This window comes from Pristis pectinata, chromosome 31 (assembly GCF_009764475.1).
Source record: "Pristis pectinata isolate sPriPec2 chromosome 31, sPriPec2.1.pri, whole genome shotgun sequence".
NCBI lineage: Eukaryota > Metazoa > Chordata > Chondrichthyes > Rhinopristiformes > Pristidae > Pristis > Pristis pectinata.
Window position 1 is genome coordinate 19,803,225 of NC_067435.1, and position 144,179 is coordinate 19,947,403.

General features: G+C 51.1%; 1 protein-coding gene across 3 annotated transcripts; it reads right to left on the bottom strand.

Moving 5' to 3' along the window:
• Positions 1-45,101: 45,101 nt before the first annotated feature.
• Positions 45,102-108,130, bottom strand: lpar2a (lysophosphatidic acid receptor 2a). 3 transcript variants are annotated; one of them, XM_052042103.1, is made up of 4 exons: positions 108,076-108,130; positions 94,210-94,339; positions 74,210-74,973; positions 45,102-46,595 (listed from the first exon to the last, which is right to left on the bottom strand). In XM_052042103.1, the coding sequence occupies exons 3-4, from the start codon at positions 74,937-74,939 to the stop codon at positions 46,285-46,287; spliced, it is 1,041 nt and encodes a 346-aa protein (XP_051898063.1). In that variant the 5' UTR covers positions 74,940-74,973; positions 94,210-94,339; positions 108,076-108,130; the 3' UTR covers positions 45,102-46,284. The 3 variants fall into 3 exon arrangements, with proteins under 3 accessions (XP_051898063.1, XP_051898062.1, XP_051898061.1); XM_052042102.1 differs by having other exon boundaries at positions 45,168-46,595; positions 74,210-74,969; positions 108,076-108,116; XM_052042101.1 differs by lacking the exon at positions 108,076-108,130 and adding an exon at positions 107,051-107,155 and having other exon boundaries at positions 45,168-46,595.
• Positions 108,131-144,179: the final 36,049 nt, after the last annotated feature.

Here is a 144,179-nt window from a genome sequence, read left to right on the forward strand (position 1 = left end):
CAGCTGAAATTGGCCTGAGGACGATGGAGGAGGGCTGATGTTTGTGATTGGAAGCCTGTGACCATTGGTGTACCACAAGGATTGGTGCTGGGCCGTTGCTGTGTGTTTATACATTAACAACTTAGATAAGACTGTATAATTACTGAGTCAGGAGTTGACGTAAAATCTGACAGTGGCAGTGGGGAGGGCAGTTAATCTGGGCATTAGCAGATGGAATTTAATCCTGATAAGTGTGAGCTGGTCTAAGTGATGTGTGGGAGGTCTAATACAGGTAGGACATAGACCCCGAATGGTCATTCCCCAGGGAGTATCTTGGGGTACGTCCAAAGGTCCCGAAAGGTGACAGTGCGGTCGGATAAGGTGGTGAAGGCAGCAGGCAGGGGATTAAAGTTTGCACTTCAACCGAAAGCAATGTGTTTTGTTGAGGGTCTGAGTGGAGGAACAGAGCAGAGAGGAGCTCACAGCACCAGTGTCCCAGGTTCGATTCCAACGTCCGGTGCTGTCTGTGTGGAATTGTGGAGGTTGCGAGGTCTCCCTGTGACCGTGTGGATCACCCCCCCACCCCCACCACCCACCCACTCCCCCCACCCTTCCCCCCCAGCCCTGTCCGCAGTTCGATAGAATCCAGTTTCAGGCTTTGGCTAACCATGGGAACAGGGGCAGGAGGGGCACCAGATGGAGGCAGCACATTTGTGAAGCTGGCCGCAGCCTCTGATGAGGGATTATTTGTTCAGCTTTCTCCTTCTCCACTCCCGTTGGACCAGCTGCTGCCCCGGGTCCTCCCGTTTCCTCATTGCCCATGGTCATCACCGGCGGTGCCAGCTTTGCCCATCCCTAACTGCCCTTGTTCTGGGGAGGCACCTGCGTCAGACGGGGCAGATGTCCTTCTTGAGGTACGTCGGTGAATCAGACGTGTGATCACAATGCCCTCACCCCTTCCCGAGACTGGCTCCATTCATACCCAAACACGCAAACAGTCACCTGTACGGGGATGGCCTCAAACCCTTGTACAGGCAGGGCCTGGCCTTGCTGATGTTGAGGCAGTCCCAGGTTTGCGCACTTCCGACTGTTTTCCCCGGAACGAAGGAGGCTGAGGGGTGACCTTATGGAGGTTCACGGAACCATGAGGAGCTGATGTGGATGGTCACAGTCGTTTCCCCAAGGTAGGAGAGTCTAAACTAGACACCATAGGTTGAAGGTGAGAGGGGAAAGATTGAAAGGGAACCTGAGGGGTAACGCTTTCATCCAGAGGTGTGTGGAACGAGCTGCTGGAGGGAGCGGTCGAGGTGGGTACAGTTACAGTGTTGAAAAGACATTTGGACAGGTTCACGGAAAGGAACAGGTTGAGAGGGATACGGGCCAGACGCAGGCAAATGGGACTCGCTCCGGAGGGCAGCTTGGTCGGCACGGACCTGTCGGATGAAGGGCCTGTTCCCCTGGCTCCTTCACTCTGTGATTCCTCAGGTCCCCACCTCAGTGTCACAGCCCACCCCGATCACCTCAGTGTCACGGCCCACCCCTGATCATCCCAGTGTCACGGTCCACCCCTGATCATCCCAGTGTCACGGTCCACCCCTGATCACCTCAGTGTGACCCACCCCCGATCACCTCAGTGTCACAGCCCACCCCTGATCACCTCAGTGTCACGGCCCACCCCTGATCACCCCAGTGTGACCCACCCCCGATCACCCCAGTGTCACAGCCCACCCCTGATCATCTCAGTGTGACCCACCCCCGATCACCTCAGTGTCACAGCCCACCCCCGATCACCCCAGTGTCACAGCCCACCCCTGATTACCTCAGTGTCACAGAACCAGGTCCCTTCAACCTCACTGACCAGCAACCACCCAGCTACACCAGTCCTGCACTAATCTCCCCGCATCCCCATCAACTCCCCCCAGATTCTACCCCTCACATACACAAGGGGTAATTTACAGCAGTCAATTAACCTACCAACTCACACATCTTTGGGATGTGGGAAGAAACCGGACCCAGAAGAAAGTCATGCGGTCACAGGGAGAACGTGCAAACTCCACACAGACAGCGCCCAAGGTTGGGATCGAACCTGGGTCTCTGGCGCAGTGAGACAGCAGCACTACCCACTGCACCACCCTGCCACTCTAAGTGAGTTACACTTCTAACACGCAGAGCTGGCTGGGGCTGTGTGGTGCGGCTGCCCTTGTCGGTCAGGGACATGATTCCACTCCTGTGGCCGAGGCCAGTGTCTGTGTCACTGGGAGCCGAGAAGCTGTGGCGGCCTGAGATTTAACTGAGGGACGTGCTGGGTGACTGCACAAGTCAGGCACATTATTGTAGCTCTGGCGCCACATATGGGTCACAGATAGGGATGAGAGATTTCTCTCCCCAGATAACGTCAGCCAGACAGCTGCGATTCCTAACAACTCAATAGCTTCGTGTTCAGTTTCACTGCAAACACTTTATTATTTCCGAGTTTACTGACTAAATACTCCGTCTTCCTGGTGTGGACAGGCAGTCTGTAACACGGGGACCACTCAGGAGCTAGCAATAATAAACGAAGAATGAAAGAGATGTTTCTCTCCCTCCTGCCAGCAGCAGATCAAACATTTTTCCTGCAATATCCCAGCACTCCGAGGCCATCCCACAAACACTGGGAAGGTCATGACCAACACTGACCAAGCAGGAAGACCTGGAGGAGCCACCTTGTCCCGGCTGGGCCAACACCAGCTCTGTTAACTTCAGCTGGCTCCCCGCAGGTCTGGCCCTGGTCCCCTGTCCCTGTTGAGAGGGTCTCTGCCTCCTCTCCCTTCCACACAGCCACTGGCAGGGCCTCTGACTCAGTGAAGTATTGGCTCATCAGCTCCCCTCACGTCCCATCCACGACCGTGCGGAAGCTGCGTGAACCATCTGTGCTTCCAGTGCGGGGGACAGAGCAGGGAGTTGGAGAGTTGCAGCAGGGCTTGGGATCGGATCCTTCGCACCACTATCTCCATGCTCTCTGCACTAATCCCGTTTACCAGCACCTGGTCCACAGCCTTGGCCATTCAAATCCAGTCCTTCTTCAATGCCATGAGAGTCTCTGCCTCCACCACCCCCTCAGGCAGTGCATTCCAGCCTCCCTCTGACCCCAGCCCACCTCCTCTCTGACCCCCTGCCATCTGACCCCGTGCCTGACCCCCTCCTGTCTGACCCTGTGTCTGACCCCGTGCCTGGCCCCCTGCTCTCTGACCCCCCACTGCCCCCGTACTGAGGAGATGGGTCTTCTAGTCCCATTTTACCCCCATTGAAAAATTCTTCCTCAGATCCCCTGTGAACCTCTGTCCTAAACATGCCCTCTGGTTTTGGACTCAGTTCCCAACTGTGTGGTCCTCTGTCAGGTCCACCTAAGCCTCGTCTGCCGCCCCTGCAGCCTGCTCGTAACTCCATCCCAGTTAGTGACCTCTGCTCTCGGGTGGTGACCAGGACAACACACAGACCAATGGAACCCTGCCACCAACGTCCACATCCTGCTCCCAGCCGTTGTCCAGTGGTTTGTGCCTGGTCTTAAACCCTCTGCTTTCCGATCCAACTCCCTATGAGGGAGAATCCGAGAGGCCACTTCTGCCACAGTTATGTCCTGCGCGTTGACGTATTTGTCTTTGAACCCTGCTCCTTTCAAAGCTTCACTGTTTCCTGCACAAACCTCGCCACCTCACCTTCCCACTGAACTTTCTGCCAACAACTTCCCCCTGAAACCGAAACCTCTCGGTGCCCTCCGTAACTCCTCGTCTCTTCATGGGTTGATGTGTCCTCTGTATCCCACTCGGAATCGTTCTCAGCTGAGCCCCTTGCTCGGAACACAACATTGGTCGGTTAGGGCAGAGCGATGGCTGATGGAAATTAACCCTGAGAAGTGTGATAAGGTGTATTTTGGGAGGACGAACAGTGGGACACACACAATGAAATGGTGGGGCCTGAGGAAATGGTGAGGAACAGAGGGACCTCACTCTACACGTCCAAGGTCTCTGAAGGTAACGGCGCAGGCAGATACGGTGGTGAGGAAGCTGGCCGCCATTAGTCAGGGCACAGAAAATCAGGGCGGGGGGCCGTGGAACAGCTGTCCAAAATACTGATAAACACCAACAACGCTGGAAGGTCAGGAAGCAACCGTGGGAAGAAAAACTCAACGTCCCAAACAGTGCCAGAGCTCTCTGCACAGACGCTGACTGACCTGCTGAGTGTTTCTAGCATTTTCTGGTTTTATTTCAGATTTCCAGTGTCTACAGACTCTTTGATTATCTAAATATTCATTAGGTCAGTCTCAACGCCCCCCCCAACCCCCTGCCATCTGACCCCCTGCCATCTGACCCCTGTCCGACACCCTCCTGTCTGACCCCCTTCTGTCTGATCCTGTGCCTGACCTCATGTCTGACCCCCTGCCATCTGATCCCGTGTCTGACCCCGTGCCTTCACCCCCTGCTCTCTGATCCCCCACTGCCCCCCTACTGAGGAGATGGGCCACCCGGTCACATCTGCCCCCACTGGCCCGTATCCACCTGGTCCTTTCCCATCCCTCTCCCTGTCCTAATGCCCTGTCAACCCCATGACTGTCCCCACCCCCTCCCCCTCCTCTGGCAGCTCATTCCACATCCCCCTGCCCTCTGGGTGGAAAACTTACCCCCCCCCCGCGGTCTCCCCTCCCACCCTAAACCTGCGTCTCGTTCTGCACTCCCCTGCCCTGACTACCTGCTCTCTCTATGCCCCTCATAGGTTCACCTTCCCAGCCTGTCCGGCCTCCCCTGATAGCCGCAGCCCTCCGCTCCTGCCAACATCCTGGAGATTCTCTGCTGCACCCTCTCTGTTGCTGCCACATGAGCTGTGGGGACCGGGGCTGTACACGGGACTGCAAGTGAGGCCTAACCAATGCCAACCACATAGCTTGGGCAGGAGTCACATATAACCCCGAGAGTCTCACACTGAACACTGATTTATGCAATGATTTAGATCTCCAGCTGCCATGGTGTGCTCTGAGCACGTGTCTCCATCACCCTGGGTACCGGGGCAGTAGCACGAACCACGTCCCACCAAGCCGGGCTCCCCAGTGGATGCTCAAGCCCCCATTGTGTCCGCTGCCCTCCACCAGCTCCCAGTGTGCCCTGAGGTTGGACGTCCTGGTGCCGGCTGAGCAGGAACCTGCAGCGAGGGTTGTGTTCTCACTGAGATGTCCCCGACTGTGTCCCAGGGACGGTGGGTCCAGTGGTGAACTCACCCCCACAGACGGGCGGGGCTGTGTTTGGGTGGGAAGGAACCCAGGTAGAGAAATGTGCTTCACTGTGTAACTGTGTCAGCTGTTTAATTTTAAACATTTTAAATAACTTCTCACATTCAGATTGTTTTTCCACAGTCTGGGGCAGGCGTCAGGCATAGGTCGACAATGTCCCAGCTGGTCTGGGCCCAGGAGAAGGCTGGGGCACTCACCGCAGAGGGCCGGAGCAGCTGGGGGGGCTGTGTGGGTGCCGGGACACACCGTGGATTCACACCCACGGCAGAGCTCTGCATGAGTCTGGACAGTCAGCGGCGGCAGGACGTTCCTGGGCATCGTCACAGGAGGAGACCATGTGTTAATGGTACTGAGGTCAAGAGGGTTGAAAGCTTCAAGTTCCGAAGTATAATCATCACCAACAGCTTGTCCTGGTGCAACCACATAGACGCCATTGTCAAGGAACCTCACCAGTGCCTTCACTTCCTCAGAAGGCTGAGGAAATTCAGCATGTCCCCTTTGACCTTCACCAATTTTTATTGATGCATAGATGCATCACGGCTTGGTACGGCAACTGCACTGCCCGGGACCGCAAGAAACTGCAGAAAGTTGTGGACACAGCCCAGCACATCACGGACACCAGCCTCCCTTCCATGGACACTGTCTACACTTCTCGCTGCCTCGGTCAAGCAGCCAGCATAATCAAAGACCCCACCCACCCCGGACATCTCCCCCTCCCATCGGGCAGAAGATACAAAAGCCTGAAAGCACGTACCACCAGGCTCAAGGACAGCTTCTATCCCACTGTTGTAAGACTCGTGAATGGATCTCTTGTACGATAAGGCGGACTCTTGACCTCACAATCTACCTCGTCGTGGCCCTTGCACCATGTCTACCTGCACCGCACTCTCTCTGTGACTGTAACACTTTATCCTGCCTTCTGTCACTGCCTTTCCTCGACGTACTTGTGCTTTGAAGTGATCTGTATGGATGGCGTGCAAGACAAAGTTTTCCACTGTACCTCAGTACATGTGACAATGGTAAACCAATTACCAATCCAGAGGCAGCATCCATGGAGGGAAATAAAGAGTCGACGTTTTGGGTCGAGACCCTTCGTCAGGACTGAAAAGGAAGAGGGCAGAAGCCAGAATAAGAAGGTGGGGGGAGGGGGAGGAGCGCACACAGGCAGGGGAGAGGTGAGTCCAGGTGAGACGGGGAAGGTAGGTGGGTGGGGAAGGGGGGGAAAGTGGGAATGATGTGAGAAGCACAGGTAGAAGAGGCAAAGGGCTAAAGAAGAAGGAATCCGGTAGGAGGGGACAGTGGATCACGGAATAAAGGGGAATAGATGGGCAGGTCATGAGGATGGGGGAGGGGAAAGAGAAGGGAGGGGGGAAGAGGGGAGGGGTTACTGGAAGTTAGAGAAATCAGTGCCGAGGCCGTCAGGTTGGAGACTCCCCAGGCGGAACGTGAGGTGGGGTTTCTCCAGCCTGCGCCTGGCCTCGACATGGCAGTGGCGGAGGCCACGGACACACGTGTCGGTGTGGGAGTGGGATGTGGAACTGAGGTGGGTGGCCAACCTTTGGCCAGGTCTGTCACTTCAGTCGACCCTCAGGTCACACGACAGGCAGATCCGTTGACACCTGTCACTCAAGGTCCAACCAACCCCAGCACCCCCGGTCTCTGTGAGGAGGGAGAGCCACATTTCAACCCCCTGGTGTGAAGGAACACTTTCTGTTTCCACCTCCAACGCAATGGCAACTTCTCCCTCTGGTTCTCACTCACGGGGAGGTGTTGACCCTTCCAAATCAGTGTGTCCTTGTGTACAGCTCACACCACTTCCCTCCCACCAGGATGGCAGGATTGCCCCTGTATCAGGAAGGTAACAAAAGCATGCAGATGTTGAAGAGGTTACCATTGCAATACCAGCAATCAGAGGCTCTGGTTGTGTCGGTTGCTCAGAGACCGCAGGGTCTGAATGGAGATCCAGCTGTGATGGGTCTCAGACAAGAGCAGAGGGGTGGGCTGTGTGTGTGTGGGGGTTTGGGGGGGTATTTCCATGGCTGGAAAATCAAGGGCAGGTAGAGCGTTGCAGCAGGTAGGGCTGCTGCCTCACGGCTCCCGTGGTCTGGGTTCGATCCCGACCTCCGGCGCGGTCTGTGTGGAGTTTGCACGCTCTCCCTGTGACCGCGTGGGTTTCCCCCGGGGGCTCTGCTTTTAAATTCACGCTGGTAGTGAATTGCCAACGGTGAGTTACCGCACTATAGGCGAGTGGTAGACAGCGGGGCGGAGGTGACAGGGAGGTGAGAGGGAATAGGTTGGAGGGAGAGAAGGTGATCCGGGTCTCACCCAGGGTCGTGGCCCTCAAACGTTGACACTGTTTCTCGTCACACGGGCACTGCCTGACCAACCGAGTGTTTCTGGCAGTTTCTGATTTTATTTAACATTTCCAACATTTAGAGGTTTTTTTTGATTTTCAGGAGCATGGACTGATGAGATTGCTTTGAGAGCCGGCATAGCTGGATGGGTTCAAGGAAAAATAAAAACTGAAGGGCATCGATTTAAAAATATCTACTAAAATTAGATTATAAATCAATAAACTGCAGGAAATGTGAAACAAAACCCGGAACACTCAGCGGTCGGGCAGTATCTGGAGAGGGAACAGGTCACCCTGATCACAACCTCAGTCACAAACGTTCCCCCGGGTCTCTCCCCGGGACGGGAGGTCCCGGCTGCGGCCAGCAGGTGGAGCTCAGGCTTCATGTACTGGTGGAGGGAACAGGCTCTGTGGCAGCCCCACAACACACAACACAACACACAACCCACAACACACAACCCACAACACACAACACACAACACACAACACACAACACACAACACATGCAACAGGCAACACCTGCAACACACAACGCACTCAACACAGAACAGACAACACATGCAACACACAACACAACATACGCAACACCCCACCATGCCCAGCTGCACATTATCACCTTCCACACCCCCTCCCACAGGGTACCAACCTGTCACCAGGGGTGTTGGTGCCACCAGGGTGGGTCTGAGCAGAGGGCAGGGAGTCACCCTCCCACTCACCTGGGCCTGAGGGTTGGGGGGGGGTGGTGCAGGGTCACATACAGAGAGTGACCCCATCACCCCCTGGTCCCACAGAGTGACCCCATCACTCCCCCCCCCCAGTCCCACAGAGTGACCCCATAACACCCCCCCAGTCCCACAGTGACCCCATCAACCCCCCAGTCCCACAGTGACCCCATCACTCCCCCCCCAGTCCCACAGAGTGACCCCATCACTCCCCAGCACTCGGACTGTATCAGCTGCAAACCCGCTCATCACACCTCCTGCATTGAAATGTAAACAGTTAACATATACTGAACTGTGAGGGTCCTAGCGCTGATCCCTGTGGGACACCACTGGTCACAGCCTTCCAATCACACGAAAAACCCTCCACCACCCCCCTCTGTCCCCTGTCACCAAAGTAGTTTTCAATCCAATATGCAACGAATCCCATGGACTTTCACCGTCGTACCAGTTTCCCATGTTGGACCTTGCCAAAGGCCTCAGTAAAGTCCAGGTAGATCACCTCAGCCTCATTGCCACGTTCAGAGAGTACCACCAGTTTTGGTATCACCTGCAAACTCACTGACCATGCCACCTACATAGAACACAGAACAGTACAGCATAGAACAGGCCCTTCAGCCCACCATCTTGTGCTGAACTATATAAACATGATCAATCTCACCCTTCCCTCCTACGCAGCCCATAATCCTCCATTTTTCTCTCATCCATGTGCCTATCTCAGAGTCTTTTAAATGCCCTTATTTTACCAGCCTCTACCACCACCCCCAGCAGTGCGTTCCAGGCACCCACCACTCTCTGTGTAAAGAACCTACCTCTGACATCTCCCCTAAACGTTGACCTTAAACTGACATCCTCTAGTATTAGCCATTACCACCCTGGGGCAAAGGTGCTGGCTGTCCACTCTGTCTATGCCCCTCACAATCTTATACACCTCTATCAAGTCACCTCTCATCCTGCGTTGCTCCAAAGAGAAAAGCCCTAGCTCGCTCAACCTTTCCTCATCCAATCCAGGCAGCATCCTGGTAAATCTCCTCCGCACCCTCTCTGAAGCTTCCACATCCTTCCTATAATGAGGTGACCAGAACTGAACATAATACTCTAAGTGTGGTATGACCAGAGTTCTATAGAGCTGCAACAATATCTCGTGGCTCTTGAACTCAATCCCCTGACTAATGAAGGCCAACACTCCATACAACCATAGAACCATAGAACCATACAGCACAAAACAGGCCCTTCGGCCCACCATGTTGTGCCATCCATCAAACCACCCTCACACTTTCTAACCCCTTCCTCCCGCATATCCCTCTGTCTCACATTCCTCCATGTGCCTATCCAACAAACTCTTGAACCTGTCCAATGTATCTGCCTTCACCACCACCCCAGGTAGTGCATTCCATGCACCAACCACTCTCTGGGTGAAAAACTTCCCTCTGACATCTCCCCTGAACCTCCCACCCATAACCTTAAAGCCACGCCCTCTCGTCTTGAGCATTGGTGCCCTGAGAAGGAGGTGCTGACTGTCTACTCTATCTATTCCTCTCAATACTTTATATACTTCTATCATGTCTCCTCTCATCCTCCTCCTTTCCAGTGAATAAAGCCCTAGCACCTTAAGCCTCTCCTCATATTCCATACCCTCTAATCCAGGCAGCATCCTGGTAAATCTCCTCTGCACCCTCTCCAACGCCTCCACATCCTTCCTATAATGAGGCGACCAGAACTGAACTCAGTACTCTGTGTGGTCTAACCAGAGTTTTGTAAAGCTGCATCATCACCTCGCGGCTCTTAAACTCAATCCCACAATTTACGAAAGCCAACATCCCATTGGCCTTCTTAACTGCTCTTTCCACCTGTGAGGCAACTTTCAGTGAACTGTGAATATGAACCCCCAGATCCCTCTGCTCCTCCACACTGCCAAGTACCTTGCCATTTACCTTTGTACTCTGCCCTGGAGTTTGTCCTTCCAAAGTGTACCACCTCACACTTCTCCAGATTGAACTCCATCTGCCGCTTCTCAGCCCAGCTCTGCATCCTATCAATATCCCTCTGTAAGCTCCGACAGCCCTCCACACTATCCACAACACCGCCGATCTTAGTGTCGTCCGCAAACTTACTAACCCAGCCTTCCAACCCCTCATCTAAGTCATCTATAAATATCACAAAAAGTAGAGGTCCCAGAACCGGTCCCTGCGGGACACCACTAGTCACAGCCCTCCAATCCGAATGCACTCCCTCTACCACAACCCTCTAATTTCTACATGCAAGCCAATTCTGAATCCACACAGCCAAGCTTCCTTGGATCCCTTGGCCTCTGACCTTCTGAAGAAGCCTACCATGAGGAACCTTATCAAATGCCTTACTAAAATCCATATAGACCACATCCAACGCACTACCCTCATCAATCTTCCTCGTCACCTCCTCAAAGAACTCTATCAGGCTTGTGAGGCAAGATCTTCCCTTCACAAAGCCATGCTGGCTGTCCCTAATCAGTCCAGGTGTTCATAAATCCTATCCCTTAGAATCTTTTCCAACAGCTTACCCACCACAGACGTAAGGCTCACTGGTCTGTAATTCCCTGGACTATCCCTACTACCTTTTTTGAACAAGGGGACAACATTTGCCACCCTCCAATCCTCCGACACCACCCCCGTGGACAACGAGGACTCAAAGATCCTTACCAGCGGTTCAACAATCTCTTCCCTCGCCTCTCGAAGCAGCCTGGGGAAAATCCCATCAGGTCCCGGAGATTTATCCGTCTTGATATTATTTAACAACTTCAACACATCCTCTCTCTTGATATCTACAACCTCAAGAACATTACCCCTACCAGCACTCCCTTCCGCATCATCAAGACCCCTCTCCCTGGTGAATACCGAAGAGAGGTATTCATTGAGAACTTCTCCCACTTCCGCCGCCTCCAGGCACATTCTCCCACCTTTGTCTTTAATCGGACCTACCTTTACCCTAACCATCCTCCTACCCTTCACATACGTGAAAAAGGCCTTGGGATTTTCCTTAACCCTACTAGCCAAAGCCTTTTCATGTCCCCTTCTAGCTCTCCTCAGCCCTTTCTTAAGTTCCTTCCTCGTTACTCTATATTCCTCACGGGCCCTGTCTGAACCTTGCTGCTCATACCTTATGTACGCTACCTTCTTCTCCCTAACTAGTCGTTCCACCTCTCTCGTCACCCACGGTTCCTTCTCCCTGCCATTCCTTCTCTGCCTCACCGGGACATATTTATGCCTAACATCCTGCATAAGATCCCTGAACATCAACCACATCTCCATGGTACATTTCCCTTCAAAAAGGACATCCCACTTTACACTCCCAAGTTCTCTCCTTATAGCCTCATTGTTCACCCTTCCCCAATTAAATATCTTCTTGTCCTCTCTGCACCTGTCCCTGTCCATGACAATTTTAAAGGTTATGGAGCAATGGTCACTGTCCCCCAAATGCTCACCCACCAATAGATCCTTCACCTGTCCCGGCTCATTTCCTAAAACTAGATCTAACATGGCATTCCCTCTGGTCGGCCTGTCAACATACTGCATCAGGAATCCCTCCTGGATACATTTAACAAATTCCGTCCCATCTAAACCTTTGGCACTAAGCAGGTTCCAGTCTATATTTGGGAAGTTGAAGTCTCCCATTATAACAACCCTGTTATTTTTGCTTCTCTCCAAACACTGCCTGACAATCTGCTCCTCTATATCTCTACTGCTACCGGGGGGCCTATAGAATACTCCTAGTAGAGTAACTGCTCCTTTCTTGTTCCTTACTTCCACCCATACAAACACTAGGGATGATCCTTCTACAACATCCATCCTTTCCACAGCCGTAACAGTGTCCCTGACCAGTATCGCCACCCCTCCTCCTCTTCTCCCCCCTTCCCTATCCCTCTTAAAACACCAAAAACCAGGAATATTCAATATCCACTCCTGCCCTGACATCAGCCACGTCTCAGTAATAGCCACAATATCATAGTCCGCCATACTTATCCAAGCCCTCAGTTCATCCCCCTTATTCCTGACGCTTCTTGCATTTAAGTAAACACACTTCAGTCCATCCACCTTACTACTTCTATAGCCTGTATTCAGCTTCTCCTTCCCCAAAGCCTCTCTACTTGTTTGATCTAACTTTTCCCCATCCCCTTCTTCCTCTGACCTACTCCTCCAGTTCCCTTCCCCCTCACAAACTAGTTTAAACCCTCCCGAACCACCCTAGCAAACCTCGCCGCAAGGATATTGGCCCCCTTCTGGTTCGGGTGTAACCCATCCTCTCTGTACAGGTCCCACCTTCCGAGAAGAGATCCCAATGATCTAGAAATCTAAAACCCTCCCTCCTGCACCAACTTCTCAGCCATGCATTTATCTGCCACCTCCTCCTGTTCCTGCCTTCACTATCATGTGGCACCGGCAGCAATCGCGAGATTGCTACCCTTGAGGTCCTGTTCCTCAGTCTTCTGCCTAGCTCCCTGAACTTGCTCTTCAGGACCTCATCCCCGTTCCTCCATACACCTTCTTAACCCACCCTGTCAATTTGCACAGCAACCTTGAGGGATCTATGGACTTGGACCCCAAGATCCCTCTGTTCCTCCACTCTGCTAAGAATCCTGCCATTCACCGTGTACTCTGCCTTCAAGTTCGATCTTCCAAAGTGAATCGCTTCACAATTTTACAGATTGAACTCCATCTGCCACTTCTCCGCCCCAACTCTGTATCCTGTATATATCCCGTTGTAACCTACAGCAACCTTCTACACTATCTATGATACCTCCAACCTTCGTCTCATCTGCAAACTTACCAACCCACCCTTCCACTTCCTCATCCAAGTCACTTATAAAAATCATAAAGAGCAGAGGTCCCAGTACAGGTCCCTGTGGAACACCACTAGTCACCGACCTCCAGGCAGAATATTCTCCATCTATGACCACCCTCTGCCTTCTGTGGGCAAGCCAGTTCCGAATCCATGCAGCCAAGTCTCCATGGATCCCATGCCTCATGACCTTCTGGATGAGCCTCCCATGGGGAACCTTGTCAAACACCTCACCAAAGTACATATACACCACATCCACCGCTCTACCTTCATCTATTTGTTTTGTCACCTCCTCAGAAAACTCAATTAAGCTCATGAGGCACGACCTGCCCCTCATAAAGCCATGCTGACTATCCCTAATTAGACCATGCTTCTCCAAATGCTTGTAAATCCTGTCCCTAAGAATCCTCTCCAATGCCCACCACTGACGTAAGACTCATTGGTCTATAATTCCCAGGATCATCCCTGTTAACTTTCTTGAACAACATTTTCCATCCTCCAATCCTCTGATACCACTCCTGTAGCCAGGGAGGATGCACAGATCATTGTCAACACCCCAGCAATCTCTTCCCTTGCTTCCCATAGTAACCTGGGGTATGTCCCGTACGGCTCTGGGGACTTATCTACCCTAACGTTTTTCAGAAGCTCCAACACTACCTCTTTCTTAACCTCGACATGCTCCAGCACATTAGCCTGTTCTACACTGAACTCACATTCATCAAAGTCCCTCTCCCTGGTGAACATTGAAGCAAAGTATTCATTAAGGACCTCTCCTAACTCCTCCGCTTCCAGACACATGTTTCCCCCTTTATCCCTGAGCGGTCCTACCCTTGCCCTTGTCATCCTCCTGTTCTTCACGTACATATAGAACGCCTTGGGGTTTTCCTTGATCCTACTGGCCAAGGCCTTCTCATGTCCCCTTCTAGCTCTCCTAAGTCCCTCCTTAAGCTCCTTCCTGGCTACCTTATAGCTCTCAAGAGCCCTGTCTGATCCTTGCTTCCTAAACCTTAAGTATGCTTCCTTCTTCCTCTTGACTAAACATTTCACTTCTTTTGTCAGCAATGGCTCCTTCCCCCTACCATCCTTTCCCTGTCTCGGTGGGACAAACCTGTCCAGAAATCCATGTAGTGGTCCCTGAACAACCTCCTTGATCAATAACGCAATGTTCCCTCCTCTTTTACACCCTCACCATCACACCCGAAGATTTGCCAGTCCTGCCCTTCTCTCAACCGTGTCCCAGTGATTGCAACAATATCATGTTCCCACATGCTGTTCAGTTTGTCTGCCTTATCAATCGGACTCTTTGCATTAAATATGGACATGTGTGAGGTAATGCATGTTGGGAGATCAAATTCTGGTTGAACATATGGAATAAATGACACAGAGCTCAGGAGAGTTGATGTACAGAGTGGTGTTGCCACAGGTGGATGGGGTAGTGAAGAAGGTGTACAATATGCTTGTTTTCGTAGGTGTTGTGTATGTTGGGACTCCATGTTGCAGTTGTACAAAGCAATGGTTGGACCACATCTGGAGGATGTTGTACAATGCTAATTCCCCCTCAGGTTCCTAGTAAATCTTTCCCCTCTCACCTGAAACCGATGCCCTCTAGTTCTTGATTCCCCAGCCCTGGGGTAAAGACTGTGCATATTGATCCTACACTATGCCCCACATAATTTTATACACCTACATAAGACCACCTCTCATTCTCCTGCGCTCCACTAGAAAAAATCCCAATACGCTCAACCTCCCTCCAGAACTCAGTCCCTCTAATCCCAGCAACACCCTCGTAAATCTCCCTCTGAACTCTTTCCAGCTCAATGGCATCTTTCCTATAGCAGGGTGACCAAAACTGAATGCAATATTCCAAATGTAGCCTCAGCAAAGACATATACAACTGCAATGCAACATCCCAACTTCTGTACTCACTGCCCTGACTGATGAAGGCCAGTGTGCCAAAAGCTTTCTTCACCACCCTGTCTATCAGCAACACCACTTTCAGAGAACCATGTACCTGTATTCCAAGGTCCCTCTGTTCTACAGCACTCCCCAGGGCCCTACCGTTTACTGTGAAACTCCTACCCTCATTTGTCTTCCCTAAATGTAACACCTTGCACTTATCCATATTAAACGCCATTTGCCATTTCTTGGCCCACTTACCCGGCTGACCAAGCTGGGTAACTCTGTAATTCCTGATATCCATCTTCACTGTCTGCGACACTATCCACCTGAGTGTCATCTGCAAACTTACTAACCATGCTTGTACATTCTCATCCAGATCATTGATATAGATGACAAATATCAATGGGCCTAGCACCGACCCCTGAGGCACACCACTAATGACAGGCCTCCAGTCCGTACAACAATCTTCTGCCATTGTCCTCTGCTTCCTATCATCATGTCACGGTGAGTAGTTACAGATATGTCGTACAGGCTGAGGTACAGATATGTCGGTACAGAGCGGTGTTTATGGACTGTAGTTACTGACTGCTCTGCAGTGTTTGAAGGAATGCTGCTGTGGTTATGAGGCAGCAGCAAAGCTCTGCAGTTACTGACGTGTCGCTCTGGTGCTGCGTTTACAGACTGCAGGCAGTGAACCATAGAACCATAGAACCATACAGCACAAAACAGGCCCTTCGGCCCACCGTGTCGTGCCGTCCATCAGACCACCCTCACACTACCTAACCCCTTCATCCCGCATATCTCTCTATCTCAAGTTCCTCCATATGCCTATCCAACAAGCTCTTGAACCTGTTCAATGTATCTGCCTCCACCACCACCCCAGGCAGTGCATTCCATGCACCAACCTCTCTTTGGGTGAAAAACCTCCCTCTGACATCTCCCCTGAACCTCCCACCCATAACCTTAAAGCCATGACCTCTCGTCTTGAGCATTGGTGCCCTGGGAAGGAGGCGCTGACTGTCTACTCTATCTATTCCTCTCAATATTTTATATACCTCTATCATGTCTCCTCTCATCCTCCTCCTTTCCAGTGAATAAAGCCCTAGCACCTTAAGCCTCTCCTCATATTCAATACTCTCCAATCCAGGCAGCATCCTGGTAAATCTCCTCTGCACCCTCTCCAACGCCTCCACATCCTTCCTATAATGAGGCGACCAGAACTGAACACAGTACTCTAAGTGTGGCCTAACTAGAGTTTTGTAAAGCTGCATCATCACCTCGCGGCTCTTAAACTCAATCCCGCGACTTATGAAAGCCAACATCCCATTGGCCTTCTTAACTGCTCTATCCACCTGTGAGGCAACTTTCAGTGAACTGTGAATATGAACCCCCAGATCCCTCTGCTCCTCCACACTGCCAAGTACCTTGCCGTTTACCCAGTACTCTGCCCTGGAGTTTGTCCTTCCAAAGTGTACCACCTCACACTTCTCCAGATTGAACTCCATCTGCCACTTCTCAGCCCAGCTCTGCATCCTATCAATATCCCTCTGTAAGCTTCGACAGCCCTCCACACTATCCACAACACCGCCTATCTTAGTGTCGTCCGCAAACTTACTAACCCAGCCCTCCACCCCCTCATCTAAGTCATCTATAAATATCACAAAAAGTAGAGGTCCCAGAACCGATCCCTGCGGGACACCACTAGTCACTGCCTTCCAATCCGAGGGCACTCCTTCCACCACAACCCTCTGCTTTCTACATGCAAGCCAATTCCTAATCCACACAGCCAAGCTTCCTTGGATCCCTTGGCCTCTGACCTTCTGAAGAAGCCTACCATGAGGAACCTTATCAAACGCCTTACTAAAATCCATGTAAACCACATCCACCACACTGCCCTCATCAATCTTCCTGGTCACCTCCTCAAAGAACTCTATCAGGCTTGTGAGGCAAGATCTTCCCTTCACAAAGGCATGCTGGCTGTCCCTAATCAGTCCATGATTCTCTAGGTGTTCATAAATCCTATCCCTTAGAATCCTTTCTAACAGCTTACCCACCACAGACGTGAGACGCACCGGTCTATAATTCCCTGGCCTATCCCTATTACCTTTTTTGAACAAGGGGACCACATTCGCAACCCTCCAATCCTCCGGCACCACCCCCGTAGACAATGAGGACTCAAAGATCCTTACCAGCGGTTCAGCAATCTCCTCCCTAGCCTCTCGAAGCAGCCTGGGGAAAATCCCGTCAGGCCCCGGAGATTTATCTGTCTTAATATTGTATTTGTATTTACGGCGCTGTGTTTACGGCTATGGTTTGTGATCTGTGACTTACCACGGTTCATTACCTACACCGGAAACCCTTCACATCGTCAGTCTGTCCCTAGGTCCAAAGTGCAACCTCCTTTATTCTGAAGTTGTTTCCCTGTCGGTGGAACTTACCAGCTCTCGCTCACAGCAGGCACGAACAGACACTGAACCACTGTAGGACTGCCTGCCTGTCCTCTCAGATCCGCCAGCACCTGACCTGAACCTGCTGCTGAATCCTCCCTCACTGCTCCCGTCACCTCCAACCTGGGATAGAACATAGAACATAGAAAATCTACAGTGCAATTCAGGCCCTTCGGCCCACAAAGCTGTGCCAAACATGTCCCTACCCTAGAATGTTCCAACATTCCCTCTGCCTTTGCTCAGCTACTGTGGGTGAACCTGTCATCCAGAACTCTGCTGTCCCTGAGATAACCCGACACCCCTCTGACCCCTGCTCCCCACCTTCAGTTCCTCGTTACACTGACTCGCAACCTCTCCCTCCTCACAACCCCGTCCCTCTGGGACCCCATTCGCTGGCTCAGCATCCCCTGGGTCATTGCCCTCCAGGACAGTTATACTTCTAGCTGCCCGTGCCTGGCATTCCTCACACCTGACGCCCATCGCTCCCTCTGGCCTAGCTTCAGTCTGTCCAGTGGTGATGCTGGGGACCGGGAATCGGATAATCCCAAGCCTAAACCATTCTGTTAACTGAGCTTTTGCTCATTCCTCCTGTGAGTAGGCTTTGGTTATGGTCTGTTGGCTCAAATTTCCCTTGTTCTGGAATAGTTAATCAAAGTATGTGGGCACGTAGACGGGTACACATCGGATTACAGCAAACTTCTGATGGACAGGCTGTCGGGCGGAGGATACCAGAACTTCCTGTGCATCTGAGATGAAAAAAAGAAAATGAGATTTGTGTGTAGGTGAGTGTGGTCTGTGGAACCGATACCGTGCAAAAATAGAAACCACTTGTAACACAGCACGAAGAATGGCTGGGGACAGATGGGAGAAGGCAGCCATGCTCGTCAACTGACAGTGGCTGCAGCTGCTGCCGAGGCTCTAACACCTTTGTGCTATAAACGGCTCTGCACGGTTCTTGGAAAATTGTAATATCATTTTTACAGTTATAAATCTACTGTGACCTGTGTCACCTCTAGACAGAGTGCTAGAAATTCTCAGCGATGGAGGCAACATTTCAGAACTCAGCACTGAGTATAACAGCCCCACATCCCCAACCGTTCCTGCTGTGTCAGATCGGCCTGGTTCTCACACACGGCCCTCGGGCTGTAACAGCAAACCCACGGTTCTCCTATCACACATGCTGCCCAACCCGGTTTTCTCACTTTTCTTTTGGTTTCATTTTGTTTACACACTGAGGTCTTGTTTCTCTCTCTCTCTCTTCACCCTTATATAACTTATGTCTAATTTACATCCTGTGTGCTGTCTGTACCCAAGTTATAAGATTTCTTTTTTTGGTCACCTGTACATCGAAACACACAGTGAAATGCGCCTTTTGCGTAGAGTGTTCTGGGGCCAACACAGCACACCCACAACTTCCTAACCCGTACGTCTTTTGCAATGTGGGAGGAAACCAGAGCACCCGGAGGAAACCCACACAGAGACGGTGAGAATGTACAAACTCCCTACAGACAGCGGCCGGCTTTGAACCCGGGTTGCTGGCGCTGTAATAGCGTTGTGCTAACTGCTACACTACCGTGCCTGGCCTATGTGCCTGTGATACTGCTGCAGGCAGGTTTTTCATTGTCCCTCTACCTCACCGCACTTGTGCACACCACAGTAAACTCGACTCAACTCGACTCGACTCAACTTTTGTTTCAGATTTTGAGCAACAGTTATTTCTGCATCTCAGTCCAGCAGGTCCGTTCCCCTTTCCCCATCCTCATCTGTCTGTCAACTGGTGGTCGTTCTGAGAGCTGCTCTTACCTGGGGCGGTGTGTGTCTCGGGAGGGGAACCAGAGGGGAGAATGGGAATGTCAGAGACTCAGCAAATGTGCCTCACTGACAGCAGTAACCTGGACAGATCCAGAACAAGTGGACAAAAGGAGGTCTGATCGCTGCCTCCACGTGCTGTTGAGGGAGCTGAAAAACCACCGATAGTCTGTGGTTAGATGTGTAAAGTGCCTTAATTAAACATTGTTCTCAGGTCATCCATCCCTCGTAACGTTGTTCTGTGTTTCTCTCTGAGTACAGGTGGATATCATTTTTGAGATAAAGAGTCTTGTTTCTGGTTTCAAACCAAGATGAGCTGTGTGATTGGGCCCAAAACTGGGGACCTTACATCGAGTTTATGGTGTGGATGAGAAGTTGCAGAAAGTGTCAGAGAGTGTGGTTAAAATTGTCATCTGGAGTTGCAACTGACTGGAACTATATTTATGTAGATTTATTTTGTATTAATTAAGACTGGTGTAGCTACAAAGTTACAAAAGAAGTTTGTTTAACAGAGGACAAGATTCAGCTGCAGAGAATTCTAGGTTACAATTTTAGGACGGTGCATGGTTTTTGATTGATTCAGCTCCATAAGTTCTCACATCTTAATTGGAGATTGCAACTGCATTGTGCTACTTACATTTAAAAAGTATGTTCAGAATCAATTTGAACATTTTATTAATTTGGGTTCTCTAGGGTTGACCAACCTCCCTCCTCGATCCCCCGGTGTGTGAGAGTTCATCACAAATTGGAAATACAGTGTTTTCTCTCAAGCACAAATTGTCATTGTGGAATAACGTCTCTATCAGACGGTGGTGTGAACGTCTTGCAGCCCCAGGCAATGTCAGAGGCTCTGCCTGTTTCTGCACTTTTCTATGAATTGATTTAAAGCATCAGTTTCACTGTGAAAGCTTTTGCTTCTGCGCATTCCTGTTCATTGAGAGAGGCCTGGAGGGAGAATGAGAAAGCTGCCGTTGCTTTCCAGGGTTGGGTGTGAATCCTTTCAATGATGGTTTATTTCACTTGTTCCGTTTCGAGCGCTGGTGAATCCCCACCAGTCCAGCAAAGTGGAAACTGCTCGGTGAAAATCCAAGCTGCTGTCAATGGAATGGTGGGGTCACTTGGACTGAGGCTGGGTGGTCTGTGGGTCTTTGGAATTCTCAGCCTGAGGGACTGGGAGCAGTTGGTACTTTCAAGGTTGGGAATGTTGATTTTGGAATCCGCGGATCGGTCAGGTTGTTGTCTGAGGGAGTGGGCCTGCAGACTCCCTGCACCGCACCTTCTCCACTTCCAGCCATTGACCATCCTGCCTGACAACATGAACATCGATGTCTCCAACTTCCAGTAACCACTGCCCTCTGTCCTTCCCTTTTTCTCCCTTATCCCACAGGCCCCCATCACATGTTTCCCCTCGGCCGCCTCTCGATCTGCCCGTCACCCCCACCTACCTCCCCCAGTCCCCCTCTGCACCTCCATCGATCACACTCACCCCACACTCCACCGTCCTCTCCTATCAGATTCCATCTCCTTCAGCCCTCCGTCACTCCCACCTATCGCCTCCCAGCTTCTTACATCGTTCCCACTCTCCCCTCTCCCTCACCCCTCCTGGATCCACCAATCACCTGCCCGCTCTCGCTCCACCTTTTTCCACCGGCCATCTCCCCTCGTTCTTTCCAGTCCCGGCGAGGGGTGTCGACCTGAAACGTCAACCGTCCACTTCCCTCCACAGATGCTGCCCGACCCGCTGAGTTCCCCCGGTGGCTCCAGATTCCACCATCTGCCGTCTCCTGTGTCTCCCTAACCTTGTGAACTGTTGGCATTCCCCAGGCCGGTGGCTGAGGGTGTTCTCCACACCACTGCTCTGGAACGTGGGTCCGGGGCAGCTCACTGAGGGTGTTCTCCACACCGCTGCTCTGGAACGTGAGTCACTGAGGGTGTTCTCCACACCGCTGCTCTGGAACGTGGGTCCGGGGCAGCTCACTGAGGGTGTTCTCCACACCGCTGCTCTGGAACGTGGGCCCGGGGCAGCTCACTGAGGGTGTTCTCTACACCGCTGCTCTGGAACGTGGGTCCGGGGCAGCTCACTGAGGGTGTTCTCCACACTGCTGCTCTGGAACGTGGGTCTGGGGCAGCTCACTGAGGGTGTTCTCCACACCGCTGCTCTGGAACGTGAGCTCACTGAGGCAGCCGGTAACATTTGGAGACATTTTCAAGGATCTTATTGGGGTCTATTTAAGTGACTACTTAATTCTGGTTTTAAATTATGTTTAAAAGCTAGAGATGGATTTAAAAATGCTTGATTAGAGATATCCATGTTTGGTTCATATTTTGAAAATTATGCTCTTTTAATTATATCAGTTATTGCTCAGTTCCACCCATATCCCCTCACTGGATGATTCCCCCAGGAATACCCTCTCCGAGTGCTACCATGATGTTCTCCCTCATCAAAAATGCCACTCTCCCTCCACTCTTACCTCCACCGCTGTCACATCTGTAGCATCTGTAGCCCAGAACATCAAGCTGCCAGTCCTGCCCCTCCCTCAGCCGTGTTTCTGCAATAGTTATAATACCCCAGTCCCTGGCACCTCTCCATGTACAGGAGTCGCAGAGGTAGGTGGGAAGGGGGACAGGATGCAGTGAGGTATGAGGAGATGAGAGCAGGCAGGAACATTGGGCCGAGCAGGGCAGCCCTGTTTGTGGATCGTGGATAAGAGCTGGAGGCGGGCAGTGTGGGGTTGGGAACCACCAGGCCAGAGGCTGTTGAGGGGAGATGTCCTGAGGTGATGGGATCTGTGAGAGTGCGGGAGACGGTGGCCTGGCGTTTGTTGGTAGGGTCCTGGTCCCGGGGAGGGATGAGGAGGTGTCCGAGAGCCGTCACCTGGCCTCTGCAAGGTACCGGTCGGTCTGCCAGACTACAACAGGACTGTCCCTGTCCGTGGGATTGGTGACGAGGGTGGGATTGGTGCGGAGAGCAGTGCGTTCGGAGGGGGTGAGGTTGGAGCGGGAAAGGGGAGTGCAGAGGTTGAGGTGGTTGACGTTGTGTCGACAAATGGAGGTGAAAAGATGGAGAGGGTGAATGGCCAGAAGGGGATGTCTGTGTGGTAGGTGAGCGTTGGAGATGGGAGAAAGGGTCATCAGCAAGGGGGAGGGCTCCTTGCCAAAGAAATAGGCCCGGAGGTGGAGGTGGTGGAAGAAGAGCTCGGCTTCACGCTGGGCCTGGAGCTGGTTGAGGTTGAGGTGTGGGTGCGGGTGCAGGGTATGAAGGCCTCCGCTGTGGACAGACCACTCAGGGACTGGTGGTGGAGGGGGAGTTGGAGCTGGGGTTAGGCACGGAGTCAGAAGGGGGAACTGGGGTGGAGGGCTCAGTGGAGGTGGTGGTGGGAAGGGAAGCTCGGAGGAGCAAGGGGTTGGGGGTGGCACATGGGTGGGTGGGGGGTTGTTGTGTGTTGGGGGGTTGTTGTGTGGTGGGGGTGAGCAGTAGGACCCAGTGGCGGTAGCAGCGGGGTCCACAAGAAGCATCTGGATGAGAACTTACTGCAGAGATTGGAGGCTACAGCAGCCGTGCTGGTAAATGGGGTCTGTTCAGATAGGTACTGGAGGGGCAGCACTGGACCTGCTGGGCCGAAGGGCCTGTTTCTGAGTGCACAATCCGTGTCTCTGTAACTCCAAGTGAAGCCGGAGATCCCAGGTTCAGGAACTTATCTGCAAGCATCAAGTGCCGCAGTTTGGCAACGATTTAAGGCTCTGTGTTGCCTTTCAAAGGCTGATTGATCCCATCGCAGACGGTCTTTCGACGACTGAGTCAGGAGAAGGGAGATCTGATTAGCTGTAAAGTCATCCCAATCATCTGATGTGAAGCCACAGTCTGGGACCAGAGTCCTGCTGCTGAAACTGATGAAGATTGGATGCCCTGAGTCGGTGTGGACAGGGAGTCATTACCAGGGACCTAAGTGGGTCATTAACTCTTCAGTGGGTGAGTGGGGAACGCTGCTGGCTGGCTGCTGTCGTCGCAACAAGTTGGTGTTTATCTGGGAAATTAAAAGTGAACCCGAACTAAACCTGTCAGTCCGGCAAGGCTGGTGTCGGGGAAGCAGGTCAAACAACGAGTGGACGGGGTTGTGGTAACATCTGGCAACAATAAAAGCTGAACACGTGTTTGTCCCTGCACAGTTCCAGCGAGCTGGGATCATCCTGACCTCCGGTGCTGTCAGTGAGCAGTCTGCACGTTCTCCCTGTGACCTTTCATCAGGACACTGGCTGTTGGACAAAAGTTCTTCCCGGTCTCTCGAATAAGATGAAGTGTTAGTGGCAGTGTTACCGAGGATAACCGTTACACTCTGGAATGCCAGAGGAACTCAGCTGGCCAGTCCTGATGAAGGGTCTTGACCTGAAGTGACGACTGCCCACTTACCTCCACAGATGCTGCCTGACCGGATTTCCAGCAGCTGCAGTCACTGCGTCTTCAGTCAGCAGATTCCTTCAATCACTTTCATGGGGGAGTTGGAACAACGATGAAATTTGCAGAAAGACGACACCCCAGGATTAAAGTCAACTTTCTTTATCTTTTTCTTTATTAGTCACACGTACATCAAAACCCACAGTGAAACGCATCTTCTGCGCAGAGTGTTCTGGGGACAGCCCGCAAGTGTCGCCACGCTTCCGGCGCCAACACAGCACATGCTGTGTGTTGTCTGTACCCAAGTTATAAGATAAGACAAGATTTCTTTATTAGTCGCATGTACATTGAAACACACAGTGAAATGCATCTTCTGCGTAGAGTGTTCCGGTGCCAACATAGCATGCCCACAACTTCCTAACCTGTACATCTTTGGAATGTGGGAGGAAACCGGAGCACCCAGAGGAAACCCACGCAGACACGGGGAGAACGTACAAACTCCTTACAGGCAGCAGTGGGAATTGACCCCAGGTCGCTGGCGCTGTAATGGCGTCGCGCTAACTGCTACACTACCGTGCGAGCCTGAGAACAGCTTGCTAGAAAACTTAAAAATATTTCTCATAGAATCATAGGGTCATGGAGTTGTACAGCCCAGGACAGGCCCTTCAGCCCAACGTCCCTGTCACCAAGGTGTCTCCGAATCAAAGCCCTCCAGTTCTGCCAACATCCTTGTGAACCTTTTCTGTCCCCGCTTGAGCTTAATCACCTCCTTCTGATAGTGCGGTGACCAGAACTGCACGCAATACTCCAGGTGTAGTCTCATCAACAACTTGTACAGCTGTAACACAACATCCTACCTCCTGTACTCACTGCCCATCCGATGAAGGCTAGCAGGCCAAACACCCTCTTCACCAACCTGTCTACTTTCAGGGAACCATGCACCTGTACCCCTGGGTCTCTCAGCTCTACAACACTCCCCAGGGCTCTGGCATTCACTGCACAAGTCCTGCTCTGGTTTAGCCCCAGATTCCACCACTCATCAACACAGGGGGGGGCAATTTATGGTGGCAATGAACTGAGTGATCGCTGGAGCGGTGAGGCAGCAGATCGACAGCTGCCCTGCTGTCCTGCCCAACATATCTGTACTCTTGCCTAAGAGCAATTTCAGAAAACAGCATCTGGTGAGCTGGTGCTCGGTCCTGATGTGGGGAGAAGGTACATTATCAACCCTGACCTTCTGATAGGTTCAACACTTGATGTGCTGGCAGAACTCAGTGGGTCAGGCAGCCTCTGTGCAGGGAGATGGACAGTTGAAGTTTGGGGTCGAGATCCGGCTCTCCTTCCTGATTGGTCAAACCTAAAGCTCAGGGAATGGTTCAGCAAGGAGACAATGAGGTTCAAAGATCCCGATGTGTGTACACAGATGTGACAGAGATCCCCGTGTGTGTACACAGATGTGACAGGGGCCCACGTGTGTACACAGATGTGACAGAGATCCCCGTGTGTGTGCACAGATGTGACAGAGGTCCCTGTGTGTGCACACAGATGTGACAGGGGCCCACGTGTGTACACAGATGTGACAGAGATCCCCGTGTGTGTGCACAGATGTGACAGAGATCCCTGTGTGTGCACACAGATGTGACAGGCCCACGTGTGTACACAGATGTGACAGAGATCCCCGTGTGTGTACACAGATGTGACAGAGGTCCCTGTGTGTGTACACAGATGTGACAGAGACCCCATGTGTGTACGCAGATGTGACAGAGATCCCCGTGTGTGTACACAGATGTGACAGAGGTCTCGTGTGTGTACATAGATGTGACACAGATCCCTGTGTGTCTACACAGATGAGACAGAGATACCTGTGTGTGTATACAGAGGTGACAGGAGTCCCTGTGTGTGTACACAGATGTGACAGAGGTCCCCATGTGTACACAGCTGTGACAGATCCCTGTGTGTATACGCAGATGTGACAGAGATCCCTGTGTGTGCACACAGATGTGACAGGGGCCCACGTGTGTACACAGATGTGACAGAGGTCGAGGTGTGTGTACACAGATGTGACAGAGGTCACTGTGTGTGTACACAGATGTGACAGAGACCCCATGTGTGTACGCAGATGTGACAGAGATCCCCGTGTGTGTACACAGATGTGACAGAGGTCTCGTGTGTGTACATAGATGTGACACAGATCCCTGTGTGTCTACACAGATGAGACAGAGATACCTGTGTGTGTATACAGAGGTGACAGGAGTCCCTGTGTGTGTACACAGATGTGACAGAGGTCCCCATGTGTACACAGCTGTGACAGATCCCTGTGTGTATACGCAGATGTGACAGAGATCCCTGTGTGTGCACACAGATGTGACAGGGGCCCACGTGTGTACACAGATGTGACAGAGGTCGAGGTGTGTGTACACAGATGTGACAGAGGTCACTGTGTGTTTACACAGATGTGACAGAGACCCCATATGTGTACACAGATGTGCCAGCGATCTCTGTCCCTGTGTATACACAGATGTGACAGAGATCCCTATGCGTGTACACAGATGCGACAGAGGTCACTGTATGTGTACACAGATGTGACAGAGGTCTCGTGTGTGTACACAGATGTGACACAGATCCCCGTGTGTGTACACAGATGTGGCAGAGATCCCTGTCCCTGTGTATACACAGATGTGACAGAGATACCTGTGTGTGTATACAGAGGTGACAGGAGTCCCTGTGTGTGTACACAGATGTGACAGAGGTCCCCGTGTGTGTACACAGATGTGACAGAGGTCACTGTGTGTGTACACAGATGTCGCAGAGATCCCCGTGTGTATACACAAATGAGACAGAGGTCCCCGAGTGTGAATACAGATATGGCAGAGGTCCCCATGTGTGTACACAGATGTGACAGGGGCCCCCGTGTGTGTACACAGATGTGACAGATATCCCCAAGTGCATACACAGATGTGACAGAGATCCCTGTGTGTGAACACAGATGTGATACACATCCCCATGTGTACACAGATGTGACAGGTCCCCGTGTGTGTACACAGATGTGACAGAAGTCCCCGAGTGTCTACACAGATGTGACAGGGGCCCCCGTGTGTGTACACAGATGCAACAGAGATCTCCATGTGTGCACACAGATGTGACAGGGGCCCACGTGTGTACATAGATGTGGCAGGGGCCCCTGTGTGTGTACACTGATGTGACACAGATTCCTGTGTGTGTACATAGATGTGACAGAGGTCCCTGTGTGTACACAGATGTGACAGAGATCACTGTGTGCACACAGATGTCGCAGAGATCCCTGTGTGTATACACAGATGTGACAGAGGTCTCCGTGTGTGTACACAGATGTGACAGAGACCCCTGTGTGTACGCAGATGTGACAGAGGTCCCCGACTGTGTACACAGATGTGACAGGGGCCCCCATGTGTGTACACAGATGTGACACAGATCCCCGTGCGTGTACACAGATGTGATTTGTTGCTCATAGAGCAACAGGTTTTAGGAAAGGCTCAGTGTATTTGGTTTGACGAAGAGGGTTCTGATATGTTTAGTTATTCAACAACATCAAATGCTTCCTGTGGCTCTGAGGAGACATGACATTTAATGCCGAGTTTGAGCAGAGGACCCTGGGGCCCTGTGTGGTTAAACCGTCCTTCATTGTCAGTCCCTGGGGATGGAGGGACTTCCTTCCACTCCACTCGTGTGGTGGCTGGTGAGGTCAACGTGAGAACCCCAAGCTTCACCCCCGATGGGGCAGAACTGACTGGTGGGGTGGAGAGGTGGGTGCTTTGGGAGATGGTGAATTCCTTCCACCACTGACCCATGGACTTCAGATTCTTGATGCCATCCCGAAAGGTCCTTGCCCACTGAGTGGTCACGGGGCAGAGGCTGCAGGAACCCGTGGGGATCTGAAACCTTATCCAGTGCCCACCTTGTATCCTCTTCCTGTGACAGTGCTGGCAATGGAATGACTGCTTTGGGCAGTCTGGTGTCAGGGCCTCGAATGACGTGTCCAATGAACTTTCTGTGCAACTGGAAACAGTCTGACACATAACCTGCTGAGAAACTCTCTGTGAAACTTAAACCACATGGGCTATGCAAATCAGTCGTGGAGAGGGCTTAAAAAACTCACAGGTTCATTCATCATAAAATTAGGTCTTCTTAATTTCAGAATAAACTTTATTCATAAACTATATTCAAGAAATCAAAAAAGAGTGCATGTTTTCTTTAAGTTCATAGTGTTATTCAGTCTAGACATTCTAAGTGTTAACGGTTCAGTACATTTATATTGCGAGCTCCTTCTGTATACACAGCACCTCTGCCACCCATGTGGCCCCATTTATCTTAGCAAAAAACAAATGGAACAAAATACAAAACTTCTTGCGTTTGAGATGCTTTTACACCAGACTTAGCCCCTCAACGTCTGGTGGCAGAAGGACCCAAGACTGCAGTCGATCACCACAACACCTTTGTTTGGCTGCACCGAGCTTGAGTGCGTTCCTCAGCACACACTCCCGGAACGTGTCAATTGGCAGCGTTCCCTTGCGGACATCTCATTGTACTGGAAGTTAGAGCAATTGAGGACTTCCTGCTGCCCGGGAATAATTATCCACAAAATGGTGGACGAGAGAATGGGGCAATATTTCACGTCCACAATAACGATCTGGTGGATTCTGGTTTCCCGGACATGACTTTTGATTTTCTTTGTTTTTATCATTAACAGTTAATTGCAAGTATCGGTAGGTCAACAGCTAATAACTTGGAGTGGGCCTTCCCCTAACGAATGTGAAATACAGACATTGGTTGAATTGGGATCTTTGCAGGAGGATAGGAGGAGAAACTGGGAACTGCCCGACTGAGGCCTGCTGCTGAGAGCTGGGGCTCACCTGGTGCCACTGAAAGGGCTCACTGGTCCCACTGAAGGGGCTCACCTGTCCCACTGAAGGGGCTCACTGGTCCCTTTGAAGGGGCCCACTGGTCCCACTGAAGCCACCCACAGCACCCAATAACACCAACTGTAATGGTGCAGGTGAGGTACATTCCCACACCTTTAAATCGTTGAGTTAAGGCAAGTTCTGCATTAGGTAGACTGCTGACCTGTAAATAAAACAGTGCTGTAACACAAACGTGTGCCCACATTGTCCCACTGTAAATTACTGCTGCCCAGCAGCCATCCCATAGTCAGCCCGTCTGGGCAACGGGAAAAGCAGTTGTTGCCAGTGCAGCAGGAACGGAGAGAGACACCGAGCTTGTGCAGGATCCCGGGACATGCGTACTTAACGGGGTGTAAAGGAGGCCTGTAAATGGAAACCACTGAAAGTACTCAGCTGGTCATCGACCTGAAACGCTGCTTCCCCCTCCACAGACGCTGCCTGACTCACTGAGTGATTCTGACACTTCCTGTTTTATGTCAGGTTCCCCAGATCTATCGTTTTTCACTTCGAGACGACTGGTGTGAAGTTGGAGGCCGCAGGCACAGACAGCACAGAAGCAAAGTAATGAGAACGTAAAGGGAGAAGCAGGCACAGGCCATTTGGCCCATTGTGTTTGCTCACCCCTTTGGTGACATCACAGCTGATCTTTGACCTCAGCACCACTCTCCTGCACTGAGCCCAGGGCCCTTCATATCTATCACTTGCTGTCCGGGACACAGTCAGTGACTGAGCCTCCACTGGCCTCTTGGGTAAAGGATTCCGAAGGTTCTCCATCCTCTGGGTGCAGAAATTCCTCCTCGTCTGCCTCGAATGGCTGACTCCTTACCTTGAGACTGTGTCCCCTGGTTCTGGACACCTCACCCTACATCTGTCAGCCCCACATCAATGCTTCAATGGGACCTCCTCTCAATTTCCCTCATTGGAGAGAGTACATACCCTCGCTGCTTAGTGCTGACAGCACACACCAGCCATCCCAGGAGTTAATCTGGTGAACCTCTGTGGCCTCTGTTGCAACTTAGCTAGGTTGAGAGACTGGTACACACAATATTCCAGTAGCAGTCTCACCACTGCCCTATGTGATTGGTGCAAGTTGTCTCTACTCTGGTACTCAAGTCCTCTGGCAGTAAGCAACAATGTACCATTTCTAATTCCTTGCCTAACCTGCACATTAACTTCCAGTGATTTTTGTACATGAACATCTAAGTCCCTCTCAACACCATTACCTTTCAGTCCTCTCTGTCTGAAACACACCCTGTAGTGCTGGTTCGTTACGGGGGATGACCTCAGAAAGACTAATCAGGAAGTGACAAAGGCAACAACCAAAACATTCCATGAGACAAATCCTGTGCCTTGTGTCCAACGCTGAGACAGAACCTTGGTGTTGTAAACTGTGGAAGGAATTCAAGCTCGAACTGTGTGGATCAGTGAGACTCAGGTTTGATCCTTCATCTCAACCGTTCAGTTGCCTTCTCTCCAGGCACTGGAATTCCCTTCCCAATCTCTCTGCCTCCTGATCCCCTTCCCTCTTGCTGCATGTTTCATCTGGATATTTCATTGTGTGCCGGAGTCAAGGTTTATTTGAAGCACCCTGGGACATTTTACAACGATAAGTGCAAGAGGTTGTGTCAGTTGTAGCTCGGGACGATGAGCAGGAGTCCAGCTTGCTCGCGCTCTGAGCAATACTCTGTCTCGTTGTTGACACAGTGCTCGAACCTCCAGCTGGTTTCCATTACCTTCCTTTTCCATTTCTTGTGGTCCAGTGAAAGACAACACCATGTGATTGATGAAACATCTGGGAACTGACCTACAGCTGCTCTTCACACAGTCCCTCAGGGAAAACCGCGGCCAGACGCCTCGAGGAAGAATGTTTTACACGACGGCAGAGCAGAAACGTGATCCCAGCAGAACTTTGGGCTCCTCAACCCTCACACCCAGTAAATTAGAGGGCAGCATTTGACAATCAGGGGAAAACCTGGAAATATTTTATTAAAGAACTTGAAGCAGAGAAACAAGAAATGGAAGCAGGCAGAGGACAGTCTGCCCCTTGTCCTGCTACCTGCCATTCAATAATATCACCACTGACCTTTCACCTCAGCCATCAATTCCCTCGACATCTAAACATCCATCAGTCTCTGTCTGACATTGTTCAGTGATGGAGCCTCCACATCCCCCAGGAGACAACTGGAAGAGGTTCACCACACGCCGCGTGAAGAGATTTCTCCTCATCTCAGTCCCAAATCGTCGACCCTTTATAGAGTTATGGTTGTACAGCACGGAAACAGGCCAATTTGTCCACATCTCTCGACGTCTTTCCTATCTGTGTACCTGTCCAAATGTCTTTAAAATGTGGTAATTCTACCTGCCTCTACTACTTCCTCTGGCAGCTCGTTCCACACACCACAGAACAATACAGCACAATACAGGCCCTTCAGCCCACCTTGTTGTGCTGACCTTTAAACCACACCTAAGACTATCTAACCCCTTCCTCCCACATATCCCCTGATTTTAAACACCTCCATATGCTTATCTAACAATCTCTTGAACTTGACCAACGTATCAGCCTCCACCACCACCCCAGGCAGCGCATTCCATGCACCAACCACTCTCTGGGTGAAAAACCTCCCTCTGACATCTCCCTTGAACTTCCCACCCATTACCTTAAAGCCATGTCCTCTTGTATTGAGCATTGGTGCCCTGGGAAAGAGGTGCTGGCTGTCTACTCTATTTATTCCTATTTTGTACACCTCTATCATGTCTCCCCTCATCCTCCTTCTCTCCAATGAGTAAAGCCCTAGCTCCTTTAGTCTCTCCTCATAATCCATACTCTCTAATCCAGGCAGCATCCTGGTAAATCTCCTCTGCACCCTCTCCAACGCCTCCACATCCTTCCTATAATGAGGCGACCAGAACTGGACACAGTACTCCAAGTGTGGCCTAACCAGAGTTTTGTAGAGCTGCATCGTTACCTCACAGCTCTTAAACTCGATCCCACGACTTATGAAAGCTAACATCCCATAAGCTTTCTTAACTACCCTATCCACCTGTGAGGCAGCTTTCAGTGATCTGTGGATATGAACCCCCAGATCCCTCTGCTCCTCCACACTCCCCAGAATCCTGCTATTAACCTTGTGCTCCACCTTGGAGTTCTTCCAAAGGGTACCACCTCACACTTCTCTGGATTGAACTCCATCTGCCACTTGTCAGCCCAGCTCTGCATCCTATCAATATCCCTCTGTAAGCTTCGACAGCCCTTCACACTATCCACAGCACCACCGATCTTTGTGTCATCTGCAAACTTGCTAACCCAGCCTTCCACCCCCTCATCCAAGTCATTAATAAATATCACAAAAAGTAGAGGTCCCAGAACTGATCCCTGTGGGACACCACTAGTCACAGCCCTCCAATCCGAATGCACTCCCTCCACCACAACCCTCTGCTTTCTACAGGCAAGCCAATTCTGAATCCACACGGCCAAGCCTCCCTGGATCCCTTGGCCTCTGACCTTCTGAAGAAGCCTACCATGTGGAACCTTGTCAAATGCCTTACTAAAATCCATGTAGACCACATCCACTGCACTACCCTCATCAATCTTCCTGGTCGCCTCCTCAAAGAACCTTATCAGGCTTGTAAGGCAAGATCTTCCCTTCACAAAGCCATGCTGGCTGTCCCTAATCAGTCCATGATTCTCTAAATGCTCATAGATCCTATCTCTTAGAATCCTTTCCAATAGCTTACCCACCACAGACGTAAGGCTCACTGGTCTGTAATTCCCTGGACTATCCTTACTACCTTTTTTGAATAAGGGGACAACATTCACCACCCTCCAATCCTCCAGTACCAACCCCGTTGACAACGAGGATTCAAAGATCCTAACCAACGGTTCAGCAATCTCCTCCCTCGCCTCGCGAAGTAGCCTGGGGAATATTCTGTCAGGCACCGGGGACTTATCTGTCCTAATATTTTCTAACAACTCCAACACATCCTCTCTCTCTTAATATCTACATACTCTAGAACATTACCCTCACCAACACTGTCCTCAGCGTCATCAAGACCCCTCTCCTTGGTGAATACTGAAGAGAAGTATTCATTGAGAACCTCACCCACTTCCACAGCTTCCAGGCACATCTTCCCACCTTTGTCTTTAATCGGACCTACCTTTACCCTAGCCATCCTTCTGCTCTTCATGTACAAGAAAAAACCTTGGGATTCTCCTCAACCCTACTCACCAAAGCCTTTTCATGTCCCTTTCTCGCTCTCCTCAGCCCTTTCTTAAGTTCCTTCCTTGCTACTCTATATTCCTCACAAGCCCTGTCTGATCCTTGCTGCTTACACCTTATGTATGCTGCCTCCTTCTTCCTAACTAGTTGTTCCACCTCTCTTGTCACCCATGGTTCCTTCACCCTGCCATTCCTTCTCTGCCTCACCGGGACAAATTTATCCCTAACATTCTGCAAGAGATCCCTGAACATCGACCACATCTCCATAGTACACTTCCCTTCAAAAATGTCATCCCAATTTACACTCCCAAGTTCTAGCCTTATAGCCTCATAATTCGCCTTTCCCCAATTAAATATCTTCCAATCCTCATTGTCCTGTCCATGACAATGCTAAAGGTAATGGAGCAATGGTCACTGTCCCCCAAATCCTCATCCACCGAGAGATCTGTCACCTGACCCGGTTCATTACCTAAAACTAGATCTAATATGGCATTCCCTCTAGTCGGTCTGTCAACATACTGTGACAGGAATCCGTCCTGGACACACTTAACAAACTCTGCCCCGTCTAAACCTTTAGCACTAAGCAGGTGCCAATCAATATTTGGGAAGTTGAAGTCCCCCGTGATAACCACCCTGTTATTCTTGCATCTTTCCAAAATCTGCCTCCCAAACTGCTCCTCAGTATCCCTGCTGCTACATGGGGGCCTATAGAATACTCCCAGTAGAGTAACTGCTCCTTTCTTGTTCCTAACTTCCACCCATACTGACTCTAGAGAGGATCCTTCTACATTATCCACCCTTTCTGCAGCTGTAACAGTGTCCCTGACCAGTATCGCCACCCCTCCTCCTCTTCTCGCCCCCTCCCTATCCCTGTTAAAACACTGAAAACCAGGAATATTCAATATCCATTCCTGCCCTGATGTCAGCCATGTCTCTGTAATAGCCACAATATCATAGTCCCATGTACTTATCCAAGCTCTCAGTTCATCTCCCTTATTCCTGAAGCTTCTTGCATTTAAGTAAATGCACTTTAGCCCATCCACCTTACTACTTTTATAGCCTGTACTCTGCTTCTCCTTCCTCAAAGCCTCTCTGCTTGTTAGATCTGACTTTTCCCCATCCCCTTCTTCCTCTGACCTACCCCTCTGTTTCCATCCCCCTCGCAAACTAGTTTAAACCCTCCCAAACCACCCTCTGTGTGAAAAACTTGCCCCTCAGGTCCCTTTTAAATTATTCCCTTCTCACCTTAAACCTATGCTCTCTAGTTTTAGACTCCCCTACCCTGGGCAAAATACTGACCATTCACCTTATATATGTCCCTCATGATTTTATAAACCTCTATGAGGTCACCCCTCAGCCTCCTTCGCTCCAGGGAAACAGTCCCAGACTGTCCAGTCTCTCCCTGTTACTCAAGCCCTCCAGTCCCGGCAAAATCATTGTGAATTTTTTCTGCCCCCTCTCAAGTTTAATCTCATCCTTTCTATAGCTGGTCGGCCAGAACTGCACACAATATTCCAGGTGTGGTCTCACTAACATCTTGTACAATTGTAGCGTGACGCCCCTGTACTCAGTGCCCTGACCGATGAAGGCCAGCGTGCCAAACACACTCTTCACCACCCTGTCTACCTGCATTGCCTCTTTTGGGCAACTATGTACCTGTACCCTAGGTCTCTCTGTTCTACAACACTCCTCAGGACCCTGTCATTCACTGTGTCAGTCCTGCCCTGGTTTAACTTCTCAAAATGCAATATTCGCACTTGTCCAAGTTAAATACCATCTGCCATTCCTGTGCCCACTTTCCCAGTTGTAACCTTCCACAGCCTTCTTCACTGTCCACTATACACCAATTTTGCTGTTACCAGGCAAACTCACCAGCCACGTCAGGAACATTCTCATCCAAATCACGTATATAGATGACAAGGGTGTCTTAATGACAACTGCCCAATGGGTCTGACATCCCCCCTCAGGAAATGCTTCAAGAGGCTGGTCATGGACAACAACCTTTCCCTCAGTGTCAACAAAACAGAAGAGCCGGTCATTGACTTCAGGAAAGGGGGCGGTGTACCTACACCTGTCTACATCAATGGTGCTGAGGTCGGGAGGGTTGAGAGCTTCAAGTTCCTAGGAGTGAACATCACCAATAGCCTGTCCTGGTCCAACCACATAGACGCCACGGCCAAGAAAGCTCACCAGCACCTCTACTTCCTCAGGAGACTAAAGAAATTTGGCATGTCCCCTTTGACCCTCACCAGCTTTTACCGATGCACCATAGAAAGCATCCTATCTGGATGTATCATGGTTTGGTACAGCAACTGCTCTTCCTGTGACCACAAAAGACTGCAGGGAGTTGTTGACACAGCTCAGCACATCACGAAACCAGCCTCCCCTCCATGGACACTGTCTATACTTCTCGCTGCCTCGGTAAAACATCCAACATAATCAAAGACCCCTCCCAACCTGGACATTCTCTCTTCTCCCCTCTCCCATCAGGCAGAAGATAGAAATGTCTGAAAGCACGTACCACCAGGTTCAAGGACAGCTTCTATCCTGCTGTTGTAAGACTATTGAATAGTCCCCTAGTATAACAAGATGGACTCTTGACTTCACAATCTACCTCGTTATGACCTTGTTCCTTATTGTCTGCCTGCACTGCACTCTCTCTGTGACTGAAACACTTTATTCTGCATTCTGTTATTGTTTATACCCTGTACTACCTCAATGTACTGTTGTAATGAATTGATCTGTACGAATGGTATGCAAGGCAAGTTTTTAACTGTACCTCGGTACATGTAACACTCATAAACCAATTTACCAAACAACAGGGGACCTGGAACCGATCCCAGTCACAGGTCTCCCATTTGACAATTGGTAGGAGTCAGAGGGTGGTCCCTCCACGACCACCCCCTGACTCCTACCACTAGGTCAATTTGTATCCAGTCGGCTGCTTCTCCTGGATCCCGTGTGATCTTACCTTCCAGACCAGCCTACCATGCGGGACCTTGTCAAAGGCCTCACTAAAGTCCATGCAGACAATGTTTACTGCCCTGCCCTCATCAACCCTCTCTGTCATCTCTTCAAACAACTCAATCAAATGTGTGAGACACCATTCCCCCCCCACACCAAGCCATGCTGACTGTCCCTAATCAGGGGTATTTTGAGACTAAACTGCTGGTTCTAGAGACCCCAGCCAGGGGCAACATGACCTCTGCATCTCCCCCACAAGCTCTGTAACAATTTTGTGCATTTGACTGAGGTCACATCTCATTCTTGGAAACTCTGTAGAGTGTTGGCCCAGTCAACTTGAAACTTAGCCAGTTAAAGGGGAGTGACAGTCTGTGTAGATCTACACTATGTGTGCCTGGTGTGGGACTGGTATGTTTCTGTGCTCCAGATCTGTGTAGATCCAGTCTGTGCAGATCTGCACTACATGTGCCCGGTGTGGGACTGGTATGTTTCTGTGCTCCGGACGGGCCTCCCACCCTTGGATAGGGTGACATCACATGCTCCCTCTCCCCCTAATGCTCCAATGGATATGGTACTGAGCAGATCCTTCCTTCTGGCCATCCCAAGGTCAGAAGTGGGCATGTGCACAATGTTCAACTCCAATGGCAGCCCCTCAGGACACGAAGCAGCCCAGGTCTGCGTGGAGCAGGATTGGAACAACACCATCTCCAGTGAGAGGGTCCTAACAACCTCCCTTGACATTCAACGGTGTCGCCAAGTCCCCACCATCAACCCCCTGGGGATCACCACTGACCAGAGACATAAAAACTGCACCTGCAGAATAAGGTTAGAGGCTGGGTATGCGGCAGTGAGTGACTCCCCAAAACCCCTCCACCATCCATGAGGTAAGGCCAGGAGTGTGATAGAATACTCTCCATCTGGCAGGATGAGTGCAGCTCTGGTAACACTCGGGAAGCTCCACACCATCTCGGACAGCCAGCTTGACTTGACACCCCATTCCCCACCCCAACCACCCACTCTGTCCGCCACCAGGACACAGTGGCCGCAATGCGTCTGTCGACAGAACACACTGCAGTCACTCACACAACCCACTCCCACTGCTCCTCCCAAACCCAGGACCTCGCAAGGACAAGGGCAGCAGAGGCAGAGGAACACCAGTGACTGCAGGCTGTAGATCACCAGCCACATCATCGTCACTGGGTCTGTCTCCAGGAGTTCCCTCACCAGAGTGACTGCGGCAGTTCAGGTTGCGGATAGGCTGGAAATACCGGCTCTGCCAGATCCCAAAAATAGAATGCATTTTTATTCTTTATTTTATTCTTTATTTGTATGGTTTTTTAAATTTAACGTGGCAGCTGGAGATGTAACAGCCAGGAGCCATTACTTAATTGAATAGCAGAATGAACGAATGGGCTGCTCGTGTTTCTTTGGTTTTACCGCACCTCCCAACCAGGCACATTACCAGCACCTCACACACCATCAGCACAGCAGGTCACCCCTCTGGGTAGCACAGCTCCGGATTCCCTCCGTTTGTGCATGGGACCTGCTCCTTGGTCACAGTCAGCCACAGAGCCAGGGGGATCACCTGTGGAACCGACCAATGGCAGTCAGGCACAGAGCCAGGGGGATCACCTGTGGAACCGACCAATGGCAGTCAGGCACAGAGCCAAGGGGATCACCTGTGGAACCGACCAATGGCAGTCAGGCACAGAGCCAGGGAGATCACCTGTGGAACCGACCAATGGTAGTCATAACGTCCGACAGCCTTTTCCCCGAAGCACAGGAAAAGTCCTGGATTTCTGGAACATCCTCCGGAATGAAGCCCTTCAGACCTGTCGTCGCTGGGAAACCTCACAGCTATCCGTGCACAGCAGGATCCCACAGACATGGCCGTAACCAGGCCCTCAGTTTTCCAGTGGTCTTGGTTGAGGGGTCGGGGTGATTGCTCTGCAGCTGATGGAGGAGCTGAAGTAGTTTCTCATTTGGTCAGAGGTCAGTCCCTCTGACACTGCCACACATCCTCAGTGTAGCAGGCTGGTCCTCAACTCTGCAATTCCCTCCCCAAATTCTGCTCTCAGTCCCCCTTAATCAGGGTTCTTAAAACCTGCCCCCATCCCCAAGCTCTGGCTGCCTGCCCCAGTACACGGGGCTTGGTTTCAGGTGTTACCTGTGTAACTCCTGACGTGAAGAGTGTTGAGATGTTCACAAAGACCACACTTAGCTTAAGCGGTTGTAGGGTCTAGATTATGTGGCTGGTCTCTGGAGACAGTCCCACCAACGATGCCCAGATGCAGCCAGCAGGGACAGTGGCTGATGTAATATCTGCGCGCTCCACGCACTGACACGGATACCCCCCTGCTGAGCTTTGCCCACCGCCTGCTGGGACCCAGCTCCAGCTGACACGCCCACCCCCACCCCTCACACACGCCCAGCTGACACGCCCACCCCCACCCCTCACACACCCAGCTGACACCCCCACCCCCACCCCCACCCCCACCACTCACACACGCCCAGCTGACACCCCCACCCCCACCCCTTTCACACGCCCATCTGACACCCCCACCCTCACAGACACCCAGGCCCGGCACCAGAGACTGGGGCAGGAGCGAAACTGAAAGAAGTGTTTGGAAAGAGCTGTTGAAAGTCGAAGTCGAGTTTATTGTCATCTGCACAAGCGCACGTGTGGACAGGTGCACGGGTGCAACGAGAAACTTGCAGCAGCATCGCAGTGTTGGCTGATTCATGAGCCACTGCCCATACCCCGAGTCACATGACAGGGAGTAGGTACAACACTGTCTAATAGACTTTGACCTAACACAGCAGCTTTGAATAGCAAAGACCTTTAATATACCTGTAAAACTATTCCGAGAGAATTACTACAACACCAGGTGGGGTAGTGCATCGTGTTTGTACCAGCACTGGTAAATGCCGATGCAAAGTACTCATGTGGGACCTCTCATGTTTGTCACCCGTAACTCCCCCCCCCAATAGACTAAAACATAACTGTTTATCCAATTCCCTTTTCAAAGCTACTGTCGAATCTGTCTGCACTGCCTTTTCTAACCGATCACAGTTCACTACATGACAAAATATACTCTCGAGCTCAAGTTTCTCTTGATTATATTAAACATCTGTGCTCAACACCCACTGATTACACTAAACATCTATCCTTGATCACCCACCCTCTTTGTTTACTCTGTCAAAACCCTCAGGACTTCAAAGGCTCTCTTAACTTTCTCCAAACTTACTCTTTATACATTTGGCCACTGTGTATACATTGCACAGTGTATACATTACACTTGTGTATACATTACAAACAAGAGGATAACGAGAGAGAGGGTAGGACCACTCAAGGATAAGGGAGGGAACAAGCGTTTGGAGGCGGAGGATGTGGGAGAGGTCCCACATGAGTACTTGGCATCGGCATTTACCAAGGAGAAGGACGTGGAGGGTAGTGAGATCAGTGTGGAGCGTGCTAATGGGCGAGGGCAGTTTGAGATAAAGAAAGAGGTGGTGTTAGAGCATCAAAGTGGATCAGTCCCCAGGGCCTGATCCCAGAGACAAAAGAGGAGATTGCTGGGGCCTTAACGAAGATCTTCGTGTCCTCTCTAGCAACAGGCGAGGGGTCGGAGAACTGGAGAGCCGATGCTTTTCCTCTGTTCAAGATGGGAAATAGGGATAATCTAGGATATTGTAGGCTAGTGAGTCTCACGTCAGTGGTAAGGAAGCTGTTGGAGAGGATTCTTAGGGAGAGGATCTACTTACAACTGGAAAAGCATGGCCTAATTAGGGGCAGTCAGCATGGCTTTGTGCGGGGGAGTGAGTTTTTCTGAGGAGATGATTGATGAGGGTAGTGCAGTGGTTGGTGTCTACATGGATTTTAGTGAGGTGTTTGACAAGGCCGCTCGTGGGAGGCTCATCCAGAGGATTAAGATGCATGGGGTCCACAGTGACTTGGCCATTTGGATTCAGAATTGGCTTGTCCATAGGACACAGAAGGGTGGTGGTGGATGGGTGTTAGTCTGGCTGGAGGTCCGTGACCGGTGGTGTTCCACAGGGATCAGCGCTGGGACCTCTGCTGTCGGTGATATATATAAATGACTTGGATGGGTGGGTTAATAAGTTTGCAGATGACACAAAGATTGGTGCAGTTGTGGACAGTGTAGAGGGCTGTCAAAGGATACAACAGGATAAAGATCAGCTGCAGATAGGGGTAGAGAAATGGCAGATGGAGTTTAATCCAAGCAAGTGTGAGGTGTTGCACCTTGGAAGGTCAAATGTAAGGGGAAAGTGTACAGTTAACGGCATGACACTTAACAGCGTTGATGTAGAGAGGAATCTTGAGGTCCAAGCACAAAGCTCCCTGAAAGTGGCCAAGCAATTAGATAGGGTGGTAAAGAAGGTGTACGGCATACTTACCTTCATCAGTCAGGGCCAGCAAGTCACAGTACAGCTGTATAAAACTTCGGTTAGGCCGCACTTGGAGTATTGTGTGTAATTCTGGTCACCCCATTACAGGAAGGATGTGGAGGCTTTGGAGAGGGTGCAGAAGAGGTTTACCAGGATGCTGCCTAGATAAGAGGGTATGAGCTGTAAGGAGAGGTTGGACAAACTTGGGTTGTTCTCCCTAGAGCATTGGAGGCTGAGGGGAGACCTGGTAGAAGTTTATAAAATTATGAGAGGCATAGATAGGGTAGACAGCCAGTATCTTTTCCCAGGGCCAAAATGTCAAGTACTAGAGGCCATGCATTTAAGGTGAGAAAGGGTAAATTTAAAAGAGATATGTGGGGCAAGTTTTTTTTCACACAGAGTGGTGGGTGCCTGGAATGTGCTGCTAGGGGTGGTGGTAGATACGATAGTGACGTTTAAGAGACCTCCAGAGAGACACATGAATCTTCAGGGAATGGAGGGAGATAGATCATGTACTGGCAGAAGGATTAGTTTAATTCAGCCCAGTGCTTGCCCAGACATTGTGGGCTGGAGGCCCTGTTCCTGTGCTGTTCTATGAAGCTTTGCTGTCAGGAGCAGATGCATCACAGCTTGGTACGGCAACTGCTCTGCCCAGGATCGCAAGAAACTGCAGAGAGTTGTGGACACAGCCCAGTGTGTCACGGACACCAGCCTCCCCTCCTTGGACCCTGTCTTTACCTCTCGCTGCCTTGGTGAAGCAGCCAGAATAATCAAAGACCCCACCTGCCAGGGTCATTCTCTCTTCTCTCCTCTTCCATCAGGTAGAAGATACAGGAGCCTGAGGGCACATACCACCAGGCTTAAGGACAGCTTCTACCACACTGTGATAAGACTATTGAACGGTTCCCTTGTACGATGAGATGGACTATGACCTCACGATCTACCTTGTTATACCCTTGCACTTTATTGCACTGCACTTTCTCTGTAACTGTGACACTTTGTACTGTTATTGCTTTTACCTGTACTACATCAATGCACTTTGTACTAACTCAATGTAATTGCACCGAGTAATGAATTGACCTGTAGATCAGTATGCAAGACAAGTTTTTCACTGTACCTCGGTACAAGTGACAATAATAGACCAATACCAATACCAGTTCCAATACCAGCCTCTCGCACCCGTTACTGAGGGTACAGTTTACAAGGTTTGCCGATTTCCATGGCACTCTCCTCACTGAGTTTGTCTCATGCGTTCATTGGATGAAGTTCCTGGAACAACTTGGATTCTCAGAACAGTTGAGATCTCAGCACACTGTCCGGTCATTCAGGCCCAACCACTGCCCCACCCTCCTGCTCCCCTCCCCCCCCCCCAACCCTCAGCCCAGAGGGGAAGGCTGTGGGACGGGAGACGGGACAGTTAGTCTGGGCCTCCGACCCACACCCGAGTCCCATCTCGGACAAGGTGCTGCACACATCCAACCTCTGCAGAGAGCCGGGCCCACACCCGCAGCAGATGCCAACACACGGGTGCAGAATGAACCCCTCACCCGCCTGTCTCTGCCGTCATTTCAGGCGAACACTAACTTTGCTGCAACTAATGTCAAGAGGCAGTACACTCTTAAGGGCAAGACCCTTAACAGTGCTGAAGAGCAGAGAGACCTTGGCGTGCAAGTCCATGGCTCATTGAATGTGGCTACACAGGTAGATAGAGTGGTTAAGAAGGCTTATGGAATGCTTGCATTTATTAATTGGGGTATTGAGTACAGGAGTCAAGAAGTGATGATGCATCTCTGTAGAACTCTGGTTAGGCTGCATTTAGAGTATTGCATGCAATTCTGGTCACCTCACTATAGGAAGGATGTCGAGGCTTTAGAGAGGGTACAGAGGAGGTCTACTAGGATGCTGCCTGGATTAGAGGACATGTGCTATCGGGAGAAGCTGGACAAACTTGGGCTCTTTTCTCTGGAGCGGTGGAGGCTGAGGGGTGATCTGTTGGAAGTGTATAAAATTATGAGGGGCAAAGATAGGGTGGACAAGCAATATCTTTTTCCCATTATTGAGCGATCCAATACCAGAGGGCATGCATTGAAGGTGAGAGGGGGTAAGTTCAGAACAGATGTGAGGGGTATGTTTTTTACTGAGAGAGTGGTGGATGCCTGGAATGTGTTGCCTGATGGGGTGGTGGAGGCAAATTCATTGGGGGCTTTCAAGAAGAGCACTTTGTTACAAGCCAGGTCAATATCCCTTTAAGGCACCTGGACAGTAGTGTCATAGTGTGTGGTGTTATCTGACGTCTGCAAGACTATATCTGGAGCGTACTGGCTGTTGTGGAGCAGGAGAGCAGGAGAGAGAGAGAGTGAGAGAGAGAGCGAGAGAGACTGACTGACTGACTGACTGCCGGTCTCTGTATCTATGGATGAAGAACAATAGCTGTGACTGTCACTATACGATCCACGTCTGGATTTTTGGAGCAATCTGTGGAATCCCCTTTGTTGTTAACCTGTAGTGGAAAGCAGGTACATCTGTGGGCAGCCACGGATCAAATGCCCTCAGTGTGGCAGATATTTCGGAACAAAGCACTGGAGATCTTCAGTGATTATATGGGTTCCATCGTGGAATATGTGGGTTTTGTAAATTCTCTCTACATTCTCTCTACAGTCTACCGTGGTTTTGCAAAAGCCTTTGCTCATCGTTCTACCTTACGACTTGCTGAACTGAACTTTGAGAACTATTCCTAGACCTGGGGTTTGGGAATTTGCTACACACGCACTTTGAGCTTATATTTTTGGGGTCAATGTTTAATATCTAACGTTTTTATTTCTCTGAGTATTACAAGTAGTTATTAATAAATAGATTCTAACATTTGTACACGGCTCGTTGTGTTTCTGTTGTTGCTGGTACGTAACAACATGAATGAGGGGAAAATGAAGGGATATGGGCATTCTGAAGGTAGGAGGATTAGCTATGTTGGCACAACATTGTGGGCCAAAGGGCCTGTACTGTTTTATGTTCTCCAGGGTTGGCCGGATTCACCACCCACTGCCCCAATACCCCACTAGCCGGGCACCTCACCCCGGGCCAGGCCACGGGGAGCGGGAACGCGGGGGATTGGGAGTGCACGGGATCGGGACTGCGGGCAGTGGGGGCGCAGACTGCAACCGCTCGGAGGCCAGTGCCAGCCCAGGACCACTGAGACGGGACGTTTTCTGACCACGGCTGTTCATTGCCGTTTCATTCAGCGGGTCTCCAGGCGATTCTGGGAAGCGAACAGCAGCCTCCGAGTGGGGCAGAGCCGCCCGTGTCCCGTGAATGGAGGGGTTGACAGGCAGGTAAGGTGCTGCCATCTGACACCACTGGGAGGTGAGAGTGATGGCGGGACCAGGTCTACAACAGATGCAGCGAGCAGCTCTGAATGTTCAGACATCGGTGGACCGACAAACACTAGAGACGGGGGTTTGGAGCAAGAACTCAGCGGGTCGGGCAGCATCCGTGGGGGGAGGAGATGAACCAGGCCTCTGCCCCCACAGACCCCACCTGAGCTCCTGCAGTAGTTTGTTCTTTGATACAAACACAGTGTGAAACCAGCACAGTGAGATGTGGATGGTGACTTCGCTTGAAGCGGTGAATCTGCAGCCTCGGAGACAGCAGTTGGTGATTGGGTGGAGCTCATTGATTGACAGCAGTGTGGGCCAGTGACGAGTGGTTGTGCAGGTGGTGCTGAGGTCCAGGCAGCCCTGATGGAACGGGCAGCCAGTCAGTGGGCTGTATTGTCAGAGGTGCCGCCTTCTCCCCAGGCCTGAGCTCTGCCCCATCGCTCGATCTGAAGCAGGTCAGGGCCTTCACCTTGCTGGCCTACAACGTGTCCATCACTCAACATTCACACAGACTACAAAACGTAGAGCACAAGGCCATTCAGCCCATCCAGTCCTGAGCCTGCATTCCCTGTTGAAAGCCCTGATTGGCTGTGTCCACCACCCTTGCAGGAAGTGACTTCTGGCCATAACTCGGTTACCAGGTAACTCAAGCTTCCCTCCCATCCCGTATCCTCATCCTAAAACAGATGATCAGAGGCACAGATCGAGTGGACAGTCAGAGACTTTTTTCCCAGGGCGACAATGGCTAATACAAGGGGACATAATTTTAAGGTGATTGGAGGAAGGTATAAGGGGGATGTCAGACCTAAGTTTTTTTTTTACACAGAGTGGTGGGTGTGCGGAACGCACTGCCGGCAGAGGTTGTGGGGGCAGATACATTAGGGACATTTAAGAGACTCTTAGATAGACACAGGAATGATAGAGAAATGGGGGGGCGATGTGGGAGGGAAGGGTTAGATAGATCTTAGAGCAGGATAAAATGTCGGCACAACATTGTGGGCTGAAGGGCCTGCACTGTGCTGTGGTGTTCTATGTTCTAAAAGTGCCTCAAGACATTGTAGCAGGCACAGGAGATGGGAGGTGAAGCAGTCTCAACTGTCAGGACCTGCCAAAGGTGCTGTGGATGGGGTACAGAGTGGGGTCCTGTGGTAGCAGCTAAGTAGTGCATGGTTCCAACTGCCCTGTGAAGATCTCTACAGTATCACTAACCCACACGTTGTACACCCCACAGGCCCTTCACCTGCTGACCACACACTGCTACAACTTCCTTCCTCAGTGACAGAGCATGCACCAACCCCGCGCAAAGCGAGCTGATGTACACCCCGCACGGAGCAGTGCATGGTGCACTTCCTGCACAGATGCCTATTGACTAAAATAAATTCACACAGGCGAACCCCAAAAATAACTCTCAGCTCGTGAGGAGAGCTCCAGGTGCTCACCCAGAGAATGACTTCAGCTCTGAGCGTCTGCGGAGGGGCAGAGAGTGCAGACTCCACCGTATACAGAAATAACTCACGGCATCAGTGCAAAGTATTCTTCCTTTAATAAAAACTCAATAATTATACATACAACTTTACACGAGCTAGAACACCTTTCAGTAAAAAACACAGACGGCCTGGTGTTTAGGGGGAGACGGAGAGAGTGGGGGTGCCAGCTCTGTGTCACCTCCTGTGAGCAGGGGTGTCGGAGAAGCACAGGGCACTGGTCACCCCGTGGGGACATCGGATGGAATGTGATGGGGGAGCAGGGCAGGAAAAGGGCGGTGGGGGGGGGAGACAGAATGGAAGACAGGAGCAGGGGTGACAAGGGAGAAGGGTGGGGGAGGAGAGAGGGGGGAGGAAGGCTGGGTAGACCTGGGGTGGGGTGCGGTGGGTTGGGAAGACCTGGGGTAGGTGGGTGGTTGGGGTTTGGTGGGTCGGGGCCAGCAGGTGGGGTGGGGCCACACAGGCTGGAGAGGACAGGACCCAGCCCCCAGCTGCTGATTTGGAGGATGTGTCTGGTGACCCAGACCTTGGGCACGCGTGAGATCCCATGACCACTGGCCTCGGGTGACAGGCCAAGATCCACGAGGCCACGGAGGGGCACCAGGCTGAGGGGTGGGTGCCTTCACCCTGCGGAAAGCGGTGTGTACAAAGTGTGGGGATGGAGACGGCAAGGAGTCAGACCCTGAAACCACCAGGGCGTGTCCGTGGAGACGGACGGTCGATGCACGGATCGGTGCTGGAGTCAAACCGGGGCCCGGGAGGGGTCAATGTTCCTGAGACCAATGTGAACCGCCACCCCCCACCACCACCTTCGCTGGACCACAACCCCCCAGTGGCGGGGAGGAAGTGGGGTGGGGGGGGGTGGGGTGCAGGAAATAAATAACATCTTGTGGGAGGCAGTCCAGAACCCTGCTGTTAGACAGGGACCTCTCCCCCCAACAGGTGACTGAGGTCCACAGCTGTGCACCCACCCCCACCCAAGGCTCCCTCCCCCTGAAGCACAGGCCCTGCACTGACGGGGGGACATTTTGACCTCACAGCCAAAGGCAGCAGCAAATTATCTCATGTCTGTAGTAACCAATCACAGAGATCCTGCAGGCCTCTGATGACCCATGCCCCTGGTGAGGTGACCCCCGACCAATGATGACCCCTGCCCCCCAGGTGAACCCTGACCAATGATGACCCCTGCCCCCGGTGAGGTGACCCCAGCAGGGACACTGCTTCCTACACGGAGGAGTTCAGCCTCTGCGAGTCACTGGCCGGGTTTGGCGAGGGCACCTTCTGCATCAGGATGTGCGCCCGGCTCTTGGTGGTGGTGAAGCTGATGTCCCTGCGCCAGGGGAGGCACAGGATGTGTTTGAAGGTCTGCCGCATCTCTTTGTCGCGGAACGAGTAGATCAGCGGGTTGAACAGGGAGTTGAGCTCCGCCAGCAGCAGGAAGTATTTCTCCACCAACAGCACGTTGCAGCTCGAACAGTCCACCCCGTCCAACAGCAGCACCACCAGCCCCGGCGTCCAGCAGATGACAAACGCACCTGAGGGAGGAGGGAACCAGTTACACATGGAACACCGGCGGGGCGAGCTCTTCACTGACTGTCCTCTGACCCACCCTCCAACCCCTGACTTCCGGTCCCACCGATGCTTGCCCTCTGACCCCGGGTCCCACCCCGATCTCCAATCTCTTCCCTCCAACCCTTGCCCTCTGACCCCTTCCCTCCGACCTCCCACCCCACCCTGACCCCTTCCCTCTGACCTCCCACCCCACCCTCTGACCCCTTCCCTCCAACCTCCCACTCCACCCTCTGACCCCCACTCTCCAACCTCCCTTCCCACCCTGCCCGCCCTCTGACCCTACGTCCCCTCAATCTCTGCATTGCAGCCCCCATGGGCTCTGTACCACCCCCCAACGTAATCCCCTCCCCCACTGACAAAAGAACCAGGAGTCAGCCATTCGGCCCCTCGATCCTGCTGCGCCCATTCACCACGGTCACACCTCCCCCCCCCCAAGCACCCTTTCCCGGCCTATCCCTCGATGCCCTCAGTACTCAGGATCCATCGCCCTGGGTTCTGAATGAACCCAATGACTGAGCCTTCACAATGTCCAGGGCAGAGGATCAGCACCCTTCGAGTGCAGGAGCTTCACCTCAGCTCAGCACCAACAGTGCCCCCTGGTTCCCGCCTCTCCTGCCAGGACCAGGATCCAGCCGGTCTGGGAGGTGGTTGGATGTGGAGCTGGGAACAACAGACTGTTTTCCAGTTGAGGTCTGGGATATGGGGTACAGATTAGGATCTAAGGAACAGTCTGGATGGGCCAAAGGGTCTCCTCCCAGCCCCTGTCCCCATGGCATCTGGTTCTGTGGAACCCCACTCCAGAGATTGCACAACAGGGTGCCGTTCTCTGTCCGGGACGATCCTGGGGGTCTCCGATCTCTGGTACAGAGGTCGGCCTTCAGGTTAGGCAGAGGGGAGCAGGAGCTGGCGGTTCTCCCCAGGACGGTAACTGGCTGCACTCTCACTCACTCCGACCTGCTCAGCAACAGCGGCCAAAGCTATACACAGCGCATCTGAGCTGACAGCAGACCTGTGCGGGCAGGTTGGAAACCAGCCTGGCAAGAAACTAAATAACAAAGTGAGCTTCTCAGCTGTGTGTGTCAGAACAGCAGAGTTTTCCTGAGGCCAGGCAAACCTTGACCTTGAACGTGAAGCACTGAGCTTTCTCCAGGGTTTAACGCTGTGTGGTTACACTCTGCTGAAAGGTTCGCTTCTCTCTCCACAGAGACTGCCTGACCTGCTCAGCGTTTCCCACCTTCTGTCTTCATTTTATCCCTGACGCAGGCAGGAATGCCGGCCTCCTACCCCCGGACCTCGTGGTTCCTCCCGCAGTCTCCTGGGAACCTGTGCACGTGGTCCCTGGACCGGCCTCTCCCCTCCCCCCACCGAGGGTCTGTGGACTGGTCTCCACCCCCGACCCCCCCACAAGGGTCTGAGGTCCACCCCCCAAGGGTCCGTGGTCTGCCTGCCCCCGACCTCCGTGGGTCCGAGGTCCAGCCCCCTGCGGCCGGTATCCAGGACGCACAGCTGAGTTGGCGAGACCCCTCTCCCAGGGTCACGCCCCACTGTCCAAGCCATCGGGGCAATGATTGAAAATGCCTTTTGATGTTTACGTTTACTTGGGACCCACTCATGTTACGAAAGGATGAACCTGTTTTGAACTACAGTTACTGGGCTGTGAACACAGTGACAACGGGCCTGATGCTGGTGAGCAGCTCTGCTCTCCTGGCTCATGGGACCTGTGCAAGCCCAGGGGGTGGGAGCTGCTCACCCCGAGCAGGAGTGAGGGAACTGCCGACGTCCCATCACCAGCAGCCTCCCTTCAGACTCAGCACGCGGGGGGAGTGCAGTCCTGGCAACCACTGGCAGTCCCCACCGCTGACATCCCCCCCACACCCGAGCTCAGACGGTTGGAGTTAGTTCAATGGGATCCCAGGAGGTCAGGCCACCCGCCTGACCTCCACCACCAGCCCCAACATGGGGCAGCCCAGTGGGACGGCAGGGAGAGTTACCCGGGTCTGACCCCAACCGCCAGCGCTGTCTGTGTGGAGATCCAGACCGTGTGGGCTTCTTCCCACCGACCAAACACATTAACCGGCCCTCAGTGGGTGGGCGAGGGGTACAGTCTGGGGGGAGCTGATGGGAACGTGGGAAGGATCAAATGGGATTGGTGGTCAGCACAGACTCAGTGGGCCGAAGGGCCTGGGGCTCTGACTGTGCCCACACCCCAGCCCTTCCTCTGTAAGGGATTGTGCTCTGAACTCTGACTGACCTTTCTTTTATCTAAATAACTTGGTGGCATGCTTCTCTTAAATTCCAGGGATGAACCACAGCTTCAGGACAACTCCCAGAAGCTGTGGCACACCGTCATTAACTACCTACCCAACAGGTTGAACGATAAATGTATGCAAAGTCCTCAATCTCCGACCCACATTTTATAATTAACACTCCGACCCAATTAACCACAAGAGCTCCTCTGAGGAAGTTTGCAACCTGAAATTCTGAATAATTGCCAGCAAATTCAAACCAATGAATCATTAGATTCAACTCCACAAATCTCACAGCTACATGCTTGAATTGTGAGCCGAGATCACCAAGTCGCAGCCTGTGCATGACCTGAGGCTGAGCTACCGGTGTGCAAGACAAGTGGCCCAGAATCCTGGCAGCTGTCATCATCCGTCGATGGTTGCAGTACATTCCCCCCGGCGACTGGCCTGTCTCTACCTGTCACGTTCAAGCATCCTGCACAGGAATGCAGTACATGAAACACTGCACACTTGTTTTGAGATGGTTAAGCCATTTTTATGTCAGTCAGCCTTTGCTCAGCTGTCCCTCTCAGCTCTGGTGAGCAGGCATCAGGAGCGAGCAGGGTGCCAGAGAAGAGGAGATTTCAGCCAGCACTTGGTCGACGTCTATCCCTTAACCAAACAACAGGTCCGAGGGCCAGGTCACCGTGTGCAGCTCCCCTCGACCTCCATCAGGAGTGCAACCGGCTTCAGATCATCACACTGCAGTTACGGCATCTTCCTGTGCTCACGTCCTCGTTGCACTCACAGGAACAGAAATAGGAGGGAACGTGCATCCCCCAAAACCACCCCACCATTCACAAGAGCGTGACACAAATCCCTCCCTCTGCCCACCAATCCAACACCCCCCGCGACCCCCTCTCTACAGCTTGGCACCACAATTCCATGGTAAACATTTGCAAGCTTCAGAGAAGAAATTCTTCCTTTGGCCAGATTAAAGCAATCTCCCCTACCTCCTGACCCCAGAGGGAAGCAACTGCACCAGCCCCCCACACCCACCCCCCCCCCCCCCAACAAAGACCCCTCAGTACCTTGGATGTTTGAATGAGCACTGAATTAGCTCAGGACTCCAGCGACGTGGGCCCACTCTGCTCAATCTTTCTTTAGGAGAAATCCCACCCCACCCAGCCCCACATTCAGGAATCAGTCACGGGGACCTTCTCTGCACCATCCCTGAAGTATACTTTTCTTAAATAGGGAGACCAATCCAACATTTAATACTCACTATTTAAATAATACTGCTTTTCTGTCCTGTCTACCAATAATTCGTTGACTCAACATTTCAGTAATCTTCATGTGTTCTCATTTTGCCCATTCAGTTAACCTCTAAACTGCTCTCCAGTGTCCTTCACACAGACTTGCATAAGTGACTCATTTCCTCAAAGTGCTGAATACTGACTGTGAACAATCAGTCTCTGCTCTGACCCCAACACACACCACCTGTGTGATCTTGAAAATGACTGTTTATCTCCCCTCCATCTTCTGCCTGTTCCCAGTTGTAGGTCCACACCCTCACCCCACAAGCCCCTTCTGTGTCACAGGCAGTCCTTGTGTGGCACTACAGCCTCAGGCTCTCTCTATCCAGAAAATGACAGAAACACCCAGCAGATCAGGTAGCATCTGTGGAAGGAGACACAGAGCTTTGGGTCTCAGAACCTTTGTCAGAACTGAGTCTATGACCTGAATGTTAATGGTTTCTCTTCCTACAGATGCTGCCTGACCTGCTGAGTGTTTCTGCCATTTTTTGCTTGGTTTCAGATCTCTGGTGTTCACAGTTACTTTGATTTGTATTTCCCTTTGATCCATCTGCTTGCTACCTGCATCCTCAGGGAACAGTAATCAATCCATTAAACTCAAACTCCATTTCATAAAACTACTGATTCTGCCCAATAACCACCCTGTTCCTGAATAGATTCATGGCCTGACGTGGGACATCTGACATGTATTCTCACTGCCTCTTCCTGAAAAAAATTCTGCTTCCCAGATTCCAAAATCAAGGGAATTTTGAAGGATCACCATCTCTGCAGCCGGAGATTCCTCATCCCCTTATCCCAGCACTTTTCCTCTCTGATAACCTTTGTTCCAAAGGTCCTCTCCTTTATAATTTGTTAATACCTCGCTGTTTTTGGCAAGCTTTTCTCCCCCACTGAAAAAACAGATGGAAAATATTTGTCTGTGGCTTTGTCAAATTTCCATCATTAATTCTCCAAGGGACCAAGACTTACTTTGCCACTTTTCATATACTTGAAGCTACTCTTCAAAGTTCATTCACAGAACATAGAGCAGTACAGGACAGAAACAGGCCCTTTGGCCCATCACCTCTGTGCAGACCTTTTTGCCCCTCCACATTCATCGCATTTGCCCACATTAGGACCATATCCTTCTATGCCTTGACATTCAAGTGCCTGTCTAAATGTCTCTTAAATGTAGTGATCGTATCTGATCCCACCTTCTCCTCTGCCAGCGTGTTCCAGATATCAAACTCTGTGCAAAGAAAACTGTCCCTCAAATCCCCGCTCCATCTGATCTCTATCCTGCTGTAGCCTTACACAAACTTCACCTTTCCCCCTACTATACATCCAAGTCATCGGGAGTCAGTGCGGATTGGCAATGACATCCCCTCCTCGCTGACAATCAACACAGGCGCACTTCAACGATGCGTGCTTAGCCCACTGCTCTACACTCACGACTGTGTGGCTAGGCACAGCTCAAATGCCATCTATAAATTCACTGATGACACCACTGTTGTTGGTAAAATCTCAGATGGCGATGAGGAGGCATACAGGAGTGAGGTAGATCGGCTGGTTGAGTGGTGTCGCAACAACAACCTGCATTCAACGTCAGCAAGACCAAGGAACTGATTGTGGACTTCAGGAAGGGGAAGTCGGGAGATCACACACCAGTCCTCATTGAGGGGTCAGTGGTGGCAAGGGTGAGCAGCTTCAAGTTCCTGGGTGTCAACATCTCAGAGGATCGATCCTGGGCCCAACACATTGATGCAATCACGAAGAAGGCACGCCAGCAGCTCTACTTCATTAGGAGTTTGAGGAGATTTGGTACATCACCAAAGGCTCTTACAGATCTCCACAAATGTACAGTGGAGAGCATTCTGACTAGTTGCATCACCACCTGGTACGGAGGCACCAATGCGCAGGATCACAAGAGGCTGCAGAGGGTTGTAGACTCAGCCAGCTCCATCACAGGCACAACCCTCCCCACCAAGGACATCTTCAAGAGGCACTGCCTCAAAAGGCTGCATCTATTATTAAGGACCTTCACCATCCAGGACATGCCCTCTTCTCGTCACTACCATCAGGGAGGAGGTACAGGAACCTGAAGACCCACACTCAACGCTTCAGGAACAGCTTCTTCCCCTCCACCACCAGATTTCTGAACAATCCATGACACTACATTATTCCTTTTTTTACACTATTTATTTTTGTAATTTATAGATTTTATGTCTTGCACTATACTGCTGCCGCAAAACAACAAATTTCACGTCATATGTTAGTGACAATAACTCTGATTCTGAATATATATATCACTAAAAGCACTAGACAGAGACTTCCAATCAGAAAAGGAACCTTTCTACCTCCTTTCACCAAGCCAATTTTGGATCCAATTAGCCACCTGGCCTTGGATCCCATGTGCCTTAACCTTCTGGACCAGCCCACCATGCAGGACCTTATCAACTGCATCACTAAACTCCACAGACAATGTCTACCACCCTGCCTTCATCAATCTTCTTAGTTACCTCCTCAAATGACCCAATAAAATGAGTGAGACAGGATTTCCCTCTCACAAATGCTGCCTTTCCACATGAACATAAATCCTGTCTCTTCGAATTTTCTCCAAGAATTTCTCATGTAGCTGATGTAAGGCTCACTGGCTTATAGTTACCTGGCTTATCCCTGCTGCCTTTCTTAAATAAAGGAACATTAGCTATCCTCCAGTCTTCCGGTACCTCACCCTTGGCAATGAAGATGTAAAAATCTGTCAGGGCTCCAGCTATCTCCTTACATCCTAGGATGGATCAACCCTGATACATTCCATGATATCTAACTCCTGCACCTTCTTATTACTGAAATGTTCCAGACTATCAACGTGTCCCTCCCTGAGCTCACAATCCTCCTGTCCTTCTCCTTGGTGAATACAGACGAGAAGTATTCATTCAGGACCTTGCCCACATCCCCTGGCTCCACACATAATTACCCCTTTGGTCTCCAAGGGGACCTGTTCTTTCCCCGGCAACCCTCTGGTTCCTGACGTACTTATAGAATGTCTTTGGGTTCTCCTAATTAATCTTACTTGCCAAGGATATTTCATGGCACCTTTTTACCATAATTTTTTCCTTACGTTTTCTTAAAAGGCATTGTTCTCAGGTGGAGCTGGCGTCTCACCCGAATCCCTTGCTGAAGCACAGGCGGGGTACCACACATCTCAGTCCAGTTGGGGAAGGTGCTCACACACCCTCAGCATACTCACCTTGGGGAGTGTAGCTTATTGTTTCAGCATTGCTTCACTGAAGCCAAGTTACCTGGCCTCTCATTGCTGTTTGTGGGAGCTTGCCACATACGTTGTTTAAAAATAAGGGGTTGCCCATTTAAGACGGAGATAAGGCGAATGTTTTTTCTCCGACAGATGTGAGTATTTGGAAGTCTCTTTCTCAAAGGGTTGTACAAAAACAGGGTCTTTGAGATTGTTTACAGTAGAGTTGGATCAATACTGTGACCAAAGTGGGTGAAAGATTATTGAAGGTAGACTGGTGTGCAGAGTTGAAGTTACAGTCAGATCAGCCATGACCTTATTAAAACAAGGAGCAGGCTCAAAGGGTTGATAGCCCACTCCTGCTCCTAATTCGTATGCACCAGGTTACAGTGAGAACACTGCAACATTCCTTCACTGGCCATAAAATGCACCAGCTTCCAGAGCAGAACTCTATGTACAAACACCTCGCACATTCTAATATACCCAAAGCTCAAGAAGAATGGTGCAAACACAGCCAGCACCTCGGAGTCCAACCCTCCGCTCCTCCACAACAGTGACCAGTGAGTGGGTGACCAACCCTGAAGAATATCCCGAGGCCAACTGACGGGTGTGGTCTGGGGAACATGGCCCGTCTCTGGCACTCTGCAGGCAATTCTGTGCAAACCCAGGGATTCCCACAAATTACAGACATCATTTTCCCATTGGATGAAATTTTTCAGAACACACTAAATTCCAGGAGAGTACCAGAAGATTGGAAAACAGCCAATGTGACTCTTTTGTTCAAGAAATGAGATGGAAAACGATAGGCCAGTTAGTTCAACATCTATTGTGATAAGGCAGGAGAGTCAATAATCAAAGAGGAAATAACTAATCATTTAGGAAAGCAGAATATAATCAAAGCTCGTCAACAGTTTGATGAAAGGTAAATCATGCCTGTCAAGTTTGCTTGAATCCTTTGAGGATGTGACAGGGAGGAACTTGTTGATGTAGTTTATTTAGATTTCCAAAAGGAAGTTGACAAGGTGCCACATAACTGAAGAGCCCAAAGGTGCTGGAGAACGCGAGTTAGTGTGAACTGACAATGGGCCGTCACAGAGAAAGCAGAGAGTGAGAATGAGAGTAAATGGGAGCTTTTTTAACTAGTGGAGCACCTCAGGGACTGGCCCTTGCTTCTCAGTTGTTTACCTCACTACATGGAGGAGGGAAGGAAATGTAAGGGTTGCAAGTTTGCTGAAAAGAAGTGGAAGGACATGTTGTGGCAAGGACTTTCCTGGGGATGTGGGCTGTCCTATCGAGAGAGACGGGAGAGCTTAGGTCTGTATTCCTTGAGCTTAGAAGAATGAGGGGTGACCTTATGCAAACAGACCAGATCCTAAGGGGCTTAATAGGGTAGATGTTGAGATGTTTTAACTAGTTGGGGGGGGGATGGGGGGGGTCACAGAGGGTCACAAAGGGATGGTACAAAATAAGGGGCCTGTCAGTTAAAATGGAGGTATCTCAGAGGGCAGCGAACCCGTGGAATTCCCCACCCCCGAGGGGGGTGCAGGCTGGATCATTAGATATATCCAAGGTGGAGATACAGTAGATCAATATTTGAAAGATCGAGGAAGTGAGAGTTCTGGGGAACTGCCACAGGAGGTGGAGTTGAGACCACACCAATCCTATTTACCAGCACTTGGTCTGTATACTTCTGGGTGATTCAAGAGCCCATCTAGATACTTAAACCTTGAGGTTCTCTGCTTGCACCAACCTAGGCAGTGAGCTCCAGGTTCCAACCACCCTCGGGGCAAAAAATAAATAACAAACGGCAAAGGTCCCAGCACTGATTCCTGAGGTACTCCACTGGTCACAGGCATCCAAACACACCCTCCCACCATCACCCTGTGTCCCATTACCAACCCAATCTTGGATCCAATTTGTCAATCTGCCATGGATCCCATGGACTCTAACTTTTCGGACCAGTTCCCACGTGGGACCTTGTCAAAGGCCTTACTGGACCCTGTTGACATCAACCACACTACACTCATTAACAGATTTTGTTACCTCTTTGAAAGATTCAATCAAATTAGTCAGATGGGATTTCCTCACAAAAAGGTAGGGGTTTGTCAAAACTGACCCTGTCAAACCCCTACTTTTCCAAATCTAGATAAATCCCATCCCTCAGAACTGTTCCCAGTAACTTCCTACCACTGAGGTTAGACTCACAGCCCTGTCATCACCTGGCTTATCCCTGCTGCCCTTTTTCAATAAAGGGACCACATTTGCTGTCCTCCAATCATCTGGTACCTCACCTGTGGCCAGTGAAGACTGAAAACTCTTCTGGACCCCAGCAATGGCCTCCCTTGCCTCCCAGAGTAGTCTGGGATACATTTTATCAGGGCTTGGGGATTTAAAAATACCTAGTATTTTACATAAACACTAAAAACATGTTGGGTTGGTAGGTTAATTGGTTGAGGCAGGTTTGACTGTGGGCTGCAAGAGGGAATTGGACAACTACATGGTGAGGACAGTTCTGTGAGGCTCTGGAGAAAGAGCCAAGAGTGGTGTTTCTCTGGTAGAGAGCCAGTGGGAACACAATGGGCCAAATGGCCCCTTCCATGCTGTACCCATTCCATGGTTCTGTGCATTTGTATTCTTTAGGACACCAGCCACGTGCTTGCCCACGTTGAATAAAGAAATGCATAACTAGTGCTGGCAGCTGCAGTGATAAACCAAATCGACTGAAGGGTTAACCCTCACCTCTGACTCAGAAGGCCGTGGAATCAATGCCACTCATGACTCGAGTGTACAAGTCAGGCTGAGCTCGGGCAGTATTGCCATCCTGATGGTGCTCTTCAGCAGCAACGTTAAACCAAGGGGGTTGGTGATGCACCGGGGCTCCCAGAACATCAAATCCCCCCTCAACCAAATCAATTTATACTCTCAACACTGCCTCTGTGAGATCTCTACATATAACTACTGCCCTAAATGATCCTCTGCATGAGTAATTCAAACAATGAATCAATTGAGCTGTAAAACATCACCAGATATCTTGACTACGGAAATGAAACTCTTCCCTTTCAGTGACACACATTTCTGTGCATCAGCTCAGCTTGGTTTTTACTCTTTTTTTACCTGGTCTCTCTGGGAGTGGAGGACATACTCAGCCCGACTGCTGGGCACGTCCTCCTGCTCTGCATTCCCTTTGTCTATGTTCTTTGGTTCATGTTCTCGCTCTCTAACTGCTCCCATTCACTCATCAACCAGTTAACCTTGTGTATAGGGTCACCCCAGTTTTACCCTCTCAGGGACACCCCTGACATCCCTGCAGCTTAACGAGCTTTTTGTCTCCTTGCTCAGTTCTGACAAAGGGTCTTTGACTCTTTCTCTTCGCACAGATAAAGCCTGACCTGCTATTTCCAGCATTTTCTGTTTCTTTATTTTAGCTTTCCAGCATCTGCAGTTTTTTTTTTGATTTCCAGTCTCCTACTCAATTAACAGTGAAGAACAGAGAGCCACTCTTCACGAGTTGCATCATGTCATCTTGTGTGTTTGGAAGGAGGAATGGGACAGCAAACTGTATCTTGCACTGGACATAACAGAAGATGGACACGTAGAGAAGCAGCATGATGCAGAAGGCCACCAGGTTGTGGAGGGCCACAAAGACCAGATGACTAGTAGACCAGGAATGCCCGTGAACAGTTGCCAGGCTCATGTAGGCAGTCCCAGCCCATTTGAGGCAATGGGCCCACGTTGATGGAAGTAGTCCAGGTAAGGACAATGAGCGTAGACAAGTGATAATTGGTCACACAGATCACAACGCTCTCCCTGTGCATCCAGGAGACCGCCTGGTACCACTCCCCGGAAATGACAAGGTTGGCCATAGAGGCGATCGGGGGTGGGGGGGGGTGGACCACGCCACAGGAACCATTGAGACACAGTGAGCTCCACAGCGTGCAGGTCGCTGTTTGCAGTCAGGTACAGGTAGGGGATGCCGGAGAAAATATCCGCAGAGGTCAGATTGGCTGGCAGGTAGAAGGTGGCTTGGGAAAAGCATTGGTTGGTGATAACGGCCACTGAGGTAATCAAGGACAACAAGGTGGCAACATACAACCCAACCACATCTGTTGGTGCAGAGTCACACCGTGGCCACTTCTGTTTTCGAACCAGAGGGCACTGGTTGCAGGAGCAAACACCGTGATCTCTCTCCCCTCTCAGCCAGTCTCACATTGCACCTGCCAATGAAAACAACATCAAATCCAACCTGGCCACCACTGGGGGAAGCTGTTACTTTAAGATGAGCCCTTGCTAGAGTTACAGAGGCACAGAGTCCGAGTTATACAGCATGGAAACAGGCCCTTCAGCCCAACCTCCTCCTTGCCGACTAAGGTGCCTACCTCAGCTTGTCTCATTTGCCTGCATTTGGCCTAGTCTTTCCTTGCAACTCAAGCCCTCCAGTCCCAGTAACATGCTTGTGAATCTTTTCTGCACCTTTTCCAGCTTAATGACCTCTTTCCTATAGCTGGGCAACCAGAACCGCACACAATACTCCAAGTGTGGTCTCACCCATGTCTCGTACAGTTGTAACATGACATCCAACTTTTGTACTCAATGCCATGAGCAATGAAGGGCCAGAGTGCCAACACCTTCACCACCGTCTACCAGTGTTGCCACTGTCAGGGAACCACGTACTTGAACTCCTAGGTCTCTATGCTCTACAACACTCCCCAGGGCCCTGCCACTCACTGTGCAAATCCTGCCCTGGTTTAACTTCCCAGAATGCATCATTTCGTACTTGTCGAGTTAAGTTCCCCAGCTTCTGTGACCTTCTCCACAGTAAGCACAGATGAGAAATTTTTATTTAGGACCTCACCCACCTCCTGTGGCTCCACACTGAGATGGCCACATTGATCGAAGGGAAGCAATTCTCTCCTATTCAGTTTGCTCTTAATATACTTACAGAATCTCTCAGGATTCTCCTTGACCTCATTTGCCAAAGCTACCTTTTGCTCTCCTGATTTCCCTCCTGTGTATTCCTACAGCTCTTATACTCAAGGGATTCACTTGATCCCAACTGTCTATATCTGACATACACCTCCTCCTTTTTCCTGAGGAGAGCCTCAATATCCCTTGTCAGCCAGGGTTCCCTAATCCTGCCAGCTTTGCCATTCAGGACCATTCTTGTCTGGAGCTCACCCCATCTCACTTTTAAAAGCCTCCCACTTGCCAGACATCCCTTTACCTGCAAACAGCCTCTCCCAACAAGTCCCCGTCTGATGGCATCAAAATTAGCATTGCCCCAGTGTTAGGCTTTAACTTGTGCACCAGTCGTATCTCTTTCTATAACTAATTTAAAACTACTAATTTATGGTCACTGCTCCCAAAGTGCTCCCCACTGACATTCCACAGTAGAAGGTTGAGTGTTGCCCCCTCTCTAGTAGGGCCATCTACACTTTGTCTGAGAAAACTTTCCTGGACACACTTAACAAATTCTGCCCCATCCTACAGCAGTCCCGGTCAATATCAGGAAAGGTAAACTCACCTACTACAACCCAACTATCCTTACTGTTGGATGAGATCCCTACATATTTGTTCCTATAATTCTCGGTGCCCACAGTGATCACCCCTTTCTTATTCCTCAGTTCCACCCAGGTAGCCTCACTGGACAATCCCCCAGGAATATCCTCGCCATGATGTTCTCTCTAATCATAAACACAACTCCCCCACCTCTATCACCTCCACCCTGGAACATTGAGCTGCCCTCAACCACATTTATTAATGCCCATAATATCCCAGTCCCATGTACCAATGCATGCTGAGTCCACCTGCCTTAACTATTAAAATAAATGCATTTTAGCCTATCAGACCTCCCTCACTCCCTGCCCTGCCGACTGAACTTGCTCACTTTAACTTCTATACTTGCCTTGACTTTCCCATCCACATGATGCTGCCACACTAGCTTAAACCCTCCCAAGTAGCTCGAGTAAATCTCCCCATCAGGAGGGTGCAACTCTCCCCCCTTGCCCCAAGAACCAGAATCCCTCCCTTCAGCACCAGCACCTCAGCCACACACTCATCAGCCCTGTCCTCCTCTTGCTGCTCTCACTGGCACATGGCACTGGGAGTAATCCAGAGATTACAGCTTTTGTGGTCCTGTTTATTAACCTTCTGCCTAACTCCCTATGTACACCCTGCAGGACCTCATCCCCTTTTCGACCTACGTCATTAGTACCAACATGTACAACCTCTGGCTGTTAACAACCCCCTCAAGAATATTCTGCAACTGCTTGGAGACATCCTTGACCCTGGCGCCTGGGAGGCAACACACTATCCTGGAGTCTCAACACCTCCATGGAGTCTCAACTATCCTGTAAATCCCTGGTTCTAAACCAAGCCTTTTCTTCCCCTCATCCCAAATTCCAATTTCCTTCCCTCACCCACCAAACGCGGAGATACCAGCCATTCTAACAGCAGTGTAGGAGCTTGCTGTGTGGAAACCGGCCACCTCATTAGCTCATCTTATGAAAGGGACAAGACTTCAGGGTGACAACAGACTCCACACGCACTGGAAGTCCCAGAACCATCGGAGGTTCATCAAACGTCCCTGCACAGATGTTTTACTGAGGCACACTTCCTTGCACCTGTCGAGTGCCTTAGCTGCACATTTACTTCATGGGATACATGAACATCATCACTGAGGGGCAAACATTAGAGGGCTCGGAGGCAGCACCTACCCTCGCCACACAGCCGTGGTGAAACAACGGCTGAGAGATTATTTCACAATCGTGTTGCAAAAGCAGTAAGAACAAACACAACCACTGCCCACACCCCATTCCTTCACAACCCTAGGCAGAACAGTCAACAAAACGCTGCCGAGTCCAATCCCAAAGCAGCAACAGCACCTCGGCAAACACGGAAAGGACAACAACTCCTCACGGAGCACAGGGTAAAATGTCATCCAAGAACGGAAGCTTGACTCCCCCCTTCAGCACAGTATTGGGCTCCATCTCAAGAAATACCTCAGAGGGGTGGGGAAATTGGTTTATTATTGCCACATGTACTGAGACACAGCGCAGAGCTTTTGCCTGCATGCCATCCAGACAGATAATTCCAAACATACAATCAAGCTAGTACAGAAGGGAAAAAATCCGGTGTTACAGATAGCAAGTGCAGTGCAGGTGGACAATAAGGAGCAAGGCCATGAGGAGGTAGATTGAAAGATCAAGAGTTCATCTTTATCATATTCAAGAGGGGCTTGAAAGAGGAGGGGTCACCCTGCAACATCTCTGCCCAGGATCCAACCCTTCCGACAGGAGGGCAGCCGGTAAACCTGAGATACCCATCTGCACACGTTCCCTGCTGCTCTCTACAACCGTGGCCCTGCTCTTCCACTGACCCCAGCCCTTCCTCCACCCCCAACTTCCTGCAGCCCAGGCTCTGGAATTCCCTGCCCGGACCACCCGTCTCCCCACCTCCCCACTGCTCTGCCACCTTTGCTCTTCACTTTGACGTTACCCGTCGTTTGGAAGCGGCCGTCAGGGTCTCCCAGGGGAAAACTACAACGAGCTCCGACACCCCTTTCCCTTGCCCTGCCCCTCCCTGTAATATTAACACGCTGTAACTCCCGTTTCCTGCCACAATTCCCACCATTCCATCCACCCCCAGCTCTCTGAAGCTGAGGAATGTGGTGAGTTACCACGGTGACACCTTGCTGTGGACCCCGGAGACCCTCTGCTGGTTATGAATCTCTCTGGGAGTCTGGAGCCACTGGGGGTTGTGATACAGGTGGCTCAGTGGGTAGATTAACTACCTCACAGCTCCAGCAACCCGGGTTCGATACCGACCTCCGGTACTGTCTGTGTGGAGTTTGCACGTTCTCCCTGTGACAGTGTGGGTTTCCTCTGGGTGCTCCGGTTTCCTCCCACATCCCAACGACGTGTGGGGTTGGTGGGTTAATTTGCAGCTGCAAATTGTCCCCAGTGTGTGGGTGAGGGGTGGAATCTGGAGAGGGGTTGGTGGGAATGGGGGGAGAACAGATCACAGGGAAAATTAGAGGGGCAGTGGGATTGCTCTGTGAGCCAGCACAGACTCGATGGCCTGAGTGGTCTCCTCAGTTGTAAGCAACTATGAAAATCTAGAGATGCAACTTTCCTTCATCAACAACTGTATGAGTGATGGGGATACCATCGCAGAGAGTCCCTCCCCTCCCGGCAGTGACCAGCAAACCCCCGCAGCCTCCCCCTGCTCCCCCACCTCTGTCCTGTCCCCAACCAGCCGCTGCACGGGACGGGCTCTGTTACCCGAATCCCAGTTCCGGAAACCTCCATACAACTGATGAACCGGGGCTGGGACACCGGAGCATCAAGAACTGCTGCCACATTCCTCCTGGGTCTTGAGCAGGGTCCTGGAGGTGAATAGTCGATGCTGAGGGTTGGCAGCCCCGTCCCTTCCTCACCCCTCGGCCCAGTCACAGAGCTGGGGGGGGGGGGGGGGGGTCACCCCTGCCTCGGCCCTGCAGCCAGTAACCTGGAGATGGAACCACCCAGAGAGTGCAGGGTGGGACTGGCAGCGTAACCGCGGTGTGGCCGCGTGGAAACAGCCATTTACTGCCCGGGTCACGTGGCACAGACACCGCTCTGGTCAGCACCCAAATACACAGAGAGGGGGAGAAACAGGGCCACGCCACAGTGGACAGGGTCAACAAGGAGAGTCTGAACACAGCCCAGGCCCAGTGAGAATCTCAGTCCCCGCCACAAGGAAAAGGAGCTCGGATTAAACCAGCCTTGTTCAGAGCCAATGTTAAACGGTTCTCCTGGGAGCAGCAGGACCAGCTCCCGAACACTGGGCCCTTTGTTCGCTCCGAGCTCTGACTGCAGGCAGCCGAGGTCACCGAGCTCCCAAGGGGACTCCCTGATCCTGGAAATAAACCCCCGGCGGTGCGAGGCCTCGGTGAGTGAGAGCCCTGCTAAGGGCGGACCTCGGAGCTGAAGGCCGGACCTGCCCACGTGCCTCGGTAGGCCACACGGCGCCCACCCCGCCGGGCCTGGTCTCAGGCTCTGCACGCAGCGGGCGCAGGGAACTGACCTCTGGCCCTTTCAGTCCCACACAGAGGGGCGAGGGAGATGGGTGGATGTGGGAGAGTGACACAAGAGCTGAGATGGGGAATCCATATTCACACAAAGATTTGTAATTAATTTATTTTTTAAGATTGTTTTAAATAGTCTTAAACAGGATGTGAGGGGGATGTGAGCTGGTGCAGAGAAACCAGCAGAGTAAAGGCAGCGAGAGCATCAGTGATGGGGGAAGGGGGAGGGAAGGGGTGGGGGTAGTGAGGGGATTAGGGTGTTGGAGGGGGAGGTGGGTTAGAGCATAGCAGGGAGGGAGTTGTGGGCACAGCATGTGCAGTGTAGCTCACATTGTGCCCTGGGGGGAAACCTACAGAGTCACGTGGGAACGTGCAAACTCCACACTCTCAGCACCTGAGTTCAGGACTGAACCAGATCTCTGGCAGTGTGAGGCAGCAGCACTACCCGCTGCACCACACGGACGTAGGAAACCCATGGCATTGCCGGGAGAAGCCAGTTATCATCATACCACGTCTGTAACAGGCCCTTCAGCCCATCACATCTATGCTAGCCAACAGGCACCAATCTATACCCTTCCAGCACTCTGCACGTTGGCAGTTCAAGTGGTTTACCCAAAAACCAGGTGTTGTGATGGTCCCTGCCTCCACACACCCTCAGGCAATGCATTCCAGGGTTCAACCCTCTCTGCCCATCCAACCCCCTGCCCCTTACCTTAAACCTCCGCAGGGGAAGTTTCTCACTACCTACCCCATCTATGCCCTCTCAGTCAGGGCCCCCTCAGGCTTCTCTGCTCTAAAGAAAACGAACACAGCCGATCCCATCATAGCTCCATCCAGGAAACATCCCGGTGAATCTCCTCTGCACCATCTCCGGCGCAATCACATCCGTCCTAGACTATGGCCGGGCTGCAGCAAGGAACGCAGGAGCTGAGACGTCACGTTGGGGCTCGATAAAACGTCGGCTGGGCCACACTTGGAGCACTGCATGCAGTTCGGGTGGGCACACTGCAGGAAGGACGTGGCCGCGCTCGACGGGGTGCAGAGAACTTCCATCAGGACATTGCCTGGATTGAAGAATTGTGGTTACACGGAGAGACTGCAGAGGTGCGGTTTTGTTTTCCCTGGAGCAGAGAAGACTGTGGGGGGACCTTGCAGAGGTACGTAAAATCATGAGGAGAAGGTAGGCAGAAAAAATCTTTCTCCTGTGGCGAGTGTGTCAAAGACAAGAGGGCAGGGGTTTAAGGTGAGAGTGAGGAGGTGTAGAGGGGACGTTTTCCACACAGGATGTTTGGAGTCTGGAACATGCTGCCTGAAGCAGCGGTGGAGACAAACTCTCCTAACGTTTCAGAATCTAAATTAGTACTTGAATTGCCGAGGCATAGAAGGTAATAGAGTGAATGTAGGTACAGCGGATAGCATGGACCAGCTGGGCCGAAGGGCCTGTCTCTGTGCTGTACCACTCCGACTCTGGAACTGTTTACGACAGTCCAGCTGTGGCTAAGCCGATGTTTTATAAACATTGCCTTTATTTTCTATTCTGTGGTGGGTGAAGGCAACTATCCTGTGTACCTCCTTCACCACCCTATCTGCTGCTGTTGGCCGAGACGTAAACATTGTCTGGAACAGGAGGGAGACGCTCCCCTCTCTTCTCACCTTCCACAGCCAGCCACATGGCTGAAATTATCTCGCCCAAGTGCTGCTCCCTCCAGACGCCATCGGGTTCCTCGCCTGCATCTTGTGCCCAAGCTGGAGCTGACCCCACAACTTCCAGACCGAGCCCCACTGAACTAATCGAGCCCCACACAAGGGTTTACAAGTTGTGGTGTGTACAGTAAAACAAGCACACCCCGTCAGCTCCAGAGTTTTACAGCAACAGTTGTTTGGTAAAACAAGACTTCACCCTTTCCTTCCAACCAATTGCTTTTCAGCTACAAATAAACAGAAACAAATTAAAGGCAGAAATTAAAGTTAAAGTAATTACACCCACAGCCTCGAAATACACTTCCAGCTTTCACCCTGGAACAAGGGGACAGAAACTGATGGGAGCACTGGGGCCCAGGCTGGGAGACAGTCACCGGCTCGGAGACGGTCGCTGGGGCCCAGGCTGGGAGACGGTCGCTGGGGACCTGGCTGGGAGACAGTCACCGGCTGGGAGACGGTCGCTGGGGACCTGGCTGGGAGACGGTCGCTGGGGACCTGGCTGGGAGACGGTCGCTGGGGACCTGGCTGGGAGACGGTCGCTGGGGACCTGGCTGGGAGACGGTCGCTGGGGACCTGGCTGGGAGACGGTCGCTGGGGACCTGGCTGGGAGACGGTCGCTGGGGACCTGGCTGGGAGACGGTCGCTGGGGACCTGGCTGGGAGACGGTCGCTGGGGACCTGGCTGGGAGACGGTCGCTGGGGACCTGGCTGGGAGACGGTCGCTGGGGACCTGGCTGGGAGACGGTCGCTGGGGACCTGGCTGGGAGACGGTCGCTGGGGACCTGGCTGGGAGACGGTCGCTGGGGACCTGGCTGGGAGACGGTCGCTGGGGACCTGGCTGGGAGACGGTCGCTGGGGACCTGGCTGGGAGACTGTCGCTGGGGACCTGGCTGGAAGACTGTCACTGGCTGGGAGACGGTCGCTGGGGACCTGGCTGAGAGACTGTCACTGGCAGAGCTGCAGACTCTTAGCCCAGCCCAGCTATCACAGAGGTGGACAGGGAGGCTGGGGAGCTGCTCATCACACCCGGCAGCCTGTCCTGCCACTCAGTCTCGTCGTGCTTGGTCTGGACCACAACCTACCAGTTCCATGTCCTTTGACGACTTTGCCCAAGAGAAAACTCGAGTTAACCCCCAGCTTCCCTGGATTAGGGGGTGGAGACTGGAACATCAAACTACTGCCCGTGTCTGGAAAAGTGCTCCCTGGTTACTGCAACAAAGCCTCAGTGGGTCGTGCCCCAGGGTTCAGCACTTCCCCACCTGAGGACATGCCTTCTCCTGATTCACCCACCTCTCTTCCTAATGTTTTAATCTTGCAAAAAGAGAACTTACAAATTGGGCAGTCAAGTGTCAACTGAACATTGGTGCAGTAACTGAAGAGCGATGGACGTTGGGAGGGAAGGCAGCCGACCTTACATCAACAGTGGGTGCAAGGTCAAACACACCTCGGGCTAACAAGTCAACTCATCGTTAACAGCAGCATCGCAGCTCAGCAAAGTTATTAAAAAATCGTACAAAGCATTGGGTAGAATGTAGAGGAAGGTTAAACGTGTAGCGGACCGGGTTGGGCCACACTTGGGCTCAGTTCTGGGTCAGTGCTGTTACATGGACACAAGGCAGCACCAGCAGATTGTTTACAGCTTCTGGCACAGATCGAGCAGGCTGCAGCTTGTTTTCCTTGGAAAAGGATAAAGATAGCTGAGTGTTTTCCCATCTTCCAGAATGAAAGACCTGTTTGTTCAGTCTCAGTAAAACAAGCGGGGCCCTTGCCATAACCACCCACCAAATCCTTTCAGAGAGCTGGGACAGTCCCAGTGATTCCCACTTCTGCCACAGCCCAGCGCACCAGGATCCATGTTGTGAACTGTGAATTCAACTACCTCGATGTTCTTCAAGTTTCACAGACTTCCTGTAATGTTTGGCTGCTTCAGCCCTCCCCACATCGGGGGCTGGGGGCAGTGACTGAGCTGGAGATGGACGGGGCAGCGGTGGCACTGGTTCCACACAGGAGAGTGGCACAGATACACCGCAGTTCCCAACAAATCCAGGAGGAAAATGAGGGATTCCTCCACTTACAACAGGCCAGCAAACTCTCTGCTACAGGAATGCCCAAGGGAAATGATGGAGATACTTTATGAGGAAACTAGACAAGTACTGAAGGCACCAGGAGCTGAGAGATCGTCTGCAGCGATATCGGGCACTGGGGGAGACCCCCGACTGGGGGTAGTTGGGGGGGGCCGGCACTGGGAAACCACAGCCACCGTTCTGGTCTCTGGTGTAAAGAGGGATGTCACGACATTGGAAGCAGTTTGGAGAAGGAGGAGCCGTTACACCAGGCAAGGTGGGACAGGCTGGGATATGTTGGAGGGGAGGGGAGTGTGGAATCACCTGGGGTTGTTGACAGGGGGACCTGGAGAGCATGTTGTGTTTTGGGAAGAAGCCAGAACTGGGGGGTCACCATTTAAAAGTAACCGGTTGGCTAATTCCTCTCTCCGAGAGCTGCAAGTACTTGGAACCTGTCCAAAGGGCAGTGGGAGCAGGGCCTTTGAACATGTTTAAGGCAGGAGTAGGTACCCAAGGGGGTGAGAGGTTGCTGAGGGTCGGCTGGAGCGTCGAGTGGGGTTATGAGCAGACCTGGTGTCGGTCTGGAGTGAGGATACAGGAGAACGAACAGCAGAGTTAGGCCCAACGCCGCACCCTTGGGATGTTGCCTGGGCTCGAGTTACAGGGGGAGGTCGGGTGGGTTAGGACTTTACCCCTCGGCATGTAGGAGACTGAGGGGTGACCTTACGGAGGTGTATAAAATAATGAGGGGAAGAGATAGGGTGAATGCACACAGTCTGTTTCCCAGGGAAAGGGGAACTAAAAACTAGGGGCATTGACTTAGGGCGAGAGGGGAAAGACTTAAAAGGGACTCGAGGGGAATCTTCTTCACACCAAGGGTGGTGAGTATATGGAACGAGCCGTCAGAGGAAGTGGTTGAGGCAGGAACAATAACGACATTTAAAAGACATCTGGATAAGTACATGGATAGGAGGGGTTTAAAGGGATATCAGCCAAACACGGGCAAATGGGACTAGCTTGGTCAACACCATGGTCGGCATTGATGAGTTGGGCCGAAGGGCCTGTTGCTGTGCTGTACCACTATGACTCAATGACAATAGATTCTTCCTGGCCAACAAAGGACACCGCGCAGACTGGCAATGTGCCCAACACTTTCTGAACTTGCTGCAGTTCACATTGCCAGAGTGATGATCCAAATACAGTTCACATTCTTCACTGAACACCCACCAGAACACTTGGGGACCCCCACAGCCCACCACTCCCTCAGAAGTGAGCCTGCCTCAGTGACAGTAACCTCACCACCCTGACATTAACCAACAACAGCTCCTTGTCGGGCAGAGCCACACTGCCAACACCCTCCCTGGGATTGTACATTGCCTTGGCTCTGGTCCCCACGCTCAGTGAGCTCGTCCTCTCCCTCCCAGTGAGTGGTGTGCAATTAACAGGAATAAGTTGACCACAGAGACACTAACTACTAAATTCGAGGCTCATTGTGTTTGAATGGCAAGGGGAAATCCTGCTGTGCACAGCTGTTTCCCGCAACATCTTCAAAAGGAAAGTACCAGAGGGCAGAGGACAGGAATGTGGGGGATCTGCTTTCACACATCCACCTGAAGGCTGCCCACTCGCATGCAATGCTTCACAGCAAGGAAGATGTCTTTCCAGTGTTGACACAGCTGAGTTCGAGGAAGTGAAGTGATCATTTGCACTCAGCAAAGTTCCACAAATAGCAATGAGATCATGGTTACTGCAAAGTCTGAGATAAATACTGACTGAGAAATCAGAACAACTCCCCAGCTCTCCACAGTGGCAAGTGGGGCCATTGTTGCATCCAATCAGACAGGGGTACCTTGGTTTACAGGCTCACTCCCCAAACACTGCTACCCCAGTAATGTCTCACTCCCAGTTGTGTTATCCGAGCACTTCCAGCACTGCTTGTTCCTCACTGATGTACACAGAGAGGAAGCGTTACTAAAAATACACTGTGTGGAGAGGTTGTTGTCCCACATGGAGCCCAGAGAATTGTAAAGGCCTTATTAAAAGTCTTAAGTAGTAACCTCTGCCCAAACAAACACCAACCACTGTTGTATTTTGCTTCACTGTTCTGACAACGGTCACTCTGCAGCCCAAATCCTGGGTACTGTCAGGGTGAGACACTGAAGGAGTTGCAAGATGTTTGTGTGGGTGCAGACGTAGCCCAGTGTGGGTTCCAGCTGGGATAGCTCTGGGCTGCTGAATACGTTCCACACACAGTAAAACAGTTAGTGCCCCAGGACAAACCTTGAAGAGTTGCAGCTCAAGTGCAGATCTGGAGGTGGTCAGAAGTACCCAGTTATTTCGGGTAATCCCACGTCCGAGCTCTTGATTCACAACCACAAAGGACACAGCTCTGCAAGGCTAATCCAGGCACTTCTTAAATGTGTATGAGTTTCAGTGCTCGGTCTCTTGTTCCAAAGGAAATAAACTCCAGTTGAAACCTGCCTCTTTATAAGCAACACATTCTGGTCCCTGCAACATCATGGTACGGGACCACGGGACTGGGCTGGGGGGGGGAACCGCGAGCCTGTTCCGACATTCCCAGCTAGTCTTTTCCCTGCACTAACTTCATAGTCCTGATCCCCTTCATATCTGAAAATCTATTGATCTGGGTATTGAACCTTCTCAGTGCCGGAGCCTCCAGAGCCCTGGTGGAGGGAATCCTAAAGGCTCAACACACTCCACATGGAGAAACTCCTTCCCATTTCAGCCATTGCTGGGTTCCAGCCCCACAGCCAGGGAACACACCAGCCCCACATCTGCCCTGCCAAGTCCTGGAACTGGTCTGTATCATTCACCTGGATCACCATTCATCCCTCTGAGCTTGGGCGTGGGCCCAGCCTGCTGACAGCCTTCTCACATGACAAACCCACAAACCCACCAGGAGGGGGCAGCTGAGGAGGGGCTGAGCGACGACTTCCCGCAGCAGACACCAGAGACTCTGTGGTCACCACAGTCGGACCGAACACGTCCATGGCCGCAGTATCTCTGAGATAAGGGGGTGGACCTGTGTCCACAGACCCCTCTGTCGTCACCACAGTCGGACTGAAGATGTCCATGGCCACAGTATCTCTGAGATAAAGGGGTAGATCTGTGACTGGGAAACGGGCAGGGAGCAGCACAGACACCATACATGGCCCCCTCCTCCTCACCAAAGCCTTTGACTGCACTAAACCCTCCTCAAATCCAGCTGCCCACCTGCTCCTCGACAGTGTGCAGGCCGCGGTACCAACCAACAGCTCTGCTCCAGAACCTTCCCAGTGACAACCAGCATCCAACAGGGATACGTCACTGCCCCAATAACTTTCTCACCTCCAAACCTCACAGGAGTGGAGCCCATCTTCAGAGTTAATGGGAAGCCATTTAACCTCCGCCGATTGCTCGCCACAACCTCAGTCACTGAGCTGCAGCAAGCAGGTGACACTCGTGTTTACACACACTCCACGGCTGAACTTCAGCCACTGTCCGCACTGTCACTGAAGCACTCGAAGGTCCCCCGCTGCTCTGCCGCTCCCGCACCACACAACCCGCTGAAAACGAAGGTTCATGACGAGACCCTGGAAAACATGGCCAACTTCCCATGTACTGGGAGCCTCCGCTTGGCAAAGGCAGAGCTTGACAATGGAATGAGCACTGCTTTGATGCACAAGCACTGACTTTGGTATTTGAAGATCAATACCTCAGGCCTGGTGCAAAGCTCATGGTCTACTGGGCAGCAACGATCCCTGCCCCCTGAGAACTGACGACCTACAGCAGGCAGCTCAATACATTGGAAAGATTCTATCTAGCTCCACAAAATCCTCCTAATTCACTGGACAGACCAGCAACCCAGCATCAGTTTCATTTCCCAAGCCAACACCCCCATCACTAAGGCCCAAATTATACTTAGTTGGCTGCTTTGGGCAGACCACATCATTTATACACCCAACCCCAGACTCCTGAAACAGATACCCTGTTCCAACCTGTGTCTTGGGAAGAGACAACTAGGAGAGGGGAAAAGATGCAGTGATGTGCTAAAAGCCTTCCTGAAGAAATGCAACTGTCAGTGATCCATGTACAAGGGCACCCAGCTCCCTTGGAACACAAACACCTTCCCATCTCACCAATTTAGAAACTAGCTCGCATTTCTATTCTTTCTTCCAAAGTCGAAAACCTCATGTTTTTCACATCATGACCCATCCGCCATGTCCTTGCCCTGCCTAAGTCCGCCTGAAGGCTCTCTGCATGCTCCTCACAACCCACACTGGCACTTAGCCATCAGCGAACTTGTACACATCACACTTGATCCCCTCATCCACATCAAGAATGTAGACCATGAACAGTTGGGGTCTCAGCACAGATCCCAAGCACACCCCACTGACTACAGCTTCCCAACCCAAAAGGAACCCATTTCTCCTGTTTTCGAGCCACTAATCCATTCTCAATCCACATCAGAACTTTATCTGCAGCTCAAATCTTGTGTAATAATCTGTTGGAAGGCACCTTTTCAATACACCCGCTTCTGTTCTTACAACCTCATAGAAAACAGACTTGTCAAACATGATTTCCTTTCATAAATCCACGCTGACTCTGCCCAAACCTATTATTATTTTTTAAGTGCCTTGTTGGCACTTCCTGAAGAATAGATGCCAGGAATTTCCCTGTTCCTGACATTAGGTTATCTGATCTACAAATCCCCATTTTCTCTCTCCTTGTTTAAATAGAGCGGTTACATTTACTATCCTCCAATCTGTAGGAGCTGTTCTAGAACCCATGGCAACCAGTACATCCAGCTCCACTGCCACCTCCTTCAGACCCCCAAGGACACAGGTCATGGAGCTCCTCAGTCCCATTCATTACTTCAAACACTAATTTGTTATTCATGCTAATTTCTTTGAACTCCTCACTTTCCCAGATCAAATCCCTTGCCCACAAACTTTCTTCTCACCAATCCCGTGATCAATGCTGCATCACCGGCTGCTGCTTCATCGTGGCTCCAATTAAATCCAAATCATTGACAGCACACAACAACGAGCAGAGACCTGGAGCTAACCCTGCAGAACCCCGCCTCAGCCTTCCAGTCACTCAAAGCTCGGTTGATCAATGCTCTTTGCTTCTCTCATCAGTTTGTCACGTGGGATCTTCCCAAACGCCTGCTAAACTCCCACGTACATTACTTCACATACACTCCCCTCCACAGTCCTCATTGTCACCGCCCCAATCAAATTAGTTCGGCGTGACCTTTTCTTTAACAAATCGTGCTGACTGTCCTTGATTTGAAGTGATTATTTAGACTGATCTTCAGATGTTTTCCCAGTATTATTCTATCACCGAGGTCAGGAGGAGTTGCCCAGTCTAACCCCATCCTCGTTACACACTGGAACAAATCAGCAGCGTCACGGGTCCCGAGGCAGGACCTGACCATGTTGGCAGAGCCAGCGTCAATTCCTCTCTCGTTTGTTGCCATTCACATCTTCAAAAGGCCCTGGACTCCTCACATTTCCCCTCATGCCGATGTTTCACTCTTCCTCCTTCAATCATGCCCTCTTGCTTGAAGACGGTCACGGCGTTCAATACTCTTCTTCACAATCCAAGTTCAAATACACCAAGGTCACTATTTCCCCTCAAAGTGCATCACTTGGCACTTACCAGGGTTAAATTCCATCTGCCACAGCTGTGTCCACATGCTGCTGACTGTTACCACCTCCCTCACTATCAACTCCACTGCCAATATTCACGTCCCCTACAAACTTCCCAGCCGTGCCTCCTACACTCCCATCCAAGTGTAAGGGTCCCAGCACTGATCCGCCCGCGTGGCCACGCGCTTACAATCACAAAAACAACCCTGCACCACCACCCTCTGCTTCCTGTCACCAAGCCAATTTTGGGTCCAATCTGCCAACTTGCCTGGATCCCAAAGGCTCTGATGTGTTGAACGAGACTCCCATGTGGGACCTTGTCAAAGGCCTGAAGTCCACATGGACACAACTGCACTGCCCCCATCAATGTATTCTGGCAGCACTTTAAAAAATACAATCAACTTAGTCAGACAGAATATCCCCCTAACAAACCCATGCCAACTATCTTTGTTTACATGCAAATTAATCCCATCCCTCAAACATTTTTTCAATCGCTCCCCACCACCAACATCCAACTCACTGGTCTGTAGTTACCAGACTTCACCCTGAAGCCCTTTTTGAATAAAGGCACCTCATCTGGGACCCATAGATATCTAAAAATCTCTAATCAGACCTGCAGCAACCTCCTTCCTGGCCTGGGCAAGGAGGGGGTGTGGATGCATGGGGGCGGATGTGTGTGGGAGGGGCAGAGGTATTTCGGAGAGCTGCAGTGGGATTTGAGTGGGGGGCTGGTGTGGATTTACTGAAGCCACGTGATCAGGGATTGTTCCTTCAGAATCCATCAGTCTGGCGCTCCGTTGTTCCACACTGATCCACGGCAATGACTTACACAGACATGTACTGGTTACTGGAGAATGGCTCACTGCCACACCTACATTACGAAACCAGGCAGGGCAAGAGTCGCAGCCCCACTGGTGAGCAAACCTCCCTCCAGCCTCTCCCAGCTGCAGTGTGGTCAGGAGCCACTGACTGCAGCTCCCAATCTCACCGGCATTTTTGGTGAACCACCTCATCAGTTGGGACGTGCAGGGAGGGAGGTCGTTACCCAGCACAATCAAACTCAGAACCGTCACAAAGTCGAAGTCCGTCCACAGCCCCTCCCCACCTCCCCCAAGGATCAGAGCACGAGTAACGACACATTACACAGAGTGCTGGGGGAACTCAGCAGGTCAGGCAGCATCCATGGAGGGAAATAAACAGTCGACGTCTGGGCCGAGACCCTTCATCAGGACTGGAAGGGAAGAGGGCAGAAGCCAGAATAAGGTGGTGGGGGAAGGGGGAGGAGCGCACACAGGCAGGAGACAGGTGAGTTCAGGTGATAGGTGGGTCCAGGTGAGGGGGGAAGGTAGGTGGACTGGGGAGGGGGAGGAGATGTAATAAGCTGAGAGGTGATACAGAGAAGAGGCAAAGGGCTGAAGAAGGAGAAATCCGTTAGGAGAGGGCAGTGGACCACAGGATAAAGGATTGGGGGGGGGGGGGGAGGGAGGAGATGGGCAGGTCATCAAGACGGGGGAAGGGAGCCAAAGGAATAAGGGAAGACAAAGGAGTGGGGGGGGGGGGGGGGAAGAGAGAAAGTGAAGGGGTGGGGTTACCAGAAGTTAGAGAAATCGATGTTGTTGAGGCTATCAGGTTGGAACCTCCCAAGGCAGAACGAGAGGTGTTAACAACACAGGCAGGAAGTCCAGACACAGCCTGGCACTCCTCAACAGATCTGTTCACGACGGAGGTTGCAAAATCCACCAAAAGATTTTGGCAGCTGAGAGAGTGGAGTGGAACATGTCTACCACCATGTCATGCACGTGTTTGGGTTAAACATCTGCACACTCAGTGCACAGACAGTCGTAACGGCAACTTGCCCTTCCCCACCTTACTGACAGACACAGACAGAAATTCACATCCTGTGGATCACCACAGCTTCACAGCCCAATGACATTTCAGCAAATTCTCCCACATGGCTTCGACTCACCTTTCCCCAGTTTCTCTCACCTGGGACTTTCCTGCCTTTGCCCCAAACCCTCTGGTAACTCACAGTGCCGATCTCAGGGTCTGGGCCCTTTCTTTTCTTTACTTATTTTTCTAGGGTTTGCAGATTGGTTGGGATCCCAGAACTGGCCATGACTACCAGAGAACGCAGCAGACACTACTACACTCAGAGGTAGAAAGCAGAACAATACATTTCAGGACAAGCCTGAGGGATAATGGATTCCCTGAGGGGGAGGGGGTTGGGGATGGGGAAAGGGGAGGTTCGCGATACAGGTGTGGAGGTGTGTGCACAACGTAAACACTCAGTGTGACCCATCTCTGTAAAGAATGGAAGACTCACTCAGAATGATGACCACAGTCTTCATGAGGTTCATCATGGTCTCCTTGTGTCTGGAATGAAAGGTATGCTGGGACATCCTCTGCACCTTGTGTTGGACGTAGCAGAAGATGCGCATGTACACCAGCAGCATGACACAGAAAATGACCAGGTTGGAGATGGCCCAGAAGACCAGGTAGCTGCGGCTGTAGAGAGGAGCCATCTGAGAGCAGGTGCCCAGGCTGCACACGCAGTTCCAGCCCATTTGGGGGATCAGCCCCATGAGGATGGCAGTGACCCAGATACAGACGATGAGGAAAGTCACTCGCTGGTTGCTCATGTTGCTGTGTAGCTGCATCTGGAAGACCGTCTGGTGACGCTCCACAGCGACAGCCAGGAGGTTGGCGACAGAGGCTGTCAGGCTGGTGTCGATCAGCCCCTGCCGCAGGAACCACGTGTGCACCGTCAGCTCTGCGGTGCGAGGGCCAGTGTGGAACATGAGGTACATGTAGGCGACACCAGAGAAGAAATCCGTTGCAGCCAGGTTGGCCAGCAGGTAGAAGATGGGTTGGTGGAAGCGGCGGTTGAGGACAATGGCTGCGATAACCAGCGCGTTGGCCAGTATGACTATCACACATACCAGCAGGCCCAGGGTAACCACCAGCACGTCCTTTGTCCGCCAGTTGTGACTCAGTTCTTTGCCGGCTGATTGGTAGAAGAAGGGGATGGTCTGGTTGTAGTGGCAGTCTCCCATGGCTCCTTCCCTCTCGGCTGGGATCAGCTTCTACCTGAAATACAAACAGTGTCAGGTCCACACTAATCACCACAGCTCACCGCACAAGGTGTGAACCCCTGGTCTGGGACAGAACACTTCCATACCAGTTCACTCTCTCCGACATCAGTGGTGGGGGAACTATTGGAAAAGAAGTTTTGAAGAGAATGAGATTGATCAGGAATAGTCCGTGAGACTTTGTTAAGGGGAAATCCTGTTGGACCAATTTGATTAAATGCGTTGAGTGTGTCAATGTGATGTAGTTGTAGTCAATATGAACTTCAGCAAGGCCCTTGATGGGTCCCACATGGGAGACTGGTCCAAAAGGGGCAATTTGACAAACTAGATCTGAAATTGTCTGAGTCAGAGGGTGATGGTGAATGGCTGTTTTGTGATTGGAAGCCTGTGCCCGGTAATATCCCACAGAGGTCGGTGCTGGGCCCCTTTCTGTTTGTTATATACATCAATTACATGGATATAGATGCAGGAGGCATGATCAGTAAGTTTGCATTCAACACTAAAATTAGTGCGGTGTTGATTGTGAGGAGGGTGGACTTCAGCTATGGAATGAGTTTGATGAGATGGGGAGGGAAATCCTGAAACAGGTAAGGTGATGCATGTTGGAAGGTTGGGCTGGATCCCGGGAACATCGAGGAACAGACACACCTTGGTGTGCAACTCTTAGGATCCCTGAAGGCAGTGGGGCAGGTCGATAAGGTGAAGAAGTCGTACAGAGTATTTGCCTTCATTAGCTGGGACATAGGATGTAAGAGCAGGAAGGTTATGGTACAACTTTATAAAACATTGGTTAGGCCACAGATGGAGTACTGCACCCAGTTCTGGTCACCACACTGCAGGAAGGATGTGACTGCACTGGAGAGGGTGCAGAGGAGATTCCCAGGATGTTGCCAGGGATGAAGTGCTTCAGTTGTGAGGTGAGGCTGGAGCAACAACGGTCCTGATGCAGGGTTTCGACCCAAAATGCCCACAACTCCCCTCCTCCACAGATGCTGCTCGACCTGCTGAGTTCCTCCAGCAGATTGTTTGTTGCTCCAGATTCCAGTGTCTGCAGTCTCTGGTGTCTCCTGGATAAGCTGGGAATGTTTTCCTTGGATCAGTGATAAGTGAGGGAGGACCTGACAATTTGACAAAATTATGAGAGGCATAGGCATGGTGGATAGCAAGAAACACTTCCCCAGCAGAGGTAGGTATAAACAGGGGCACAGGGGGAGAGCAAGGCAGGGGGGAGTTGGTGGGGAGGCGAGGATTTATTTTCACCAAGAGGGTGGTTAAAATCTGGAAGACACTACCTGAGGGGGAGATAGAAGCAGGTATTCCCGAAACATTTAAGTATTTCGATGAACACTTACAAGGACAAGACATGGAGGGAACTCCCCAGTGCTGGAGAACGAGCAGATAGGCCCTCGATGTCCAGCGTGGACACAGTGGGCTGAAGCGCCTGTTTCCATCCTGTATGGACCACAAGTGCTTTCTCCCTCCTCTGCTTCACAAGTAATTTTCTGCTGCTAATATTTCATCACTGCGCTTTCTGGAACAGTGGCTGAGTTACAACATCAAAGGCCGTGAAGAGGAGACAGGGTGCAGAGATCCTGCAGGGGGTGGGACTGGCGGACATTCCCCGGATGGGGAACACAGAGGCCACAGTGGGGTTTTAATTGCAGGGACTCTGGAGCAGAATCCAGTTCAGACAAGTGGGTGATGGTCAAACAGAGCAGGCGGACGTTGGGATATGGTCAGCAGCTTTGGATTGGCTCAGGTAAGGTGAGCACGGGGCAACCCTTTCACACGGAAGGGGGTGGGTCTATGGAACAAGCTGCCAGAGGAAGTGGTAGAGGTGGATACAATTACAACAGTTAAAAGACGTTTGGATGGGTACACGGATAGGAAAGGGTTAGGGAGATATGGGCCAAATGGGATTAGATCAGGTAGGCACCTTAGGTTGGGCCAAAGGGCCTGGTTCTGTGCTGTATAACAGTATGACTCTAACTCTCAGCACTGCTGAGAGTCACTAGCACTTTCTGATTTTATTTGTGACTATAAAATGGGGCAGAGTCAGAGTTGAGCAGACAGCAGAGTCAGCTTGACTTCTATTTTTCTCTGTCTCCTCTCCCTCATATCTTTATCACTTTAGTTTGGTCTTTTCCCTTCATGCCCACAGGCATTCACTATCTTACTCCCTGGCAGATAAGGCCCTCTCTGTGGATGTTTTAAACTGGCTGATAATATCTTTCAGCTTGTAAAGTTGCTGCCCCATGGCCCAGGCACCAGAGGTTTCTCTTTGACTGTCTCTTCCTTCATTTAATTGTTTTTGTCTGAACACAGAGTACAGTAGTTGTAAATCTTCCTCTGGTCACAGTCCCCTCCACAAGGTTGGGAATGTACCACAGACACTTGGCTCTATATTCACTGATGCAGGCTCCACTGCTGCTTGCACACCTCGCTCTCTGTCCCTCCTCCCACCCCACACCGGCCAGCACCCATTCTGTGAGTTGCGGAATGGGGACAAGGCCTGGGTGGGATACTGACGGATGAACCCACAGAGAGAAGTCTGTACGGGCAGCTGAACGAGGGGGTGGGGTCTGACACAGAGGCCCAGCCAGGCAAGTGGGCAGGTCCGGCCTTCAGCTCCGAGGTCCGCCCTGAGCAGGGCTCTCACTCACCGAGGCCTCACACCACCGGGGGTTTATTTCCAGGAGCAGGGAGTCCCCTTGGGAGCTCGGTGACCTTGGCTGCCTGCAGTCAGAGCTCGGAGTGAACAAAGGGCCCAGTGTTCGGGAGCTGGTCCTGCTGCTCCCAGGAGAACCGTTTAACATTGGCTCTGAACAAGGCTGGTTTAATCCGAGCTCCTTTTCTTTGTGGCGGGGACTGATATTCTCGCCGGGCCTGGGCTGTGTTCAGACTCTCCTTGTTGACCCTGTCCACTGCGGCGTGGCTACGTTTCTCCCCCTCTCTTGTGTATTCGGGTGCTGACCAGAGCGGTGTCTGTGCCACACGACCCGGGCAGTAAATGGCTGTTTCCACGCGGCCACACCGCGGTTACGCTGCGAGTCCCACCCTGCACCCTCTGGGTGGTTCCGTCTCCAGTTCACTGGCTGCAGGGCCGAGGCAGGGGTGACCCTCCCCCCCCCCACCCCCCAAGCTCTGTGCCTGGGCTGAGGGGTGGGGCTCTCTGCAATGGTGTCCCCGTTACCCATGCAGTTGTATATTTCCATATTTGCTTCAGACAGAGAACAGCACAGGAAGAGGCCCTTCGGCGCACAACGTCTGCGCTGAACACAATGTCCAATTACACTGAACCCCTTCTGCCCACACATTGTCCACACCCCTCCATTCCCTGCACATCATGCATCTATCTACAAGCTTCTTAAACGTCACTATCGTATCTGCCTCCACCACCACCCCTGGTGGCCCGTTCCAGGCACCCACCATTCTGTGTAAAAAAAACCTCGCCCCACACATCTCCTTTAAACTTTCCCCTCCCGTATTAAAGGCATGTCCTCTAGTACTTGACATTTCGACCCTGGGAGAAAGATTCGGACTGTCTACTCTAGCTATGCCTCCCATGATTTTATAAACTTCTATCAGGTCTCCCCTCAGCTTCCGACGCTCCAAAGAAAACACCAAGTTTGTCCAACCTCTCCTTACAGCTCATACCCTCTAATCCAGGAAACATCCTGGTAAACCTCTTCTGCACCCTCTCCAAAGCCTCCACACCCTTCCTGTAATGAGGTGAGCAGAACTGCACACAATACTCCAAGTGCGGCCTAACCAAAGTTTTATGTAGCTGCAACATGACTTCCTAATTCCTATATTCAATGCCCCGACCAATGAAGGCAAGTGTGCCGTACACCTTCTTTACCTATCTACTTGAATGGTCACTTTCAGCGAGCTGTGGACTTGGACCCCAAGATTCCCCTGTACATCAGTGCTGTTGAATGTCCTGCCATTGACTGTACACATTCCCTTACATTTGAACTCCCAAAGTGCAACACGTCACACTTGCCTGGACTAAACTCCATCTGCCATTTCTCCACCCATATCTGTAACCGATCTACATCCCACTGTATCCTCTGACGACCATCTTCATTGTCCACAGCTCCACCAATCTTTGTGTCATCTGCAAACTTACTAACCCACCCATCTACATTTTCATCCAAGTTACTTTTATACATAATATACATCACAAACAGCAAAGGTCCCAGCACTGATCCCTGTGGAACACCACTGTTACAGACCAGAGTAATAGCCTCCCACAACCACTCTCTGTCCTCCAAGAGCAAGCCAGTTCTGTATACAAACAGCCACGTCATCATGGATCCCATGCATCTTAAGCTTGTGGATCAGCCTACCTTGGCAAATGCCTACCTTGAGAGGAGGCCATTCAGCCCATCGAGTCCGTATGGCTCACAGAACAATCCTACTCCCCCTCTAATCTGTTCTCCCCCCATTCCCACCAACACCCCCCAGATTCCACCCCTCACCCACACACTGGGGACAATTTGCAGCTGCAAATTAACCCACCAACCCCACACGTCGTTGGGATGTGGGAGGAAACCCGAGCACCCAGAGGAAACCCACACGGTCACAAGGAGAACGTGCAAACTCCACACAGACAGTACCGGAGGTCGGTATCGAACCCGGGTTACTGGAGCTGTGAGGTAGTTAATCTACCCACTGAGCCACCTGTATCACAACCCCCAGTGGCTCCAGACTCCCAGAGAGATTCATAACCAGCAGAGGGTCTCCGGGGTCCACAGCAAGGTGTCACCGTGGTAACTCACCACATTCCTCAGCTTCAGAGAGCTGGGGGTGGATGGAATGGTGGGAATTGTGGCAGGAAACGGGAGTTACAGCGTGTTAACATTACAGGGAGGGGCAGGGCAAGGGAAAGGGGTGTCGGAGCTCGTTGTAGTTTTCCCCTGGGAGACCCTGACGGCCGCTTCCAAACGACGGGCAACGTCAAAGTGAAGAGCAAAGGTGGCAGAGCAGTGGGGAGGTGGGGAGACGGGTGGTCCGGGCAGGGAATTCCAGAGCCTGGGCTGCAGGAAGTTGGGGGTGGAGGAAGGGCTGGGGTCAGTGGAAGAGCAGGGCCACGGTTGTAGAGGGCAGCAGGGAACGTGTGCAGATGGGTATCTCGGGTTTACCGGCTGCCCTCCTATCGGAAGGGTTGGATCCTGGGCAGAGATGCTGCAGGGTGACCCCTCCTCTTTCAAGCCCCACCTCTGAGGTATTTCTTGAGGCAGAGCCCAATGCCGTGCTGAAGCAGGGAACCAAGCTTCTATCTTTGGATGACTTTCTACCCCGTGCTCTGTGAGAAGATCTCATCCTTTCCGTGTTTGCCGACACGTTGTTGGTGCTTTGGGATCGGACTTAACAGTGTACTGCTGACAGTTGTGTCCAGGGAGAAGGGTGTGGGCAGTGGTTGTGTTTGTTGTTTTGGTTGGAGTTTGTTTTAACCCCTCAGATGCCATTTCATGAGACATTGCTCCAGGCCATGCGACACTCAGAACCGGACTGGGCTGCCTCAGAGTGCTTTCACCAGCTGGATTGGGACATGTTGGCTGCCGAGTGCTGGTAACTTGGATAAAGCTCTCAGGTAGCTGATGACAGACCAGGAAACCTCTGACAGGGAGTAGTGCATGAAAGCAAAACACATTTCTGTGCCTCCCTCGATTTCATGATGTAGCAGAGACATTAGATTGTCCAGGGAGTTGTGGAGACAACTTCACTTTCAGATGGTCCATCCCCGCCTTTTGCCTCTCATCTTCTCCAGCCGAGGGAAGAGGCTAGTGACAGGCATCCATTTCAAGCCCACACCTCCTCACAACTATATTTCCTCACCTGGAAGGGGCTATATTCCATTCCCTCAGCTCCTCCATCTCCATCGTACTTGCTACGATGGTGAGACTTTACGCACAGGTGCCTCTGAGATGTCTTCCTTCTTCATGAACGTGGCTTCCCCTCTACCACAGTGCAGAGCCCTGAACCACATCGCGATTATTTCCCACACCACTGCTTCCATCTCCTCTCCCCCTGGACTGAGCAAGAATAGAGTTCCCCTGGTCCTCACCTCTGCATTCAAGGGATTGTCCTTAACAATTTGCAGCAGCTTCAAAAAAGCCTGCACTACCAGGCACGATTTTCCATCCCTTCCCCCTTCACCACTTCAGTCATGAATCCCCGGTCTCTCCTTCCATCCCCACAACCACTCCCTGTCTTTACGGCACTTTCCCATGGAACTGCAGGAGGTGCAACGCCAGTCCTTTCCCTTCCCACCGTCCAGGGGCACAAACGGTCCCTTCCCACCGTCCAGGGGCACAAACGGTCCCTTCCCACCGTCCAGGGGCACAAACGGTCCCTTCCCACCGTCCAGGGGCACAAACTGTCCCTTCCCACCGTCCAGGGGCACAAACGGTCCCTTCCAGGTGAAGCAGTGCTTCACTTGCACTTCTAATCTCCAAAGCAGCATTTGGTGAGACGGTTCTGTCTCGGTTACACTGGAGACCCCAGTCACAGGTTGGTTTGTGGAGCACGTGTTCACCACAGGGTGACCCAGAGCCTCCTGGTGCCTGTCACTTCAGTTCTCTGTCTCACCCTCAGTCTGACCCATCTGTCGGTGGTCTCCAATGAGGCCCAACGTAACCCTGAGGAACAACTCACCCTCCATCTGGGCACGGAGCAGCCTCCCGCCCTGGGCAACTTCCGGTAACTCTCTGTATCAGAACCGGCCAGCTCACCCTCTGAGATACTGGCTCAGTGTCTGTCCCTCAACCAGCACCACCCCCGACCGTGCTGGGCACACCCCACCCGTGACCCTGCCCCACCCCTGACCCTGCTGGGCACATCCCACCTCGACCCTGCCCCACCCCCAACCCTGCTGGGCACGTCCCACCCGTGACCCTGCCCACGCCCGACCCTGCCGGGCACGTCCCACACATGACCCTGCCCCACCCCCGACCCCACTGGGCATGTCCCATCACCCTGCATCTCATGACTTACATAAGAACTATAAGAAATCGGAGCAGGAGTCGGTCATCTGGCCCGTCGAGTCTGCTCCGCCATTCAATAAGATCATGGCTGATCTGCCCGTGGACTCAGATCTACCTACCTGCCTTTTCACCATAACCCTTAATTCCCCTACTATGCAAAAAACTATCTAACTACATCTTAAATATATTTAATGAGGTAGCCTCTACTGCTTCCCTGGGCAGAGAATTCCACAGGTTCACTACTCTCTGGGAAAAGCAGTTTCTCCTCATCTCCGTCCTAGATCTTGAGGCAATGTCCCCTAGTTCGAGTCTCACCTACCAGTGGAAACAACCTTCCTGCCTCTATGTTATCTATCCCTTTTATAATTTTATATGTTTCTATAAGATCCTCTCTCATTCTTCTGTATTCCAGTGAGTATAGTCCCCGGCGACTCAATCTTTCCTCATAGGCTAACCCCCTCATCTCCAGAATCAACCTGGTGAACCTCCTCTGCACCACCTCGAAAACCAGTATATCTTTCCTCAAGTAAGGAGGCCAGAACTGCACAGAGTACTCCAGGTGCAGCCTCACCAGTACCCTGCACAGTTGCAGCATAACCTCCCTGCTCTTAAATTCAATTCCTCTAGCAATGAAGGCCAACATTCCATTTGTCTTCTTGATAATGTATGACCTTTTGTGATTATGCACAAGCACTCCCAAGTCCCCCTGCACAACAGCATGCTGCAATCTTTCACTATTTAAATAATAATCTGATCTATTTTCCTTCCAAAGTGGGTGACTGCATTTACCAACGTGGTACTCCATCTGCCCACTCACTTAACCTATCTCTATCTCTCTGTGACTCTCCGCATCCTCTGCACAATTTGCTTCTCCACTCAATTTAGTGTCATCAGCAAACTTACATACGCTACACTCGGTCCCCTCTTCCAAATCGTTAATGTATATCGTGAACAGTTGTGGGCCCAGCACTGACCCCTGCAGCACCCCGTTCACTACTGATAGCCAACCAGAGAAACACCCATTTATCCCAACTCTCTGCCTCTATCCATGCTAATATATTACCCCCAACCCCATGTATCCTCATCTTATGGATGTCTTTTATACGGCACGTTATTGAACTCCTTCTGGAAATCCAAGTATACAACATTCACCTGTTCCTTTCTATCTGCTGCACTCATTATATCCTCAAAGAACTCCAGTAAGTTTGTCAAACAGGACCTGCCCTTCCTGAATCCATGCTGTGTCTGCCTAACTGGCCTATAGTTACCTGCCTTTTGCCTACATCCTTCTTTAAACAGTGGCATGACATTCGTTGTCAGGACCTGGCCAGAGTCCAGAGAATTTTGATAGATTATCACAAATGCGTTTACTATAACTTCCACCACTTCTGTCAGTACCTTGGGATGCATCCCATCAGGACCAGGGGACTTGTCTACCTTTAGGCCCACTAGTTTGCTCATCACTGCCTCTTCAGTGATAGTGATTGTATCAAGGTCCTTGCCTCCCATCGCATCCATAACATCTCTCTTTGGCACGTTAGACGTGTCCTCCACCGTGAAGACTGACACAAAATAGTCCTTCAAACTTTGGACTTTCTCTTTCCTTTGTATGTGTTCTTACTCCCTAACTGCCCTGCTTTTTACAACTTTAGTGAACAAAAGGGCACATTCCCCATGGCAGGAAATCTCAAGTGCAGGATGTTTAATAAATCCAGAGGAAATGAGACAGCATGGTGCAGGGGAAACTGAGAAGCAAAGTGTGACAGGCTGGGACAGAAATGGAAACAAAGGTAAGGAGCTCAGAGCAATTCCAGAGTTAGTAACAGCTATAAACAAATCAGAGCTTAACTGCCTTTATCTGAATATATGCAGAATTTACAACAAGACAGAGGAGTTAACAGCACAAGCAGCAACATACTAGGATGATCTAATAGTTCTTCCAGAGACATGGTTGCAGGGTGACCAGGAACGGGTGCTCGATATTCCAGGCTACACGGTGTTACAAAAAACAGGCCACAAGGGAAAGTAGGTGGGGTAATGTTGTTAATCGAGGGAGGATCTGTCCTGGGCCCAGCACATTGATGCAATCATGGATAAGGCACGCCAGCAGCTCTACTTCATTAGGAGTTTGAGGAGACTTGGTATGTCACCAAAGATTCTTACAAGTTTCTACAAATGTACAGTGGAGAGCATTCTGACTGGTTGCATCACAGGTACGGAGACTCCAATGCACAGGATCGCAAGAGGCTGCAGAGGGTTATAGACTCAGCCAGCTCCATCACGGGCACAACCCTCCCCACAATCGAGGAGACCCAAGAGATTCTGCAGATGCTGGAATATGGAGTATTACACACAAAATGCTGGAGCAACTCAGATCAGGCAGCATTTATGGAGGGAATTAACCAGTCGATGTTTCAGGTCGAGACCCTTCATCAGGAAGGGGATCTCGACCCGAAACACCGACCGTTCATTTCCCTCCATAGATGCTGCCAGACCTGCTGAGTTCCTACAGCATTTTGTGTGTATTCCACCATCAAGGACTCCTTCAAGAGGCGGTGCCTCAATGCAATGGCATCCATCACCAAGGACCCTCATCATCTGGGACATGCCCTCTTCTCGTTATACCAACAGGGAGGAGGTACAGGAGCCTGAAGACCCACACTCAACGATTCAGGAACAGCTTCTTCCCCTCCGCCATCAGATTTCTGAACAGTCCATGAACCCATGAACACTACCTTGTTATTCTTTTTTTTGTAATTTATAGTAATTTTGTGTCTTTGCACTGTACTGCTGCCACAAAACAAATTTCAGTGACAATAAATCTGATTCTGCTATTAGAGAGGTGTTGAGTTGTGATACAGGGGCAGTGGACAGTAACCAGAAATCAGTTTGGGCTGAAATCACAGACAGCAGGGGAAGGAAGACATGGGTGGGAAGATTATGGGTCGCCAAAATGTAACACTCAATATGGCAGAGAATAAATGGGGAAATATCCTGGGCATGTTTGAAAGGAACTGCAATTATCATGGGAGATCTTAATCTACATACTGATTGGACAAAGAAAGCTGACAAGGGTATGACAGAAGAACTTGGGGACTGCTTCTTAGAACAGCACGTTATGGAACATACCTGGAAATAGGTCCGTGTTTGGTCATGTGTAAAGAGGAATTAATAAGGAACCTTGTCAAAGATCCTCTCGGAGGTAGCGACCACCGTGTGATGAAATTCTAGATGGAGTTTAAGGGTGAACACACCAGGACTAGAACCACTGTCTTCAACTTAAATAAGGGCAATTATAACAGTATGAAGGTGGAGTTGTCTAAGGTGGACTGCGAAAATAAGCCAAGAGCCAGGTCGGTAAATGAAGAGAGGGAAATATTCAGGCAGCTGGTCCACAACACTCAGCAGGAAGTTATCCCAATTGGAGAGAGGGATTCCATGAGAAAGAGGCAATAAAGGGTAATAAAGGAGGTCAAAGGTAATACTAAATTGAAAAGCAGGGCGTACGAAGTCACAGGGGCTGGTGGTACGACAGAGGACTGGGAAGATTTTAGGATCCATCAGTGAAAGACTAAACATCTCAGAGAGAGAACTGATTTTGAGAGAAAACTGGCATGCAATATCAAAACAAGCAGTAAGAGTTTCTGTGGATGTCTATAGGCAGCTAAGGTCGGTGTGGGACCTCCAGAGAACAAGGCTGGTGAATTAATAACAGGAAACCAAAAAAAACGGCAGATGTGTTGAATCAGTCTTCACCACGGAGGACAGATAACAGCTGGACTAGTTTCAAATAACAGGAATGGGAACTTGTAAAAATCCCAATCACAAAGGATAAAGTATTAGAGAAACTCGTGGGCTAAAGGCAGACAAATCACCAGGAGCCGATCGCCTGCACGTAAGGATTTTAGAGGAGGTGGACCCATTGGTTGAAATTTTTCAAAACTCACTAAATTTCGGGAGGGTTCCAGAAGACTAGAAAACAATGGAACTTCGTTGTTGAAGGAGGGAGGAAAACAGACGGGAAATTATCAGCAAGTTAGTTCAACATCTATTGTTGGCAAAATACTGGAGTTAATAATCAGAGGAAGCAACTAATCATAGAGTCATACAGCATGGAAACAGGCCCTTCGGCCCAACTGGTCCATGCCGCCTACCAAGCTAGCCCCCATTGCCTGTGTTTCACCCATAACCCTCTGAACCTTTCAAATCCATGTATCTGTCCAATCACTGCAAACAGCTGAATACAATCATAGAACCCTTCGGCCCACCATGTTGTGCCGCCCTTTAAACCGCGCCTAAGACTATCTAACCTCTTCCTCCCACATACCCCCCTATTTTAAATTCCTTCATGTGCCTATCTAACAATCTCTTGAACTTGACCAATGTATCAGCCTCCACCACCACCCCAGGCAGCACATTCCATGCCCCAACCACTCTCTGGGTAAAAAAACCTCCCTCTGACATCTCCCTTGAACTTCCCACCCATTACTTTAAAGCCATGCCCAGTCAAACGTGGTGGAGCACCCAGGGATCAGCTCTTGGCCCTCAGTTCTTTACTGACTACATCAATGACCTGGAGCAGGAAATGAAATGTCAAGTTTTCAAGTTTGTCGATATAAAAATACGTGGAACACGAACATTGAGACATAGATAGATTGACTGATTGGGCAAAGATCTGAGATATGGAATTTAATGTGGGGCAGTGTGAGGTCATGCACTTTGGTAAGAGGAATCAGAAGGCAGATTACATCTGTGCAGAGAGAGACTGTAAATAAGTGAAGTTTAGCAGGATCTAGGTGTTCTGGTGCATGAATCAGACAGGTTCAACAAATAATTAAGGCAGCAAACAGCATGTTGGCTTTTATTGTGAAGAGGATGGAGTTGAAGAACAGGGAGGTTTTGTTCCCATTGTACGGGGCATTAGAACCATAAAATACTACAGCACAGAAAGCAGGCCATTCGGCCCTTCTAGTCTGTGCTGAAACTTTATTCGGCTAGTCCCATTTACCTGCACCCAGTCCATAACCCTCCAGACCTCTCCTGTCCATGTATCTATCCAATTTATTCTTAAAACTTAAGAGTGAGCCTGCATTTACCACGTCAGATGGCAGCTCGTTCCACACTCCCAACACTCTCTGAGTGAAGAAGTTCCCCCTAATGTTCCCCCTAAATCTTTCCCCTTTCACACTAAAGCCACGTCCTCTCATACTTATCTCTCCTAATCTAGGTGGAAAGAGCCTACTCACATTAACTCTATGCCCCTCATAATTTTGTAAACTTCTATCAAATCTCCCCTCATTCTTCTATGCTCCAAGGAATAAAGTCCTAACCTGTTCAATCTTTCCAATCTTACTGATATCCTTCCTATAGTTAGGTGACCAGAACTGCACACAATACTCCAAATTTGGCCTCACCAATGTCTTATACAACCTCATCATAACATCCCAACTCCTATACTCAACACTTTGATTTACGAATGCCAGGATGCCAAAAGCCTTCTTTACAACCCTGTCTACCTGTGATGCCACTTTCAGGGAATTATGTATCTGAACTCCCAGATCCCTTTGTTCCTCCGCACTCCTCAGTGCCCTACCATTTACTGTGTATGTCCTACCTTGATTTCTCCTTCCAAAATGCAACACCTCACTTGTCTGCATTAAATTCCATCTGCCATTTTCTGGCCCATTTTTCCAGTAGGTTCAGATCCCTCTGCAAGCTTTGAAATCCTCCCTCGCTGTCCACAACGCCTCCAATCTTAGTGTCATCAGCAAACTTGCTGATCCAATTTACCACATTATCACCTAGATCATTGATATAGACAACAAACAACAATGGTCTCAGCACAGATCCCTGAGGCACACCACTAGTCACAGGCCTCCAGTCTGAGAAACAATCATCCACTACGAATCTGTTTTCTCCCACACAGCCAATTTCGAATCCAGTTTACAACCTCTCCATGGATACCTAGTGACTGAACCTTCTGAACTAACCTCCCATGTGGGACCTTGCAAAGGCCTTACTAAAGTCCACGTAGACAACATCCACAGCATTTCCTTCATTTACTTTCTTGGTAACCTCCTCGAAAAACTCTACAAGATTCATTAAACACGATCTACCACGCACAAAGCCATGCTGACTATCCTGGCATTGGTGAGACCACACCCGGAATGCTGCACACTTTGAGTCCCCTTACCTAAAGAAGGATAGAGTAGTGTTGGAGGTGGTCCAGACGAGACTCCCAGCGAGTTAGACTGAGATGAGAGGGCTGTCCTACCAACAGTTTGGGTCTGTATTCCTTGGAGTTTAGAAGGATGAGAGGTGACCTTAGTCAAATATACATGCTAGGGAGGTTTGACAGGGTAGGTGTTGAGATGTCTTCACTAATGGGAGAGTCACAAAAAAGGGGACAGAGCTTCAGGATAATGGGTCTGTCATCTAAAACTGAGTGTAGAAAGTTCTCCTCTCAGGGGGTGGTGAATCCGTGGAATTCCCTGCCCCCGAGGGGGGTGGAGACCAGATCATTAGATACATCCAAGGTGGAGATGGATACGTCTTTGAAAGATCGAGGAATTGAGGGTTCTGGGGAACCGGTACAGAAGAGGAGCCGTGATCATATTGTGGTGGGGCAGGATTGAGGGGCCGAGTGGCCTACTCCTGCTCTTATTTTCTTGTGTTCTTCACTGCCCCCATTAACCCATCCAGCAGACATCGTCATTTGTAGCTTATCCCCAGGACAACTCTGGCCTCACCCTGTCAGATTCTTTGTCCAATCCATTCAAACCCCACCCTCCCTGCAACTTATTATTAACTTGTTCCAACTTGGACTCACTTCCCTGTTCTGACAGAGAGAATCATGAACTCTGCCTCTCCTTCCACAGTTGCTTGCCGACCTGTGGAATCTTGCCAACATTTTCTGTTTAAACTTGATGAATAAAGTCATCCTTATTTCTTTGTGTGCCTGTAAGGACCTTTAGAATGTGAGAGTCATTGAGACGTTGCTACCTTGATCAATATTCACTCAACTAATACGCTGCAATAGTTTTCCAATGAATTAGTCCTTTGCTGTGTGGGAGGTGACCGGATGGCTGGGAACACGAGTTGGCCATTCGGTCTGGGAACTAACCCTGTTCCCCAATCACGTTCCAGCTAAGCAAGACCCATCCAACTCGTATTCAGTCAACAGTGCTCTCAGCACCAGCCGCTGTTTGTGGAAACCTCTTCCAACCTCCCCACCACCCTGTAGGCACTCAAGTTTCCATACGGATGCTGCGGCCAAGACCAGCGAGACCGGTCATACTACTCTACACTCCAACCAAATCACTCCTTCATCTAAATTCCACAGATTATGTCCTATCTTCTGCAATCTTTCTCATTTAGCCCTTGCATTTCTGGTTCCATTCTGGGAAGTCCACACTTGATCCCCCCAGTTTCCAAGATACAAGCCCACATTTGAACACCTTCTGTACTCAGCCACAACACTGTACTGGGACCCAAAATCTCCCTGGGGTGCAGATGCTGGAATCTGGAGCAAACAAGACAAACTCCTGGAGGAACTCAGCAGGTCGAGCAGCATCTAAGGGGGGAATGGGCAGCGGATGTTTGGGGTGGTGACCCTGCATCAGGACTGAGGGGGGAGATGGTCAGTATAATGAGGTAGGAATGGTGTTGAAGAGCAGTAGAAACAACGCTGGGTGAACAGTGAGAGGGACTCTTGAGTTCTTGAGCGTGCCGACAAGTTCCCGTCCCGTCTCCACGGGACGTCTGTGACTCCCTCTCTCACTGTTGTCTCATGACTGCTCTTTGACAATGTTATACCAGCCATCTCCCCTCGACACCAAAGGGTTTCGACCTGAATCAGTGACCATCCCTCTCCGCCCTCAGATGCTGCTCGACCTGCTGAGTTCCTCTAGCAGTTTGTTTTCCGTTCCTGCCAGTGTTCCATTAGTTCCAATTTCTTCCCTTTGGAAAGTCCTCAGAGTGTTCTTCCTCAGGTTTACAGGACACCAGCATTGAAATCCATTTCCATACTCTTCCCAGACCATTACCCAGTCTGCACCATTCTGTACCGCCCTCCCTGCACCATGTCCCCACCCTCATTGGCTCCCACTGCTCTGGACACAGGACGCTCCATTCCAAGGAACAGTGGCTGCACTGAGAGTGCGTCATCCGCAGACCACAGGGGCTCGGCCTGCTCCTGACTGCAAGACTTCTCAGAGTCTTCAAAGATCCCAGCACAATGCCACGACAGAACCCGTGTCACCCACTTCCTGCACAACCGGGCCCCTGCCACCCCACTTCCTGCACAACTGGGCCAGTCGCCCTAAGTCTGTGGAGCAGGGAGCCTTGGTTCCGAAGCAAAGCTGTGGGTGAAGATCCCAGTTGTCCCCAAGAACCTCACTGCTGGTATGAGGGGCAGCAGGGAACGGGGAGCCTGACTGTAGCCACGGGGTCATAGATTTGTACAGCACAGTACAGGCCCTTCAGCCCAACTCGTTCATGCCGACCCGTGTCTACAGCTTCCTCTGCCGACTTGTTCTATGTATCCACCACCCTCTGTGTGAAAAACGTGCCTCTCAGGTCCCCTTTAAACCTTAAACCTGTGCCCTCTTGTTTTAGACTCCCCTACCCTGGGGAAACAACTGCAACCACCCACCTTATATAACCTCTATCAGGTCACCCCTCAGCCTCCTTTGCTCCAGGGAGAACAGTCCCAGCTTGTCCAGTCTCTCCATATAACCCAAGCCCTCCAGTCCTGGGGCTTCTCCCGAGGACTCCCTCCGGTGCACAGTTGGAGTTACAAAGACAGTCGGGTGACCCTGGGCAACAACGTGCTGCTGTGGATATGCAGACCTGATGTGCATAGAATGAATACCAAACACCAGCCTCAGCGCACACCCTCACCCAGCCACACACGGACCTGCCCCTTCTCCCCCTCCCCCAGGGCAGTGGATGGTGGGAACTCCCCCTGTGCACACACTGCTGCTGTACACCACGTGTAGCGTCTCACTTACATCTGCTGAACGGAAGTGTGTGTGTGGGTGGGGGGTGGAATGTCCCCAAAAGTACCACACACAGGTGGTTAAAGGCTCGGGGAAAGTCCTTCAGCTCCGCCACCATCCAACGACTTTACACCCAACCCTGATCCCAACTCGCTTATACCTGCCTGTGACTGCTGGTCCCCTCCACAGCCGACTGACTCACAACCTCTCCCTCCCACCTTCCTGTGAAGTAGGGGTGGTGGATAGGGCAGGGGGTGTACAACGTGGGGCCAATATCCGAGGCACTGCCCAGGAGGTGGGAAGGAGCTGTCACCAGACGTTTGACCCACATTCCCCCGGTGGTTTAGCTGAGCTGTGCAGGAGGGGGATGGTAGGACACAGCACAGAAAGGAGGGGGTAATTAACACAAGCTTGGCCCAGGCAGCAAGACTCCGCAGAAAACCAGAGCTCTGCAAAATCCACCAAAAACAGGGGACTGTCGACAAAACCAAAACACATACAAAGGCAATCGAGCAGCCAGAACTGAAGGGGTTTCTGGTTTGTAACTCAGACAGGATGCAAGGTAATCAGTTGATCAACAGCCCCTTCCTGCACAGTCACACTACCTGAAACAGTGTGACAATAGGAATCAGAGACACCACTGGTAGAAGTAACATCACACAGAGGGAAGGCATCAGGGAGGGGTGCGGTGAAGTTCTAGAACGAATCACCTTTGAATGGAAGAGGCATCAGATGCATCAGCAGGGTGGAGAGTGGACAGGGCCTGATGAACTGCATCTCAGGCTGTGGGAGATTGCTGGATCAGTGACAGCAGGGTATGCCAGCTCATTACAGAGCTGTGAGTCAGTGGTTGGCAAGTTATTGGACAACATTCTGAAAGACAGGATTAATCTCCACATGGAAAGGCAAGGATCAATTAAAGATGGCTTTGTTAGGGGGAGATCCTGTCTGACTTGATCTAATTGAAGTTTTCAAAGAGATAACAAAATGTATTGATGATGGCAGTGCTGTGGTCTACATGGGCTTCAGTAAGGCCTACGACAAAGTCCCACTTGGGAGAGCGGTCCAAAAGGTTACAGCCCATGGGTTCCAGGGCAAGTGGATCCAAAACTGGTTTGGTACAGGAAGTGGAGGGTTGTTTATACAAGTGGAAGCTGTGACCAAGGCTCGGGGACCTTTACAGTTTGTTATACACGTTAATGATGCACACACTTACACTGGAGGCAGAATTGGTAAGTTGGCAGATGACACAAAAATCACAGTGTTGGTGGCTGTAGGGGACGGGGATTGATCAGTTCGTGAGATCGACAGATGGAATTTAATTCTGTTAAGTTCCAGGTGATTCACTTTAGGAGTAGGACATACGCAGTGAGTGGCAGGGTCATTCCAATTTGACCCCCGCACATGGAACTGGCACCTGGTCCATCCACACCACCAGCCACTGCTCAGGAGCTCTATCAGGCCGGGCACCAGCTGAGGCCAGGAGTGCACCTCCTTGACGTAGGCATTCCCACCGTTCACAACTTTGGATTTGTGTGTGAAATCATGCCTCATGAATTTTATAAGTTTTTTTTTGAAGAGGCAACAAATATTGACATGGGCAGGGGGGTAGACGTTGTCTCCATGGACATTAGCAAGGCCGTTGACAAGGTCCAGCATGGGAAGGTGGTCTAGGTTAGATCAATGGGATCCAGGGTGAGATGGCCAACTGGATACAAACTTGACTTGGTGGAAGGAGGCGGAGGGAGGTAGTGGAGGGGTGTTGTTCAGACTGGAGGCCTGTGACCAGCAGCGTGCCGCAGGGATCAGTGCTGGACGCCTGTTGTTTGTCATTTACATTAACGATTTGGATGAGAACATGCTTAACATGGTCAGTAAGTTTGCAGATAACACCAAAATCAGTGGCATAGTGGACAGTGCACAAGGTTGTCTAAGGTTATAGCAGGATCTGGATCAACTGGGAAAATGGGCCAGGGAATGGCTGATGGAATTTAACACGGACAAATGGGAAGGGTTGCATTTTGGGAAGTTATGTCGGGGGAGGACGTATACAGTGAATGGCAGGGCCCTGGGGAGTGTTGTAGATCAGAGAGACCTATGGGTACAGCTGCATGGCTCCCTGAAGGTGGTGACACAGGTAGACAGGGTGGTGAAGAAGCAGGTTGGCACGCTGGCCTTCATTGGTCAGCAGTGAGAACAAGAGTTGGAACACAATGTTACAGCTGTATGTGTCATTGGTGAGACCGCACGGAGTATTGTGCGCAGTTCTGGTCACCCAGCTAGACGAAGGAGATCGTGCAGAGAATAGTTACAAGGATGTTACTGGGACTGGAGGGCTTCACTTACAAAGAGTGACTGGATGGGCTGGAGCTGTTTTCCTTGGAGTGAGGGGTGACCTCATAGAGATTTATAAAATCATGAGGGACATCGATTGAGTACAGGTTTTCTAAAACTAGACATTTAAGTTGAAAGGGAAAAGTTTTAAAAGGGACCTGAGAGTCAATGTTTCCACACACAGGTATGTGGAACGGGCTACCAGAGGAAGTGGTTGAGACGGGTACATTTGCAACATTTAAAAGACATTTAGCCAGGTACATGAAGAAAGGTTTAGAGGGACATGGGCCAAATACGTGCACACGGGACTAGCTCACATCAATATCTTGGTCGGCATGGACGAGTCGGGCCAAAGGGCCTGTTTCTGTGCTGTATGACTCTATGAATCTAATTCAACCAGTGACTGACAGGCCTTTTCCATCAAGGACTCAGCCTGACTGTTGCCAAGTTAACGGTCTGGACAAATGCTGTAAACAATGCATCAGCCACTGTAAACACAGAAGTGGGACCTGCTTGGTGCGGGAGTGAGACTCCTTCTCCCCAACACACACCAGGCAGCCGGACTTTTACTTCCCTTGTCCAAGGTTTACAATTCCTTTTGAAAGTTGCTGTGAAGCCCACAGCTCTGCTCTGCAAGGGTGAGTACAGATCAGGAAACAGTGCAGTGAATGTCATTGTCACCACCCTCTGCTCCACCTACCACTCTGACAACCACTGTAAACATTCACTGTGCTCAGTCACACCTCTTCACCCAACACAGCAGGACAGCAGCCGGCCAAAAATCCAGGGCCTGCTTCAAACCCCCCACAGGGGCCGTGGATTTTAAATCCAGAGAACAGTCTTGAATTTAAAACAAACTGGTCATTAGGAAGACTTAGCAAAACCCTTCTGGTTCACCAATATCCTTACCGAGTCTGTCCTATATGTGACTCCAGTCCCACTCACATGGTTAACTCTGAAACGTCCTCCAAAATGGCCTCAGTTCACAGGCAACCTTGGGTCATCAGTGAGTTCTGGCCTCACCACAGATGCCCAGATCCTGAAAAAGGAACAAAATAAGATATCTTTATTAGTCACATGTACATTGAAGCACACAGTGAAATGCATCTTTTGCGTATTCTGGGGGGCCACACTTCCAGCGCCAACATAGCACGCTCGCAACTTCCTAACAAGGACAAGGACCAGCTGCTAAATGCAAAGTTACTTAAAGATGAACGCCCAGTCATACACATATTTACAGGGTACTTTCCAATCTCAACTTGTGCTGGTCATAACATCCATGGTTACCACAAATTACTCATGCACACAGTACCAAAGTCAACATCTGATTGGCCAGGTGGTGTGGAAAACCACCACAGACAGCAGAATAACCGATGCAGACCCAGCAGCAGAAATATCAACCCAGGATCAACAAAGTGAATGAGATAATTCACAGAGTTTGGTGAATCTCGGCCTTCATCCTTACATCCCCTCAACCCCCCTCCCTCCCCATGTTACGGAGCGGTGAAAGTGAGGCTGGTGGAGGGAGCCAAGGGGGTGTCCGTGAGAAGGTGGAGACCAGGGTTGCCCGGGTGACACAACTTTGGTGCCATCTCAGAGAGGGAATTGAATCCTTGTTACTCACAGCTAAGCAGTCAGAGTGTACACAGAGGAAACTGAACGTGGGCATCAGAGAGAGAAAATCAACATGCTGGGAGAGAGAGGCCCAAAACACTGCAGCTGCTGAAAACCTGAAACAAAAGGGCATGTTAGAAATACTCAGCGGGTTAAGCAGCATCTTTGGAGAGAGAAAAATGGAAAACTTACATCAGCACTGGCCAGTCCTGACACAAATAGGAAAGGCTAGTTATCTGAAACTGTTGAATTCAGTGTCAAGTCCCAAAGGCTGCAAGGTGCCCAGGCTTTGTTGTACAGTGCAGGAGGTCAAAGACCGAGGTCGCAGTGAGAATGGAAGCTCAGGTCACCCTTGCAGACAGAACAGAGCAACCGTCTTTGATATCATGAGAAGTAGGCATAGGAGGACCGCCCTCAGTCCTGCTTCCCCATTCATTGAGATCATAACTGATCTTCTCCCTCAGCACCAGTTTCCAGCCCTGGATCCCCCTAACATCCAGGAACATCGCAGCCTTTGAGACTCGATACCGAATTCAACAATCACAGATAACCAGTGTTGGAACTAACCAGCCCTGATACAGGCCCTCCGCTGGAACAGACGTGGCTTGACCCACCGAGCATTTCCAACATCACGTTTCCAACCAGTGCAGTGTTTGGGTCTCACTGCTCCAGCACACTCTCTCTCCGCTGCACTCATTCATCTGCCCATCTTTAATGAAGTCAGTGACTGAGCCTCCACAGACCCCAGGGTGGAGAATTCCAAAGGTTCACCACCCTCTGAGTGAATACAACTCACCAGCCCCATTCTCAAACTGTGCCCACTGGTCCTAGACTCCACAGTCGGGTTAAATCTCCTCCCTGCGCTGTTGCCACACAGCCCGTGACCCTGACCTCTGGTGACCTGGAGTTAACCCTGACCTCCAGTGACCCAGAGTGAACCCTAACCCCTGGTGCTGTCTGGGTGGTGTGTCCTTCACCCCCCACTCCCCCCAAACTGCATGGCCCCTGCGTGTTCTAGTTTCCTGCCACATCACAAAGACGTGCTGGTGGGTAATTGTCCCTGGTGCAGGCCACACGAGAGAGAAGCAATCACAGGAAAGTAGGTAAATCCATGAACTCTGTACACTTCCGCATCATCCCCTCTCATCCCCAACTCTGGAAGATACCGCTCTGGTCTTCTCACTGACTCCCCATCCCACAATCGCACCATCCCTGGAGTCAGTGTGGTGAAGCTTCACTGCACACCCTCTGTTGTAACGGTGTCCTCTCTCTGACAGGAGACAACTCTACCCAACACTCCAGCTGCGGTGTCAACGAGGCCCGGTATAACTCCAATAAGACTTCCCTACTCCTGCATCCAGATCCTCACATAATAAAGGCCAACACACCATTTGCCCTCTTAACCCCCTGCTGCTCCTATAGGTTGGCTGACAGTGACTTGTGTACAATCACACCTTGGTCCCTTTGAATATTAACACTACCCAGCCTCTCACCACTGGACAAATACTTTGCCTTCTGTTCCGTGTGGCAAAGTGGACAAGCTGTACGTGACGCTGGTGAGACCGCACCTGGAATGTGTGTGTGAAGTTCTGGTCACCATACGATAGGAAGGATGTGACTAAACTGGAGAGGGGGCAGGAAAGATTCACAAGGATGTTGCCGGGACTGGAGGGCTCGAGTTGTAAGGAGAGAAGGGACAGGCTGGGACTGTTTCCCTGGAGGGAAGGAGGCTGAGGGGTGACCTGATAGAAGTTTATAAAATCATGAGGGGCATCGATAAGATGGATGGTCACAGTCTAAAACTTAAGGGTGCAGGTTTAAGGTGAGAGGGGAAGGATTTAAAGGGGACCTGAGGGGCAACTTTATCTACACAAAGCGTGGTGGGTAGAGGCGGGTACAATTACATTTAAAAGACATTTGGACAGGTACTGGATCAGTAAGGTTTACAGGGATGTGGGCCAAACACAGGCAAATAGGCCATGCTCAGGTAGGCACCTTGATTGGCATGAACGGGTTAGGCCAAAGGGCCTGTATTTGTGATATACAAATGACTTGGATGAAAATGTAGATGGGTGGGCTAGTAAGTTTGCAGATGACACAAAGAATGGTGGAGCTGTGGACAGGGCTGTTAAAGGATACAGCAGAATACAGATCAGTTACAGATATGGGCGGATGGAGTTTAATCTGAACAAGTGAGATGTGAAAGTATAAAGGCATGACTCTTAACAGCACTGATGTACAGAGACATCTTGGGGTCTGAGTCCATCGCTCCCTGAAAGTGGTCACGCAAGTAGATAGAGTGGTAAAGGTGGTGTACGACTTCATTGGTCGGGGCATTGAGTCAGGGAGTCACATAACAGCTGTATAAAACTTTGTTCAGTCCGCACTTGGAGTGTTGTGTGCAGTTCTGGTCGCTGCTTTACAGGAAGGATGTGGAGGCTTTGGAGAGGGTGCAGAAGAGATTTACCAGGTTGCTGCCTGGATTAGAAGGTATGAGCTATGGAGGTTGGACAAACTTGGGTTGTTTCCTCTGGAGCAGCAGAGGCTGAGAGGAGACAAGAGAAATTTACAAAATTATGAGAGGCAGAGATAGGGTAGACAGTCAGAATCTTTCTCCCAGGGTAGGAATGTCAAGCACTAGAGGGCATGCATTAAGGTGAGAGGAGGGGAAGTTTAAAGGAGATGTGTGGGGCAGGTTTTTGTTTTACACAGAGAGTGGTGGGTGCCTGGAACGGGCTGCCAGGGGTGGGGGTGGAGGCAGATACAATCGTGGTGTTCAAGAAGCTGTTAGGCAGACACATGAACATGCAGGAAATGGAGGGATATGGATCAGGAGAGATTTAGTTTAATTGGGCATCGTGTTCGGTGCAGACATAGTGGGCTGAAGGGCCTGTCCTGTGATGTACTGTTCTACACTCCACCCAGTACAACTCAGTGACTCTCTAACTTCTCATTTTTCCACTGAATATTTTATCCGTCATGTTTTTGCCCACTGCCCTTGAAGCCTCTCTACATCCTCCTCCTGACACACAATCCCACCCAGCGTTGCATCATCAGCAAAGTTGGAAATATGACATTTGGTCCCCACAGTCAAACAGCTGATACGGTGACTAAGTACAGAACCCTGCAGTACGTCACACCCCAGAACAATCCACATATCCCCACTCTTTGCTGTCCAATAATCAAATCCCAATCCATCAAAATATTACCCCATCTCCCTGTGCTCCAACCCTGTTGATCTCTCTCTTCTGTGGGACCTTTTCAGACACAGATCAGTACAGCACAGGAACAGGCCCTTCGGCCCACAATGTTCCCCGAACTGGTAATTAAACTGGTAATTAAAAGCCTAACTAATCCCTTCTGCCTACACAATGTCCATATCCCTCCACTCTCTGCACTCAGACCCCTATCGACAATCCCAATACACCACACCCACTGGTTCCCTGATCTATTCTGCTGGTCACATCCTCAAAGTGCATCAGATTCTTTTCATAAATCCACGTTGACTCTACCAATCCTGTTATTCTTAAGTGTTCTGTTACTTCACTACCGACCCCAGCACTCCCTGCGTCACTCACATTACACCAACAGGTCAGTGGTCCCATTCTCTCTCCTTTCTTAGATGGTCGGGTTACATTTGCAACCCTCCAACCTAGAATCTATAGAACCCTGGAACATGACAACCACAGCATTCAGTCTCTAAGGCCATCTCCTAAACTCCTGGATCTCAGCACCTTTGGATTTATCAACTTACATGGTCACTAATTTCCCTTGCAGCGTTTTCTGGCTAATAGCTCATGGTGCAAGGACAGCTTCTATCCCGCTGTAATAAGACTCTTGAACGATTTCTTGTACGATAAATAAAGATGAACTTGACCTCACAATAAACTTTGTGGTGGCCCCTGCACCATGTCTACCTGCACCGCGCTCTCTCTGTGACTGTAACACTTTATCCTGCCTTGTTTCTGCTTTTCCCTTTGTACTACCTCGATGTACTTGAGCTTTGAAGTGATCCATATGGATAGCATGCAAGACAATGTTTTTCAGTGTACGTGTGACCACAATAAACCAATTATTCAATTCCTCCTCACTGGCCCCAGTCATCAATACATCCGGCAGATTTAGAGAGCTTTCCTCTGCACTTTCCTTACCCCTCATCACAAACTCCTCCTGCATTGCTATATTCACTTGCTTTTCTCTTCTTCATACAGTCTGCTGTCGTGTTTCATACCAGTCTACTCTCATATACTACCTTGCCTTTCTTGGTCTTCCTTTGCGGAGTTCCAAAACGCTCCCTGTTCTGGGATCTCACGTTATTTCTGGTAACGCTATAAGCCTCTTCCTTTGACTTAATATAATCTCTATTTTTTCTGTCAGCCAAGGATGAATCACTTTTCCTGTTGGGTTTCTGTGCCATTAAAGGAATGTATTTCTTCTACAACTTGCACATTATTTCTTTAAACAGTAACCACAAGCGGTCCACATCATGCCTTCCAATAAGCGAGAAAACAAACCTGCTGCAGGAAGTCTGGGTCAAGCAGCATCTGTGGAGGCAGGAGGGGGGTCAACAGTTCAGAACAAGACCCTGCTTTAGCATCCCTACCCCCCCCCCACCCACCCCCCACCACAGATGCTGCCCAACCCACTGAGTTCCTCCAGCAGTTTGGGTTTGCTCCAGATCCCAGCATCTGTAGTCTTGCGTCTCCTTCCGCTGAGTTCTCCCAATCAACCACAGCCACTGCTCCTCTCACACCCTTGTCCTTTCCTTTGTCCAAAGACCCGAGTTTCACACTGAACCACAACACTTTCAATCTCAATGTCAAGTTCCATCAAATTACAGTCACCCTTCCCCACAGGTCCCTGACAACATCATCAATTAACCCTCTCTTGCTCCACAAGATCGAGAACAGCCTTACCCTGGCCGCCTCCTTAGGCAAGAGTCGAGTTTGTTTACAAGAAGTTGCTGCCAGTTCAGGAATTTACTGTCCATCCTCAGCCGCCCCTTCCTGTGCAGGTAAAAGTTCATCACACAAGGATTGGCCAACTTCCCTCCCGCAAACTCGATGGTCTTACAACCATTTCCCTCCATGGATGCTGCCTGACCTGCCGAGTTCCTCCAGCAAATTGTGTGTGTTGCAATGGTTTTAAAACCCTCCATGGTCACTGTAACTAACTCCAGATTTTTAATTATAGATTTAATCGACCAGCACAGGACAGGCCCATCGGCCCACAGTGTCTGGGCCAACAACGATGCCTATTTAAAGTAATCCCATCTGCCCACACATGGTCTCCATCCCTCCCTTTTCATGTTCCTGTCGAAATGCCTTTTAAACTTTGCTGTTGCATCTGCAATAACTGATTGAAGTTGCTCCAATTGACACAGTGGGTCTGAATGCAGCATCTGGGTCAACGGTCTCAACCATGGAGACCCAGTTCCGTGGAGAGGTTGGGCAGGTCAGGTAAAACCTAAACCGGGACCTCAGTCGGTGCCTCTCCTCCTGGTTCCCTGGGTGCTTGACGTGGGACCGGGAGAGAGTCCACAGATGGGGCGGGGGGGGGGGGGGGGGTTGGCGAGAGGCGCGCACGTTGTAGGGTGGGCCGCTGCTCCCAGTGTTTGAGCTTCCACGACGCATGGATGTGGTGTCGGGGCACCTGCACCGGGTCCGGTCCCTGCGTCACCACTGGTGACTGCAGTTATTGGTCAGACAAGGGCTCCGTCACTCGTCAGCAGAGACAACCCCAGACCACACATCAATGCAACACCCACACACCCACCCCGTGGTGCTTCCCCCTCCCTGACCACACACACCCCTCCCCCACACACTGAACTTACAATAAATCCACGCCAGCCTTCGAAGCGCAGGGCAACTCTCAGCACACTCCGCACACCCAGAGCACAGTTCGGATGGAAAGAATAAGGCAGAAGCAATAGAACCATCCCAGGACCACCTGGGAGCAGTACTGAGGAGGGGAGGGATCATCTGGGCAGTGAGTTCAATACCAGTTACTGCCACATGCCACGGCCCCGAGCGCAGGCACAAGAAGCTTGCTGTAGGCCAGGGAAACCAGGCACAGAAAGTCCTGAGCCGGCAACAGCCAATCATCTGGTCGCTGCTGTAAATTATTATATCACCATTGCAGGAAGCCGGCTTGGTTCCTGGCCTCGGCTGCTGTCTGTGTGGAGTCTGCCATCCCATAGGTGCACCTGTAGGTTAGATACCTCCTGAAAATTGCCCCTAGTGTGGGCAAGGAGTCCTGGGGTGTTGCTGGGCATGTGCGAGGGATTGCTCTGCTGGGAGCCAGCAATGTCTGAATGGGCTGAATGGTCTCCTGCGTTTACTGTCTGAGGTGTTGGCAGCTGGAATTACACTCCCCACTTACTGCCTGCCCCAGCTTGCCCTGCCACCCCAGAGAGGGGCAGATGGGACAGAGATACTCCAACGGGCTGAGGTGGGGCCACGGAGACAGGTAGCACATCCCACTGGGATTGGTCCCGGGACCCCCCACCCCGCATTGGGCATTCAGGATAATGGGCTCTGCAGCAGGTAGCAGAGCCCTCAACCACTCCGGATACAGACAGTAGGCAGGACCTTCCGAAACAACAGGAGGTCCGCACTTACACACTGCCCCTTTACACCCTGCGTTCCATCCCGGGACGTCGACCCTTGGACATGGAAAGGACCTCCTGCTGTCTACACCCACTGAGGGGACAGGTGAGGTCTCAGTTTAACGTCACCTCCCAACCACAGAACAACTACAGTGTGGGAGGAGGCTATCTGGCCCTTCAAGCCCATACTAGCTCTCTACAAAAACAAGAGATTTCCCTGCATTTTCTCTTCACCAAGTATTCACCACTTCCCACTGCCCATTCAAGTATCCTTGATACCTGATGCACTCAAAACCTTTCCCTCCTGTTACCTGAGATCTTTTAGCCAATCACCCAAAATATGTGGATGTCAAAACACTTGCCAGCAGCTCTGGTTCACCTTGTCCACACGTCCAAAGTCCCACAGTCCTGGGTCTGTTCTACAAAATCTTCCATGCACCTTCCCACGGGCCCCCACATTCTTCCCAAGAGGACCACACGATAGCCCCACTGTAATCAGCCCGCGCCTTACATAGCTTTGGCTTAACTTCCTCGCTCCTGGACGTTGTGTCTCTATTTACAAAGCCCAATATGTTCCTCGACCTGCCCTGCCACCTGCAAAGATTTGTACACTTCGGTCTGCCCACTCCTGCAAAGCCTTCAAAATGGTCCCCTTAACATTCATCCTTTCCTCTCCACTCACTGTGCTCAACTGCAGCTGCCACACACCTGCCCAAGTCACCAGCCTGCCTGCCACTATCCTCCACGTTTACGCTTCCTAATTCTTCAATGCCTGCAAATTTGGAAACGATGACCAAATCGCGTCATTAACCTACAGCAAGGATGCCGGTGCCCTTTGGAGAACAGCACCGTCTACCTTTGTCCAGCTCAGAAACAACCAGTCACCACTTCCTGTCCCTGAAACAGTTTCCAACAGAAGGCTCATCTCCCCACTCACTGCTTCACATTTTGTGACACTTCATCAAATACCTTCTGGGATCCACGTCCATAACAATGTCCACGTTGCTGTAACCTCAACAAAAAAAAACTCAGTGGCTAGATAACTGCAATCACCTCAATAATTGGTGCTGGCTTTCTGTTATTACACAATGTAACATGGGCGTGTGTAGAGAGGGCCCTGCCTACTTGGACAGCATATTCGAACGAAGTACAGCATTGGGAATGCTCTGGTCCCCTCTCACCACTCCCAGTCTCAGATAAACTGGAAGACTATGGCCAACATCTGTGGTTAGAATAATTCAACCCCTCAGCAATCCATCTGGACCTGGTACCCACATTAATCATGCCCTGTTTTCCCAGCATTTCTCCTCTACCAACTCCAATAGGATCACCACACTCCTGGTCAGGTAGAGCAGCTCACATACTGATCTGTGCTAAGGGATATCCGGTCTCAGGTCAAACTATAGGGTCTTTAGCCTAATCACCACACAATCGTAGAAGAGGAGACCATTCAGTCCATCCTGTCTGCACCGGCTCTGTACCAGAGGAACTCTCTGGTTCCATCTACTGGCCCTTTCACCGTATGCTTGTCATGGAGAAGGGGCCAGTGGATGGTACCAGAGAGTTTTCCCTCGCCATATCTTCATCCAATTCCCTCTTGAAGTCCACAATGGAAGCTGCCAACACGACAGAGGCAGTGCATCAAAGATTCCAGACACAAAGCTCCCCCCACGTCACTTATAATTCTCTGACCATTACTGTAGGACAGAACAGGAACAGGCCCGCCGGCCCACCATGTCTGCACTGACCATGATGCTGAAGTAACTAATCCCACATGCCTCTGCTGGTCCACATCCCTCTGCTCCCTGCCTGTTTGTATGTCCATCCAAGTGCCTCTTAAATGTGGCTATTGTACGTGTTTCTGCCACCTCCCCTGGCAGCATGTTCCAGGCACCCACCACTCTTGTGAACTTGCCCCGCACATCTCCTTTAAACCTTCCCCTTCTCACCTTATCCTACACCCTCTAGTATTTAACATTTCCACCCTGGAAAAAGGACTATCTACCCCTCTCATAATCTTATAAACTTCTATCAGGTCTCCCCTCGGCCTCAGACGACCAGAGAAAATAATCCAAGGATGTCTAACCTCTCCTTAGAGCTACTGCTCTCTAATCCGGGCAACATCCTGGTGAACCTCTTCTGCACCCTCTCCAAAGCCTCCACATCCTTCCTGTGGAGACCAGAAAAGCACACAGGAAGGGCCCTCCCCAGCCTGAGCAGCCGACCGGTGTATAGCCCGGTACATACGCACAAACACACTGGGAGAGCAGTGGGGTGGATCTGCAAACGTCTCCTGCTGGGTGGGGACTCCACTCGTGGCCACATTTCTGACTTGCAAACGGTCTGGGTTACGAACAGTTCACAGGGACAGAACCCTGCTGTGACCTGGGGAGGGATCGTACTCCAAATGTGGCACAACTAATGTTTTACACAGCTGCAACACGACGTGCCAACTTTTACACTCAACACCCTGATCAACAAAGGCAAGCATACTGTATGCCTTCCTTACCACCCTGGCTACTTGATCCCCCTGTAAATCCGTGCTCCCAAGGGTCCTGCCATTTACTGTGAACTCTCCCCTTACATTCAACCTCCCAAAGTGCAACACCTCACAGTTGCCCGGATTAAACTCCATCTGCCACTTCTCTGCCCACATTTCCAACTGGTCTGTATCCTGCTCTGACCTTCCTCACGACCCATGACTCCACCAATTTTTGTGCCATCTGCAAACTTACTGATCAGTCCACCTAGATTCTTGCCCAGATCCGTTATATAATCACAAACAACAGAAGTCCCAGCACTGATCCCTGTGGAACACCACTGGTCACAGAGTTCCAGTCCATGACCTCTCCACCAAAGGGAGCGCCCACCTCTAGTCCTCTCTGACTAAACCCCTCGTCATTTCGTAAACTTCAATCAAACCTTCCCTCAGTTTTCAGGAAAGAAAACAGTTCCAGCCTTTCCATCTACCCTTGTAACTGTAGATCTTCGTCCCTCACTAAAGCCTTCACGTCCTTCCTGTAACGTGGGATCAGAATTGAGGACAGAACTCCAGCTGGTGCAGGACGTGTTGTGTACAGACTCAGCATGGGCCCCTTGCTTTTATACTCAAGACCTCCACTGATAAAGCCTAGAATGGTGAATGCCTTCTTGCTCTTCAAAGGTTTCTTTATTAGTTACATGTACATTGAAACACACAGTGAAATACATCTTTTGCATAGTGCATTCTGGGGGCAGCCTGCAAGTGTCGTCACGCTTCCGGCACCGACATAGCATGCCCACAACTTCCTAACCCGTACACCTTTGGAATGTGGGAGGAAGCCAGAGCACCCGGAGGAAACTCTCACAGTCACGGGGAGAACGTACAAACTCCTTACAGACAGCGGCGGGAATTGAACCCGGGTCGCTGGCGCTGTAATAGCGTTACACTAACCACTACATCCTAAAGGCTGCTGGGTGGCTGCAAATTTCTTCACTTAGAATTCTAACCAGAAGACAGACATGAGCGAGAACTGGTGAAATGCTGGGAAGAAGTCCTGAGTCACTGGTGCAGGGACACGGTGAAAACTGACAGGGTGAAGAGGACCTGTGGTCCTCCTCCACTCTGAGTTCAACTTTACTGGGAACAAAACTGAGACATGTAGATAAACAATCCTGTCCTAGGTTGAATTGGGAATGGGAGAATTCAACAGTGACACAGATTACGTGTCCCAGGAGTCTGAAGGAGATCCAACTCCTGTTCCTGTAATCGCTCCCAGAACACCAAGACCAGCCAGTAACTCAGCCAGAGGTGGTTAACTGCAGACCCGTTGGTTCGCTGATAACTGGGCAGATGTTTGAGCGAAGATGAAGCACACAGTAAATAATTACAGCAAAAGACACCTTCTGGATATTTCAAATAATCGATTCACTTCACCACCCGAGGAAGCGGCTGTGCCTCAGCTGGTGGCTCAGTCCAGCAGCATCAGGGGTCACCAATCCCCAGACCAGATGACAGGAGAACAAGTGCTCATTTCCCAAGGAATGCCATTGGTGTGGACTCCAGGTGCCTCTCCTGTGAGCAGTGCACTCAGCGGAACAGTGCTCTGCTTGGAGAATGGAAAAGCTTTGATGTTGCGACCACAATGAGGAAGAGGGAGGCTCAGAATCTTCCCCAACACCAACAACAGCCTGTTAGACGTTAACTCATTGGGCTCCCCACAACTCTCCTTAGTGTGGCTCCAATTCAGAGGTAATGAAACATTACAAACACACAACCTTTCACCGTGACGTGATCAGGGGAGTGACGACAGAGGTGGAGTGTGGGAGAGAGCCGAGGGATGGAGTCGAGGGGAGAGGGGAAAGAGTGCCGAGGGATGGGGTTGAGGGTGGGGAGAACAGGTACTGGAAAAGGACATGATGTGGAGGAGTGACATGTTGGAGCTCACAACAGCTGATCAAACCCAGCAACTCAGGGTGGAAAATGGCACCTCCTTACCAATAATTAAGGTGAGAACTTTATCACAGGAATTAAGGGAGTAGGGCATGAGGATGTGGGTTCAAAGCCCACACTGGACTGCTTGACTAGCACTGGTAGAGGCAGGGATCCAGGATCCCCCATCCTTACTCCAGGCCACAGTTTGTATCATACCCTCTGCTTCAAATCTCAGAGCCTCAGGGTGACCACAGCAAAGGGCCCAGTATCCAGCAGCTCTCCCATCCGCCCAAAGTGATCCCAGCTGCCTTGGCCAGACCCCTATTGGCTGTTTGTAAAAGATCAAGATGATTTAATGGATGCCTTTAAGTTGATTAAAGGATTTAATCGGGGAGATGACAAGGTTAGAGGAAAGCATCCTGTCCTGGGAGAACAGCAAATATAACTTTAAAATTACGGTTAGGTGACACCACAAGTGAAAGTGAAAATCTGGAGTCTGCTTTCAAAGACAGGCAACAATTGCCATTTGAAATCTGATATTTGATGCAGTTGTGTAAATAGATGGAGGTATGCAGATGGCAAGTTGCAGATCTGCTGACCAACCTTCCCTTTCTACACACACTCCTCAGGGTTTCCTTATTTTTACAAAGCGCTGACCTCGGAACTCTGGTGCAATGATACAACAGCGATTGTAGTGACTTAATTCAAAAAACACAATGGAAGTGAGAGAGATGGGGACGAGGACAAAATAGCAAACCCACTAACACACAACTCATTGCAGACAAGAGTCCCAAGCAAGGCCACCAACGATCCCAGCACAATCTGTGGTGTCAGAGCTTTCAGAGAAACACAGACGTACAAACTCTGGAGCAAAGTGATGTGAGCAGGGAGCACACAGCCTGCCCGTGACTTACACACCCCAACTGGGCAGATCTCCCTGACCTGCCCATACATACACACAACAGAACATGCATTGTACAGGACTTTCACACCTCTGGACACCCAGACATGCACTATTATGGAGTGCAGTGACCGAGAACTCAGACAACACCACAGCAAGGTAATCTGATCAAGCTCCCACCACATACAACGAGAAAACAGAAGGCAAGTCTAACTTTGCGTGGCATCTGTTGAGGAACCAATAGTTGCCTGAATACCACAGCTCCTGCCCGCGGTTTCTGGCAGTATGTCGGTGGGACCCGGATACCAAATGTCAGAATCTGAGCGATGCCTGAGACCACACTGCCAGCCAGCCCAGGGTACGGGGAAAGACACCCCCAGGCACCCGGGAGAGCAAACCCTTCATCCCACAAATACACATCACCTTTGGCAAGTATCACATTGTCTGAATCAAGTAAAGACTGGCTCTTATCACGGGGAAGGCAAAGGTCAAAGATGGAGCAGTTTCACACATGCATCCAGGATCGAGGACACACCGGACACGGGAGGGACAACGGGACCTGCACACAGTTGGGGGAGGACAGTAGCAACAGCAACAAACCCCCGTCAGAAAGGATGACTGCAGAAAGACGGGGGGGGGGGTGGAGGAGAGGGGGATGTTGGGGGGAAGGGAATGTGGGGGGGAGGGGGAGGGGGAGGGGGGAATGTGGGGGAGGGGGGAAGGGGAGGGGAGGAGGAGGGGAGGGATGTGGGGGAGGGGGAAGGGGGGATGGGGGAGGGGGAAGGGGGGATGGGGGAGGGGGGGAGGGATGTGGGGGAGAGAGGACGGGGAGGTGGGGGGAGGAAGGAGACGGTGGAGGGGCAGGGGGAGGACGGGGTGGAGGGGGGGAGTGAATTCTTTTGTCTGGAACTGTCCGGCTGCAGAAATGCGTTGGCGGTCGTGGGTGGAGCGGCGGCGGGACAGGGGAGGGGGGGCCGAATAGGTTTGGGGGGGGGGGGAAGAGGAGGGTCTGTGGGAGAGGGGTGAGGAGGGGAGAGGGACGGGGGGGATGGGGCCGATCACCGACGGCCGGGAGCCCCGGGACTGCGGTCGGAGACGCCGACCTGATGCTGAACGAACCCGATCCCCCCTCCCCCCGGAGCCCAGCCCAGCCCAGCCTCCAGCCTCCAGCTCCCCCCGGGACGGGACGGGACGGGACGGACCAGCCCGCCGCCCGCACCCTCCCCCCGGGATACTCACAGCAGCTGCTCCCGAGCCGGCTCCCGCCGCACCGCTCTCCGGCACAGCCCCGCCCACAGGACCAGAGCCCCGCCCACAGAGGCACAGCCCCGCCCACAGGACCAGAGCCCCGCCCCCGGTTGCAGTGGGGTTGACTTGGTTTGAATAGGTCAATGATTAAAATGTGTGGCCCAGGGACTGGAGTGAGAGGAAGGGCTTTGAATCCGAGGACATTGATTTCATTTCCACAGGCTCCATTTAAACACAGCAGGGAGACAGGCCCTTCGGCCCACTCCATCTGCACTATCAAGCATCCATTTCATTCCCCCCACATTCCCATAATGTGCCCCAGATTCTACCCCTCTGGAGACAATTTACAGCAGCCAGTTAACCCACCAACGAGCACATCTTTAGGATGTGGCGGGGTGGGGGGGGGGGGAAGGAACCAGAGCACCAGAGGAAACCCAGGGAATTCTGCCAATGCTGGAACCTGGTGCAACACACACAAAGTGTTGGAGGACCTCAGCAGGTCAGGCAGCATCCATAGAGGGAAATAAATAGTCAACATTTCAGGCCAAGACCCTCCATCAGCACTGGAAAGGAAGAGGGCAGAAGCCAGAATAAGAAGGTGGGGGGAGGGGGAGGAGCACACGCAGGCAGGGGAAAGGTGAGTTAAGGTGATGGGCAAGTCCAGGTGAGAGGGTGGACCTCACCAAGGAGCTTCAGGCCATGGTCTCCTGCACTATCACTGACCTCATCGCCTCCAGAGACCTCCCCTCTACAGCCTCTAACCTCATAGTTCCCCTACCCCGTTCTGCCTGTTTCTGCCTCCTACCCAAGAATCACAAACCCAATTTTCCCGGTAGACCCATTGTTTCTTCCTGCTCCTGCCCCACTGAACTTGTGTCCTCATATCTTGATTCCATTTTGTCCCCCTTGGTTCAGTCCCTTCCCACCCATGTCCGTGACACTTCGCATGCCCTCCATTAATTCAGCGACTTCCAGTTCCCAGGCCCTGACCGCCTCATTTTCACATGGACGTTGAGTCCCTGTATACTTCCATCCCCATCAGGAAGGCCTTAAGGCTTTCCACTCTTTCTGGACAACAGACCCAACCAGTTCCCCTCCACCACCACCCTTCTCCGTCTGGGAGAACCAGGACTCACCCTCAACAACTTCTCCTTCGGCTCCTCCCACTTTCTCCAAACTAAAGGTGTAGCCATGGGCACTCGCATGGGCCCCAGCTATGCCTGCCTCTTTGTCGGCTACGTGGAACTGTCCATGTTCCAAGCCTACACCGGTAACACCCCTCAACTCTTTCTCCAATGCATTGGGGCTGCTTCCTGCACCCGTGCTGAGCTCATCAATTTCTTCAACTTTGCCTCCAACTTCCACCCTGCCCTCGGATTCACTTGGTCCATCTCCGACACCTGTCTCCCCTTTCTGGATCTCTCTGTCCCCATCTCCGGAGACAAATTAACCACAGACATCTTCTACAAACCCACTGACTCCCACAGTTACCTTGGCTACACACCTTCCCACTCTGTCACTTGTAAGGACGCCATCCCCTTCTCCCAGTTCCTCTGCCTCTGCCGCATCTGTTCCCATGACATTCCATTCCAGGACATCAAAGATGTCCTCCTTTTTCAGGAACCGGGGTTTCCCTTCCATCACCATCAATGCTGCCCTTACCTGTACCTCCTCCACTTCCCGCACGTCTGCCCTCACCCGCCCCCAACATAGCAGGGACAGGGTTCCCCTTGTCCTCACCTACCACCCCACGAGCCTCCGTATCCAATACATCATTCTCCATAACTTCCACCACCTCCAACGGTATCCTACCACCAGACACATCTTCCCTTCACCCCCTCTCTCCGCTTTCCGAAGGGACCGCTCTCTCCATGACTTCCTTGTCCACTCATCCCTCCCCACTGATAACCCCCCGGCACTTATGCCTGCAACCGCACCAAGTGCTACACCTGTCCGTACACCTCCTCCCTCACCACCATTCAGGGTCCCAGACAATCCTTCCAGGTGAGGCAGTGCTTCACCTGTGAGTCCGAGGGAGTCATTTATTGCATCCGGCGTCCCCGGTGCAGCCTCCTCTACATCGGTGAGACCCGACGCAGATTGGGTGACCACTTCGTCGAGCAACTTCACTCCGTCTGCCGCAACAGCCAGGAACTCCTGGTGGCCACCCACTTCAATTCCACATCCCACTCTCACACTGACATGTCTGTCCACAGCCTCCCCTACTGCCATGTTGAGGCCAGGCGCAGGTTGAAGGAACAACACCTCATATTCTGCCTTGGGAGTCTCCAACCTGATGGACTCAACATCGATTTCTCTAACCTAGTAACCCCTCCCCTTCTTTATTCCCCCCCCCCCAACTCCTTTGCCTTCCCTTATTCCCATGGCTCCCTCCCCCTGTCTCAATGACCTGCCCATCTCCTCTCCTCCCCTCCCCATCCTTTATTCCATGGTCCACTGCCCTCTCCTGACGGATTTCTCCTTCTTCAGCCCTCGGCCTCTTCTACCTATCACCTCTCAGCTTATTACATCTTCTCCCCCTCCCCCACCCACCTACCTTCCCCCTCTCACCTGGACTCACCTCTCCCCTGACTGTGTGTGCTCCTCCCCCTCCCCCCACCTTCTTATTCTGGCTTCTGCCCTCTTCCTTTCCGGTCCTGATGAAGGGTCTCGGCCCAAAACGTCGACTCTTTATTTCCCTCCATGGATGCTGCCTGACCTGCTGAGTTCCCCCAGCACTTTGTGTATTACTCCAGAGGAAACCCACCCAGTCACGGGGAGAACATGTAAACTCCACACAGACAGCACCAGAGGTCAGGACTGAACCCGGGTGTCTGGAGCTGTCAGGCAGCAGCACTACCTGCAGCACTGCCGTGCCACCGCACCCTCTATTATTTGTAAATTTAAAAAACCTGCAGTGATGGAAAGCTGAAACGTCAGACAATGCTGGAAAGGGTGTCAGTGACATCTGTGGAAAGAGAAACTTTTCAGGTCAACGACTGTCTGTTGGAACTGGCTTCTGAAGGGTCTTTGACCTAAAATGTTCGCTCTCTTTCCACAGGTGTTGCCTGACCTGCTGTGTTTTATTACAACAGGTCGTTCTTCAGACAGTGGAGTCAAGGACATGGAAATGTAAGAAATCAGTACAGGAGACATTCAGCCCCACAAGGTGGCTTCACTGTTCAGTAAAATCTCGGTTCATCCTTTACCTCAGCACCACTTTCCTGAACTAACCTTGATTACCTGGTGAAAAGATGTCTGTGATCCTGAGGCACAGAATGCAATAGAAACAAGTTATGATGAACCTTTACAATCACTGATTGGCCCACAGCTGGAGCATTGCGTCCACTTTCGGCTCCCATGTTTTGGACAGGGTCCTTGAAACAGAGGAGGCTGCAAGGGGCCCACAAAGGGTACAGGCAGGGGAGAGAGAGAAACTGCTCCCTCTGTCAGAGGGGTCAAGAACCAGGGGATATCAAAGGACTGTGTTTGTCAAAAGGATCAAAAGTGATGTGAGGAGAGGTGTATTTGCCCAGTGAGCGGTCAGTGTCTGGAATGCACGGTGGGGGGACTGGGGGTGGGGGGGAGATTCAACTGTAACGTTCAAAGTGGAAAGAAGGCAGGTGAACGGCTGCCTCAAACACACCAATGCTGGAGGAACTTAGCAGGTCAGGCAGCATCTACGGAGGGAAATGGACTGTCGAGGGTTCGGGTCGAGACCCTTCATCAGGACGCAGTGTTTGGATCCCTGGATGACTGGAAGGGACGGGTAAAACAACAAATGCTGCATGTGCCGTGAGAAGGGGAGTGGGTGAAGGGGGGAGTCTTCAGACTGGTGAAGAGGGAAGGTGTCCAATTACAGGTGGTGCAAGTTACAGAGTGTGTTGAATGTGGAGGCTGGTGGGGTGGAAGTGAGGATGTGAAGCCCTCATCTGTGTCCTGGGTGGGAGGAGAGATGGTGAGAGCAGAGGTCAGGGAGTTACAGACTCATCCAGCACAGAAACAGGCCCTTCAGCCCAACTTATCCATACCAACCAAGATGCCCATCTGAGCTCGTCCCATTTGCCCGCGTTTGGCCCATATCCCTCTAAACCTTTCCTGTCCCTGTACCTGTCAAAGTGTCTTAAATGTTGTTAATGTACCTGCCTCTCCCACTTCCTCTGGCAGCTCGTTCCGCATACAGACCAGCCTCTGCATGGAAAAAATTGCCCATCAGATCTCTTTTAAATCTTTCCCCTCTCTCCTTAAACTCACACCCTCTGGTTTTGGTTCTGCAAACCTGAGAAGAAGGCTGTGTGCTTTCACCCTATCTGCGCTCCTCATGGTTTTATACAGAGGAAGCCTTTTGCACTTGGGACATCCTGATGCTGTGAAAGATGTGAAGTGATTCCATCTGATAAAGCATCTCAAGGGTCCATGGTGCGGCCCTGATACACATGGAGACTTCCCCTCCCCTGACAAAGGCTGGCACCAACAGTGAAATCCACCACTGCCCCAACGTGCCTCACTGTCTTTGGACGATTGAGGAAAACGTGATTGGAGATTAAGACTTCAGACCCAGCACAAGACTCAGGGTTGACTGGTCAGCAGTGATCCCTGCCCTCCTACCTGTATCTGAGACCTGGGCTACCTACATCAGGTATGCTGGAGAGATACCACCAACCCCATCTCCTAAAGTCCTCTGTCCTCTCCCAGACCACCAACTCTAGCACTGAGGCTGTCTTCACACCCAGGCAGCTATGGGTTGGACACATGGGTCACATGCCCAACACCAGACTCCCGAAACAGACACTCAGTCCTGGGGAGAGATTCAAGGACACGCTCAGCAGCTCCTTGAAGAGGTACAACAGCCCCACTGTGTCCTGGGAACTCTGGTTTGCCATTGTTCAAAGTTGAGAAGTGGCGTTGAGGTGGCATTGAGAAATCTGCCCATGTATCGGGAGCACCCAGAGGCCATGGGTGGGTGGTGGAAGGAGTGCACCACCTGACCACTCCCCACACTACACCACCTGACCACTCCCCACACTACACCACCTGACCACTCCCCACACTACACCACCTGACCAATCCCTGCCCGCACCACCTGACCAATCCCCACCCTCACCACCTGACCACTCCCTGCCCGCACCACCTGACCAATCCCCACCCTCACTACCTGACCACTCCCTGCCCGCACCACCTGACCAATCCCCACCCTCACTACCTGACCACTCCCTGCCCGCACCACCTGACCAATCCCTGCCCGCACCACCTGACCGATCCCCGCCCGCACCTCACCGCCTGACCACTCCCTGCCCGCACCACCTGACCACTCCCCACCCGCTCCGCCTGACCACCCCCCTGCCCGCACCACCTGACCACTCCCTGCCCAGACTGCACCACCTGACCACTCCCCAACCACACCACCTGACCACACCACCTGACCACTCCCCACCCGCACCACCTGACCAATCCCCGCCTGCACCTCACCACCTGACCAATCCCCACCCTCTCCACCTCCCGCACCACCTGACCACTCCCTATGCGCATCACCTGACCGCACCACTTGACCACTCCCCGGCCTCCCCACCAATGACGGGGTCTGTGGGTCCCACATTGGCAGCATCAGACACCTCAGAACCCACAGAACTGGAGAGGAACGAGTTACCCTCCAACCCCAGGGACCTGAAGAAGAAAGACAGGTGCAAGTCTGTCCCCAGGAGTGATGCTGAGGCTGAGCTTCAATGTGGACAGGAGAGATCCTTCAGTACAGGGATATGCGGGAGGAAGGGGTTAGGTAGTGTGAGGGTGGTTTGATGGACGGCACAACATGGTGGGCCGAAGGGCCTGTTTTGTGCTGTATGGTTCTATGGTTGAACAGTGGCAGACCAGAGGGTCCCGGGGGTGCTGTACCTCTTCAAGGAGCCACTGACTGTGTCCTTGAATCTCTCCTCAGGATCGAGGATGTGAAGCTAAGGTGGGTGCTGTTGTTATGACGCGTTTGTCTGTTTCATAGTGGAACAGGATGGAGAGGCTGTGCAAGTCAGCAGTGAGGACCGACACATGGGACTGGATGACATGGGTCTGTCATACGGTGTCTGTCATATGGTGTCTGACACAGACAGTCTGATACACGGACGGTCTGATACACGTACGGTCTGACACGTGGACTTCTGACACACAGACTGTCTGATACACTGACGGTCTGATACATGACTGTCTGACACACGGACGCTCTGACACATGGACTGTCTGACACACGGACTGTCTGACATGTGGTGTCTGACACACAGACACCACAATCTTGTGCAGTGTTTACTCAAGTCTTGTTCCAACACAAATAAGGAAAGGTACACATGAACAGTGGGAGTTGTGGCGGATTGCAGTGAGTAATTCGCCTGCACCTTATCACTGAGAAAGTGTGCAGTCAACTGTGTCTCTGAAAGGACGCAGTGTGTCAATCGAGGGCTGTCCTTCAAAGCCTGGCTGTAGGGAAATACTCCAGTTGCCCCTTCACAACCTCAGCACATCATGAAAAGTTTAGAGCCAACAAAGAGTGTTTAGAAGTAAAATCACTGTGTCGTGTAAGAACTGTGGCAGCTGAATTGTGCACAGGAGGAACCCACAGAGAGAGGTGAGATCATGAGCCAATGATTTGTTTCTGGCAATGATTGAGGGATAAATATTGGCCAGGCCTCTGGCCAGAGATCCCGCCTCATTCTTGCGATAGTGCGGTGGGGTGTGTTACATCTTGCTCAGGGCCCCACTAATCCATGACGTACTGACCTTGGAGTTATGGCTGACACCCCATCTGAAGCTAAAGCTGGTTAACAAGGGTGAGGAAGAGGTAATTTCTCCCCCGATTCACTGCCCTTTAAGGGAGGCAGTGGCAGTGAAGTTGGTCCTTTGGTAAGGGGTGAGTGTGGGCTTGCTGTGGTGCTGGTGTAGGGACTGGGGAAGGAGCTGGAGCCACAGCCAGCCACAGCCTTGTTATTTCCTGTGGAGGAGGTGGTGGCAGAGGTACAAAGAGCAGCACTGCACAAGCGGGGCAATGTCTCACCCAGACAGAAGTAAACACTTCTGTTTGTCGTTCCAACCCAGCTTGGAAAATTCCACTTATGGGGAGGCTGGAGTTGGAAGGGACATTCCCCTTGGACAGGGGGAGGGGGCTTCTGGCAGTGACCTGAGCCACAACCTGCACTGATGCAGAAGAACGCCTCAAGTAATCCCAAACACAGAGCGCTCCAGACCAGAGGGAACCATGGGCTGTAAGGGTCAGAGAGCCACCGAACATCTTAGAGAGAAGAGAGGCAAAGAGGCTTAGCAGGGATTTGGGTGAGGTGGGAAAGAGGGGAGGTGACAGCTCAGCTGGATGAAGCTGTGCGAGGGCTGAGGTGCGAGCGAAAGGCTAGATGAGGCTCCTTGGGTTGAAATGAACAACAAAAGGAAGCAAATGAGTGTCGGAGGGGACAGAGCCCCTCTGCTCGGAGGCAGATGCCCAATGTGCAGAAAGACCAGGGCAGAAAGACGGAGAGACCTCAGTTGTCCTGGGGTTAACAGTGGGAGTGCGCAGGGTTCCTCAGCTGCATTCAGACCATGTAGCAGCCCAACTGGAGAGTGGGGGGCGGGGAAACATCTGCCTTTAATTTTAGGGAATGAAGCTGGGCAGTTGGAGGGAGCAAGAGTGGGAGAACGTTGTTGTAGAGACGGCCAGCTTTAATCAGCCAAGAAATGATTTAGCAAAAAGCGGACTGGAAGCTGTTATGGAATTGGTCCTGGAGCTTTGAGAGGCCTTTAAACAAGCAGTGTCAAAGGGTTCTGGATAAATATGTTCCCACAAAACATCCAGAGACCCCTGGATGGCAAGTTGCTCAGAGTGTAGGATCGGGGGGGATGGGAGTGTAGGAGTGAGAGTGTAGGAGTGAGAGTAAAGGAAAGCAGAGAGAACATCAGCAACAGCGGAGAACTAAAACCAAAGGAAATGTGTTCTGTGGGTAATGAACAGGATCATCACCAGGAACGGGTCTCAGGGCCGGGGACCAGGATCATCACCGGGAACGGGTCTCAGGGCCAGGGAACAGGATCATCACCGGGAACGGGTCTCAGGGCCGGGGAACAGGATCATCACCGGGAACGGGTCTCAGGGCCGGGGACCAGGATCATCACCGGGAACGGGTCTCAGGGCCGGGGACCAGGATCATCACCGGGAACGGGTCTCAGGGCCGGGGACCAGGATCATCACCGGGAACGGGTCTCAGGGCCGGGGACCAGGATCATCACCGGGAACGGGTCTCAGGGCCGGGGACCAGGATCATCACCGGGAACGGGTCTCAGGGCCGGGGACCAGGATCATCACCGGGAACGGGTCTCAGGGCCGGGGACCAGGATCATCACCGGGAACGGGTCTCAGGGCCGGGGACCAGGATCATCACCGGGAACGGGTCTCAGGGCCGGGGACCAGGATCATCACCGGGAACGGGTCTCAGGGCCGGGGAACAGGACATCACCGGGAACGGGTCTCAGGGCCGGGGACCAGGATCACCACCGGGAACGTGTCTCAGGGCCGGGGAGCAGGATCATCACCGGGAACGTGTCTCAGGGCCGGGGAGCAGGATCATCACCGGGAACGGGTCTCAGGGCCAGGGAACAGGATCATCACCGGGAACGGGTCTGTCAGGAGCAAGAAATTAAATGGTGTGTGGTGCTGGAGGATGACAAATGAGAGCCCACCCAGTGTTGTGAACTGTTGGATGGGATAAACACTGGGCAAGAGGAAGTGTGGAGGGGTTTACCATCTGTGGGAAGGGATAAATCACCAGACCTGGGTGAAAGATATCCCAGGCTATTAAAGGAAGGAAGGAGGCTTTGTGGACCCCTGACCATCAGCTTTCGATCCTCCCAGACTACAGGAGTGGGGGTGTTGGGTCAGACGTCTGATAACTTTCTTCTGTTGTTTAAAACTAGAGGAAGGAATAAACCAGAATTAGGTTTATTATCACTGACTTGTATTGGAACTGGTATTGGTATTGGTTTATTATTGTCACTTGTACCGAGGTACAGTGAAAAACTTGTCTTACAAACCGATTGTACAGATCAATTCATTACACAGTGCAGTTACATTGAGTCAGTACAGAGTCCATTGATGTAGTACAGGTAAAAACAATAACAGTACAGAGTAAAGTGTCACAGCTACAGAGAAAGTGCAGTGCAATAAGGTGCAAGGTCATGACAAGGTAGATCGTGAGGTCAGAGTCCATCTCATCGTATAAGGGAACCGTTCAATAGTCTTATCACAGTGGGGTGGAAGCTGTCCTTAAGTCTGGTGGTACGTGCCCTCAGGCTCCTGTATCTTCTACCCGATGGAAGATGTATGTCATGAAACTAATTGTTTTGCGGCAACAGTACAGTGCAAGACATAAAATTACCAAAAAATAAATAAATAAAATTGTCCAAAAGAGGAATAACGAGGCAATGTTCATGGTTTGTTCATGGACCGTTCAGAAATCTGATGGTGGAGGGGAAGAAGCTGTTCCTGAATCATTGAGTGTGTGTCTTCAGGCTCCTGTACCTCCTCCTTGATGGTAGTAATGAGAAGAGGGCACGTCCTGGATGGCGAGGGTCCTTAGTGATGGATGCCACTTTCTTGAGGCACCGCCTGTTGAAGATGTCCTCACTGGTGGGGAGGGTTGTGCCGTGATGGAGCTGGCTGAGTCTACAAACCTCTGCAGCCTCTTACAATCCTGCACATTGGAGCCTCCATACCAGGCTGTGATGCAACCAGTCAGAATGCTCTCCACCGTACATCTATAGAAATTTGCAAGTCTTTGATGACATACCAAATCTCCTCAAACTCCTAATGAAGTAGAGCTGCTGGGGTGCCTTCTTCATGATTGCATCGATGTATTGGACCCAGGACAGATCCTCTGAGATGTTGACACCCAGGAACGTGAAGCTGCTCACCCCTTCCACCGCTGACCCCTCAATGAGGACTGGTGTGTGTTCTCCCGACTTCCCTCTCCTGAAGTCCACAGTCAGTTCCTTGGTCTTGCTGACGTTGAGTCTGAGGTTGTGTTGCGAGATCATACTCACAGGCCAGTTATGTTATCCTTCAAGGACTGTTAATCATTGGACAGTAGTTACCTTCATTTAAAAGGGTACTGATTCATCAGGAAATCCCAACATGGATGTGTTAAACATAAAGGCAAGGAGAAGGGAGCAGCAGGAGACCTGTCCCACCGTCCAGTCTGATCACTTCAGGACATGTTCTCGCCTTCTCCCCTTTCCCTGCTCCCCTTCAGCATCAAGGGATGTACTTTCCTCCTCCTTGAATACATTTATTGATGGTCTCCACGGCCCTCGATGGGAAAACGTTTTTCAGTTTCACCACCCACTGATTGAAGAAGTTTCTCCCGGTTTTAAAGGAAATGTTGCATTCAACTACCCGGAACGAATTCATTGAGGAGGTAAGAAGAGGGACTGATAGGCATTGTGTTTGATGCAGTCTTTGTGGTTTTTGTCAAGCTCCCACGTGGCAAGCTGGTGAACGTGGAGGCTCAGTGGCAGGAAGACGTGGGCAGTGGATGACGGGCGTTTCTGTGACTGGAGGGTTGTTCCCAATGTGATTCTACAGGCTCAGTCCTAGATCCTTTGCTTCATCAAACATGTTAATAATTCAGAATCAGAATCAGGTTTATTATCGCGATCGATTTTTCGATCGGGAGTGAGAGGCAAGTGAGCGGAATCAGCCGAGGACTTACGAAGAGACAAGGTTTCTTTTCCAACGGTTCAGGGATAGCGGGGAGTAACTGCGCAGGCGCGTGACATCAGTCAGTAGCGCGAACAGTTTAAAAAGAAGACCGCCATATCCATGGGAGTGGGCAGCACAGTGAGAGGGAGCAGAGTGACTGAGCTTTGGCTCAACAGGCTTAGGCGTAAAGGGGCAAGGCGGGTGAGTAGCTGGTAAGTAAGGGTAAGGTTTACTGGTTATAAATTTTAAGTAGAATAAAGCTAGGTAGGGAAAGAATAGTTCAGATGGAGGACATGGTGGTGTGCTGCAGCTGCTTGATGTGGGAGCCCATGGACCTTGCTGGGGTGCACGGTGACCACGTCTGCAGAAAGTGCTGGAGGCTGGAGGAACTTCAGCTCAGAATTGATGAGCTGGAGTTGCAGTTTCAGACACCACGAAGCATCAGGGAAGGAGAGAGTTATGTAGATGCTGTACATCAGGAGACGGTCACCCCCCCCCCCCCCCTTAGAGCAGGTACTTCTGGAGTCCAGGAAGTAGGTAGAAGGGTGACTGTCAGGGGAGGGAAAAGGAAAAAGAAAACGAACAGGCGGACGGAGCAGAGGAGCCCGGAGGCTGTTCCCCTCAGTAACAGGTTCTCCGCTTTGGAAGCTGTTGAGGGAGATGACCTGCTGGGGCCCAGCAGCAGTAGCCTGGTCTATGGCACTGGGACAGGTCCTGCTGCTCAGAAGGGAAGGGAGGAGAACAGGAAGGCAGTAGTGATAGGGGGCTCGATAGTCAGGGAAACAGATAGGAGGTTCTGTGGCAGTGAGCGTGAATCGCGGATGGTATGTTGCCTCCCAGGTGCCAGGGTCTGGGATGTCTCTGATAGGGTCCAAAGCATTCTTGAGCGGGAGGGAGAACAGCCAGAAGTCATGGTATATGTTGGTACCAACGACATAGGTAGGAAGAGGGATGAGGTCTTGCATAGTGAGTTTAGGGAGCAAGGCAGAAGGCTGAAGGACGGGACCTCAAGGGTAGCAATCTCGGGATTGCTGCCAGTGCCACGTGATAGTGAAGGTAGGAATAGGAGGAGATTGCAAATAAATGCGTGGCTGAGAAGTTGGTGCAGGAGGGAGGGTTTTAGGTTTTTGGATCATTGGGATCTCTTTTGGGGAAGGTGGGACCTGTACAGAGAGGACGGGTTACACCTGAACCCGAGGGGGGCCAATATCCTTGCAGGCAGGTTTGCTAGTGTGGTTCGGGAGGGTTTAAACTAGTTTGCAAGGGGGATGGGAACCAGAGGGGTAGGTCAGTGGAAGAAGTGGATGAGGAAAAGTCAGATCTAACATGTAGAGAGGTTTTGAGGAAGGAGAAGCAGAGCACAGAGGGCAGCGTCGGAGCGGGCAGCGGAGTGAGAGGGAGCAGAGTGTTTTGGGCTTTGGCTCTAGGGGCTTAGGTGTAAGGGGGTGAGGAAAGGGAGGTGACTCGAGGAAAGGAAGGGGTTTGAGTGCGGTTTCCTGTACTGTGTCAGATGTGGGAGTTCCCTGAGTCTCCCTGCCTATGGGAAGGCTACATCTGCACCAGGTGTGTCGAGCTGCAGCTCCTCAGGGACCGTGTCAGGGAACTGGAGATGCAGCTCGATGACCTTTGTCTGGTCAGGGAGAATGAGGGAGTGATAGAAAGGAGCATGGGAGTCAGGCAAGTGGGTCACAGTCAGGATGGGGAAGGGGAAGAGTCAGGTACCAGAGGGTACCCCTGTGGCTGTACCCCTTGACAATAAGTACTCCTGCTTGAGTGCTGTTGGGGGAGACAGCCTAACTGGGGGAAGCAACGGTGGCAGTGTCTCTGGCACAGAGTCCGGCCCTGTGGCTCAAAAGGGTAGGGAAGGAGTGAGGAGGGCACTAGTGATGGGGGAATCTATAGTTAGGTGGGCAGACAAGCGATACTGTGGATGCAGGAAAGAAACTCGGAAGGTAGTTTGCCTCCCAGGTGTCAGGGTCCGGGATGTTTCTGATCACGTCCAAGATATCCTGGAGAACAGCCAGAGGTCGTGGTACATATTGGTCCTGAAAAAAGACTATAGAGAATTAGGAAGGAAGTTGAGAAGCAGGACCTCAAAAGTAGTCATTTCTGTGTTACTGCCTGTGCTAAGCGACAGTGGGTATAGGAACAGAATGAGGAGGAGGTTAAATGCGTGGCTGAGAGATTGGAGTAAGGAGCAGGGATTCAGACTTCTGGATCACTGGGGCCTCTTTTGGGGCAGGATTGACCTGTTCAAAGAGAACGGGTTGCACTTGAATCCCAGGGGGACCAATATCCTGGTGGGGAGGTTTGCTAAGGCTACTGGGGAGAGGTTAAACTAGAGTTGTTGGGGGGTGGGATCCGAACTGGAGAGACTGGGGAAGAGGTGTTTGGCTCTCAAACAGAGAAAGCTAGTAGTAGGTACGTGAGGCAGGATAGGCAGATGATAGAGAAGGGATGTGTTCAGACAGGTTTGAGATGTGTCTATTTTAACGCAAGGAGTATTGTGAACGAGGCGGCTGAGCTTAGAGCTTGGATCGATACTTGAAGCTATGATGTGGTGGCCATTACGGAGACTTGGATGGCTCCGGGGCTGGACTGGTTGATTCAAGTGCCAGGTTTTAAATATTTCAGAAAGGACAGGGAGGGAGGCAAAAGAGGTGGGGGAGTGGCACTGTTGATCAGAGATAGTGTCATGGCTGCGGAAAAGGTGGACGTCGTGGAGGGATTGTCTACAGAGTCTCTGTGGGTGGAGGTTAGGAACAGGAAGGGGTCAATAACTTTACTGGGTGTTTTTTCTAGGCCGCCCAATAGTGACAGGGTTATTGAGGAGCAGGTAGGGAAGCAGATCCTAGAAAGGTGTGAGAATAACAGATTTGTTGTGATGGGGGATTTTAATTTCCCAAACATCGATTGGCATCTCCAGACAGTGAGGGGTTTAGATGGGGAGGAGCTTGTTAAGTGTGTTCAGGAAGGATTCTTGACACAATATGTAGATAGGCCTACAAGGGGAGAGGCTGTGCTTGATTTGGGAAATGAACCTGGTCAGGTGTCAGATCTCTCAGTGGGTGAACATTTTGGAGATAGTGATCATAATTCTATCTCCTTTACGTTAGCACCAGAGAGAGATAGGAACAGACAGACTAGAAAGGCGTTTACTTGGAGTAAAGGGAATTATGATGCTGTCAGGCAGGAAATTGGAAGATTAAATTGGGAACAGATGTTCTCAGGGAAAAGTACAGAAGAAATGTGGCAAATATTCAGGAGGTATTTGTGTGGAGTTCTGCATAGACATGTTCCAATGAGACAGGGGAGTCACTAGAGGATACAGGAACTGTGGTGTACAAAGGCTATAATAAATCTAGTCAAAAGGAAAAGAAAAGCATACAAAAGGTACAGAGAGCTCGGTAATGTTAGAGATCTGGAAGAGTATAAGGCTAATAAGAAGGAGCTTAAGAAGGAGATTAGGAGAGCCAGAAGGGGGAATGAGAAGACCTTGGTGGGCAGGATTAAGGAAAACCCCAAGGTATTCTACAAGTATGTGAAGAGCAAGAGGATAAGATGCAAAAGAATAGGGCCTATCAAGTGCAGCAGTGGGAAAGTGTGTATGGATCCAGAAGAAATGGCGGAGGTACTTAATGAATACTTTACGTCAGTATTCACTACGGAAAAAGATCTGGGGGATTGTAGTGGGGACTTGCAGCAGGCTGAAAAGCTTGAGCATGTAGATATTAGGAAAGAGGAGGTGCTGAAACTTTTGGAAAGCATCAAGTTGGATAAGTGGCCGGGACCGGATGAGATGTATCCCAGGCTGCTGTGGGAGGTGAGGGAAGAGATTGCAGAGCCTCTGACGATGATCTTTGCGTCGTCGATGGAGACGGGAGAGGTTCCGGAAGATTGGAGGGTTGCAGATGTTGTTCCTTTATTCAAGGAAGGGAGTAGGGATAGCCCAGGAAATTATAGACCAGTGAGTATTAATTCAGTGGTTGGTAAGCTAATGGAGAAGATCCAGAGAGGCAGGATTTATGAACATTTGGAGAGGTATAATATGATTAGGAATAGTCAGCATGGCTTTGTCAAGGTCAGGTCCTGCCTTACGAACCTGATTGAATTTTTTGAGGATGTGACTAAACACATCGATGATGGGAGAGCAGTAGATGTAGTGTATATGGATTTCAGCAAGGTATTTGATAAGGTACCCCATGCAAGGCTTATCGAGAAAGTAAGGAGGCATGGGATCCAAGGGGACATTGCAGTGTGGATCCAGAACTGGCTGGCCCACAGAAGGCAAAGAGTGGTTGTTGAAGGGTCATATTCTGCGTGGAGGTCGGTGACCAGTGGTGTACCTCAGAGGTCTGTACTGGGTCCCTTGCCCTTTGTGATTTTTATAAACAACCTGGATGAGGAAGTGGAGGGGTGGGTTAGTAAGTTTGCGGATGATACAAAGGTTGGGGGTGTTGTGGATAGTTTGGAGGGCTGTCAGAGGTTACAGAGGGACATAGATAGGATGCAAAGTTGGGCTGAGAAGTGGCAGATGCAGTTCAACCCAGATAAGCGTGAAGTGGTTAATTTTGTAGGTCAAATATGATGGCAAAATATAGTATTAATGGTAGGACTCTTGGAAGTGTGGAGGATCAGAGGGATCTTGGGGTCCAAGTCCATAGGATGCTCAAAGCGGCTGCACAGGTTGACTCTGTGGTTAAGAAAGCATATGGTGTATTGTCCTTCATCAATCGGGGAATTGAAATTAGGAGCCGAGAGTTATTGTTGCAGTATATAGGTCCCTGGTCAGACCTCACTTGGAGTACTGTGCTCAGTTTTGGTCGCCTCACTACAGGAAAGATGTGGAAGCCATAGAAATGGTGCAGAGCAGATTTACAAAGATGCTGCCTGGAATGCGGAGCATGCCTTATGATAACAGGTTGAGTGAACTCTGCCTTTTCTCCTTGGAGTGACGGAGGATGAAGGGGGACCTGATAGAGGTGTATAAGATGATGAGAGGCATTGATCGGGTGGATAGTCAGAGGCTTTCCCCCAGAGCTGAAGTGGTGGCCACAAGAGGACATAGGTTTAAGGTGCTGGGGAGTAGGTATAGAGAAGATGTCAGGGGTACGTTTTTTACTCAGAGAGTGGTGAGTGTGTGGAATGGGCTGCCGGAAACGGTGGTGGAGGCGGATGCGATAGGGTCTTTTAAGAGACTTTTGGATAGGTACATGGAGCTGAGAAAAATAGAGGGCTATGGGTAAGCCTAGTAATTTCTAAGGTAGGGACATGTTCGGCACAGCTTTGTGGGCTGAAGGGCCTGAATTGTGCTGTAGGTTTTCTATATATCTATGTTTCTATAGGGTATAAAAGTAGAAAGTTGGATGGGCTAAAGTGCATTTACTTAAATGCAAGAAGCATCAGGAATAAGAGTGATGAACTGACCTTGGATAAGTACAGGGGACTACGATATTGTGGCTCTTGCAGAGACTTGGCTGTCACCAGGGCAGGAATGGATATTGAATATTCCTGGATTTCAGTGTTTAAAAGGGATGGGGGGCGGGGGAGAAGAGGAGGAGGGTTGGTGATACTGGTCAGAGACACTGTTACAGCTGCAGAAAGGGTGGATAATGTAGAAGGATCCTCTCTAGAGTCAGTATGGGTGGAAGTTAGGAACAAGAAAGGAGCAGTTACTCTACTGGGAGTATTCTATAGGCCCCCATGTAGCAGCAGGGATACTGAGGAGCAGTTTGGGAGGCAGATCTTGGAAAGATGCAAGAATAACAGGGTGGTTATCACGGGAGACTTCAACTTCCCAAATATTGATTGGCACCTGCTTAGTGCTAAAGGTTTAGACGGGGCAGAGTTTGTTAAGTGTGTCCAGGACAGATTCCTGTCACAGTATGTTGACAGGCCATCTAGAAGGAATGCCATATTAGATCTAGTATTAGGCAATGAACCAGGTCAGGTGACAGATTTATCGGTGGGTGAGCATTTGGGGGACAGTGACCACTGCTCCCTAACCTTTGGCATTGTCATGGACAGGGATAGGAGCAAAGAGGATGGGAAGATATTTAATTGGGGAAAGGCGAATTATGAGGCTATAAGGCTAGAACTTGGGAGTGTAAATTGGGATGACATTTTTGAAGGAAAATGAAACTATGGGGATGTGGTCTTGTTCAGGGATCTCTTGCAGGATGTTAGGGATAAATTTGTCCTGGTGAGGCAGAGAAGGAATGGCAGGGTGAAGGAACCATGGGTGACAAGAGAGGTGGAACAACTAGTTAGGAAGAAGGAGGCAGCATACATAAGGTGTAAGCAGCAAGGATCAGACAGGGTTCGTGAGGAATATGGGGTAGCAAGGAAGGAACTTAAGAAGGGGCTGAGGAGAGCAAGAAGGGGACATGAAAAGGCTTTGGTGAGTAGGGTTAAGGAGAATCCCAAGGCTTTTTTCACATACGTGAAGAGCAGAAGGATGACAAGAGTAAAGGTAGAACCGATTAGAGGCAAAGGTGGGAAGATGTGCCTGGAAGCTATGGAAGTGGGTGAGGTTCTCAATGAATACTTCTCTTCAGTATTCACCAAGGAGAGGGGCCTAGATGATGCTGAGGACAGTTAATGTTCTGGAGCATGTAGATATCAAGAGAGAGGATGTGTTGGAGTTGTTAGAAAATATTAGGACAGATAAGTCCCCGGGTCCTGATGGAATATTCCCCAGGCTGCTCCACAAGGCGAGGGAGGAGATTGCTGAACCGTTGGCTAGGATCTTCAAGTCCTCGTTGTCCACAGAATGGTACCGGAGGATTGGAGGGTGGCAAACGTTGTCCCCTTATTCAAAAAAGGTAGTAGGGATAGTCCAGGGAATTACAGACCAGTGAACATTACGTCTGTGGTGGGTAAGCTGTCAGAAAGGATTCTAAGAGAGAGGATCTATGAGCATTTAGAGAATCATGGACTGATTACGGACAGCAAGCATGGCTTTGTGAAGGGAGGATTATGTCTCACAAGCCTTTTAGGATTCTTTGAGGAGGTGACCAGGAAGATTTATGAGGGTAGTGCAGTGGATGTGGTCTACATGGATTTTAGTAAGGCGTTTGACAAGGTTCCATATGGTAGGCTTCTTCAGAAGGTCAGAGGGCATGGGATCCAGGGAAGCTTGGCTGTGTGGATTCAGAATTGGCTTGCCTGTAGAAAGCAGAGGGTTGTGGTGGAGGGAGTGCACCCACAAGGATCGGTTCTGGGACCTCTACTTTTCATGATATTTATTAATGACTTAGATAAGGGGGTGGAAGGGTGGGTTAGCAAGTTTGCAGATGACACAAAGATCGGTGGTGTTGTGGATAGTGTGGAGGGCTGTCGAAGCTTACAGAGGGATATTGATAGGATGCAGAGCTGGGCTGAGAAGTGGCAGATGGAGTTCAATCCAGAGAAGTGTGAGGTGGTACACTTTGGAAGGACAAACTCCAAGGCAGAGCACAAGGTAAATGGCAGGATTCTGGGCAGTGTGGAGGAGCAGAGGGATCTGGGGGTTCATATCCACACATCACTGAAAGTTGCCACACAGGTGGATAGGGTAGTTAAGAAAGCTTATGGGATGTTAGCTTTCATAAGTCATGGGATTGAGTTTAAGAGCCACGAAGTAATGATGCAGCTTTACAAAACTCTGATTAGACCACACTTGGAGTACTGTGTCCAGTTCTGGTCGCCTCATTATAGGAAGGATGTGGAGGCATTGGAAAGGGTGCAGAGGAGATTTACCAGGATGCTGCCTTGATTGGAGAGTGTGGATTATGAGGAGAGACTAAGGGAGCTAGGGCTTTACTCATTGGAGAGAAGGAGGATGAGGGGAGACATGATAGAGGTGTACAAAATATTAAGAGGGATAGATATAGACAGCCAGCGCCTCTTTCCCAGGGCGCCATTGCTCAAAACAAGAGGGCATGGCTTCAAGGTAATGGGTGAAAAGTTCAAGGGAGATATCAGAGGGAGGTTTTTCACCCAGAGAGTGGTTGGTGCATGGAATGCGCTGCCTGGGGTGGTGGTGGAGGCTGATACGTTGGTCAAGTTCAAGAGATTGTTAGATAAGCATATAGAGGAATTTAAAATAGAGGGATATGTGGGAGGAAGGGGTTAGATAGTCTTAGGCGTGGTTTAAAGGTCAGCACAACATGGTGGGCCGAAGGGCCTGTATTGTGCTGTGTAGTTCTATGGTTCTATGACATATGTCCCAGGTGGTGAGGGTCCATAGTGATGGATGCCGCCTTCTTGAGGCACCGCCTCTTGAAGATGTCCTTGATGGTGGGGAGGGCTGTGCCTGTGATTGGCTCAAACACAGAAGTGATCGAGAACCCTACAGAAGATGCAGAAATTGGCCGTGTGTTTGGCAGTGAGGAGGGACGTTTTGGCCACAGGTAGTTGTGACTGGTCTGGTCAGTTTGGCAGAAAAGTGGGGCTGGAATTTATCGGAGAAGATGAGGAAGGGAAGTGAAGGACAGGGAATACGCAGTGGAGGAGAGGATACCGGGCAGTGTTGAGGAAGGACAGACAGCATGTTTCCATCATTAGCTGAGGCACAGAGTATCAGAGCAGGGAGGTGAAGAAGGAACTGTTTAGAGCACAGCCTCTCTAACATTCGCCTGTGCACAGTTCTGGCCATCACATTACAGGATAGTTAGAGTCTCAGCCTCACACAGGACAGAAACAGGCCCTTCAGCCCACCATATCCAAACCAGCCATCAAGAACAGACCTGAACTAATACCCTGTATGGTACCTGGTCCGCAGCAAACATGCCCTAGTGGCTCAAGAGCTCATCCATGTGCTGTGTAAACATTGTGGGATTTTCTGTCTCCACCCTTTAGGCTAACCTTTTCCTCAGCATTCTTCAGGGGGAGGGAGAGCAGCCAGAAGTCGTGGTCCACATTGGTACCAACTACATAGATAGGAAAAGGGATGAGGTCCTGAAGAGGGAATATAGGAAGGAAGCTAAGAAGGACCTTAGGGCTGGTAATCTCTGGATTATGTGTGTGTAATAATCTGTGCCACGCACCAGTGAGAGGAAGAATAGGTTGATCTGGCGGATAAATGTGTGGCTGAGAAATGGGTGCAGGGGGCAGGGTTTCAGATTTGTGGATCACTGAGATCTCTTCTGGGCGAATGTATAACCTCTACAAAAGGGATGGGTTGCACCTGAACTCGAGAGGGACCAATGTCCTTGCAGGCAGGTTTGCCAGAACTGTTCCAGAGGGTTTGAACTAGGTTGGCAGGGGGATGGGAACCAGAGTGTTGGGTCAGATGATGGAGCACTTGGTGTAAAGGTAGCTGCATTGTGCAGAGAGATTGTGAGGATGGATAGACAGTGGATAGGGTATAAATGCAGTCAGTTGGATGGGTTAAAATGTGTTTACTTTAATGCAAGAAGTATTAAGAGTAAGGGCAATGAACTTAGATCATTGTGTGTAATTACAATGCTGTGGCCATTACAGAGACCTGGCTGTTGCAAGGGCAGGATTGGCTGCTTGATGTTCCGGGGTTCAGATGTTTCAAAAGGGACAGGGAGGGAGGTAAAAGGGGTGGGGGGAACAGCATTGCTAATCAGGGAAAGTATCACAGCTACAGAAAGGGAGAATGTTGTGGAGGGATCATCTACTGAGTTAGTGTAGGTGGAAGTAAGAAACAAGAAAGGAACAATCACTCTGTTGGGAGTATTCTATAGGCACCAGGAGACCGAGGGACAGATTGGGAGGCAGCTTTTGGAAAGGTGCAAAAATAACAGGGTTGTTGTCATGGGAGACTTCAACTTCCTTAATATTGATTGGCACCTCCTTAGCGCAAAAGGTTTGGATGGGGCAGAATTTGTTAGGTGTGTCCAGGAAGGATTCCTGACACAGTATGTGGACAGGCCAACTAGAGGAGAGGTCAGACTGGATCTGGTACTAGACAACGAACCTGGTCAGGTGACAGACCTCTCGGTGGACGAGCATTTCAGAGATATTGACCACAACTCCCTGACCTTTCACAGCCATGGACAGGACTAGGAGCAGATGATATGTTAAAGTTTTTAACTGGGGGAGGGCTAATTGTGACGATATTAGACAGGAACTTTGGAGTGTAGATTGGGAACAGATGTCCTCAGGAAATGCACAGCAGAAATGTGGAGGCTGTTTAGGGACCACTGCATGGGGTTCTGGACAGGTTTATCCCACTGTAACAGGAAAAGGATGGTAGGGTGAAGGTTGACAAGAGAGGTGAAATATTTAGTCAAGAGGAAGAAGGAAGCATACTTAAAGTTTAGGAAGCAAAAATCAGGCAGGGCTCTTGAGAACTATAAGGTAGCCAGGAAGGAGCTTAAGAAGGGACTTAGGAGAGCTAGAAGGGGACATGAGAAGGCCTTGGCCAGTAGGATCAAGAAAAACCCCAAGGCATTCTACACTTACATGAAGAACAGGAGGATGACCAGGGTGAGAGTAGGACCGCTCAGGGATAAAGGGGGAAACGTCTGGAGGTGGAGGAGGTAGGAGAGGTCCTTAATGAATACTTTGCTTCAGTGTTCACCAGGGAGAGGGACTTTGATGAATGTGAGGTCAGTGTAGAACAGGCTAATGTGCTGGAGCATGTCAAGGTTAAGAAGGAGGTAGTGTTGGAGCTTCTGAAAAACATTATGATACCGTAGATAGGTCCCCGGGGCTGGACGGGATATACCGCAGGTTACCACGGAAGCGAGGAAAGAGATTGCTGGGACATTGACGATGATCTTTGCATCCTCCCTGGCCACAGGAGTGGTACCAGATGATTGGAGGATGGCAAATGTTGTTCCCTTGTTCAAGAAAGGTAATAGGGATAATCCTGGGAATTATAAACCAGTGAGTCTTGCGTCAGTGGTGGGCAAACTATTGGAGAGCATTCTTAGGGACAGGATTTACAAGAATTTGGAGTATAGTCATATTAGGGATAGTCAGCATGGCTTTGTGAGGGGCAGGTTGTACCTCATGAGCCTAATTGAGTTTTTTGAGGAGGTGACAAAACAAATAGATGAAGGTAGAGGGGTGGATGTGGTGTATATGGACTTTAGTGAGGTGTTTGACAAGGTTCCCCATGGGAGGTTCATCCAGAAAGTCACGGACATGGGATCCATGGAGACTTGGCTGTGTGGATTCGGAACTGGCTTGTCCACAGAAGGCAGAGGGTGGTCGTAGATGGAGAATATTCTGCCTGGAGGTCGGTGACTAGTGGTGTTCCACAGGGACCTGTACTGGGACCTCTGCTCTTTATGATTTTTATAAGTGACTTGGATGAGGAAGTGGAAGGGTGGGTTGGTAAGTTTGCAGATGAGACGAAGGTAGAAGATTGTTGTAGGTTACAATGGGATATAGACAGGATACAGAGTTGGGTGGAGAAGTGGTAGATGGAGTTCAATCTGGAAAAATGTGATGTGATACACTTTGGAAGATCGAACTTAAAGCAGAGTACATGGTTAATGGCAGGATTCTTAGCAGAGTGGAGGAACAGAGGGATCTTGGGGTCCAAGTCCATAGATTCCTCAAGGTTGCCACACAAGTTGATAGGGTGGTTAAGAAGGTGTATGGAGTGCTGGCCTTCATTAGTTGGGGGATTGAGTTCAAGAGCCACGAAGTGATGTTGCAGCTCTGTAGAACTCTGGTTAGACCACACTTAGAGTATTGTGTTCAGTTCTGGTTGCTTCATTATAGGAAGGATGTGGAAGCTTGAGAGAGGTTGCAGAGGAGATTTACTAGGATGCTGCCTGGATTAGAGAACATGTTGCATGAGGAAAGGTTGAAGGAGCTAGGGCTTTTCTCTTTGGAGTGATGCAGGATGAGAGGTGACTCGATAGAGGTGTATAAGATTATGAGGGGCATAGACAGAGTGGACAGTCAGCACCTTTTCCCCAGGGCGGCAACAGCCAATACCAGAGGACATCAATTTAAGGTCAGAAGAGGAATGTTCGGGGGGATGTCAGAGGTATGTTCTTTACACAGAGAGTGGTGGGTGCCTGGAACGCACTGCTGGGGGTGGTGGTAGAGGCTGATACAATAGGGACATTTAAAAAGCTCTGAGATAGGCACATGGATGAGAGAAAAATGGAGGATTATGGGCTGTGTAGGAGATTGATCATGGGTTTATATAGGTTGGCACAACATGGTGGGCTGAAGGGCCCGTACTGTGCTACTGTTGTATATTCTGTGTTCAGATCCCCTCTAAACCTTGAGCTCCTCACTTTAAACCTACACCCTCTGGTCTTAGACACCCCTGCCATGGGAAAAGCTTCTTACCCGATCAATGCCCCTCATAATTTTGTACTCCTTTGTTAGGACCCCCCCACGGTCTCCTCTGCTCCAAGGAAAACAAACCCTCCTCAGAACTGAAAGACTCCACCCCAGGTAACATCCTGCCGAGTCTCCTCTGCACCCTCTCCAGTGCCATCAGGACCGTCCTACGGTGTGCTGAGCAGAACTGTGCACAATATTCCAGCTGTAGCCAGTCCAGTGCTTCATAAATTTGTACCATGACCCCTGTGTTTTTATGTTCTATGCCTTGGCTAACAAAGGCAGGTATCAAGTCTGCCGTTGTAGGAATCCTTGGATACCGAGACCCCTCTGTTCCTCAATACTCCCAGGGCCCTAACATGTTCACTGGGTGTGTCCAACCACATTCACGCCGACCACCTACACTGATCCTGTACCACCACTTGGTCTGTGCTCTTCTGTGCTTTGGTGGTTCATGTCTCACTGCACATTAACCGTTGTGAGAGTCTCTGCCTCCACCACACAGTGCGTCTAGATTCCAACCACCACCACTCCACCCCCCCCCAGGGAAAATTGTTCTTCTTCACATCCCCACTAAATCTTTGAGACCTTACTCCAAACCTATGCCCTCTGTTCTGGGAAAGGTTTCTCACTATCTCTACCCCTCATAATTTTGTACACCTCCAAGGAAAACAAGCCCAGCCTCTCCTTATAACCGAGATACTCCATCCCCGGCAACATCCTGGGGGATCTCCTCTGCACCCTCTCTAATGCAGCCACATCCTCCCTGCTGTGTGCTGGCCAGAACTGTACTCGATACTCCAGCTGTGGCCTAACCAATGTTTTATAAAATTAGACCATAACCTTCTGGTATTCTCTGCCCCAGTAAGGCTGAAGGCAAGAATCCCGTGTGCCTTCTTCACCACCTTATCCACCTGTGCTGCCATCTTCATGGATTCTTGGACTCGGACACTCAAGGAGCTCAACACCACACAGGACACAGCAGCCCACTCGACAGGCTCCCCATCCACACCCACCACTGACACACAGCAGCAGCAGTGTGGACCATCTACAGGACGCACTGCAGCAACTCACTGAGACTCCTCAGACAGCACCTTCCAAACCCACCACCTCTACCAGAAGGACAAGTGCAGTAAAACCACGGGAGACACCACGAGAGAAACAAAGGACTGCAGATGCCGGAGGGGCTCAGCGGGCCGGGCAGCATCCGTGGAGACAGGCAGCCGGGCAACGTTTCGGGTCAGGACCCTTCTTCAGGACTGAAGATAGGAAAAGGGGAAGCCCGATATATAGGAGGGAAAAGCAGAGCAGTGATAGGTGGACAAAAGAGGGGAGGCGGGGTGGGCACAGGGTGGTGATAGGTAGATGAAGGTAAGAGATGGTGATGGGCAGGTGTGGGGGAGGAGGGGAGAGCAGATCCACCGGGGGGGTGGGTGAAAGGTGAGGAGAGAAAGAAGGGGGGGTAGAAAAAAGAGAGAGAGGCTAGGAAAGGGAAGAAGAGAAGCATGGTGAGGGAGGGGGGCTGTGGGGAAGGGGGGTGGGGATTACTTAAAGTGGGAGAATTCGATATTCATGCCGTTCGGCTGCAAGGTTCCAAGACGGAAAATGAGGTGCTGTTCCTCCAGTTTGCACTTGGAATTCTCCTGACAGTGGAGAAAGCCGAGGACTGACATATCTGTAATAGTGTGGGAGGGGGAGTTGAAGTGACTGGCAACGGGGAGATGCAGATCGCGGTTACGGACAGAGCGCAGCTGTTCTGCGAAACGGTCACCTAATCTGCGTTTGGTCTCACCAACGTAGAGGAGGCCGCACTTGGAGCACCGAATGCAGTAGATGATATTAAGGGAGGTGCTGGTGAATCTCTGTCTCACCTGAAAGGACTGCTTGGGTCCCTGGATGGAGGTGGTGTAGGTGGTGTAGGGGCAGGTGTTGCACCTATGACGTGGGAGCGGGATGGGTGGGGAGAGGAGTGAACTAGGGAGTGGCAGAGAGACTGGTCCTTGTGAAAGGCAGGAAGGGTTGGGGAGGGGAAGATATGCTTGGTGGTGGGGTCCCATTGGAGATGGCGGAAGAGATGGAGAACGAGGTGTCGGATACTTAGGCTGGTGGGATGAAATGTGAGGACAAGGGGGACCTTATCCCCGCTGGGTCTGGGAGGGGTGGGGGTGAGAGTGGAGGTGCGGGAAATGGCAGAGGTACGGGTGCGAGCTCTCTCGACCACAGTCAGGAGTTAGGGTTAGTCCAAGTGAATTGGAAAGCTGGGTGAAAATTAGTGGTGAAATTTATGAAACTGTCAAGTTCAACACGGGTACAAGAGGTAGCACCAATGCAGTTGTCAACATAGCAGAGAAAGAGTTGAGGAATGGGGCTGGAGTAGGCTTAGAATGGAGACTGTTCAACATTGCCAACAAAAAGGCAGGCATAGCTGATGCCCATGTGAGTGCCCATAGCTATGCCCTTGGTCTGTAGAAAGTGAGAGGAATCTAAAGTGAAGTTGTTAGGGGTGAGGACTAGTTCAGCCAAGGGGAGGAGAGTGTTAGTGGAAGGGGACTGGTTCTGTCTCTGGTCAAGAAAGAAGCAGAGGGCGGTGAGGCCGTCACGATGGGGAATGAAGGTATATAGGGACTGGACGTCCATGGTGAAGATGAGGTTGTGCGTGCCGGAGAACTTAAAGCTATGGAAGAGTTGGAGAGCATGTGATGTGTCACGGACGTAGGCGGGAAAAGATTGGACCGGGGGACAGGATAGTGTCCAGGTACAAGGATACGAGCTCCATGGGGCAAGAGCGTGCAGGGACAATAGGTCTGCCGGGACAGTCCTTCTTGTGCATTTTGGGGAGGAGATAGAACCGGGCAGTCCTAGGTTGCGGGACTATCATGTTGGGGGGGTGGGGGGGAAGATCTCCCAAGGTGATGGGATCAGTGATGGTGCAGGAGATAATGCCCTGGAGGTCCTCGGTGGGGTCATGGTTCAGGGGTAGGTAGGAGGAAATGTCCGAGAGTTGGCATCTGGCCTCCAAGGTAGAGGTCAGTACGCCAGACTACCACGGCACCACCTTTGTCGGCTGGTCTGAGGACAATGTCAGGGTTGGTGCGGAGGGAGTGGAGAGCAGAGCGTTCAGAAGGGGTGAGGTTGGAGTGGGTGACGGGGGCAGAAAAGTCCAGACGGCTGATGTGGCGCCGACAGTTGGCGATGAATAGGTCCATGGAAGGTAACGGGCCCAGTGGGGGATTCCAGGTGGAAGAAGAGGGCTGGAGGGAGGAGAACCGGTCATTGGAAGGGGCAGAGGACTTCTTACTGAAGAAGGCGGCTCGGAGGTGGAGGCAGCAGGAAAAGAGCTCGGAATTCGTTGAGGTGAGGGTGCAGAGGTATAAAGCTGAGGCCTTTGCTGAGAACACCACCACATGGAAGTCACCCTCCAAGCCGCATCCCATCCTGATGTGGAAGTATATCGCCATTCCTTCACCGTCGCCGGTCAAACCCTGGGACTCCCTCCCTGACAGCACCTCCAGAACTGCAGCGGTTCAAGGAGGCAGCGCACCACCACCTTCTCAGGGGCAACTGGGGGTGTGCAATTAAATGCCTGCTCAGCCCGTGAAGCCCCTTGAGTAAATATAAGAAAACACACCGAGGTGTCTCTGCATTTTTTTTAAATAGACGTTTATAATAAAAGATATATGCAAAGGAAGAAAGAGTGCATGAAACTTTTACATTTGTGGTCGTTACATTCAGTAGTGTAAACGCTTTAAAAAAACAAACACACAGCACCGTTACCCCTGGTGTGGCTCCCTGAGGTGATCTGCCTTTCATTGTTCGGGGGCATCCCCGCCCACCTCAGCCCCTCCGTGCGCGGTAGCGGAAGGATCCCAGACTGTGGACCTTCCCCACAGAGCCTCAGCATTGGCTGCACCCAGCTTCAGTGCGTCCCTCAGCACGTACTCCTGCAGCCTGGAATGTGCCAGCCGGCAGCATTCCCCTATGGACATCTCGCTGTGCTGGGAGACCAACAAGTTTTGGGTAGACCTAAAGGCATCTTTGACCGAGTTGATGATCTTTCAGCAGCAGTTGATGTGTGTCCCCAGGAACAGCTCTGAGGTCTCTCTGCTCCTCAGTACGCCCAGGGCCCTACAGTTTTCACCGGGTATGTCTGACCATTTCAGTCCTCCAACCCAAAGTGCATCACTCTGCCATTATCAGGATTAAAACCCATCTGCCACTGCCCTACATCTGATCGATGTAACTCTGTCACTCGACTACCCTCCTCACCACCAATTTTCATGTCATCTGCAAAATTACTAATCACTGCTTTTACATTCACATCTAAGGCATTAACGTATGTCTCAGCACCGATCCCCGTGGTACACCCCTGGTCACAGGCCTCCAGTCACAAAACTGACCCTCCGCCATCAGTCGCTGCCTCCAATTCCCACGTCAGTTTTGGATCCAATCTGCCTTGCTCTACCTTTTGGGCCAACCTTTCGTGTCAAGTGCCTTACCATAGAGAACATTACCCACACGACTCTGTGATACAACATCTCCCGCCGTACGATCTGTACTGACTTTCTCCGATCAATTGCTGCCTTTCCAAGCGCAGGTTAATCCTGTGCCCCAGAACTGTTCCCAGTAATGTCCCTACCGCTGCCATTAGAACTGGCCTGGAATTACGAAACACATCACACTTGCTGCCCCTCACCTGTGGCCAACAGAGATTTAAATATCTCCACTGGGGCTCCCTGCCCCCCCAGAGCAGCCTGCATTTGGTCTCATCAGGCCCTCAGGATTTATCCACCTTTACAGCTACTAAGGCATCTAAAACCTTCTGCTCTTTAATCCTAATGTGCTGCAGAATTTCATCAGCTCAACCATAACATCTACAGACAGATGAAAAGTGTTCGTCTAAGACCTCACCGCCTCCTCTGGGTCCATGCACCAGATTGCCCCGGCTCCCTAATGGGCCTGATCTTTGCCTGGTTTTCATTTTGCCCTCAATATATCCTAAATCTTATTTGCCCCTTTGTTTATTCCTAAACTCTACCCATGTGGCCTCATTGGAAGAGCTGCCCTCATTCCTGCAGTGATGGTCTCCCTGATCAATGATGCAATGTCCCCTCCTCATCTACATCCTCCCTATCACATGTGAAACCTCCACACCGTGCAAGGTTAAGTTCTCAGTCCTGCCCTTCCTTCAACCACGTCTCTGTAATTGTAACAGTGTCATTTTATACAGGACTGGGGTGTGGGGTGAGGGGCCGACGTTTACACAGGACTGGGGTGTGTGGTGAGGGGCTGACGTTTACACAGGACTGGGGTGAGGGGCTGACGTTTACACAGGACTGGGGTGTGTGGTGAGGGGCTGACGTTTACACAGGACTGGGGTGTGTGGTGAGGGGCTGACGTTTACACAGGACTGGGATGTGTGGTGAGGGGCTGACGTTTACACAGGACTGGGGTGTGTGGTGAGGGGCTGACGTTTACACAGGACTGGGGTGAGGGGCTGACGTTTACACAGGACTGGAGTGTGTGGTGAGGGGCTGACATTAACACAGGACTGGGGTGTGTGGTGAGGGGCTGACGTTTACACAGGACTGGGGTGAGGGGCTGACGTTTACACAGGACTGGGGTGTGTGGTGAGGGGCTGACGTTTACACAGGACTGGGGTGAGGGGCTGACGTTTACACAGGACTGGGGTGTGTGGTGAGGGGCTGACGTTTACACAGGACTGGGGTGAGGGGCTGACGTTTACACAGGACTGGGGTGTGTGGTGAGGGGCTGACGTTTACACAGGACTGGAGTGTGTGGTGAGGGGCTGACGTTTACACAGGACTGGGGTGTGTGGTGAGGGGCTGACGTTTACACAGGACTGGGGTGAGGGGCTGACGTTTACACAGGACTGGGGTGTGTGGTGAGGAGCTGACGTTTACACAGGACTGGGGTGAGGGGCTGACGTTTACACAGGACTGGGGTGTGTGGTGAGGGGCTGACGTTTACACAGGACTGGGGTGAGGGGCTGACGTTTACACAGGACTGGGGTGTGTGGTGAGGGGCTGACGTTTACACAGGACTGGAGGGTGTGGTGAGGGGCTGACGTTTACACAGGACTGGGGTGTGTGGTGAGGGGCTGACGTTTACACAGGACTGGGGTGAGGGGCTGACGTTTACACAGGACTGGGGTGTGTGGTGAGGAGCTGACGTTTACACAGGACTGGGGTGAGGGGCTGACGTTTACACAGGACTGGGGTGTGTGGTGAGGAGCTGACGTTTACACAGGACTGGGGTGAGGGGCTGACCTGTGAAGGGGATTTGATCTGCTGATGTCCCTTTAGGCAGATCATTTCTGGGGTGTGGGTCTCACCATTGAGACCAGCACTTGTTGTCCATCACTCCTTGCCCTGGGACAGAGTGGTCACAGCTGTATTACTGTGGATTTGGATTCACATGAAGCAGACTGCCCTCCCTAACTGGGCAGGAAGGAATCACCAGAATGTTAACCAGTGCCACCACCCCCAGGAACACAACATTATCTTCTTTACCACCCAGTGCCGCCTCCCTCATTCAGAGCTCAGGAAGATGCCTCACTGCCCCTCCAGTGGGGCATGTCCCACACTCCTACCCCTGTGTTCTCAGGACCTAGACCTCAGCCAACAGTACATCAGAACTGCTGACTCCTGATTACACTTCATCTTCTAAAATCTTCTAAAATATCTTTTCTATTTTAGAAAAAAAATAGAGAGGGAAGTGGGGGGGGGTGGGAGTTTCACTATTAATCAGGGACAATATTACAGCTGAACTCAGAGGAGACATATGGAGGGTTCACCCACTGAGTGAATGGGTAGAACTCAAAAATAAGGAACGTGCAGTCACTCTGTTGGGATTATACTCCAGACACCCCAATAGTCACTGGGACATTGAGAACCAGATATGCAGGCAGATTAGGGAGAGGTGTAACAACAACAGGGTTATTGGTGTGGGTGACTTCAACTTCCCCAAGAGAGACTTGGACCTTTTTAGTGCAGGAGGTTCAGACAGGGCAGATTTCATTAGGCGCGTCCAGGAGGATTTCATTATAACAATATGTAGGTAGTCTAAGAGTAAGGGCCATACTGCACCTGGCGCTGGGAAATGAGCCTGCATGTTGACTGACCTTTCAGTGGGAGAACAGTGATCACAACTTCTTGTTTTAAGATAGCTGTGGATGAGGATAAGTACGGATCTCGCGGGACAGTATTAAATTGGGGCAGGGCAAATTACGAGAGCATCAGGCAGGAACTAGGGAGAGTTAATTGGGAACAACTGATTTTGGGCAAGTCCACATCTGACATGTGGGGGGTGTTTAAAGACCAACTGCACAGAGTACAGGACAGGGATGTTCCGGTAAGAAGGAAGGACAAGGATGGCCGGGTGAGGGAACCTCAGATGTCGAGAGAGGTGGTGAATTCAGTCAAGAAGAAAAAGGAAGCGAAAATCAAACAGAGCCCTTGGGGATTATAGAGAAGCCAGAAGAGAAGTCAAAAAGGGGACTAGGAGAGCCAGGAAGGGCCATGGTAAGTCTTTGGCAAGGAGAAGCCCAAGGCATTTTACACGTACATCAAGAGCAAGAGGATAGCTAGGGAGAGGGTAGGACCACTCAAGGATAAAGGAGGGAACATGTGCTTGGAGGCGGAGGATGTGGTCGAGGTCCTAAATGAGTACGTTCTCTGGGTATTTACCAAGGAGGATGTGGAGGACAGTGAGATCAGTGTGGAGCGTGCTAATGGGCGAGGGCAGTTGGAGATAAAGAAGGAGGTGGTGTTGGGTCTCTTGAAGAACTTTAAAATGGATGAGTCTCCAAGGTCCGATGGGACATACCCCAGGTTATTGAAAGAGGCAGGAGATGAGATTGTGGGGATCTTGACCAAGATTGTCGAGTCCTCTCTAGGCACAGGTGAGGTCCTGCAGGACTGGCGAGTAGCTAATATTCCATTATTCAAGAAGGGAAATGGGGATAATCCTGGTAACTGAAATGCCTTTTCTATTTTGAAAAGATGGAGAGGGAGGTAAGGTGGGAGGGGGCATGTTTCACTATTACTCAGGGACAACATCACAGCTGCACTCAGAGGGGACATAATAGAGGGCTCAAGTCAGTGGTGAGGAAGCTACTGGAGATGATTCTTGGGGATAGGATTTCTGAGCATTTGGAAAACCATGGCTTAATTAGGGACAGTCAGCATGGCTTTGTGTGGGACAAGTTGTGTCTTACTAATTTGATTGAGTTTTTCAAGGAGGTGACAGGGTGATTGATGAAGGTAGAGCTGTGGATGGTGTCTACATGGATTTTAGTGAGGCGTTTGACAAGGTCCCTTGTGGGAGGCTCATCCAGAGGATTAAGATCCATGGGATCCATGGTTTCTTGGCCGTTTGGATTCAGAATTGGCTTGTCCATAGAAGACAGAGGGAAGTGGTTGATGGGACTTATTCTGGCTAGAAGTCTGTGACTAGTGATGTTCTGCAGGGATCCGTACTGGGACATCTGCTGTTTGTGACTTGGATGAAAGCGTGGATGGGTGGGTTAGTAAGTTTACAGACGATACAAAGGTTGGTGGTGTTGTGGATAGTGCAGAAGATTGCTAAAGGATACATCGGGATATGGGCAGAGACATGGCAGATGAAGTTTAATCTTGCCAAATGTAAGGTGTTGCATTTTGGGAGGTCAAATGTAAGCGGACAGTACACAGTTAATGGCAGGAGCCTTAACAGTGTTGATGTACAGAGGGATCTTGGGGTCCAAGTCCATAGCTCCCTGAAAGTGGCTGCACAAGTTGACAGGGTGGTAAAGACAGCGTATGGCACGTTTGTCTTTATTAGTCGAGGCTCTGAGTTCAAGAGTCAGGAGGTTATGTTGCAGCTTTATAAAACTCTGGTTAGGCCGCATCAATTCTGGTCACCCCGTTACAGGAAGGATGTGGAGGTTTTAGAGAGGTAGCAGTAGAGGTTCACCAGGATGCTGCCTGGATTAGAGGGCAGATGCTATAAGGAGAGGTTGGACAGACTTGGGTTGTTTTCTCTGGAGCGGCAGAGGCTGAAGGGAGACCTGATAGAAGTTTATAAGATTATGAGAGGCACAGATAGAGTAGACAGCCAGTATCTTTTTCCCAGGGTCGAAATGTCTAATGCTAGAGGGTGTGCATTTAAGGTGAGAGGGGGTAAGTTCAAAGGAGATGTGTGGGGCAGAGTGGTGGGTGCCTGAAATGTGCAGCCAGGGGTGGTGGTGGAGGCAGATATGATAGAGGCATTTAAGAGGCTCTTAGACAGGCACATGAATGTGCAGAGAATGGAGGGCTATGGACATGGTGTCGGCAGAAGGGATTCGTTTAGTTAGGTGTTTAATTACTATTTTAATTAGTTCGGAACAACATTGTGGGCTGAAGGGCCTGTTCCTGTGCTGTACTGTTCCATGTTCACACTACAGCCTGCGGGATCTTGTTGTGTGCAAGGTTGTCACCGTACTCCCTCCACAACAAGAGTGACTACACCCTTGTCTACAGAGCACACTGATGTCCCGTGGCCCAGGAACGGATGAAAGGTCGAGCTCCTTCAGCCAAACCCTGCTCTGAATCACAATTCTTTTATTTTGTAAGCAAGCAGAAAGCCATGGGTTCTAGGAGGTGAGTCACTCACCACAGCATCAGCAGCTTCTGACAGGTTGTAGCCACAGTATCCATGTGGATGGTCCCATGGAGTTTCAGGTCAAGGGTGACCCTCAGGACATTGACGGTGGGGGGCCATGCAATGTCTGAGTGGGTGGTCACATTCCCTTTTGTTGGAGACATTCACTGCCTGAATGTTTCTTGCCACTTACCAGCTGTGCCTGAGTGTTGTCTCGGTCTCGCTGTGTGCAGCCGTCGGCCGCTTTATTGGTTGAGTTGTTGTGAATGGAATTGAACATTGTGTGATGAGTGAGCAGCCCGTTCTGCCCCAGTGATGGATGGATGGTCACTGATGGTTGGGCCCAGGACACTGCCCTGAGGAACTCCCGCAGGGAGGACCTGGGGCTGGGATGGTCGCTCTCCAACCACAGAACCACCCAGCTGCGTGTCTGCTGCGGGTTTGGCTTCAGGCCCGAGGGACCAGGTGAGGGTGAAGTGCGGTGTGTACAGGAGGTATGTCGTATCATCTTATACCTGAGCAACATCTTCAGGAAATCAGTCACGCTGTCCTCCAAGGTTGAACAGTTCGTTGTTGCTCACTGCCCAAGGGGAAGGAGGGTCACTCAGACACAGAGGGGAACGACCACACGTGGTCAGTTGGTGAGGCAAGGAATACCCAGTCTCCCAGGGATGAGGGCTAAATGCCAAAGGGTGAGAGGTGAAAGGTCAATTTTCCAATGTCTCCTGAGGAATTTGGAATGGGGAATTAAAGGTGATCTCACAGAGAACAGGACCCTGCCTGTCCCAGGTCAGCGATCTCTTCTTCATGGAGCTACACAGCACGGAAACAGGTGCTTCGGCCCAACACGTCCATGCTGACCAAGGTGCCTACCTGAGCCAGACCCATCTGCCTACACTTGGCCCGTGTCCATCCAAACCTTTCCTACCCATGTTCCTGTCCAAATGTCTTTCAAACACTGTAACTGCACCCGCTACTTCCTCTGGCAGCTCATTCCACATCCCCACCGCCCTCTGTGTGAAAAATCTGCCCCTCAGGACCCCTTGAGATAAGGTCACGAAGAGTCTGGGGTTGGATATGCAGAGAGGGGTCAACAAACTATTCGCTCCAAGGTGAGCTATGATCACCGCACCCATGCCCTGGCTTTGCTCACTATGAGCTCTATAAATGCCAGTAGCTTTTTACACAGTGTCCTTGGCTACTTCTTCAGATCACAGCTTCCCCATTGTTATCAGGTCTACATTCCAGTTAATGTACAACACAGACAGTGAGAGGCGTATCGGAGAATGGGAGTCAGCCCAGTGCCTGCAAGCAGCCCTACCCAAGCGAGTGTGTTGCTACCTTCCAAGGACAGCTTGTTCACTGAGAGTCTGAGTCACCGGACATGTCCACACCCAGCCTCCGCTGACCTTGAAGCAATCGCAGTCTTTGTCATTAATGCAGCCTGACTGTGGGGGGGGGTGGGGCAGGGGGGAGAAACTTAGCTGGAATTCTGATCTCTGCCCGAGTGCGCACAGAGACACTCTGGCACCTGGTGTGGCTGAGAACCATTCACACAAAATCAGACAACAACCGCCGGCCAGTTCAGCAACCAGTCTCAGTGAAAGAAAACCAGGTCCCAGAAAAACAGACAGGTTTCCTTCAGTGAGCTGTGGACTTGCTCCCTCAGCCGTTCTGAGCGAGTGCCTCTCTCTCCCTCCTGACCTTTCCCTCGATTTCCTGGCCGGGCTGTGATCACCTACACCGATCCCAGCCTCCCCCGTCTCTGCCAGTCGTCCTGTGCCCTGGGATTTGTCCCAGGTAATGCCACAAAACAATGACCTGCTCATTACAATAATGCTGCCCGTGGGATCTTGCTGTGTACCGGTTGGCTGCCGTGGATCCCGGGCTCCCCCAGCGACCACAGTTTGGAACCTCCTCACCAGTTGTAGAGCTGTCTAAAATGACCCGACGGGTGTAGAGAGTCCGCCTGTCCCCTGCCAGTCCATCTGTCTGACACAATGCATTGTGGCACACTCCCCGACACCGACGACTGCATTGGTGTCACTTCCTGCACCCGCGCAGAACTCGTCAATTTCATCAATTTCGCTACTGACTTCCACCCCGCCCTCAAATTCACTTGCTGCCTCTGACACCTCTCTGCCCTTTCTTCATCCGTCTCCATTCTCAGGAGACAGATTATCCACCGACACCTTCGACAAACCCACTGACTCCTACGGCTACCTCGACTACACTTTTCCTTTCCTCAGTGTCTCCGGCTGCGCTGCATCTGCTCTCGGGATGAGGCCTTCCCCTCCAGGACATCTGAGGTGTCGTCCTTTTCCGGAAAACAGGGTTTGACCCCCCCACTGCTATCGATGGAGCCCTCACCCGCACCTCCTCCATTTCCCGCACTCCTGCCCTCACCGCATTCCTGCTCCCAGGCAGAACAGGGATAGAGTTCCCCTGGTCCTCACCCACCACCCCACCAACCTACACATCCAGCACATCATCCTGCGACATTTCCGCCAACTACAATGGGATCCCACCACAGCTACATCTTCCCCTCCCCACTTCTTCTGCTTTCCACAGGGATCACTCTCTCTGTGACTCTCTGGTTCACTTATCCCTCCCTGCCCATCCCCTTCCCTCCCCAGGCACTTTCCCCGGTGACCATAGGAGGTGTAACACCTGTCCCTACACCTCCTCTCTCACTAGCATCCAGGGACCTAAACAGTCCTTCCAGGTCATGCAAATCCTCCGGCCTTACTTATTGCATCTGGTGCTCCCGACGTGGCCTTCTCTACGTCGGTGAGACCAGACGCAAACTGGGCGACCCCTGCGCTGAGCATCCGCACTCCGTCCGCCATGGCTGTCTGGAGCTCCTGGTTGCTAGCCATTTTAATTCCCCACCCCATTCTTATACCAAAGTGTCTATCCTCAGCCTCTACCACTGCCAGGGTGACACTAAATACAAACTAGAAGAACAGTGCCTCATATTCTGCCCAGATAGTCTACAACCCAACAGCATGAACACTGAATTCTCCAACTTCCAGTAAACTGCTCTCCCTCTGTCCCTTTTCTCTCTCCTCCCGATTTACCCAGTTCTTCCCACACTCACCCCAGCCCCATCACCCAGTTTCTTCCCCTCCTTCCCCTCCTCCATCTGCCCCTCAGCCCTCCTCACCTGGATCCACCTATCGTTTGCTAGCTCTTGCTCCATATACTGGTTATCTCCCTTCTATCTTTCAGATGAAGGGTCTCAACCCAAAACGTCAGACGTCCATTTCTGCCACACCTGTTGAGTTCCTCCAGCATCTTGTATGTTGCTCATTGGACTTGTTCGCTGTGCCACCCCCACTCACTGGGTCTGCAGCAGTGTCAAGGGCCGGACGTGGCAGAAACTCCCGTCCTCCAGCAGTCGTTCAATGATTCCAGGAACCGGCTCGGGGGAAGTTGTTGCTCTGCCCAGGTCTCGGGTGTG

What these genes read in the sequence shown, in the direction of transcription:
- lpar2a (XM_052042103.1), bottom strand. Translation starts at nt 74,939, where the DNA reads ATGGGAGACTGCCACTACAACCAGACCATCCCCTTCTTCTACCAATCA. An exon ending in GACTGTGGTCATCATTCTGA is followed by an intron (nt 46,596 to 74,209) that starts GTGAGTCTTCCA and finishes CTCCTCCCTCAG; the next exon opens with GTGCGTTTGTCATCTGCTGG.